Source organism: Rhinoraja longicauda, chromosome 27, assembly GCF_053455715.1.
Source record: "Rhinoraja longicauda isolate Sanriku21f chromosome 27, sRhiLon1.1, whole genome shotgun sequence".
Classification (NCBI taxonomy): domain Eukaryota; kingdom Metazoa; phylum Chordata; class Chondrichthyes; order Rajiformes; family Arhynchobatidae; genus Rhinoraja; species Rhinoraja longicauda.
The window spans coordinates 31,129,750-31,273,894 of record NC_135979.1 but is presented as its reverse complement, the minus strand read 5'-3'; the positions used below and the strand labels follow the sequence as shown (position 1 = coordinate 31,273,894).

Genomic DNA, 144,145 nt, shown 5'->3' with positions numbered 1-144,145 from the left:
CTAACTCCAACCTCTCCCCTCCTGAACATGCAGCCCTCCACTCACTCCGCAACAACCCGGACTTAATAATTAAACCCACTGACAAGGGAGGGGCTGTGGTAGTCTGGCGTGCTGACCTCTACCGCACCGAGGCCAGACGACAACTATCAGACACCTCTTCCTACCTATCCCTGGACCATGACCCCACCGATAAACACCAGACCTTCATCAGCAGCACCATCACCGACCTCACCAACTCCGGCGATCTACCCCTCAGTGCCTCCAATCTCATAGTTCCCCAGCCCCGCACGGCCCGATTCTACCTCCTACCCAAAATCCACAAAATCAACTGTCCCGGCAGACCCATTGTCTCTGCCTGCTCATGCCCCACCGAACTTATCTCTACCTACCTCGACTCCATCCTATCCCCCCTGGTTAAATCCCTCCCCACCTATGTCCAAGACACCTCACACGCTCTCCATCACCTGGATAACTTCCGGTTCCCAGGCCCCCACTCCCTCATTTTCACCATGGATGTCCAGTCACTCTACACTTCCATCCCCCACAAGGATGGTCTCGAAGCCCTCCGTTTCTTCCTCGACCGTAGAACCAGCCAATCCCCATCGACCAACACTCTCCTCCGCCTAGCAGAGCTGGTTCTTACCCTCAACAACTTCTCCTTTGACTCCTCCCACTTCCTCCAAACCAGAGGCGTAGCTATGGGCACTCGCATGGGCCCTAGCTACGCCTGCCTCTTTGTCGGGTACGTCGAACAATCCCTGTTCCAGACGTACACTGGCCCCATCCCCGAACTCTACCTCCACTACATCGACGACTGCATTGGTGCTACCTCTTGCACCCATGCAGAACTCACTGACTTCATACACTTCACCTCCAATTTCCATCCTGCCCTTAAATATACCTGGACTATCTCTGACATCTCCCTCCCGTTTCTGGACCTCACCATCTCCATCACAGGAGAAAAACTAGTGACGGATATTTTCTACAAGCCCACCGACTCGCACAGCTATCTGGACTACACTTCTTCCCACCCGGTCCCCTGCAAAAAGTCTATCCCCTACTCCCAATTCCTCCGTCTACGCCGCATCTGCGCCCGGGATGAGGTGTTTCAGACTAGGGCTTCCGAGATGTCCTCGTTTTTCAGAAAACGGGGCTTCCCCTCCTCCATTATAGATGAGGCTCTCACTAGGGTCTCTTCTACATCCCGCAGCTCCGCTCTTGCTCCCCCTCCCCCCACTCGCAACAAGGACAGGATCCCCCTCGTTCTCACCTCCCACCCCACCAGCCAGCGGATCCAACATATCATCCACCAACAATTCCGTCACCTACAACAGGACCCCACCACTGGCCATATCTTCCCATCCCCTCCCCTCTCTGCGTTCCGCAGAGACCGTTCCCTCCGTAACTCCCTGGTCCACTCGTCCCTTCCTACCCAAACCACCCTAACCCCGGGCACTTTCCCCTGCAACCGCACGAGATGCAACACCTGTCCCTTTACCTCCCCCCTCAACTCCATCAAAGGACCCAAAGTCTTTCCAGGTGAGACAGAGGTTCACCTGCACCTCCTCCAACCTCATCTATTGCATCCGCTGCTCTAGATGTCAACTTATTTATATCGGCGAAACCAAGCGCAGGCTCGGCGATCGCTTCGCTGAACACCTGCGCTCGGTCCGCATTAACGCAACTGATCTCCCGGTGGCCCAGCACTTTAACTCCCCCTCCCATTCCCAGTCTGACCTCTCTGTCATGGGCCTCCTCCAGTGCCATAGTGAGGCCCGCCGGAAATTGGAGGAGCAGCACCTCATATTTCGCCTGGGCAGTTTGCGGCCCGGTGGTATGAACGTCGACTTCTCCAACTTCAGATAGCTCCTCTGTCCCTCCCTTCCCCTCCTCCTTCCCAGATCTCCCTCTATCTTCCTGTCTCCACCTATATCCTTCCTTTGTCCCACCCCCGACATCAGTCTGAAGAAGGGTCTCGACCCGAAACGTCACCCATTCCTTCTCTCCCGAGATGCTGCCTGACCTGCTGAGTTACTCCAGCATTTTGTGAATAAATCGACTCTGATGATGACTTGTTGTTCTTGTGGTAGATGTACCTGGAGTCGAATGACAGCGGGGCGTCTCTCATGAGTTGGAAATCCAAGGATTGATCCCACTGCTTCCGACGGACCAATGTATCTGCCAGTAAAGTACTGTGCAATTTCAGGGAATGGGGAGTGTTCATCATATGGCTCGGGATTTGAATGTTCCCACACATCACCACCAGGATGGTAAATTCCAAGTACAAGTCATGATGTAGTGAAATTCCTCATTGACAGGTTTTCAAAGTAATTACGCTGCTTATTACTCTTCCTAGTAATAGCCACACCACCAACTTCCACCCCCTGACTCTCTTGAATTTCAGGCACGTTGCTGGTGTCTTCCACTGTGAAGACTGATGCAAACAAGTTATTCAACTCCTCTGCCATTTCTTTATTCCCCATTATCACTTCTCCTGCCTCATTTTCCAGCGGTCCAACGTCCACTCTTGTCTTACTCTGTATATAACATAACTGAAGAATCTCTTGCTATCCTCTTTTATATTATTAGCTAAATTACCTTCGTATTTCATCTTTTCTCCCTGCATTGGCTTTTTAATTACAGTACCTTCTGTTGTTTTTTAAAAGCATCCCAATCTTCTGGCTTCCCACTAATCTTTGCAGTTACATGCCTTCTCTTTTAGTTTTATGCTGTCTTTGACTTGACAAAAGACTTTGTCATTGTACTAAAATAGGAAGGGACAAATTTGGGCGGCACGGTGGCGCAGCGGTAGAGTTGCTGCCTCACAGTGCCAGAGAGTTCAATCCTGACTACAGGTGCTGTCTTCACAGAGTTTGTACGTTCTCCCTGTGACCACGTGGGTTTTCTCCAGGTGCTTCAGTTTCCTCCCACACTCCAAAGATGTACTGGTTTGTAGGTTAATTGGCTTTGGTAAAATTATAAATGACCCCTAGTAGTGGCAGTGCTAGTGTACGGGGTGATTGCTGGTCGGCACGGACTTGGTGGTCTGAAGGGCCTGTTTCAGTGCTGTATCTCTACAGTCTAAAGTCTCAAGACCACTGACGATTATTTTTATAATCCCAGATTAAGTAACTTTAACTTCCAGATGCACCCGGGTGAGATTTGAACTCTCGACTCTAGGTTGATAGATCAGGCCTCTGGATTAGGCTTTAGACTGATGTTTCAGGTGGGTGAGCTGGAGGTTACGGTGTTGAAGGTGCAATCAAGGTCAAAGAGAGGTTTGGAGACACTAGAAAGAGCAGAAACTGGAATCTTGACAAAAGCACAAAGTGCTGGTGAACTCAGTGGGTCAGGGAGCATCGATGGAGGGTACAGACAAACAGCATTTTGGGTCAGGACCATACTTCAGAATCAATCAGTGAGGAAGGGCCTCGACCCAAACGTCATCTGTTCAGGTGAGGTTTGGGCAGCTGCAAGACAGAACCTAGTGGAAATTAAGTTTGTGTGGTCACAGATTATTAGTGGTTGGGGTCAGGGCTGGCTTCGTTGGGGAACTGCTACCTGGCTGATAACAAGGAACAATTTTAGAAGATCTTGGGCAGGGTATAAGGCTGAGGCCAATTTGGAGTAATGGGGTCAGAAACTGGGGGAATCAGGACTTGAGTGGTTAGATGTGGGCATGGTGGCTAGAGCATACGCCAACAGGTCTACGACTCTTTGACTCTATAATTGGGCAGGGAGTACTGGAGAGGTGTCAGGGTGTGAGATCCTGAGTGTGCAAGTGGTTTTGCTGAGCAAGGTTTAGAAGAAAGGTAAAAGTAACTTGATAGTCACAAAAAGCTGGAGTAACTCAGCAGGTTAGGCACCATCTCTAAAGGAATAGGTGACGCCTCGGGTTGAGACCTTTCTACAGAATCTGAATCATCTCAGACATCTTCAGCGTCTGAAGAAGGGTCTTGATCCGAAAAGTCACCTATTCTTTTCACCAGAGATGCTGCCTGACTCACTCAGTTACTCCAGATTTTTGTGTCTGTCTTTGGAGTGAACCAGCATCTGCAGTTCCTTCCTACACTAAAGGTAAATTAATCTTGTCCCATATGCTGTGAAAATGTTCAAACTTAGTCACGTGGGAGTGACTAACTAGGAGTCATCCATAGGTGGGCCCAAAGCTCTCTGGCGTGTCATCAAAAGCAACATTACATGGGAATCATCTTATCTGGTGTACATCTGGTTTAGTTTAGTTTAGTTCAGAGATACAGCGTGGAAACAGGCCCTTCGGCCCACCGAGTCCGCACCGACCAGCACACTAACACTACGCTACACATACAAGGGACAATTTTACTTTTTATACCAAGCCAATTAACCTACAAACCTGTACATCTTTGGAGTGCGGGAGGAAACCAAAGATCCTGGAGTAAACCTACGCAGGTCACGGGGAGAACGTACAAACTCCGGATGGACAGCACCCGTAGTCGGGAAAGAACCTGGATCTCTGGCGCTGTTCCAGAAACGTTCCCACAGAGGAACAGGTGTCGATCGGACCCATATGACTTCCCAATTGACTTGAAGAAAGTAAGTGGAATTGTTCAGTGTGAGAACACGATCAACCGGGGGGGGGGGGGGGGGGGAAGGGAGGTGATCGTGGAGGAAGGTTCTGGGAAATAGTGAATGGCCGTTAAGGCACACTGGTGCAGGACAGAGATACAGAGTTTAGTTTAGAAAACTCACACAGGTCACGGGGAGAACGTACCAACTCTGTACAGACAGCACCCGTAGTCAGGATGGAACCTGGGCCTCTTGGGCTGTCTTTTTCTTTCGTATGTCAACTACAACAATCAAAAGTGGCAATTGGTGAGGTAAGTCTGTAATTGGGGGTGATCAAGTTGGGATAGTGGGCAGGGAGGTCCTGTCACAGCACATTCCCTTAGGACATGTTTGTTGGCCTGTACCTGACCACAAGGACAGAGGTCGGTGTCTGCAATGCCCCGTCTTTTCATGTTGGCTGTGAAGCGACCAGCACCAGTTCGTGGCCTGTTCAGTTGAACCCAGGCCTTCCTGCAGAGGTTGTTGCCTGGAGGGTGCAATGACCAGGGCTCAAAGTATGGCTGGCATCCTGCTGGGACAGCTAGTGCTGCATTGCTCACTGCATCCAGACTCTCCATGTATGGGGACAGAGGCAATGAGCACAGCCGGCATGGGGCCTCCTGATAGAGGATGTCATGCAGAAGGTGGTCAGGATGATGCAGCTGTCCACAGATGTCATCACCACGGGCTCGGGGTGGTTGAATCCCAGAGAGAAATGGTGAATGACTCAGTGGGGGGCAGCGGATGCTGCCTGAGATGATCCTCATTGCTTCATGTAGAGGCACATCCAGTCTGCGAGTCTGAGCACTTTGTGTCCACAGTGTTCTGTGGGTGCATACGCTGGGGCCGTGAGGCAGCAACTCTACCACTGCGCCGCCGCGCCGCCCGCACTGGTACGGAACTACCTCACGTCACGGTGGGGACAATCTGCTCACGGAGATAAAGTTACCTGTAAATGATTGTTATTGCATTTCAATCTCTGCTAAATGTTTTTTACTTCATGTAACACTGATATCTGCAGCAAGATCGAGATCACATTACTTGCACTACTTGGCACTCAGTGCCAAAACCTATGCCGCCATGAGGCAGTTCAATGCACCTCGTGTTGTGTTCTTGTGAATGTACAGTGCATTCAGAAAGTATTCACACCCCTTCACTTTTTCCACATTTTGTTACGTTACAGCCTTATTTTAAAATGGATTAAATTCTTTTTTTTTAATCATCAATCTACACACAATACCTCATAATAAAAAAACGAAAACAGGTGTTTAGAAATTTTTGCAAAGTAATTAAAAAGAGATAACTGAAATATCACATTTACATAAGTATTCAGACCCTTTGCTATGACACTCAAAATTGAGCTCCTGTTCATCCTGTTTCCATTGATTATCCTTGAGATGTTTCTACAACTTGATTGGAGTCCACCAGTGGTAAATTAAATTGATTGGACATGATTTGGAAAGGCACACACCTGTCTATATAAGGTCCCAGTTGACAGTGCATGTCAGAGCAAAAATCAAGCCATGAAGACAAAGGAATTGTCCGTAAACCTCCGAGACAGGATTGTGTAGAGACACAGATCTGGGGAAGGGTACAAAACAGTTTCTGCAGCATTGCAGGTCCTGAAGAGCACAGTGGCCTCCGTCATTCTTAAATGGAAGAACTTTGGAACCACCAGGACTCTTCATAGAGCTGACTGCCCGGCCTAACTGAGCAATTGGGGGAGAAGGGCCTTGGTCAGGGAGGTGACTAAGAACCTGATGGTCACTCTGACAGAGCTCCAGAGTTCCTCTGTGAAGATGGGAGAACCTTCCAGAAGGACAACTATATCTGCAGCACTCCACCAATCAGGCCTTTATGGTAGAGTGGCCAGACGGAAGCCACTCCTCAGTAAAAGGCACATGGCAGCCCGCTTGGAGTTTGCCAAAAGGCACCTAAAGGACTCTCAGACCATGAGAAACAAGATTCTCTGGTCTGATGAAACCAAGATTGAACTCTTTGGCCTGAATGCCAAGCGGCACCGCTCATCACCTGGCCAATACCATACCTACGGTGAAGCATGGTGGTGGCAGCATCATGCTGTGGGGATGTTTTTCAGCGGCAGGAACTGGGAGATTAGTCAGGATCGAGGGAAAGATGAACGGAGCAAAGTACAGAGAGATCCTTGATGAAAACCTGCTCCAGAGCGTTCTGGACCTCAGATTGGGGCGGAGGTTCACCTTCCAACAGGACAATGACCCTAAGCACACAGCCAAGACAACACAGGAGTGGCTTTGTGAAAAGTCTGTGAATGTCCTTGAGTGGCCCAGCCAGAGCCTGGACTTGAACCCGATCGTACATCTCTGGAGGGACCTGAAAATAGCTGTGCATCGACGCTCCCCATCCAACCTGACAGAGCTTGAGAGGATCTGCAGAGAAGAATGGGAGAAATTACCCAAATACAGGTGTGCCAAGCTTGTAGCATCATACCCAAGAAGACTTGAGGCTGTAATCACTGCCAAAGGTTCCTCAACAAAGTACTGAGTAAAGGGTCTGAATACTTACGTAAATGTGTTATTTCTTTTTAATTTCTTTGCAAAACTTTCTAAACACCTGTTTTCACAGTTTTATGTGTGTAGATTGATGATAGAAAAAAATGAATTTAATCCATTTAATAATAAGGCTGTAACGTAACAAAATGTGGAAAAGGTGAGGGGCCTGAATACTTTCTGAATGCACTGTAGGTGCACTGACAACCTTGTCGGACAAGTTACTGCAGAGTATCGATCGCAGTTACACCAAAAGATTAGGCACTTGACAGGTGAAGCACAGATGATCTCATATAATTAACGAGGCAGTCAATTATAGCGTGCCAACAGGAAACACTGGAAATACACAGCAGATCAAAGAGCATCTGTGCAGCAAGCAATAAGACTAATGATTTAAAAATAACACCCTTTCTCAAAACTGGGAGCGATTAGAAATAACATAAAAGTTGCAGATAAATTATTTGGGTGGGGCAGCGAGAATGGCTGAGACGCGTATAAAAGGATATAAAATGATGAGGAGAGGGTAGACAGGGGCTTTCTCCCAGGGTAGAAATGTCAAAGTTGCGCAGCCTCCTATTTTGCTTGGGCGGCTTACAACCCAGTGGTATGAATATTGACTTCCTTAACTTCAATGAATGTTTGCATCTCCTCTCTCTCCGCCCTCCCCACCTTAGTCATCCTGCTAGTTTCACTGTCCGTTTGTTGTCATCTCTTTCACAGCCAACAATGGACCATTGTGGGCTCCACCTTCTCTTCGTCATCCGTGCTGGTTCTGATTTGTTCTGTAGCTTTCCATACCTCTAGTTTCCCTTCTCCACCGACACTCAGCCTGAAGAAGGGTCTCGACCCGAAACATCACCTATTCCTTCTCTCCAGAGATGCTGTCTGACCCGCTGAGCTATCCCAGCGTTTTGTGTTTATCTAGAAATGTCAAAGACTCAATAGCATCGTTTGAAGGTGAGAGGGGCAAAGTTTGAAGGTGAGAGGGGCAAAGTTTGAAGGAGAGAGGGGCAAAGTTTGAAGGTGACGTGAAGGCAAGTTATTTAATCAGAAAGTGGTGGGTGTGTGGAACGGGCAGCTGGTGGAGGCAGGGCGGGGGGGGCATTTAAGAGGCTATAAGAGAGGCACATGGATATGCAGGGAATGGAGGAACAAGGATCACCTGCTGGCAGAGGTGATGAGTTTAACTTAACATTATGAACAGCACAGACATTGTGGGCCAAAGGGTTGTTCCTGTGCTGTGTTTATGTTGTTCTATGGTCAGTGAGAGGGTGAAGACCAGGAGAGATTGGATGGCACATGCACTGATCACGCTGGCTGGAACAAGATGGGGCAAAGAAGCCAGATGGAGTCATAGACAGGAGGAAATGAATGGATGAAGCAAGACCCAGATGAGAAATCCCTTGAAGATAGACACAAAATGCTGGCCTAACTCAGCGGGACAGGCAGCATCTCTGGACAGAAGGAATGGGTGACTTTTCAGGTTGAGGCCCGTCATCAGACCGAGAGTCAGGGGAGAGGGAGACACAGAGTAAGAAAGGGTAAAATGTGTGAAGACGAGACATCAAAAGAGATGCAGATCAAGGAAAATGTCGGCCAGGTCATTGTTAGCTAGGAGAAGGTGCAGGGAGTGGGAGCAGCGGGAGAGGGTGTTGCAAGACTGCCGATGGAGAGAGGAGAGCTTCTTCACAGTCGGCACACCTTGACCAGATTTCACAGTGGGGCAGACGGAACGTGTAGGAAGGAACTGCAGACGCTGGTTACACCGAAGACAGACACCAAATGATGCCGTATCTGCAGCCAGAGGGGGTAGCTGTACCACACTGACCAGGCCATGTGGTCTACAGTAGAGGCCGTTTATGGCCCACATCTCCAGAGAATGGCCAAACGTGGCATACGTGAGAGTGGGAGAGAGAGAGAAGGGGAGGGAGAGAGAGAGAGAGAGGGGGATAGCGAGAGAGGGAGAGGGAGAGGGGGGAGGAGAGGGGGAAGGGAGAGAGGGGGAGAGAGAGAAGAGGGAGAGAGTCACAGAATGGAGACAGAGGAAGTCAGAGAGGTAGACAAAGAAGGAGACAGAAATAGGTTAGGAGAGATGTTTTGCTATACCCTTTCTTCTCAGACCTAGTAAGGTTTTAGCTGACAATACCTCGATAAAACGGGTATGATTATATCTGAGTTTTCCCTTAAAAACTTTAGAAATGTTAGTTGTATATAAATGTTGGTTGTATATAAATGTTAATTGTATATAAATGCTGGTTGTATGTAAATGTTAATTGTATATAAATGTTAATTGTATATAAATGCTAGTTGTATATAAATGCTAGTTGTATATAAATGTTAATTGTATATAAATGCTGGTTGTATGTAAATCCCTCAGAAGCTGTGAGAAGATCGACATAGAGAGGAAATAACGTCTTGTAGAACAACCTAGAACTAGAGATTGCTGTTTGGAGGAAGGTCACCTATTTAATCCACATGCAAGGCAAAACACATCTCCTGTGATAGTTATACAGCATTGGCATTAGGCCCTGAGCCCAAATCCATGCTCACCATCAAACACCGATTAACACAAATCCTAAACCCTTCACTATTCTATGTTTTGATTATTTTTTACAAATACATCTTGGAAACAGGCCCTTCGGCCCACTGCGTTCACACTGACATCCGTCTAAAGGGTCTCGACCCAAAACTTCACCCATTCCTTCTCTCCTGAGATGCTGCCTGACCCGCTGAGTTACTTCAGCATTTTGTGTCTACCTTCGATTTAAACCAGCATCTGCAGTTTTTTTTCCTACTGACCAGCTATCACCTGTTCATACCAATTCTATCCAGCACACTAGACAATTTACAGAAGCCAAATAACCTAAAAAGCCGTATATCTTCGGAATGTAGGTGGAAACCGGAGAAAACCCACGAGGTCACAGGGAGAACGTACAAGCTTCGTACAGACAGCACCCGTAGCCAGGATCAATGCCAGGTCTCCGGTTTTGCTATAAGGCAGCAACTCTACCGCTGCACCTCCACGCCACACCAAAGTCGGCTTCCTGTTATTCGGAGGCTGTACCCTCTGGTCCTAGACTCTCCCACTAGTGGAAACATCCTCTTCACACCCACTCTATCCAGACCTTTCACTATTCGTTAAGTTTCAATGAGGTCACCCCAAATCCTTCTAAACTCCAGCGAGTACAGGCCCAGCGAGTACAGGCCCAGTGCCATCAAACGCTCAGCATATCACATTCCTCGGATCACTCAACCTTTTCCTCTTCACCTGTTATACGAGTATAGCTTGATTGTCTTTAAGTCTACTGTTATCTGATTTGGTTGATAGCATGTAAACAAAGGCTTTTCACTGTATCTTGGTACACATGACAATAATAAGCCTAAAGTTAAACCTCATCGTACTGTACAACTCAATATTCTGATGGACTTTGCTTGGTGTCTAAATCACAAATAACTCCAGTGTAGTCAAGGAATCTTGATGTGTCGGTCAAGAATTAGAGGGAAGATGAGAAGCATTAAATGAAACTCAATAATATAGCTTGATTGTAATCATGTATCGTCCTTCCGCTGACTGGATAGCACGCAACAAAAAAGCTTTTCAACGTACATGTGACAGTAACCTAAACTACACAAAACTAAACTGAACTAAACAATCTCGGGAAATAAAATGCTTTAGGCAGACATTTCACTGGACAATGCACACAAGGGAGAGTTCCAGACGGACTAAAACTTAATAAACTTACCAATTCTGACTAAACAAAGTATAAAAGATGGTGTGATTATAACACTCATGCATGTTAAGCTATAATGTATAATTATGATCAAGGAAGTTTATATAGGGAAGTGTGAGAAAATGCGTAACATTTGAGGTGACCTTTCTGAATGTTTGGGTGTTTCCAGTATTTTCCATAGTTACATCAATTTTACTAGAATTTTACTTTTGTCTTAATGATTCACAATGATTAGGACAGAATGTTGTTTGCTGCTCGGGGAATTTGGGCAGCACGGTGGCGCAGCAGTAGAATAGCTACCTTACAGCGCCAGAGACCCGGGTTCCATCCTGACTACGGGTGCATGTCTGTACGGAGTTTGTACGTTCTCCCTGTGACCTGCGTGGGTTTCCTCCCACGCTCCAAAGACGTACAGGTTTGTAGGTTAATTGGCTTAGTATAATTGTAAATTTTTCCTAGTGTGTGTAGGATAGTATTAGTCTACGGGGATCACTGGTTGGTGCAGACTCAGTCAGAAGGCCGAAGGGCCTGTTTCTGCGCTGTATCTCTAAACTAAACTAATGAAATACAAATTGAATACAAACTAATTGAAGACAAATGAGGGTGGACTGAAGGTTGGGTCCCTGTGCTGAACTGTCCCATGTTGTATGTTGTGTTGTATGTAACAGTACAACACAGGAACATGACCTTCAGCCCATGATGAGTGTACTGACCATAGTGCTAACTTAAACTAGTCTGATTTGCCTGAAGTATATGTGTTATATCCCAATAAATCCAGCCTGTTCATGTGCCTGTCTAATTTTTTCTTCAATATTACTCTCGTATCTGCTTCCACCACCAGCAATCACAAGTTCCCGGTCCCACACTCTCTGTGTACAAACCTCGGCAAGCACATCTGCTTTAAACTTTGCCCTCTCACCTTCACGTATGCCCCCCCTAGTCTTTAACATTCCCACCCCATGGAAACAAACACTGGCCCTACCTATTCCACTCATAATTGTACATACTTCTGTCAGGTCACTCCTCAGATTCTGTTCATCCATAGAAAAAAATCCAAGTTCATGCAAGTTGGAGAACAAACCCCGCACACACACAGCAGGCAGGTTGAGAGTGGCTGGCCTTTGGCAATCTGTGCTGGAGTATGTGCTGCCTTGGAGCCTCCACCATTAAGACTAGAGTCTAGAGGCAGGCGGTAGAGCAGTGGTTGGTGTTGGTGCAGAGCTGTGGTGTGACCAGGATCCTGGCCAACATCGTTGGTTGTTGGTGGGGGCAGAGACGAGATTATCAGGATTCAGGGCTGATGGCCAGGGATTTGCCAGGGACACGTGCAGTGAAGATGGTGGAGAGACAACCACAGACTTGTTGGGAAGAGGGCGTGGACCAGGGTCAGATGTCACCTGAAGCCTGGTGATCAGTGATCCAATGGTACTTTGGTTTCACATACAAAGTCTGGGTACATCCATTCTCTCCAGGTTCTACAAATGCACCGTCGAGTCCACTCTGACCTGCTGGGCATGGGACCTGCTCAGCTGCAGACACGGAGGGCCTGCAGACAGCATGTTGTGAAGACAGCCCAGCACATCACAGGGACCAGATTCCCTGCCATCAGTGACATTTACAGAGGAAGGTAAAGCCTGCAGCATCGTGAGGGACTCCTCCCTCCCCTTCCAAGGTCTATTTGACCTGCTGCCTTCTGGAAGAAGGCTGAGGATCATTAGCTGTGGAAGCTCCAGGTTCAGGAACAGCTTTTTCCCTTAGGCTGTTCGTCTATTGAACTGCCCCACCCACCTGACTCAGAGGGTGGGTGGGGAGGTGGGGTAGCACCTCACCTAGCACTCTGCACTTTATAATCTCATCTAATGCGCAATCAATAATTTCCATGCTCTCATTGATAGTTTTAAATTCACCGTTTACATGCTTTAATCCCCTGCCTATATGTATTGTATTGCACTGTCTAATGGTACTGTACTGTACCATAATGTACTGCACTGTCATCCCCTGTCTATATGTATTGTATTGTATTGCACTCTGGCCCCCGCTGGCATTCTGTATCGTCCCATTCGTTGCATGATCTGTAAGGAGTGGAATGACAATAAACTATAACAATAACCCAGTAAGATCATACAGCTATACCTCACACATGCAGCACACAAGAGTCACCACATTTCGGGCGTCGGCAAAGTTACACAAAGTTAATTGAAGTTTTATCTTCTGTTGGCAGCAGCAAACATGGCCGCCGTGGCCACCGGCAGCTCCTTGCGACGCCCTTCCTTTGTTGTCGGCCGTCCCTCGCCAGGCAGCTGTCGATAGCACCAGCTCTTGACCATCCCCCACGTCCTCTCCCACCTGGCACCGTGAGTCGTGGATGGCCAGCTTGGCCAGGCCCAGGAGCAACCCAACCAGGACATCCTCAGCCCCACCCTCTCCCCTACGTACAGGAGGTCCAGGGATGAGGATGGTGGGTGAGAAGTGCAGCCAGAAGGCAAGGAGCTGCCCCTTTAGATATTGGAACAGGGGCTGCAACCTCACCCACTCCATGTACACGTGGTACACAGACTCACACTCCATGTACACATGGTACACAGTCTCACACACTTCATGTACACGTGGTACACAGTCTCACACACTTCATGTACACGCGGTACACAGTCTCACACACTCCATGTACACGCGGTACACAGACTCACACACTCCATGTACATGTGCTACACAGACTCACACACTCCATGTACACGTGGTACACAGACTCACACACTCCATGTACACGTGGTACACAGACTCACACACTCCATGTACGCATGGTACAGTCTCACACACTTCATGTACACGCGGTACACAGTCTCACACTCCATGTACACGCGGTACACAGACTCACACACTCCATGTACATGTGCTACACAGACTCACACACTCCATGTACACGTGGTACACAGACTCACACAATCCATGTACACGTGGTACACAGACTCTTCCAGCCCATACAGTGGCAGGCGGCTGGCGAGTCTGTGAACCGCGTGAGGATCACGTTGCAGGGGACTCCTCGGTGCAGTTCCCTCCACCCCAGGTCCCCGATGTAGAGGGGCAGAATCCCTGCGTAGAGGGACCCCACCGTCACCCCCTGGCGACCGGAAGGCAGCACCGACCGCCACTTAGTGTCCGGACGAACGGTGGACCAGGGTGAGGAAGTGCAGGGTGTGGAGGAGGAGCCCGTACAGGACACGCCTCCCTGCGTCTCGGAGGGAGGTGAAGGGTGTCGAGGAAATGCGGCTCCTGTTGTGTGGGACCGGCTCCCGGGAAGGATCACGGCGCCTGGGTCCGACGAGTACTTCCGGCTGAGCGGGGGTTTGAGCGCGAGTACTCCACACGCTCGAGCCCCCCCGACACCCAGCGGGGCGGGACAAGGGGGTCTGCTCTCACGCCCGGACCCTCCCCCTGACACCCAGCGGGGCGGGACAAGGGGGGCCCGGTCGACAGCAAACAGGTCCAGACTCTCAACAAGTCCCAGTAGAAGCCGGGCATCTTCAGCAGGACGGCACGGCTAAAGACCACCATCGGGATCCGCGTACCTCCTTGAAGGCAGCGGCCCTGTCAGAAAAAGTGCATTGCCAGCACGTGCCCTGTGAGGTTGCCCAGAGTACAGGTATCTCTGCAGGGTCCTGAGGCACTCCCGACGGTCCACCTCACCGTCGATGGTCCACATAAATTCATTGACTGCCAGTAAATTCTCCGAGGCTCTCACAGCTGCCCCCAACATCTGCACTATTGAGGCCTCTCCCCCCCATCTCAGCACTGAGGATCTCGCCTCTTTATTTAATATCACTTGCTCTTCCATCCTGGATTCTATCGCTCCCCTTAAAATGAAAAAGCCTAAGCCCAAAGGTCGGCCGTGGCTCAATGACTCCACCAAAGCCCTAAGAAGGGAGTGCAGAAAATCAGAAAGGAGGTGGAAATGTGACAAGCTTCAAACGACACAGAAAAAATCATTCACGCGTTCATTTCTTCCCGCCTAGACTACTGCAACTCCCTATACACTGGGATCAGCCAATCTTCCCTGTCCCGCCTGCAACTGGTCCAAAACGCCGCAGCGAGACTCCTGACGGGTACCCGTAAAAGGGACCACATCACCCCGATTCTGGCCTCTCTCCACTGGCTCCCTGTACGGTACAGAATCAACTTCAAGCTCCTCCTATTCACGTATAAGGCCCTAAATGGACACTCCCCCCCCCTACATCAAAAATCTTCTAACCTCCCTCTCTAACTCCAGGTCCCTCAGGTCGGCCGACTTGGGGCTACTCACTATCCCGCGGTCTAGGCTTAAGCTCAGGGGTGATCGCGCTTTTGCGGTTGCAGCTCCTAGACTGTGGAACAGCATCCCTCTCCCCATCAGAACTGCCCCCTCCATCGACTCCTTTAAGTCCAGGCTCAAAACCTATTTCTACTCCCTAGCGTTTGAGGCTCATTGAGGAGGCGCTGTGAACTGTTTGCGTGCTACTGTATGTTTCATTTTTTTTTCTCCATTGGAACCTAATCAGATGTACAGCACTTTGGTCAACGTGGGTTGTTTTTAAATGTGCTATACAAATAAAATTGACTTGACTTGACTTGACTTGACCTCGCTCCCAGCAGTACAGGTCCCGTTGAGGCTGGTGGCTCAGGGCTGCGTTTGGTGTCTAGAGACAATAGACAATAGGTACAGGAGTAGGCCATTCAGCCCTTCGAGGCCAGCACCACCATTCGATGTGATCATGGCTGATCATTCACAATCAGTACCCCGTTCCTGCCTTCTCCCCATACCCCCTGACTCTGCTATCATTAAGAGCTCTATCCAGCTCTCTCTTGAAAGCATCCAGAGAATTGGCCTCCACTGCCTTCTGAGGCAGAGAATTCCACAGATTTACACCTCGCTGACTGAAAAAGTTTTTCCTCATCTCCATTCTAAATGGCCTACCCCGTATTCTTACACTGTGGCCCCTGGTTCTGGACTCCCCCAACATTGGGAACATATTTCCTGCCTCTAACGTGTCCAACCCTTAATAATCTTATACGTTTCAATAAGATCCCCCCATCCTTCTAAATTCCAGTGTATACAAGCCTAGTCGCTCCAGTCTTTCAACATACGACAGTCCCGCCATTCCGGGAATTAACCTCGTGAACCTACGCTGCACGCCCTCAATAGCGTCCACGTGTCCATGGTGGGTGGGACGAGCTGCGGTCCACGGCGAGCGATTCCCCGGTCCACAGGGTCAGCTGGGCCTCCTGGAGGGCTGGGCCTCCGCCTGGCCCATGGGACACTCCAAGGAAGCTTGTCAGAGTAGGACCTGTGTTTAAAAAAAAATTCAACCAAAAATAATTTGAAGCAATTATTTACAAAAGTACTATTTACAATACAAAACAATACAAACAAACCCACCACCAAAATACAAAATAAAGCAAACATTAATATGAAGGATATCATGGAGCGTGAAGAAGGGGCAGTACCAAATATGAGCATGATAAATGCAGACACAGAGCTGGAAATACTGAAAGATGTCTTGCACAGAAAATAGAAGATTAAGTAATCCATCGACATTAAAAATATTTTAAAGCTTTAAGTTTGGGGAAAGGTACCAAAAGTAGAGTGAAACAATCAAAAAAATTATTCTTGCATTCCAACTTTGATATCGTTTTAGATTCTCTTATTTAACTCGTTTTGTGAGGACTGTTTTATTAGACGAACAAATTCAGTCAGAACAGTTGACACTTGCACCTGTCTGAAAAATGGTTGTGTCAATAAAAATGCATCCAAGGTTGGAGAATGTTGTCCACCTCAAGTGGAATATACAGCAGCAACTCAGTCAGAGGGTCAGACCGGAATCCCAGCCCACAAAACCATGTCCAAAGCTTACACATGGCAATTCAATCTGTTACCATTGTTGCAAATGGCAATTAATCGAAATAAGCTTGGCCATTAAGATCACCCAAGTGCTGTAATGGATCACCCAAGAAGAATAGTCATACTTGGACGGTCTGCAGATCCAAAACTAAGAGAAGAAACTGAAACAATTTCACTGCCATTTAAAACTACAACAGGAAGTCTGAAGAAGGGTCTCAACCCGAAACGTCACCCATTCTTCTCTCCAGAGATGCTGCCCGTCCCGCTGAGTTACTCCAGCATTTTGTGTCTGTCTTTGGTTTAAACCAGCATCTGCCGTTCCTTCGTATACAGAAAGTTTGAGTTTGAATTTAGTTTGTTGTCACGTTTACTGCGGGAAAAGCTTTTGTTGCGTGCTAACCAGTCAGCGGAAAGACAATACTGTGGCAGTGCCCAGGGATTAGGCCACTCCCTGGGTCATCCCCCTCGGCACTGAGTGTACAGGGCTGGGGAGGGGTCTGGAGCTACGGGGTTTGCCTGAAGGGGCTAGAGTTTACTCATGCGGGAGACTGAAGAGAGTGGATGTTCTAATGCTATATTAAAGTTACTGTTAATCCTTACCTGGCGCCCTGCCTGATTCCTACTGCGTCCAGACCTACTACAATACATGATTACAATGGAGCCATTAACAGTGTATAGATACACGATGAAGGGAGCAATGTGAACAATATTTAGCGAAAGATAAAGCCAGTAAAGTCTGATTAAAGATAAGGGCCTGTCCCACTTAGGCGATTTTAAGATGACTGCCGGTGACTAGGCTGTCACTGACAGTTCGCCGGGGTGTCGCGGGCATGATCGTGAGGAGTCTTCAAAGAATCGTAGTGGATCTCAGCGCGTCGCTGAGAAATTTTCCGGAGAGAAATTTCTCGGCGACAGCTGGCTTGTCGCCAGGTATCGTTGCTTATTGCGGGCGCTGTCGCATGCTGTCCCCGGTTTGCTAGGTTCTCTTAGATGCATTTAGAAGCACGTAATATTAAATTAAGTAAAGTCATTTGAAGGTACCTTAAAATACTTGTGTTTAACCAATTTATTTACCATCAGGCCATTTGACAGGTAGATTGGAGGTGACAGTTTGACGGTCAGGTAAGCATGGGAATTTTGCGATGTTTATGGCCATCAGCAATTACATTTAAAGTAGGCTCCCAACCCAGATATGCAACCCAGAAACCAGATATGCATCTCCCGTACATTTTCAAAGAATGCCCACACACTTTTCACAAAAATCCATTGAACCACGTTTAAAATTAAACCTCTTATTACTGCTATTAGTAAACTGGAAGTCAATCCAGTTTATGCCTTGTTACCGTGAAGCTTGGTTTTCAAGTAACCCGGGCAAGATGTTATATTTCAAAACTCTCAAGTATTTACCGACTTGTCAGTGATTGCAGCGAAAATTAGGACGTCGGAGAAGCATTGACAGCGTGGGAATTTCGTGATGTTTCCGAAGACGATGTAATCTCGACCTGACTCGGCATTGTCGTGGTCATTGTTGTCGGGTAAAAGAAAAGTTCGGGATCTGCTACGACTTTGACAGTCGCTGGCAGTCGCCTTAAAATCGCCTAAGTTGACAGGCCCTTTAGTCTGAGGGTCTCCAATGAGGTAGATAGTAGTTCAGGACTGCTCGCTAGTTGTGGTACGATGGTTCAGTTGCCTGATAACAGCTGGTAAGGAGAACTTTATAGTTTGGAAGTACATTTGACAAAGTAAAACTATAATTTTGGTGTTTCTGTAGCACAAACAATCACGTCAGCTGAGTTTCAGATCCTTGAATAAAGATTTAAATTGCATCAGTTAATTCAATAAACACTTCCTCTTGTCAGATACTATTAATGGCAAATGCACTGCAGAGTGACTCACCATGTACAAGAAGTACAGATATCCATCATTACAGAAAACCATGAAAACAAGCCAAGAAATAAATCCAAACGAGATGGGCAGAATATTTTCAGCTCTGAGACATCAAAGTTCAGTCTAGACTTGTTACTGGTGGATGATGACAGTGTGGACAATGATAGCCGCAAGGGTGTAATACAATGCAGTTGCTGATTTCCGGGGTTACGTCCGTGCCTGGGTGGTATTAGAGTGGGGCGGCGCTCTGTCCACCGGCACTCTGGGAGATTTCCGGGACCGCTGGGCACCGCGATGCATCCTTGGCAAGGATTGTAATCTAGTTGTCGAACATTTGGGAATATTTGTTTAGATAATTTTTGTTAGATTTAGATTTAGAGATACAGCGCGGAAACAGGCCCTTCGGCCCACCGAGTCCGCGCCGCCCAGCGATCCCCGCACATTAACACTATCCCACACACACTAGGGACAATTTTTTAAACATTTTACCCAGTCAATTAACCTACATGCCTGTATGTCTTTGGAGTGTGGGAGGAAACCGAAGATCTCGGAGAAAACCTACGCAGGTCACGGGGAGAACGTACAAACTCCGTACAGATGGCACCCGTAGTCAGGATCGAACCTGAGTCTCAGGCGTTGCATTCGCTGTAAGGCAGCAACTCTACCGCTGCGCCACCGTGCCGCCCAATTGGGTGATTTTGTATTATGGTGGTGGGTTTGTTTGGTATTGTTTTGTACTGTATATATCAGTGCAATAATTGACTACATTTAGTTTTGTTAAAAACAAATGCAGTTGCACATTGCAGACAGACATGGTGCAACTTCCTCTGCTGCATACTGCTGCAAGCCCAAACCAGTCCCAGACGCTTTTGGGAGCCAAGTTGAGAAGGAAGTGGCAGGGTGATACATAATGTTTTGTTTCTGCAAACAGGCCAGCATGAATGGGCACCAACAGTGGTAATTGTACCTAATGCAGGGCAAATGTTATGCTGATCATGAAACTTCACAATTACCAATGAACCTCGGCACAGTGAAAGTCTTTGTTTTGCATACAATCCAGTAAAATCAAACTACAGATAAGCACAATCAGATAAGTGCAATTGTAGTGTAATAGAAGACTTCACCAAGACAGTACACAAAGTGTCACCATATTTCTGGCACCAACAAAGTTTCAAAGTTGTTAAGAGTATAGAGTATTACCTTGGCCCTAAAGGCCTGTTGTCCTGGCAGCACCGATCCTTTCCTCTGTCCACCGCCATCTTGAAAATGGCCCTTTGTCCAGCGTCCATGGTTGGGAGATGTAGATAGGCCCAAGAGTGTGCAGGTTTGTAGGTTAATTGGCTTGGTAAATATAAAAATTGTCCCTAGTCGGTTGAGGATAGTGTTAGTGTGCGGGGATCGCTGGTAGGTGTGGACCCGGTGGGCCGAAGGGCCTGTTTCTGCGCTGTATTTCTAAACTACAATAAATTAAACTCGACTTCCTCTGCATGTACATGCAGTGCACTTTCCCAGCATTTTCTATTCCAGTTTTGAACGGCTGTTAATATGAGGATCTTTCCTGCCGTTCATTTGAAATCTGACTTATTTTTCATAGGAAGAAGTTAGATATTTATATACTAAAACTCTCGTTTGTTTGTTTGTTTGTTCCTGACTTACGGCCAAAACGGTACACGATAGCGCAACAATTTTAGGCCCACCTTACTCACCGTTGTCCCTTGGGTGCTAATGGAAGAAGTTTCATTGAAATCGGTGTTATATTTTTTAAGTTATTCACATTTTAAAGTTTAAATCTATCTCCTGGGGAGGGAGGGGGCGGAGGGAGGGGGGGAGGGATGGAGGGGAGGGAGGATAAGGGGGGGGTTGAGGGGATGGAGTGAGGGGAGGGAGGGGAAGGGGGAGGGCAGGGGGAGGGGGGTGGAGGGAAGGGGGAGGAGGGGGGGAAGGGGGAGGAGGGGGAGGGGGTGGGGGAGAGGGGTGGGGAGGGGGGGGGGGAGGGGGAGGAGAGGGGAGGGGGGAGAGCGGAGGGGGATGGGGAGGAGAGGGTGCTGCACCAACGCAGGAGAGGTTTGGGCCCAACGGGTCCACTTGGTCTAGTATATTATTAAATATTTAAAATAGTTTAACTTCCACATGTAAAAATTGTCCCTAGTGGGTATAGGAAAGTGTTAGTGTGCGGGGATCGCTGGTCAGCGCGGACCCGGTGGGTCAAAGGGCCTGTTTCCGCGCTGTATCTCTAAACTGAAATAAACTATACTAAAAGAACAGCCCTCCGTCTGGCAGCTCCCCCTCTTTGGGCGGGCACTGGGCTTTCTGGGCAGGTCCTCAATCCTCTGTCCGCACTGAGCGAGTCCCAGGGAGGTGAGCCGGGCATCGCAGGCAAGGTCTGCATCGCTCCATGGCAGGCGGGTGAGCCGGGCCTTCCTGGCTGCTCCTCCGTCCTCTGCCTGCGGCTGGCGGCTCAGACCGCGGCTTGCCGGGTTACATAGAAACATAGAAACATAGGAACAGAGAAACATAGGAACAGAGAAACATAGGTGCAGGAGTAAGCTGTTCAGCTCGTCGAGCCAGCACCGACATCATGGCTGATCATCTAAAATTAGTACCCCGTTCCTACATTTTCCCCATACACCTTGATTCCTTTAGCCCTCAGGTAACAAAATGGGCAATACGGGCTGAAAAGATGAAGTACGAGGGGAAGCTGGCCAAGAATATAAAGAAGGACAGTAAAAGCTTCTTTAGATATGTTAAGAGAAAGAGATTAGCAAAGTCAAATATGGGTCCCTTGAAGGCAGACACGGGTGAAATTATTATGGGTAACAAGGAAATGGCAGAAGAGTTGAACAGGTACTTCGGATCTGTCTTCACTAAGGAAGACACAAACAATCTCCCAGATGTACTGGAGGACAGAGGATCTAGTGGGGTAGAGGAACTGAAAGAATTTTTCATTAGGCAAGAAATAGTATTGGGTAGACTAATGGGACTGAAGGTTGATAAATCCCCAGGGCCTGATGGTCTGCATCCCAGGGTATTCAAGGAGGTGGCTCTAGAAATAGTGGACGCATTGGTGATCATTTTCCAATGTTCAATAGATTCAGGATCAGTTCCTGTGGATTGGAGGAAAAGTTATCCCACTTTTCAAGAAAGGAGCGAGAGAGAAAACGGGGAATTACAGACCAGTTAGCCTGACTTCGGTGGTGGGAAAGATGCTGGAGTCAATTATTAAAAAGGTAATAATGGTGCATTTGGATAGCAGTAAAAGGATAAGTCCAAGTCAGCATGGATTTATGAAAGGGAAATTATGCTTGACTAATCTTCTTGAATTTTTTGAGGATGTGATAAGTAAAATGGATGAAGGGGAGCCAGTGGATGTAGTGTATCTAGACTTTCAGAAAGCCTTTGCTAAGGTCCCGCACGGGGGATTGGTGACTAAAATTAGAGCACATGGTATTGGGGGTAGAGTGTTGACATGGATAAAAAATTGGTTGGCAGACAGGAAGCAAAGAGTAGGAGTAAACGGGTCCTTTTCAGAATGGCAGGCAGTGGTGAGTGGAGTGCCGCAAGGCTCGGTGTTGGGGCCGCAACTGTTTACCATATATATTAATGATTTGGAAGAGGAAATTAGAAGCAACACTAGCAAGTTTGCGGATGACACAAAGCTGGGTGGCAGTGTGAACTGTGAAGAGGATGTTAGGAGGTTGCAGGGTGACCTGGACAGGTCGAGTGAGTGGGCAGATGCGTGGCAGATGCAGTATAATATAGATAAATGTGAAGTTATCCACTTTGGCGGCAAAAACAAGGAGGCAGATTATTATCTAAATGGTGTCAGGTTAGATCTAGGGGGATAGAGGAACTGATAATTAGCAATAATGTGCTTCCTCAAATTAAGAGGCCAAAACTGCACACAATACTCCAGGTGCGGTCTCACCATGGCCCTGTACAACTGCAGTCGGACCTCCTTGCTCCTAAACTCAAATCCTCTCGCAATGAAGCCCAACATGTCATTAGCTTTCTTCACTGCCTGTTGTACCTGCATGCTTAATTTCAGTGACTGATGTAGAAGCACGCCCAGATCTCGTTGGACCTCGCCTTTTCCTGATCTGACACTATTCAGATAATGGAAGGTAGACACAAAAATTGGAGTAACTCAGTGGGACAGGCAGCCTCTCTGGAGCGAAGGAATGGGTGACGTTTTGAGTCGAGACCCTTCTTCAGAGATGCTGCCTGTCCCGCTGAATTACTCCAGCTTTTTGTGTCTACCTGCGATTTAAACCAGCATCTGCAGTTCTTTCTTACACCATTCAATAATAATCTGCCTTCCTGTTCTTGCCACCAAATTGGATAACCTCACATTTATCCACATTGTATTGCACCTGCCATGCATCTGCCCACTCATCCAACCTGTCCAAGTCACCCTGCAGCCTCACAGCATCCTCATCGCAGCTCACGCTGCCACCCAACTTTGTGTCATCCGCAAACTTGGAGATGTTACATTTAATTCCCTCGTCTAAATCGTTAATATATATTGTAAATAACTGGGGTCCCAGCACCGAGCCTTGCGGCACCCCACTAGCCACTGCCTGCCATTCTGAAAAAGACCTGTTAATTCTGACTTTTTGCTTCCTGTCCGCCAACCAGTTCTCTATCCATGTCAATACCCTACCCACACTACCATGTGCTCTAATTTTTCTCACCAACCTTCAATGTCGGGAGCCCCGACCGCCCCGACGTGGCAACTCCAACAGCCTGACCGCGGGAGAAGACGGCAGGGGAAGAAAAAATACATTCTGGCCTTCCATCACAGTGAGGAGGGACTGGAGGAGACTCACTGTGATGGATGTTTCTTTTTGTTTCTTTTGTTTGGTGTTAGTTTATGACTGTATGTGTTATTGCATTTTTATTGATTATTCTTATTGGTCTTATTGTTGAACTGCGGGTAATTTTTCATTTCACTACACATTTATGTGTATGTGACAAATAAATGACTATTGATATTGTAGGACCTTGTCAAAGGCTTTCTGAAAGTCTAGATACACTACATCCACTGGCTCTCCTTCGTCCTTTTAACTTATCACATCCTCAAAAAATTCCAGAAGATTAATCAAGCATGATTTCCCCTTCATAAATCCATGCTGACTTGGACCGATCCATGCTGACTTGGACCGATCCATGCTGACTTGGACCGATCCATGCTGACTTGGACCGATCCATGCTGACTTGGACCGATCCATGCTGACTTGGACCGATCCTGTCACTGCTTTCCAAATGTGGTTACTCCCACCTGTGTGCACACTCACAAGTTATAGGAGTAGAATTAGGCCATTCGGCCCATCGAGTCTACTCGGCCATACAATCATGGCTGATCTCCGCCTCCTAATCCCATTTTCCTGCCTTCTCCCCATAACCCTTGACACCCGTTCTAATCAAGAATGTCTATCTCTGCCTTAAAAACATCCACTGACTTGGCCTCCACAGCCCCCTGTGGCAATGAGTTCCACTGATTAACTACCCTCTGACTAAAGAAGTTCCTCCTCATCTCCTTTCTGAAAGAGCGCCCTTTAATTCTGAGGCTATGACCTCTGGTCCTAGACTCTCCCACCAGTGGAAACATCCCTTCTACATCCACTCTATCTAAACCTATCATTATTCTGTAAGTTTCAATGAGGTTTATCCTGTGTAGAGACTCTAAAACCACAGTACATGAAGTATAATCCATGAGGACTATTTGCTGCCCATTCCCATGACCTGCTCAGAGGTGCAAAGGTATTCACTCCCCAGTTCATGGAGCAAATGAACCTGCTGTAGGTCTCCACCTGTACCTGACCATCAACACTTTAGCCCACCTGATACACACACAAGGCAGACACAAAATGTTGGAGTAACTCAGCGGGTCAGGCAGCATCTCGGGAGATGCTGATTCAGTCTTCAGCCAAGTGCTTTTCTGGAGCAAAATGGATAAACTCTCGCAGAAAGTAAATAGTAACATGTAACCCAAGATATCCTGTTGGTTGCAACGACTGCAGAAGACCATGATTTTTGAGGGAACTTTCAGGAGACTCTGAAAGCACAGCATAACGTTAAAATAAAGCAAATGAGCATAACGTTAAAATAAAGCAAATGAGTGTGTTTGCAGCAAGGAGAATGACACTGTGCAGTTGCATATGGAAGAAATAAAACTCCACTGGACCAGTGAACCATTGGGGTTCTTTTGAAGATTTGCGAGGGTGTTGCCTGGACTCGAGGGTCTGGGCTACAGGGAGAGGCTGAGCAGGCTAGGACTCTATTCCTTGGAGCGCAGGAGGATGAGGGGTGATCTTATGGAGGTGTGGCTGAGACAGGTACTATCGCAAGTTAAAGAAACATTTACACAGTTACAGGCATAAGACAGGTTTAGAGGGATATGGGCCAAATGCAGGCAGGTGGGACTGGTGTAGATGGGACATGTTGGTAAAGTCATTGTCATGGAGTCATTAAGTGAGGTTGAGCAGGCTCAGACTTTACTCCTTGAAGCACAGGAGGATGAGGGGTGATCATGTTTTAAAGGCCATACGCATTCCAGATGACCTCTTTCCTATCCCAAGGACCATAGATGCCTTGTCCAGTCTCTGACCCATCAGCTGCTGAAGGCTCAGAGAGCTGCAAGAGTCTCACTGGATCAAGCAAAGACCAGCGGCTTTTGCAGGGGCATTCGGCATTTCCACATCACTGTCACCTTGGCACGTTTTCCATTATCGCTGCTACCTACCGTTGCCCAAGTTGCTATCTCAACAGTGACTTGCATATGAAAGATTTGCAATTGTTTTACGCCATTGCAAGACACATTACATAGTCGCAGGTCCTTTAACTTCTTCCTATGTCCCTGATGTTGCAAGATTTAATAGAGCAGCTGCCTCACAAGACAATAGGAGCCGGAATAGGTCACTTGGCCTCTCTCGATTTCCCTGCCAATCAGTACAGTCACGTCTGTTCTGTCCCAAATCCTAGTTTCTCTTGAGCATTTGTTTCACAAATTCAATGGTTCTTTTATCGTCACATGTGCAAATTGCTAACACAGTGAAATTATTTTATGTTTATTAGTTTATGTGTTTAGTTGTTGCTCTTTATTCTGGGATTTTGTTCCTGGAAACTCAATTGCAAAACGATGTTCTTTTTCAGCATTGTGCAATTGCATTGGAATTGTGTTATTCAGAATGAAATACAATCATCATTTCTCAGAAAGTTTGCCTGGGGCCATCCTGAACTCAATCATCCTGCAACTCCAACATCAAAGGTGAGTTCCTTATAGGGTATCACAAAATGCTAGTTAGTAACTCAACGGGTCGAGACGTCACCCATTCCTTCTCTCTCGAGATGTTGCCTGATCCGCTGAGTTACTAACCAGCATTTTGGGTCTAGCTTCGATTTAAACCAGCATCTGCAGTTCTTTTTCTTAAACCTTCTAGGGGATATTGGACTACTCCCAAGCACAAAGATAGACATAAAGTGCTGGAAATCAGCGGATCAGGCAGCATCTTTTAGTTTGTTCGTTTAGTTTAGTTTTAGAGATGCAGCGTGGAAGCAGGCTCTCCGGCCCACCGAGTCTGCACCGACCAACAATCCCCGCACATTAACATTATCTGGCACGAGAGACAATTTTTACATTTATACCAAGCCAATTAACCGACAAACTTGATTTATTCACAAAATGCTGGAGTAACTCAGCAGGTCAGGCAGCATCTCGGGAGAGAAGGAATGGGTGACGTTTCAGGTCAAGACCCTTCTTCAGACTGATGTCAGGGGGGCGGGACAAAGGAAGGATAGAGGTGGAGACAGGAAGACAGTGGGAGATCTGGGAAGGAGGAGGGGAAGGGAGGGACAGAGGAACTATCTGAAGTTGGAGAAGTCGATGTTCATACCACTGGGCTGCAAACTGCCCAGGCGAAATATGAGGTGCTGTTCCTCCAATTTCCGGTGGGCCTCACTATGGCACTGGAGGAGGCCCATGACAGAAAGGTCAGAATGGGAATGGGAGGGGGAGTTGAAGTGCTCGGCCACCGGGAGATCAGTTTGGTTAATGCGGACCGAGCGCAGGTGTTCAGCGAAGCGATCGCCGAGCCTGCGCTTGGTTTCGCCGATGTAAATGAGTTGACATCTAGAGCAGCGGATGCAATAGATGAGGATGGAGGAGGTGCAGGTGAACTTTTGTCTCACCTGGAAAGACTGTTTGGGTCCTTGGATGGAGTTGAGGGCGGAGGTAAAGGGACAGGTGTTGCATCTCGTGCGGTTGCAGGGGAAAGTGCCCGGGGTTGGGGTGGTTTGGGTAGGAAGGGACGAGTGGACCAGGGAGTTACGGAGGGAATGGTCTCTGCGGAACGCAGAGAGGGCAGGGGATGGGAAGATATGGCCAGTGGTGGGGTCCCGTTGTAGGTGACGGAAATGTTGGTGGATGGTATGTTGGATCCGCTGGCTGGTGGGGTGGAAGGTGAGAACGAGGGGGATTCTGTCCTTGTTGCGAGTGGGGGGAGGGGGAGCAAGAGCGGAGATGCGGGATGTAGAAGAGACCCTAGTGAGAGCCTCATCTATAATGGAGGAGGGGAAGCCCCGTTTCCTGAAGAACGAGGACATCTCGGAAGCCCTAGTGTGAAACACCTCATCCCGGCGCAGATGCGGCGTAGACGGAGGAATTGGGAGTAGGGGATAGACTTTTTGCAGGGGACCGGGTGGGAAGAAGTGTAGTTCAGATAGCTGTGCGAGTCAGTGGGTTTATAGTAAATGTCCGTCACTAGTCTGTCTCCTGTGATGGAGATGGTGAGGTCCAGAAACGGGAGGGAGATGTCGGAGATAGTCCAGGTATATTTAAGGGCAGGATGGAAATTGAAGGTGAAGTGTATGAAGTCAGTGAGTTCTGCATGGGTGCAAGAGGTAGCACCAATGCAGTCATCGATGTAGCGGAGGTAGAGTTCGGGGATGGGGCCAGTGTACGTCTGGAACAGGGATTGTTCGACGTACCCGACAAAGAGGCAGGCGTAGCTAGGGCCCATGCGAGTGCCCATAGCTACGCCTCTGGTTTGGAGGAAGTGGGAGGAGTCAAAGGAGAAGTTGTTGAGGGTAAGAACCAGCTCTGCTAGGCGGAGGAGAGTGTTGGTCGATGGGGATTGGCTGGTTCTATGGTCGAGGAAGAAACGGAGGGCTTCGAGACCAACCTTGTGGGGATGGAAGTGTAGAGTGACTGGACATCCATGGTGAAGATGAGGGAGTGGGGGCCTGGGAACCGGAAGTTATTGAGGAGATGGAGAGCGTGTGAGGTGTCTTGGACGTAGGTGGGGAGGGATTTAACCAGGGGGGATAGGATGAAGTCGAGGTAGGTAGAGATAAGTTTGGTGTTTTTAACCTACAAACTTGTACGTCTTTGGAATGTGGGAGGAAACCGAAGATCTTGGAGAAAACTCACGCAGGTCACGGGGAGAACGTACAAACTCCGTACAGACAGCTCCCGTAGCCAGGATCGAACCCAGGTCTTTGGTGCTGGAAGCACTGTAAGGCAGCAACTTTACCGCTGCGCCACCGTGACGCCCAGGGGAAGAAGGGTGGGTGACCGTTCCAGTTGGGACCCTTCCTTAGACAGCCCATAGTATCTGTGCAGAACATGATGCCAAGACCACCTCTTATCTGCCTGCACATCATCCATATCCCTCCATTGTGTCCATATCCATGTGCCTATCTGAAAGTCTCTTAAATATTACCATAGTATCTACCTCCACCACCACCCCTGGCAGTTTGTTTCAGGCACTCACTTCTTTAGTCTAAAGAAGGGCCCTGACCCCAAACATCACCCATCCCTTTTCTCCTGAGATTTTGTCTGACCCATTGAGTTTTCCAGCACATTGTGTCTGTCTTTGGTATAAACCAGCATCTGCAGTTTTTGTTTCCACAAACTCCCAGGACAATATAGTCTTCACGCTGCGACACTGCATTGACAAACCTGTGAAGCTATTGAAGCCGTGATCTTTACCTGTGCTCCCATCCTTGTGGCACCGTGCTGAAACCCCCAGAAGCTCCAAGTCTCCAGTCCATCGCATCCACTCTCCAATTTGAGAACCAAGTCTGGGAGTACAGTGGTGTGGTTCCTGAAAGGTGGCAAGTCAGGTGGACAATAAGGTGAAGAAGGCACGGTGGCACAGCGGTAGAGTTGCTGCCTTACAGCGAATGCAGCGCCAGAGACCCGGGTTCGATCCCGACTACGGGTGCTGTCTGTACGGAGTTTGTACGTTCTCCCTGTGACCTGCGTGGGTTTCCTCCGAGATCTTCGGTTTCCTCCCACACTCCAAAGACATATAGGTTTGTAGGTTAGTTGGCTTGGTAAAATGTAAAAATTGTCCGTAGTGGGTATAGGATAGTGTTAATGTGCGGGGATCGCTGGGCGTCGCGGACCCGGTGAGCCGAAAGGGCCTGTTTCCGTGCTGTATCTCTAAACTAAACTAAATAAACTAAAAAGGTTTAGACATGCTTGCCTTCACTGGGAAGGGTACAGAGTTCAAACATTGGCAGACCATGATGCAGCTTTATCAGTCGTTGGTGAGATCACTCTTGGAGTACTGTCTACAGCTCTTGGTCGCCCAGCTATAGCAAGCATATCACTAAGATGGAAAAAATGCAGAACGGATTCACCTTGTTGCCTTAAGTTAAGGGAGAGGTTGGATAGTCTGAGGCACTTTCTCCATCGCTGCTCCCACCCTATGGAACTCACTACCCCAAACCGTCAGAGACTCCTCCTCACTCACCACATTCAAAACATCACTGAAGTCTCACCTGTTCAGTACTGCCTTCAACCACTGAAGGTCACCTCACCCTCTGTCTCCTTTCTCTGTTCGTTTACTTATTTATCTATTTATTCACTTCCCTATGTTCTTTAAATCCCTGTAAAGCGTCTTTGAGTGTATGAAAAGCGCTATATAAATGTAATGCATTATTATTATTATTATTTTTCTTTGGAGCATTGTATGCCTAGCGGTGAGCTTATCGAGGTGTTCAAGATCGTGAGGGGCATGGATAAAGTGAGTGCTCACTGTCTTTATGCCAGGGTGGGCACTTTTAACACTGGAGGTCAAAGGCTTAAGGTTGGACGGCAGAGATTTCACAGGGACGTCAGGGGTAACTTTTCCACTCAGAGGGCCGTCCATATCTGGGAGCGGCACGGTGGAGCAGCACGGTGGTGCAGCGGTAGAGTTGCTGCCTTACAGAGCCAGGGACCCAGGTTCGATCCTGACGAAGGGTGCTGTCTGTATTGAGTTTGTACGTTCTCCCTGTGACCACGTGGGGTTTCTCCGGGTGCTCCGGTTTCCTCCCACACTCCAAAGATGTTAAGGTTTGTAGGTTAATTTGATTCAGTAAAAATTGTAAATTGTCCCCAGTGTGTCGGCGTGGCTGGGTGGGCCGGAGCACCTGTGTCTCAGCTGTGTCTCCAAAGTCTAAAGTTATTGAACAATAATGACTTTTTAAAGACATATGAACAGATATAAGGCGAGGAATGGTTTAGAGGGCTACGGATCAAATGCAGGCAAATGGAACTAGCCCAGGAAGCCAACGTGGTTGGCATAGACAAGATGGGCAGAAGGGTCTGTTTTGGTGCTACATAGTTCTATGACTCTAAGTCCCCATTACCACCCACTTTGCTGCTGGCATCCTGACTTTTGCGCTACCCCCCAACTCCACCAGCCCCGAGTGCAGGTAAATGTTTGGTGACACTGTCACATTGCAGGAATCCGGAGAAGGGCTTGCGTTTGTAGAAAGTCATCCTGCAGTGTTTCCTTTTAGCGTGAAGCCTGTTTGAGCAGTTTGGGACAATCCCTCGGGAGTAGGGGTGCCAACTATCTCACTCCCAAATACAGGACAAGGTGACGTCACCACCCCGTGCCCCACGTGACCTCACCCAGCCAGCGGCCACGTGCTCCCACTAGCATCAATGGCGACCGCCCGGGCCGGGAGACGGGTTTCTACGCAACCTCCGTTAGGTGGTGCCCGGGCCTCCGGACTTAGACTGTCCGGAGCTAAAATGTCGGAAACCTAGAGTGATGGAACCTAAACTGTCGGGACCTACAGCGTCCGGGCCTACAGTGTCGGGACCTACAGCGTCCGGGCCTACAGTGTCGGGACCTACAGCGTCCGGGCCTACAGTGTCGGGACCTACAGCGTCCCGGCCTACAGTGTCTGGGCCTACAGTATCGGGGCTTATAGCGTCCGGGCCTACAGTGTCGGGGCCTATAGCGTCCGGGCCTACAGTGTCGGGGCCTATAGCGACCGGGCCTACAGTGTCGGGGCCTACAGTGTCGAGACCTACAGTGTCGGGGCCTACAGTGTCGGGGCCTACAGTGTCGGGGCCTACAGTGTCGGGGCCTACAGTGTCGGGGCCTACAGTGTCGGGGCCTACAGTGTCGGGGCCTACAGTGTCGGGGCCTACAGCGTCCGGGCCTACAGCGTCCGGGCCTACAGTGTCGGGGCTACAGCATCCGGGCCTACAGTGTTGGGGCCTATAGCGTCCGGGCCTACAGTGTCGGGGCCTATAGCGTCCGGGCCTACAGTGTCGGGGCCTATAGCGACCGGGCCTACAGTGTCGGGGCCTACAGTGTCGAGACCTACAGTGTCGGGGCCTACAGTGTCGGGGCCTACAGTGTCGGGGCCTACAGCGTCCGGACCTACAGCGTCCGGGCCTACAGTGTCGGGGCTACAGCATCCGGGCCTACAGTGTTGGGGCCTATAGCGTCCGGGCCTACCCCCCGCACCTAATACAGGACAAGGGCGATCCCATATGGGACAAAAAACAATTTAATCCAAAATAGGGGATGTCCCGGCTAATACGGGACAGTTGGCAACCCTACTCGGGAGGTTCCTCACAGCATGTTGGGGTGGAATCTGGATCAGCAAGGGTTAAGCATCTCTTGCTGCGGGCTTGTGGTGGAGAATTTTGGTGCCGCTGGAAGTATGTCAGTCAGCCAGCTGCTCATGTGCTTGGCTAACACAACATCCTGTTCCATAGAACTCAGTGTACAGACGTCAACATGACCAGAGCCCAGTGCACAACACACAGCAACGATCGATGGATTAAAACATTCAGTATTGAAACTGGCCCTTCGGCCCACCGAGTCCATGCTGACCATCAATCACCCGTTCACTTTAGTTCTATGTCACCCCGATTTCACATCATCCCCTAACACTAATGGGGAATTAACGAGTGGGCAATTAACCCACAAACCCACACGTTCACAGTCGTTCTATGTCGTCCTAATTTTACATCTGCCCCTTAACATTAATGGGAAATTTACAGAGGACAATTAACCCGCACATCATTGGGATGTGGGCAGGAAACCGGAGCACCCGGAGAAAATGCATGTGTTCACAGGGAGAAGGTGCGTACTCCACAAAGACAGCACCTGAGATCAGGATCCAACATGGACACAGTTCAGTTTAAGATAGACACAAAATGCTGGAGTAACTCAGCGGGTCAGGCAGCATCTCAGGAGAGAAGGGGACCCAAAGCATCACCCATTCTTTCTCTCCAGAGATGCTGCCTGACCCGCTGAGTTACTCCAGCATTTTGTGTCTATCTTCGATTTAAATCAGCATCTCTAGTTTTGTTCCTACTTAGTTGAGTTTAGTTTAGTTCAGAGATACAGAATGGCAACAGGCCCTTCGGCCCACTGAGTTCACGCCGATTAACGATCACTCCTACCCTAGTTCCATGCCACACACCACAGGTAATTTACAGGAGCTAATTAGCCGACAAAGCTTCAGGATGTGGGAGGAAACAGTACCGAGAAGAAATTGATGTACTCAGAGGGAGAACGCACAAACTCCACAAAGACAGCAGCTGAGGTCAGGATGGATCGTTGGTCTCCGGCGCTGTGTGGCAGCAGCCTCTGAGCCACCTATAAACAGCAGAATGGAAAGTACTCCCAAACTTTAAATTCAGACGTGGGATTTAAGGCTCATATCCGGCCTTACCTGCAGCTGTATTGCTGCAGCTGGATACCTGTGACAGATTGCCTGTCTATCTCGCCTCGTAAATAAAGCCAGCATTTCATGGTGGACGAGGGCAGCTCCCATTGTCCGAGCGCCAACAGGACCTCCGTGAGAAGGTGGGCAGGCTTTCTCCCGTCGCGACGTCTCACCATGGGGTAATTCGTCCCCACGTCCCGTCTGCTCTCCAGCACTGTCCGTACGTGTTCCTGCGTCGCGGCGCTCACCGGATGCCGCTGCAGTGGCCGTACGAGGGGCCTTTCCAGGTGTTGTAGCCTGGGCCTACCACGCTCGATTTGGACATGGGGGGCCGGCACGAGACTGTCGGTGGCTCGCCTTAAGCCGGCCCATTTGTACATCAGTCAACCCCTGCAGGTGGCCCAGCCTCATCGTGGTGGGCGTCCTCAATCCCGGCCAATCCCACCTGTGCCCATGCTAGCCCCTGAGAGAGTGGATGTGCGTCCTCAATCCCGGCCAATCCCACCTGTGCCCACGCTAGCCCCTGAGAGAGTGGATGTGCGTCCTCAATCCCGGCCAATCCCACCTGTGCCCACGCTAGCCCCTGAGAGAGTGGATGTGCGTCCGTGTTCCCGGCCACTCCCGCCTGTGCCCATGCTAGTCCCTGAGAGACTGGATGTGCGTCCCAGGTCCGGCTGCCTTGTTCGTCTGCTGTTTTGTTACGTGCCTCTGGTTCTGGGGGGGGGGGGGGGGGTCATCTGGCGACGCCTGAGAGTTAGGCCACTCTTTGGCCGAACCCTCAGCACTGAGACTGACAAGGTCTGGGACTGCCAGTCCACGGGGTTCCCCAGCAGGGGCTTTGTGGAGAGAGAGGAGAGTGAACATGTGCGCTGGCAGCTTGTGGTGGTAATGAAGCATCCTGACTGCACTAACCTGGCGTCTGGCCTTATTTCGGGCTGAACCGATCGCTCCCACTACAAAGTTTCTGTTCTAAAACAGGTAACAACCCATCGGCATGGACATGAAATCTCCAATTTGAGGTAACTAAGCACCAAACACACCCCTTTTTATCCTCTGGCCTCACCTTTTGTGCTCTTCTCTCCCTATCTCACTGCCTTTTGTCTTTACATCTCTGGCCTTTCTTAACCATCTGCCAATTAAACCCCCCTCACCTGTACCACCTATCACTCGTAGAAACAAAGAACTGCAGATGCTGGTTAATGCACAAAGTCAGGCAGGGTCAGGCAGCATCTCTAGGAACCATGGAGAGGTGATGTTTAGAGTGGAGACCCCTGTTCAGGCAGGGTGACGTTTCATTGTCACCCATCCAACCATGTTGTCCACAGATGCTGCCTGACCTGCTGAGTTACACCAGCACAAGGTACCATTTCCCACCTATCACGTGCTTGGCTTTGTCCTGCGCCCAATTCTTTTCCAGCGTTCTCGCCACAACTACAATTGGTCTGAACAAGGGTTCTGAAACAGATAAACACAAAAAGCTGGAGTAACTCAGCAGGACAGGCAGCATCTCTAGAGAGAAGGAATGGATGACATTTTGGGTCGAGACCCTTCTTCAGACTGGTCAGGGATAAGGGAAATTAGATCTTGATGCCAGCAATGCTCTGATCCCAAAGATCACTGGAGTGGCCCGGGCTCGATCCTGGCTACGGGTGCTGTCTGTACCGAGTGTGTACGTTCTCTGTCATCGAGTGGGTTTTCTCCGGGTGCTCCGGTTTCTTCCCACACTCCAAAGACGTGCAGGCTAGTAGGTTAATTGGCTTCAGTAAAGATTGTAAATTCTGTAGTTCCTAATGTGTAGGATAGTGCTAGTGTACGAGGATCACTGGTCGGCGTGGACTCAGTGGGCTGAAGGGCCTGATTCCGTACTGTATCTCTAAAGTAAACTAAATTACATGAATAAATATCTTCTTGTCATTTGCCCTTATTAATTATGCTTATTGGTTATTACATTGATACATTTGTTAGTATTACCATAATTTCTCTGGTATCACAAAATGCTGGAGTAACTCAGCGGGACAGGCAGCATCTAGGAGAGAGGGAATGGGTGACGTTTTGGTTCGAGACCCTTCTTCAGACTCGGGTCGAGACCCGAATAGGTGCACAAGGAGGCCATTCGTCCCTTTGAGCCAGCACCGCCATTCACTGTGATCATGTCACAGGGGCAGAATTAGGCCAGTCGGTCCATAGAGTCCACTCTGCCATTCAATCATGGCTGATCTACCTTTCCTTCACAACCCCATTCTCCTGCCTTCTCCCCATAACCTCTGACACCCGTACTAATCAATAATCTGTCAGTCTATGCCATAAAAATACCCAATGACTTGGCCTTCACAGCTGTCTATGGTAATGAATTCCACAGATTCAACACCCTCTGACTAAAGAAATTCCTCCTCGTCTCCTTTCTAAAGGTACGACCTTTTAGTCTGAGGCTGTGGCCTCTGGTCCTCGACTCTCCCACTAGTGGAAACATCCACCCTTTCTAGTTCATTCACTATTTGCTAATTTTCCACAGGGACCCCCCTCATCCTTCTAAGCTCCAGCGAGTACAGGCCCAGTGCCGACAAACGCTCATCATCAGTTAACCCACTCATTCCTGGGATCATTCTTGTAAACCTCCTTTGGACCCTCTCCAGGGCCAGCACATCCTTCCTCAGATATGGTGCCCAAAATGGCTCACAATACTCCAAATGCGGCCTGACCAGTGTCTTTTCGAGCCTCAGCATTACATCCCTGTTTTTATATTCTAGCCCTCTTGAAATCTATATACTAAAACTCTTGTTTGTTCCTGAACTACAACCAAAACCGTACACGATAGCGCAACAATTTTAGGCCCATCTTACTCACCGTCGTCCCTTTGGAAGAATGAAAGAAGTTTCAATAGACAATAGACAATAGGTGCAGGAGTAGGCCATTCAGCCCTTCGAGCCAGCACCGCCATTCAATGCGATCATGGCTGATCACTCTCAATCAGTACCCCGTTCCTGCCTTCTCCCCATACCCCCTCACTCCGCTATCCTTAAGAGCTCTATCCAGCTCTCTCTTGAAAGCATCCAACGAACTGGCCTCCACTGCCTTCTGAGGCAGAGAATTCCACACCTTCACCACTCTCTGACTGAAAAAGTTCTTCCTCATCTCCGTTCTAAATGGCCTACCCCTTATTCTTAAACTGTGGCCCCTTGTTCTGGACTCCCCCAACATTGGGAACATGTTTCCTGCCTCTAATGTGTCCAATCCCCTAATTATCTTATATGTTTCAATAAGATCCCCCCTCATCCTTCTAAATTCCAGTGTATACAAGCCCAATCGCTCCAGCCTTTCAACATACGACAGTCCCGCCATTCCGGGAATTAACCTAGTGAACCTACGCTGCACGCCCTCCATAGCAAGAATATCCTTCCTCAAATTTGGAGACCAAAACTGCACACAGTACTCCAGGTGTGGTCTCACCAGGGCCCGGTACAACTGTAGAAGGACCTCTTTGCTCCTATACTCAACTCCTCTTGTTACGAAGGCCAACCTTCCATTGGCTTTCATCACTGCCTGCTGTACCTGCATGCTTCCTTTCATTGACTGATGCACTAGGACACCCAGATCTCGTTGAACTCCCCCTCCTCCTAACTTGACACCATTCAGATAATAATCTGCCTTTCTATTCTTACTTCCAAAGTGAATAACCTCACATTTATCTACATTAAACTGCATCTGCCATGTATCCGCCCACTCACACAACCTGTCCAAGTCACCCTGCAGCCTTATTGCATCTTCCTCACAATTCGCACTACCCCCCAGCTTAGTATCATCTGCAAATTTGCTAATGGTACTTTTAATCCCTTCGTCCAAGTCATTAATGTATATCGTAAATAGCTGGGGTCCCAGCACCGAACCTTGCGGTACCCCACTGGTCACTGCCTGCCATTCCGAAAGGGACCCATTTATCCCCACTCTTTGCTTTCTGTCGGTCAACCAATTTTCTATCCATGTCAGTACCCTACCCCCAATACCATGTGCCCTAATTTTGCCCACTAATCTCCTATGTGGGACCTTGTCGAAGGCTTTCTGAAAGTCGAGGTACACCACATCCACTGACTCTCCTCTGTCAATTTTCCTAGTTACATCCTCAAAAAATTCCAGTAGATTTGTCAAGCATGATTTCCCCTTCGTAAATCCATGCTGACTCGGAATGATCCCGTTACTGCTATCTAAATGCTCAGCAATTTCGTCTTTTATAATTGACTCCAGCATCTTCCCCACCACTGATGTCAGACTAACTGGTCTATAGTTACCCATTTTCTCTCTCCCTCCTTTCTTAAAAAGTGGGATAACATTTGCTATCCTCCAATCCACAGGAACTGATCCTGAATCCATAGAACATTGAAAAATGATCTCCAATGCTTCCACTATTTCTAGAGCCACCTCCTTAAGTACCCTGGGATGCAGACCATCAGGCCCTGGGGATTTATCAGCCTTCAGTCCCATCAGTCTACCCAAAACCATTTCCTGCCTAATGTGGATTTCCTTCAGTTCCTCCATCACCCTAGGTTCTCCGGCCCCTAGAACATTTGGGCGATTGTGTGTATCTTCCTCAGTGAAGACAGATCCAAAGTAACGGTTTAACTCGTCTGCCATTTCTTTGTTCCCCATAATAAATTCCCCTGCTTCTGTCTTCAAGGGACCCACATTTGCCTTGACTATTTTTTTCCTCTTCACGTACCTAAAAAAACTTTTGCTATCCTCCTTTATATTATTGGCTAGTTTACCCTCGTACCTCATCTTTTCTCCCCGTATTGCCTTTTTAGTTAACTTTTGTTGCTCTTTAAAAGAGTCCCAATCCTCTGTCTTCCCACTCTTCTTTGCTATGTTATACTTCCTCTCCTTAATTTTTATGCTGTCCCTGACTTCCCTTGTCAGCCACAGGTGTCTCTTACTCCCCTTAGTCTTTCCACCTCTTTGGAATAAATTGATCCTGCAACCTCTGCATTATTCCCAGGAATACCTGCCATTGCTGTTCTACCGTCTTCCCTGCTAGGGCCTCCTTCCAGTCAATTTTGGCCAGCTCCTGCCTCATGCCTCTGTAATCCCCTTTGCTATACTGTAATACCGACACTTCCGATTTTCCCTTCTGCCTTTCCATTTGCAGAGTAAAACTTATCATGTTGTGATCACTGCCTCCTAATGGCTCTTTTACCTCTAGTCCCCTTATCAGATCAGGATCATTACACAACACTAAATCCAGAATTGCCTTCTCCCTGGTAGGCTCCAGTACAAACTGTTCTAAGAATCCATCTCGAAGGCACTCTACAAACTCTCTTTCCTGGGGTCCATTTCCAACCTGATTTTCCCAGTCTACCTGCATGTTGAAATCTCCCATAACCACCATAGCATTACATTTTTGACACGCCAATTTTATCTCCTGATTCAACTTGCACCCTATGTCGAGGCTACTGTTTGGGGGCCTATAGATAACTCCCATTAGTGTCTTTTTACCCTTACAATTTCTCATTTCTATCCATACTGATTCAACATCTTCTGATTCTATGTCACCCCTTGCAAGGGAATGTATATCATTCCTTACCATCAGAGCAACCCCACCCCCTCTGCCCACCTGTCTGTCTTTTCTATACGTTGTGTACCCCTGAATATTCAGTTCCCAGCCCTGGTCCTCTTGTAGCCATGTCTCAGTGATCCCTACAACATCATACTTGCCCATGACTAACTGAGCCTTAAGCTCATCCACTTTATTTTTTATACTACGCGCATTTAAGTACAACACTTTAACTTCTGTATTTACCTCCCCTCTCACATCGGTCACAATTGGCCCTGCCCTTAATTTCTTTTCCCCTCTAGAACTTCTGTTCCCATTCTTCCGAGAGTCTTTTGCAATATCTCCTGTATTCCCTTTTACCTCATCTTCATATTCACAATTTGTTAACCCCTCCCCCCCACTACTTAGTTTAAAGCCACAGGTGTCACACTAGCAAACCTGCCTGCCAGAATGTTTGTCCCCCTGCTGTTAAGATGTAACCCGTCCCTTTTGTACAAGTCACCCCTAGCCCAGAAGAGATCCCAGTGGTCCAGAAATCTAAATCCCTGCTCTCTGCACCAGCCCCTCAGCCATAAATTCATACCCTCTATCTCTCTGTTCCTGGCCTCACCAGCACGAGGTACCGGTAGCAGAAATCGGTGTTATATTTTTAAAGTTATTCACATTTTAAAGTTTAAATCTATCTTCCAGGGAGGGAGGGGGTGGAGGGAAGTGGTGGAGAGAGGGGGGAGGACATAAGGAGTTGAGGGGGATGGAGAGGGCGGGAAGGGAAGGGGGGAGGTGGAGAGAGTGGGGGAGGGGGAGGGATGGGGGAAGGGGAGTGAGGAGGGGAGGAGTGGGTGCTGCACCAATGCAGGAGAGGTTTGGGCCCAAGGGGTCCACTTGGTCTAGTAAGAAGTAAAATCAGGAATGCAGGTTCAGCCTCATGCTGCTTTAACATTTAATGTGCCTGATCTTCCCACCAATGCCACTTTCTGGTGTAGATTCCATACGATTCCAACATTGATTAATCAGTCGTAAGTATACTCGGTGATGGGTCTCCACACCGTCCTTTGGCAGCGAATTCAAAAAGTGTCAACATGGGAAAGGGTGATGGTCTCCATATTGATTAGTGCAAGGTGGACTTCCCATTTGCTATGTAAATAAGATGTAAATGATGCAGAGATGATGAGCAAATTGGCCGTTGATGCAGTGCTTGTGTTTTGCAGTTTTCACCACGATGACCATTGTCGATGTGAAACTTCATCACAATGGAATTGCTCCCCAACCAACCAATAAATAGCAGCAACAGCTGAAGATCCTGCACTCAGACACAGTTTCATCTCTTCTGAGTGTCACTGAACAGCGGGGATGATTTTCCCCTCTTGGCTGGCGAACCTGATGAGTTGGTTCAGAGACCCACAGACCTGTGGACCAGATGACCGTTGCAAAGGTAAAGCAACCGCACTACCTGACGATGGGATAGGCGCACCGGGAGCAAGTACTGCACAGCACAACACCACTCCAGCAGCAGCAATGCATGAATTGGAGAGTGGAGAAAACACCACTGTTGGAGACGAGGAAAAAATGCCTGAGGAGGTGGCAGGACCATCCAAGCCAATGGCAGAGGGTCGGCCTGAGAAAGGCTCTCTGTCATTTGGTGCACATTATTCAATCGCCGAACTGCAGGAGATGAGAGAAGCCAAAGAACGTTCTGCCGAGGCAATGCTGCAGCCCAGGAAGCAACATGACAGCATGGAGCAACTGGCAGGGACAGAGACGCGACACAGAAGCTCCAACAATCGGGGAGAGCAGCATCGACAGCGCTCCACTTTCAAGGCCAATAGATGAAAGCATCACCACGTTGGAGCACCCAAAACGGAAACCCGCCATCTTCTACCGACCCACAACAAAGCAGACATCAGTGCTCAAAGGAACAGTGAAGCAAAGTATCCGGATGCAATGTATTGCAACTGGATTCAGCACCTGGAGACCTGGCGAGATTACATCAATATATAAGCGAGAGAGAAGCTGGGCAATGGAGAAGAGGAGAGTGCAAACAGCTTTTAGTTTAGCGGCTAATATGTTTTAATTTTTTACTTTTTTTTTCAGTATTAATATTAATAGTAGTAACTTGTATTGGTAACAATAATAAAGGTATTAACGTTCATTTCTGTTGTAATTCCTTGATGTGAAAGGGGGGAGGTTGTTCCTTTAAATGAATGAACCCAGTGTTAATCCAGCCTCACTGTACATGGGGCCAACCTGCCAGACACATTCTGACATGATGCATGGACCATTGCCAATTAGATCACACCACTGGACTCACATTTACTGGTCTAGATATTTGGGTTTCCTCTTCAAGGATAGAAGTCGTATCATCCATCATCCTATACAACTGGCCACACATTGTTTCAGGGATCTGAGGTAAACTGACCATTTTAATACCTAATTCCTGACAACTCCAATCAAACATTGATTATGGAAGCTTCTGTTCCTGTAAATTCATTTTGTTTATAGTTTCACCAGGCCCTGCATAGTTGCCAATTTTCCACATGCCCTGTACCCTTGTAAAATGTTCAGCCATGTTTAGGAAGAGAAGTCTAAGCCCTGAAGCATCCTGTCACTGCTGGTTCTGCCTTAATACCAAATATGGTATTATTTAATACCAATATAAAATGTGAAAGGCTCTCTGTCTTTTGTTGCACATTATTCAATCGCCGAACTGCAGGAGATGAGAGAAGCCAAAGAACGTTCTGCCAAGGCAATGCTGCAGCCCAGGAAGCAACATGACAGTGTGGAGCAACTGGCAGGGACAGAGACCGTACAGAAGCATCAACAATCGGGGAGAGCAGCATCGACAGCGCTCCAATTTCAAGGCCAATAGATGAAAGCATCACCACGTTGAAGCATCCAAAACGGAAAGCCGCCATCTTCTACCGACCCACAACAAAGCAGACATCAGTGCTCAAAGGAACTGTGAAGCAAAGTATCCAGATGTAATGTATTGGAATTGGATTCAGCACCTGGAGACCTGGCGAGATTACATCGATATATAAGCGAGAGAGAAGCTGGCCAATGGAGAAGAGGAGAGTGCAAACAGCTTTTAGTTTAGCTGCTAATATGTTTTAATTTTTTACTTTTTTTTCAATAGACAATAGACAATAGGTGCAGGAGTAGGCCATTCAGCCCTTCGAGCCAGCACCGCCATTCAATGCGATCATGGCTGATCACTCTCAATCAGTACCCCGTTCCTGCCTTCTCCCCAAGATGGATTCAACAATGGCTGAATGGGAGATACCAGAGGGTAACGGTTGACAATTGTATGTCAGGTTGGAGGCCAGTGTCTAGTGGAGTACCCCAAGGATCTGTGTTGGGTCCACTGTTGTTTGTCATTTACATTAATGATCTGGATGATTGTGTGGCAAATTGGATTAGTAAATATGCAGATGATACTAAGATAGGTGGAGTAGTTGATAGTGAGGTAGATTTTCAAAGTCTACAGAGAGACTTGGGCCTTTTGGAAGGGTGGGCTGAAAGATGGCAGATGGAGTTTAATGCTGATAAGTGTGAGGTGCTGCATTTTGGTAGGACAAATCAAAATAGGACGTACAGGGTAAATGGTAGGGAATTGAGGAATGCAGTGGAACAGAGGGATCTGGGAATAACTGTGCATTGTTCCCTGAAGGTGGAATCTCATGTGGATAGGGTGGTGAAGAAGGCGTTTGGTATGCTTGCCTTTATAAATCAGAGCATTGAGTATAGAAGTTGGGATGTAATGTTAAAATTGTACAGGGCATTGGTGAGGCCGAATCTGGAGTATGGTGTGCAGTTCTGGTCGCCAAATTATAGGAAGGATGTCGACAAAATGGAGAGGGTACAGAGGAGATTTACTAGAATGTTGCCTGGGTTTCAGCACTTAGGCTACAGAGAGAGGTTAAACAGGTTGGGTCTTTATTCTTTGGAGCGTAGAAGGTTGAGGGGGGACTTGATAGAGGTTTTTAAAATTTTGAGAGGGACGGACAGAGTTGACGTGGGTAGGCTTTTCCCTTTGAGAGTGGGGAAGATTCAAACAAGGGGACATAGCTTCAGAATTGAGGGACAAAGGTTTAGGGGTAACATGAGGGGGAACTTCTTTACTCAGATGGTTGTGGCTGTATGGAATGGGCTTCCGGTGGAAGTGGTGGAGGCTGGCTCGATTTTATTATTTAAGAGTAAATTGGATAGGTATATGGATAAGAGGGGATTAGAGGGTTATGGTCTGAGTGCAGGTAGATGAGACTAGGTCAGGGAGAATGGTCGGCGTGGAATGGTAGGGCCGGACAGGCCTGTTTCCATGCTGTAGTTGTTATATGTTATATGTTATATACCCCCTCAATCCGCTATCCTTAAGAGCTCTATCCAGCTCTCTCTTGAAAGCATCCAACAAACTGGCCTCCACTGCCTTCTGAGGCAGAGAATTCCACACCTTCACCATTCCGGGAATTAACCTAGTGAACCTAAGCTGCACGCCCTCCATAGCAAGAATATCCTTCCTCAAATTTGGAGACCAAAACTGCACACAGTACTCCAGGTGTGGTCTCACCAGGGCCCGGTACAACTGTAGAAGGACCCCTTTGCTCCTATACTCAACTCCTCTTGTTACGAAGGCCAACATTCCATTGGCTTTCTTCACTGCCTGCTGTACCTGCATGCTTCCTTTCATTGACTGATGCACTAGGACACCCAGATCTCGTTGAACTCCCCCTCCTCCTAACTTGACACCATTCAGATAATAATCTGCCTTTCTATTCTTACTTCCAAAGTGAATAACCTCACACTTATCTACATTAAACTGCATCTGCCATGTATCCGCCCACTCACACAACCTGTCCAAGTCACCCTGCAGCCTTATTGCATCTTCCTCACAATTCACACTACCCCCCAGCTTAGTATCATCTGCAAATTTGCTAATGGTACTTTTAATCCCTTTGTCTAAGTCATTAATGTATATCGTAAATAGCTGGGGTCCCAGCACCGAACCTTGCGGTACCCCACTGGTCACTGCCTGCCATTCCGAAAGGGACCCATTTATCCCCACTCTTTGCTTTCTGTCTGTCAACCAATTTTCTATCCATGTCAGTACCCTACCCCCAATACCATGTGCCCTAATTTTGCCCACTAATCTCCTATGTGGGACCTTGTCGAAGGCTCTCTGAAAGTCGAGGTACACCACATCCACTGACTCTCCCCTGTCAATTTTCCTAGTTACATCCTCAAAAAATTCCAGTAGATTTGTCAAGCATGATTTCCCCTTCGTAAATCCATGCTGACTCGGAATGATCCCGTTACTGCTATCCAAATGCTCAGCAATTTCGTCTTTTATAATTGACTCCAGCATCTTCCCCACCACTGATGTCAGACTAACTGGTCTATAGTTACCCGTTTTCTCTCTCCCTCCTTTCTTAAAAAGTGGGATACCATTTGCTATCCTCCAATCCACAGGAACTGATCCTGAATCTTTAGAACATTGAAAAATGATCTCCAATGCTTCCACTATTTCTAGAGCCACCTCCTTAAGTACCCTGGGATGCAGACCATCAGGCCCTGGGGATTTATCAGCCTTCAGTCCCATCAGTCTACCCAAAACCATTTCCTGCCTAATGTGGATTTCCTTCAGTTCCTCCATCACCCTAGGTTCTCCGGCCCCTAGAACATTTGGGAGATTGTGTGTATCTTCCTCAGTGAAGACAGATCCAAAGTAACGGTTTAACTCGTCTGCCATTTCTTTGTTCCCCATAATAAATTCCCCTGCTTCTGTCTTCAAGGGACCCACATTTGCCTTGACTATTTTTTTCCTCTTCACGTACCTAAAAAAACTTTTGCTATCCTCCTTTATATTATTGGCTAGTTTACCCTCGTACCTCATCTTTTCTCCCCGTATTGCCTTTTTAGTTAACTTTTGTTGCTCTTTAAAAGAGTCCCAATCCTCTGTCTTCCCACTCTTCTTTGCTATGTTATACTTCCTCTCCTTAATTTTTATGCTGTCCCTGACTTCCCTTGTCAGCCACAGGTGTCTCTTACTCCCCTTAGAGTCTTTCCACCTCTTTGGAATAAATTGATCCTGCAACCTCTGCATTATTCCCAGGAATACCTGCCATTGCTGTTCTACCGTCTTCCCTGCTAGGGCCTCCTTCCAGTCAATTTTGGCCAGCTCCTGCCTCATGCCTCTGTAATCCCCTTTGCTATACTGTAATACCAACACTTCCGATTTTCCCTTCTGCCTTTCCATTTGCAGAGTAAAACTTATCATGTTGTGATCACTGCCTCCTAATGTCTCTTTTACCTCAAGTCCCCTTATCAATAGTATTAATATTAATAGTAGTAACTTGTATTGGTAACAATAATAAAGGTATTAACGTTCATTTCTGTTGTAATTCCTTGATGTGAATGGGGGGAGGTTGTTTGTTCCTTTAAATGAATGAACCCAGTGTTAATCCAGCCTCACTGTACATGGGGCCAACCTGCCAGACACATTCTGACATGATGCATGGACCATTGCCAATTAGATCACACCACTGGACTCACATTTACTGGTCTATATATTTGGGTTTCCTCTTCAAGTATAGAAGTCGTATCATCCACCATCCTATCCAACTGGCCACACATTGTTTCAGGAATCTGATGTGAACTGACAATTATAATACCTAATTCCTGACAACTCCAATCAAACATTGATTTTGGAAGCTTCTGTTCCTGTAAATTCATTTTGTTTATATTTAAGGATAAGGGGGAAGTCTTTTAGGACCGAGATGAGAATTTTTTTTTTCACACCGAGTGGTGAATCTGTGGAATTCTCTGCCACAGAAGGTAGTTGAGGCCAGTTAATTGGCTATATTTAAGAGGGAGTTTGATGTGGCCCTTGTGGCTAAAGGGATCAGGGGGGTATGGAGAGAAGGCAGGTACGGTAATACTGAGTTGGATGATCAGCCATGAGCATATTATAGGCAATAGGTGCAGGAGTAGGCCATTCAGCCCTTCGAGCCAGCACCGCCATTCAATGCGATCATGGCTGATCACTCTCAATCAGTACCCCGTTCCTGCCTTCTCCCCATACCCCCTCACTCCGCTATCCTTAAGAGCTCTATCCAGCTCTCTCTTGAAAGCATCCAACGAACTGGCCTCCACTGCCTTCTGAGGCAGAGAATTCCACACCTTCACCACTCTCTGACTGAGAAAGTTCTTCCTCATCTCCGTTCTAAATGGTCTACCCCTTATTCTTAAACTGTGGCCCCTTGTTCTGGACTCCCCCAACATTGGGAACATGTTTCCTGCCTCTAGTATAAGAAAATAACTGCAGATGCTGGTACAAATCGATTTATTCACAAAATGCTGGAGTAACTCAGCAGGTCAGGCAGCATCTCGGGAGAGAAGGAATGGGTGACGTTTCGGGTCGAGACCCTTCTTCAGACTGATGTCGGGGGTGGGACAAAGGAAGGATATAGGTGGAGACAGGAAGATAGAGGGAGATCTGGGAAGGAGGAGGGGAAGGGAGGGACAGAGGAGCTATCTGAAGTTGGAGAAGTCAACGTTCATACCACCGGGCCGCAAACTGCCCAGGCGAAATATGAGGTGCTGCTCCTCCAATTTCCGGCGGGCCTCACTATGGCACTGGAGGAGGCCCATGACAGAGAGGTCAGACTGGGAATGGGAGGGGGAGTTGAAGTGCTGGGCCACCGGGAGATCAGTGGCGTTAATGCGGACCGAGCGCAGGTGTTCAGCGAAGCGATCGCCGAGCCTGCGCTTGGTTTCGCCGATATAGATGAGTTGACATCTAGAGCAGCGGATGCAATAGATGAGGTTGGAGGAGGTGCAGGTGAACCTCTGTCTCACCTGGAAAGAATGTTTGGGTCCTTTGATGGAGTTGAGGGGGGAGGTAAAGGGACAGGTGTTGCATCTCGTGCGGTTGCAAGGGAAAGTGCCCGGGGTTAGGGTGGTTTGGGTAGGAAGGGACGAGTGGACCAGGGAGTTGCGGAGGGAACGGTCTCTGCGGAATGCAGAGAGGGGAGGGGATGGGAAGATATGGCCAGTGGTGGGGTCCTGTTGTAGGTGACGGAAATGTTGGTGGATGATATGTTGGATCCGCTGGCTGGTGGGGTGGAAGGTGAGAACGAGGGGGATCCTGTCCTTGTTGCGAGTGGGGGGATGGGGAGCAAGAGCGGAGCTGCGGGATGTAGAAGAGACCCTAGTGAGAGCCTCATCTATAATGGAGGAGGGGAAGCCCCGTTTTCTGAAAAACGAGGACATCTCGGAAGCCCTAGTCTGCCTCTAATGTGTCCAATCCCCTAATTATCTTATATGTTTCAATAAGATCCCCCCTCATCCTTCTAAATTCCAGTGTATACAAGCCTAATTGCTCCAGCCTTTCAACTATTGAATGGCGGTGCAGGCTCGAAGAGCCGAATGGTCTACTCCTGCACCTATTTTCTATGTTTCACCAGTCCCTGCATAGTTGCCTATTTTCCACATGCCCTGTACCGCTACCGCTGTAAAATGTTCAGCCATGTTTAGGAAGAAGTCAAAGCCCTGAAGCATCCTGTCACTGCTGGTTCTGCCTTAATACCAAATATGGTATTATTTAATACCAATATAAAATGTGCAAGGTATTCCCACACAGACTGACGCCGACTGCAAACTGGAACAAAAACATTCTGCTGCAGACATTCAGCGTGTCGAGCAGCATCTCTTGGGTAGAGATGGACGGGAGGAATTGTCAATGTTTTGGGTCGAGTCCTTGCATCAGGACTGAGTGAAGAGGGAAGATTGCCAAAATGTAGAGGAGGGGAGAGGTGAGACAGGGGGTCGTGGTTGATAGGTGGACCAAGGAGTGGTGAAAGATGATGGGCAGAATGGGTGAATGATGGAATCAGACAAGGACTAAAATGGCCGACAGTGTCAGGTGGGGGGAAAGTGAAGGTTGATACAGAGGTTGGAGGGTGATAAGCACGGACACAAAGACCACCAGTGCTGGAACCTGATAACTAAGCAATGTGATAAATGGAACAAAGAGAGAGATGAAGGGAAGATGGAGGATGGGACCTGGTGGGTGCAATGTATGTGTAGCAGATGGGTGGAACTGGCAAGAGAGAAAGGGGGATGAAAATGGGCTCTGTTGGGCCGAACCTGAGATAGCATGATGGGAGCTATCATGTGAGGAATGGAGGTTGATAGGAACGAGAGGGAGAGGGATGGAGAGAAAGAGTAACCCAGGAGATTAGGTTTACCTGTAATTGGAAAGTTTAATGTTGCTGCCATTGTGTTATCTCCAACTGCCCATACTCTTCCCATTGTTTGGTAGTCTTCCATCAGTGGGGGCTGAGGTGAAAATCTACACCAATGTGAGCGTGACTGCCTGAGCAGGGAGTGGAGGCAGGGACACAGATGTTCACACCTCCCTGGGTGTTTTACTTCATTAATGCAGGTGTGTCAGGGATGGGTTGGGATGTCAGCAGGTTGTAGATGGAGAAGGATCAATGTCTTTCCCGGGGGGTCTCAGACATCCCCTGTGGGCTGAAGACTGGGGGCATCGCTGACATTACCACTGGAGTAACTCTTGACAGGATCTCCGCCAGATTCCCACTGTTCACACGGGAACCCTTTCACTTCACTACCAGGGACAATGATCAGTATTGGAGCAGGGTTCCATGCCTCTCAACCCACAGCACCCAGAGCAACTTTATAGATCCTATGGTTGTCTGCTCCCATTTTATGACACCAAGTTGGAATGCTGGGTTACTGAACATAAGAAGAAAATCAGGAATGCAGGTTCAGCCCCTTATGCCGCTTTAACATTTAATGTGCCTGATCTTCCCACCAATGCCACTTTCTGGTGTAGATTCCATACAATTCCAACATTGATTAATCAGTCGTAAATACACTCGGTGATGGGTCTCCACACCGTCCTTTGGCAGTGAATTAAAAAAATGTCAACATGGGAAAGGGTGATGGTCTCCATATTGATCAGTGCAAGGCGGACTTCCCATTTGCTATGTAAATAAGATGTAAATGATGCAGAGAAGATGAGCAAATTGGCCGTTGATGCAGTGCTTGTGTTTTGCAGTTTTCACCACGGTGACCATTGTCGATGTGAAACTTCATCACAATGGAATTGCTCCCCAACCAACCAATAGCTGAAGATCCTGCACTCAGATGCAGTTTCATCTCTTCTGAGTGTCACTGAACAGCGGGGATGATTTTCCCCTCTTGGCTGGTGAACGTGATGAGTTGGTTCAGAAACCCTCAGACCTGTAGACCAGATGACCGCTGTGAAGGTGAAGCAACCGCACTACCTGACGATGGGAAAGGCGCACCGGGAGCAAGTACTGCACAGCACAACACCACTCCAGCAGCAGCAATGCATGCATTGGAGAGTGGAGAAAACACCACTGTTGGAGACGAGGAAAAAATGCCTGAGGAGGTGGCAGGACCATCCTGAGGAAGGCTCTCTGTCATTTGGTGCACATTATTCAATCGCCGAACTGCGGGAGATGAGAGAAGCCAAAGAAGCCGAAGAACGTTCTGCCGAGGCAATGCTGCAGCCCAGGAAGCAACATGACAGCGTGGAGCAACTGGCAGGGACAGAGACCGACACATAAGCTCCAACAATCGGGGAGAGCAGCATCGACAGCGCTCCACTTTCAAGGCCAATAGATGAAAGCATCACCACGTTGGAGCACCCAAAACGGAAACCCGCCATCTTCTACCGACCCACAACAAAGCAGACATCAGTGCTCAAAGGAACTGTGAAGCAAATTATCCGGATGCAATGTATTGGAATTGGATTCAGCACCTGGAGACCTGGCGAGATTACATCGATATATAAGCGAGAGAGAAGCTGGGCAATGGAGAAGAGGAGAGTGCAAACGTCTTTTAATTTAGCTGCTAATATGTTTTCATTTTTTACTTTTTTTTTCAGTATTAATATTAATAGTAGTAACTTGTATTGGTAACAATAATAAAGGTATTAACGTTCATTTCTGTTGTAATTCCTTGATGTGAAAGGGAGGAGGTTGTTTGTTCCTTTAAATGAATGAACCCAGTGTTAATCCAGCAAGGTGATAATTGGAACAAAGAGCTGAGGGGAAGATGGAGGATGGGACGTGGTGGGTGCAATGTATGTGTAGATGGGTGGAACCAACAAGGGAGAAAGGGGGACGAAAATGGGCTCTGATGAGCAGAACCTGAGATAGCAAGGGAGGGGGAGAAGGGGAGGGGGGTAGTGAGGTGGTAGGATGGAGGAGGGGGAGGAGACGGAGGGGGGAAGTGGAGTGAGGGGGGGACAGGGGAGGGAGTGGGGGCAAAGAGGATGGGGCACGGTGGGGAGGGGAGGTTAGGGGAGGGATGTGGGGAAGAGTGAAGGGGAGGGTGTAGGGGGAGAGAGGTGAGGGGGGGAGGGAGGGAGGGAGGGGGGTGGATGGGGGAAGGCTGAAGGCGATGGGGTGGGAGTGTGGGAGAGAGGGGGTAGGAGAGGGTGCTGCACCAATGCAGGATGGGCTTGGACCCGTACACTTGGTCTAGTAAATGCCAACATTGCATTTGCCATCTTTATTCAACTTGCAAATTAACCCTTATGCGAATCTCCACCACTCCAAGTACCTTTGCACCTGTAATTTCTAAATCCACTCCCCATTAATAAAACAGTCTACACCTTTATTCCTACGACCAAAATGCATGAATCCAACTTTGCTGCACTATATTCCATCTGCCACTTCTCTCTGCCCACTCTCCCAACCTGCCCAAGTCCTTCTGCAGACTCCCTGCTTTCTCTACACCACCTGCCCCTCCACCTATCTTCGTATCATCTGCAAACTTGGCCACAAAGCCTTCAATCCCCTCGTCCAAATCATCAATATAGAATATGAAGTTTTAGCGGCCCCAGCACTGAGCCCTGCGGAACTCCGCTAGTCACGGGCAGCCGGCTAGACAAAGCCCCCTTTACTGCCACTCTTTGTCTTCTGCCATCCAGCCAACATTTAGTTTAGTTTAGAGATACTTTCCCCCCGTGACCTGTGTGTGTTTTCTCTACGATCTTTAGTTCCTCCCACACTCCAAATGGGTTTTAGGAAGTAGGGGTACTCTAAGGTCCGTGAGGCTGAGGTTGGGAAGGAAGGGGGGGATTGAGGCACGAGACCTAAAACTTACTGTTTATGAATACGCATAGGCATAATAGGCTTGATATTGAATCGGGCGGAAGAAAACAGGCCAAAGAGTATCAAAAAGATCAAGTCTAGTAATAACAGGAGAGAGCTTCAACAGCTGATGTGTAGCAGTCCATCGAATTATGCTACACAATAGGTATGGCCAGGAGTTTGCGTAAGAATCAAACATGATGCTTAAATTAAGAATAATGTTATTCAGCTTCAAATATTCCCCAGATAGAGGAAAAACATAAACATGTAACACAGTGTGTGGCAGCAAACAAAGACAATTGTATCAATATCTCTGCGAAATACCTGCAAGATTTCAGTTTTGTTTACTATCAAAGGGTGCAAATAGCGAACTCCTCACATACAAAGCGCACATCATGTTACAGAGAATGATTGCAAGTCCATACTTCTATGTGCGTGCGCTTTCTCCGTCGATGTGCCAGACAATAAGCTCTTTATCCAACTTTGTGGGGAACCAGTCACTGTGACTTGGTGACCTTTCGGGTTGAAAATCTCGACCCGAAACGTCACCCATTCCCTCTCTCCTGAGATGCTGCCTGACCTGCTGAGTTACTCCAGCATTTTGTGATACCTTCGGTTTGTACCAGCATCTGCAGTTATGTTCCTACACCACTGTGACTTGGTACTGTCTTTTTAAACGATAGTGGGAGAAAGTGATGATCTGTTTCTTGCAGCTCCCCAGTGATTTAACGGGTTGAGTTATTGGCATCCATCGTAGACACAGGTTTGCAGGTAATTTCAGTCTGGGGCAAGCACCGGGCAGCACCTCCCTGCCCAGCCCAGCCCAGAGAACAAACCCATCGCTGCTTTCTTTACCCAGGTGCTCGGTTAGTGTAGGGGATGCCAGCACATGCTCAATGTACCGAGTGTTCACACAACCCAGCCCCGCCTGCACCTCCCTGTACCGGCATCTTCAGTGAAGGGCCCACCCGAAGGGTCCGCCAGCGATCATTCAAGCCGTTAGATTGTTAGTGAAGTACAGTACGTATTGTTTAAAAAACACACACACCCACAATTCAATACAATGCATTTCCCGATGATTATTCCCCGTGAACAACGAGACTTCGCTCACTCTGGGTGAAGCGAAAACAAACATCAAAGATATTCTTCAATCCCCAGCCCGCCCGAACCTGCTGCGTGATGATGTCTCGGGGAAGTGCGCAGGCGCACTGGCGCAAAATTTCAGGCGGGTCTTGCGCATGCGCTTCGGGCAACCGCCGCCGGCGGGATGTACGCGTACGCGTTCGCGCCTTGGGCAGACGGGATGTACGCATGCGCGCCTCGGGCAGTCGGGGTGTGCACGTGCACGCCTCGGGCAGCCGCCGCTGGCGGGATGTACGCGTGCGCGCCTCGGGCATCCGCCGCCGGCTGTTGTTGACGGTCGGCGCGCGGAGCGGGCAACGATTTTCCTGTTCACTTCACGTTTTACTCCAACAAGGTAGTTATAGATAAAGGTTTAATTACAAAGAATAAATAACTCAAAGTCGGCTGGTCCCTCAATGCCCAAGTCGGATTGTCAGAGTCCTCCTGTTCAGTTTCCACGACTTTACCTGAGCCTGTGCTCGCGGTCCGGTCGCCCTGACAGTCAGTTTACGAAATTCATCCTTGAATTTTATTCAAAGGAATGTGGATCGGTGTCATTAATACATGGTCAAAGCACAATTACATTTACTGAGGAATGTGGATCGATGTATTGATGACACATTGTATAACTACTACCTGTTAACTACTGCTAACAGTGGCAGTTAACAAATCGTTTTCGTCTGAGTTGAATAAAGTGATAAACGACTCAAATCTTTCTGCAGTACTCATTAAACCCGAGCTGGAAATTGAAAACTAGGGGAACACCATCCCCCTGCTTACTGCCAAAGACGTACAGCGAAAGACGTACAGGTTTGTATGTTAATTGGCCTGGTAAATATAAAAATTGTCTCTAGTAGGTGTAGTATAGTGTTAATGTGCAGGGATCGCTGGTTGGCGCGGACCCGGTGGGCCGAAGGACCTGTTTCCACGCTGTATCTCTAAACTATATGGAAGTGTTGACTTTCACTTCCAAAAGGAATGAAGCAAAATGTAACCTAAGGGATTAGTGCCAGGGAATCGCAAAGGACGAATAAGTGAAAAACTGGGAACACATACCATTTCAATGAATATGTTTCATCCAGCCCACACCCCCACTAATACAATGATAACACACCAACTCAGTCATGGGAGCCAATTATCAGTATCTGAATACCTCTGAATGAGAGATGTAGGCTTGGTTATGGGCACGTGAGACTAGCTCAGCGAGGCAACTTGGCCAACATTGATGTGTTGGGCCAAAGGGACTGATTGTGTGCTGTATAGCTTGATGATTCTATGACTCCATACCTACATTCCCAAATAATGATCGCAGCATCCCAAGCAACTAATCACCACATTCCCAGGACTGAACAACAAGACACTGCTAACAGAATCCCATATACCCACTTACTAAACACATTCCCCATAAGAGAACACTGATGATCAGTTGCTGCACAGTCCCAATTATCAAGCACCACATTGCCAGCAACTGAAAAACAACTGACAGGTAATTGCACCCCATGTAAGCAGTCACTGCACACACTTTCCAATGACTGAACACATGTTCGCAGTAACTGGCACAGCGGTAGAGTTGCTGCCTTACAGCACCAGATATCCGGGTTCCATCATGACTATGCGTACGGAATTTGTACATTCTCCACGTGACCGCATGGGTTTCCTCCAGGTGCTCTGGTTTCGTCCCACACTTCAAAGACATACAGGTTTGAGAGTGAAAACGGAAAATTACAGACCAGTTAGCCTGACTTCGGTGGTGGGGAAGATGCTGGAGTCAATTATTAAAGAGGTAATAACGGTGCATTTGGATAGCAGTAAAAGGATAAGTCCAAGTCAGCATGGATTTATGAAAGGGAAATCATGCTTGACTAATCTTCTGGAATTTTTTGAGGATGTGACAAGTAAAATGGATGAAGGAGAGCCAGTGGATGTAGTGTATCTAGACTTTCAGAAAGCCTTTGATAAGGTCCGACACGGGAGAGTGGTGAGCAAAATTAGAGCACATGGTACTGGGGGTACGGTGTTGACATGGATAGAGAATTGGTTGGCAGACAGGAAGCAAAGAGTAGGAATAAACGGGTCCTTTTCAGAATGGCAGGCAGTGGTGAGTGGAGTGCCGCAAGGCTCGGTGTTGGGGCCACAACTGTTTACCATATATATTAATGATTTGGATGAAGGAATTAGAAGTAATACTAGCAAGTTTGCACATGACACAAAACTGGGTGGCAGTGTGAACTGCGAAGAGGATGTTAGGAGGTTGCAGGGTGACCTGGACAGGTTGAGTGAGTGGGCAGATGCATGGCAGATGCAGTTTAATGTAGATAAATGTGAGGTATCTTTATAACATAATGAATACATAGAAGTTATACAACAGCAGCTATGACATCCAATTACTTCCTCAACAGGCTGAGAGACACAATGGATGCAAATATTCAGGTCTGTATCTGGAAGGAAGTGAAGGCCAGTCAAGGGTGTGAACCCAGCACTGCACAATAATTTGCATAGAAGGAGACAGGGTCACAGCTTTAAAGTCACGTTATACAATCAGCTGCAGGGCGTGGATGGATTGCCTGCCTTTCAACTGGCACTGCCCCATGGCAAGACTTTCAGACAATCTTACCCAGCTTCTCAGCATTGACAAGGAGAGCAGCACATACCGAGCTGTGTGTTCCTCGCATGTGCCCTTCAGCCGGCAGCGGCCCCACACTACCCTGCATTTCTGACTGGAGTCTCCCGCGGCAAACATAAACATTCAAAGGAAAAGCTGCAGAGCCTGAATATTTGCATCCATTGTGTCTCTCAGCCTGTTGAGGAAGTAATTGGATGCCATAGCTGCTGTTGTATAACTTCTATGTATTCATTATGTTATAAAGATACCTCACATTTATCTACATTATACTACATCTGCCACGCATCTGCCCACTCACTCAACCTATCCAAGACACCCTGCAACCTCCTAACATTCTCTTCACAGTTCACACTGCCACCCAGCTTTGTGTCATCTGCAAATTTGCTAAAGTTACTTTAAATTCCTTCACCTAAATCATTAATGTATACTGTAAATAACTGCGGTCCCAGCACCGAGCCTTGCGGCACCCCACTAGACACTGCCTGCCATTCTGAAAGGGACCCGTTAATCCCTGCTCTTTGTTTCCTGTCTGCCAACCAATTTTCTATCCATGTCAGCCATGGTGTACCTGATGTCAGACTAACTGGTCTATAATTTCCCGTTTTCTCTCTCCTTCCTTAAAAAGTGGGATAACATTAGCTACCCTCCAATCCACAGGAACTGATCCTGAATCTAAAGAACATTGGAAAATGATCACCAATGTGTCCATGATTTCTAGAGCCACCTTCTTAAGTACCCTGGGATGCAGACCATCAGGCCCTGGGGATTTATCAGCCTTCAGTCCCATCAGTCTACCCAACACAATTTCCTGCCTAATGTAAATTTCCTTCAGTTCCTCCGTCACCCTAGGATCTCTGGGAGAGGGGAGGTGAATACCAAAGTTAAAATGTTGTATATGAATGCGCGAAGCATAAGAAATAAAGTTGATGAGCTTGAGGCTCAGTTAGATATTGGCAAGTATGATGTTGTAGGAATTACAGAGACATGGCTGCAAGAGGACAAGGCTTGGGAACTGAATATTCAGGGGTATACGACCTATCGAAAAGACAGACAGGTGGGCAGGGGGCGTGGGGTCACTCTGTTGGTAAGGAATGATATTCACTTCCTTGCAAGGGGTGACATAGAATCAGGAGATGTAGAATCAGTATGGGCAGAACTGAGGAATTGTAAGGGTAAAAAGACCCTAATGGAAGTTATCTACAGGCCCCCAAACAGTAGCCTGGATGAATCAAGAGCTAAAATTAGCATGTAGCAAATGTAATGTTACGGTGGTTATGGGAGATTTCAACATACAGATAGACTGGGAAAATCAGGTTGGTAATGGACCCCAGGAAAGGGAGTTTGCGGAGTGCCTCCGAGATGGATTCTTAGAGCAGCTTGTACTGGAGCCTATCAGGGAGAAGGCAATTCCAGATGTAGTGTTAGAAACATAGAAACATAGAAAATAGGTGCAGGAGTAGGCCATTCAGCCCTTCGAGCCTGCACCGCCATTCAATATGATCATGGCTCATCATCCAGCTCAGTAACCTGTACCTGCCTTCTCTCCATACCCCCTGATCCCTTTAGCCACAAGGGCCATATCTAACTCCCTCTTAAATATAGCCAATGAACTGGCTTCAACTACCTTCTGTGGCAGAGAATTCCACAGACTCACCACTCTCTGTGTGAAGAAATGTTTTCTCATCTCGGTCCTAAAAGACTTCCCCCTTATCCTTAAGCTGTGACCCCTGGTTCTGGACTTCCCCAACATCGGGAACAATCTTCCCGCATCTAGCCTCTCCAACCCCTTAAGATTTTTATATGTTTCAATAAGATCCCCCCTCAGTCTTCTAAATTCCAGCGAGTATAAGCCTAATCTATCCAGTCTTTCTTCATATGAAAGTCCTGCCATCCCAGGGATCAATCTGGTGAACCTTCTCTGTACTTCCTCTAAGGCTAGAATGTCTTTCCTGGATTTGATAAGGGAACTCAAGGTAAAGGAGCCATTAGGAGGTAGTGACCATAATATGATAAGTTTTAATGTATAATTTGAGAAGGAGAAGGGAAAATCGGAAGTGTCAGTACTACAGTATAGTAAAGAGGATTACAGAGGCATGAGCGAGGAGCTGGCCAAAGTTGACTGGAAAGATACCCTAGCAGGGAAGACGGTGGAACAACAATGGCAGATATTTCTGGGAATAATACAGAAGGTGTAGGATCAGTTCATTCCAAAGAGGAAGAAAGATTCTAAGGAGAGTAAGAGGCGACCGTGGCTGACAAGGGAAGTCAAGGACAGTATAAAAATAAAGGATAAGTATAACAAAGATGAGCGGGAAGCCAGAGGATTGGGACACTTTTAAAGAGCAACAGAAGATAACTAAAAAGGCAATATGGGGAGAAAAGACGAGGAACAAAGGTAAACTAGCCAATAATATAAAGGAGGATAGTAAAAGCTTCTTTAGGTATGTGAAGAGGAAAAAAATAGTTCAGACAGATGTGGGTCCCTTGAAGACAGAAACAGATGAATTTATTATGGGGAACAAGGAAATGGCCGAAGAGTTGAACAGGTACTTTGGATCTTTCTTCACTAAGGACGATACAAGCAATCTCCCAGATGTTCTAGTGGCCAGAGATCCTAGGGTGATGGAGGAACTGAAGGAAATTCACATTAGGCAGGAAATGGTGTTGGGTAGACTGATGAGACTGAAGGCTGATAAATCCCCAGGGCCTGATGGTCTGCATCCCAGGGTACTTAAGGAGGTGGCTCTAGAAATCATGGACACATTAGTGATCATTTTCCAATGTTCTATAGATTCATGATCAGTTCCTGTGGATTGGAGAGTAGCTAATGTTATCCCAATTTTTAAGAAAGGATGGAGAGAGAAAACGGAATTATAAACTAGTTAGCCTGACATCAGTGGTGGGGAAGATGCTGGAGTCAATTCTAAAAGAAGAAATTGTGGAACATTTGGATAGCAGTAACAGGATCGGTCCGAGTCAGCATGGATTTATGAATCATGCTTGACTAATCTGGAATTTTTTGAAGATGTAGCTAAAAAAATGGATAAGGGAGAGCCAGTGGATGTAGAGTACCTGGACTTTCGGAAAGCCTTTGATAAGGTCCCACATAGGAGATTAGTGGGCAAGATTAGAGCACATGGTATTGGGGGTAGGGTGCTGACATGGATAGAAAATTGGTTGGCAGACAGGAAACAAAGAGTAGGGATTAACGGGTCCCTTTCAGAATAGCAGGCAGTGATTAGTGGGGTGCCGCAAGGCTCGGTGCTGGGACTGCAGTTATTTACAATATACATTAATGATTTAGGTGAAGGAATTTAAAGTAACTTTAGCAAATTTGCAGATGACACAAAGCTAGGTGGCAGTGTGAACTGTGAGGAGGATGCAGGGTGACTTGGACAGGTTGTGTGAGTGGGCGGATGCATGGCAAATGCAGTTTAATGTGGATAAATGTGAGGTTATCCACTTTGGTGGTAAGAACAGGAAGGCAGATTATTATCTGAATGGTGTCAAGTTAAGAAAATTGGAAGTACAACGAGATCTGGGTGTCCTAATTCATCAGTCACTGAAAGTAAGCATGCAAGTACAGCAGGCAGTGAAGAAAGCTAATGGCATGTTGGCCTTTATAACAAGAGGAGTTGAGTATAGGAGCAAAGAGGTCCTTCTGCAGTTGTACAGGGCCCTGGTGAGACCACATCTGGAGTACTGTGTGCAGTTTTGGTCCCCAAATTTGAGGAAGGACATTCTTACTATTGAGAGAGTGCAGCGTAGGTTCACGAGGTTAATTCCCGGGATGGCAGGACTGTCGTATGTTGAAAGACTGGAGCAACTGGGATGAGAGGAGATCTTGTTGAAACATATAAGATTATTAAGGGATTGGAAGCGTTAGAGGTAGGAAACATGTTCTCGATGTTGGGGGAGTCCAGAACCAGGGGCCACAGTTTAAGAAAAAGGGGTAGGCCATTTAGAACGGAGATGAGGAAAAACTTTTTCACGCAGAGAGTTGTAAATTTGTGGAATTCTCTGCCTCAGAAGGCAGTGGAGGTCGATTCTCTGGGTGCTTTCGAAAGAGAGTTAGATAGAGCTCTTAATGATAGCGGAGTCATGGGTATGGGGAGAAGGCAGGAACGGGGTACTGATTGTGGATGATCAGCCATGATCACATTGAATGGCGGTGCTGGCTCGAAGGGCTGAATGGCCTACTCCTGCACCTATTGTTTATTGTCGATCTTCTGTCTCTACGTTGTCTGCTTGCGCGTTTATGATTCTCTTGCTTTGGAGGGGCTGGAAGCCCTTTCTTTTAAAAAGCATTAAGATGACCTTCCCTAATCATGGGGTAACCCAGCAGCACAATTGAGATGGGAGGTGGCAGCTCCAGAATGAATGCTGACCTCAGTTCAGCTTCTGTTGATCACTGCTTCTCACTCTTGCCTTGTTATGATTGGTGACCTTTGCCCCCAACACCAACCCTGACCCCAACCCTGATTATGTCAGAATGAACTGCAGGGGCTGGCAATGTGGGGCTGCACCTGCCTGGTGATACCCTAAAACATAGAGAACAGAGTGACAGGGAAGAGAGGCCAGCTAGCACAGAGGATAGCTTGTCAGCAAAAGAATGTGGTGTATGCAATTAAATGTAAGGAGTATAACTGACTGTACATCGGCGAACCAGGTAACAGCCTCAGAGCCAGTGTGTCAGGGCACCTCAGCAACATCTATAATAATAATAATAATAATGCATTTTATTTATATAGCGCTTTTCATATACTCAAAGACGCTTTACAGAGATTTTGAGAACATAGGGAAATGAATAAATAGATAAATAAGTAGATAAATAAGTAAATAAATAAATGAACAGAGAAAGGAGACAGAAGGTGAGGTGACCTTCAGTGGTTGAAGGCAGTACTGAACAGGTGAGACTTCAGTGATGTTTTGAATGTGGTGAGTGTGGAGGAGTCTCTAACGGTTTGGGGTAGTGAGTTCCATAGGGTGGGAGCAGCGATGGAGAAAGCCCTGTCCCCCCAGGATCTGAGTTTGGTCCGGATGTGGGGGGATAGGAGATTGGCAGCGGCAGAGCGGAGGGTGCAGGTGGGAGTGTGCCTGTGGAGGAGGTCGGTCAGGTAGGATGGGGCCAGGTTATGGAGGGCTTTGTATGTTATGAGGAGGATTTTGTACTGGATTCTCTGGGGGATGGGGAGCCAGTGGAGTTTATAAAGGACGGGGGTGATATGGTCACGGATCGAGGTATGTGTGAGTAGACGGGCAGCGGAGTTTTGAATGTATTGAAGTTTATTGATGATTTTTGAGGGTGCGCCATAGAGGAGGCTGTTGCAGTAGCCCAGACGGGAGGTGATGAAGGCGTGGATGAGGGTTTCTGCAGCTGTGGAGGAGAGGGATGGACGGAGACGGGCAATGTTTTTGAGGTGGAAGAAGGCTGTCTTTGTGATGTGTTTGATGTGTTTGTCGAAGGAGAGGGTTTGATCAAGGATGATTCCAAGATTCCGGATGGCAATCTAGGGTTGCCAACCGTCCCGTATTAGCCGGGACATCCCGTATTTTTGACTAAATTAGTTTGTCCCGTACGGGACCGCCCTTGTCCCGTATTAGTAGGGTTGCCAACTCCCTCATTCCCAAATAAGAGACAAAGGGTGACATCACCGTCCCGCACCCCACTTGACCTTACCCAGCCAGTGGCCACGTGCTCCCGCTCCACCAATGGTGGCCGCCCTGCTAGAGCGGGAGCACGTGGCCGCTGGCTGGGTGAGGTCACGTGGGGCACGGGGCGATGACGTCATTGTGTCCCGCATTTGGGAGTGAGGAAGTTGGCAACCCTAGCAACATCACAAGAGGAGACCAGTCCATACCCATTAGCAGACACTTCCAGCAGCATGGGATCCAGTCCCTCGAGATCATGGGCCTAGAAACAAATATAAATTGGTCAACCGAGCGTAGGAAGAGGGTAGAGAAGAAATGGAGTGAAGTGTAACAGATGCAAGAGCGTAGCGGACTCAACCCAGCACAGGCTCAAACACTGGGGCGGACCCAGACTGACTCACATCTACAAATCTCCAGGAAGGCAAGGGGAAAGGTGAGTAGATTTGGACGAGGGTAATGAGACCGTGGGCCAGACCAAAGTGGCAGTACATGGTGAGAAGGTCCCTCCAGCAGGAGGTCATTGAGCACCAGAGGGCATTATGATCCACTGCCAATACCTGATAACCCAAGCCTGATCTCCACTGTGACCTTGATCCCAACCTTGACCCCAACCCTGAGCCCAACCTGATACCTGCCCCAGCAGCAGCATTGCCATGGATGGATCCTTAACCCTGTTACCAGGGGTTGGGGCCGTATATAGAGCACTGGCAATGTCAACTCACATCCAGAGATCGAAGTAGAACAGTAGAACAGTCCAACCTGGCAATCTACATAAATAGGTTTTGACGTACAAAACAAAAATAATGATGTTATAAAATTAGGGAACTCAGTCTAGCCTGCAATACAAAATCAGTTAACTTAATCTGTCTGAAGAAGGGTCTCGACCTGAAACATCACCCATTCCTTCTCTCCAGAGAAGCTGACTGACCTGCTGAGTTATTCCAGCATTTTGTGCCTGTCTTCAGTTAACTTTACCATTCTTTTGCTATGCAACATTAGAAACATAAAAACATTGAAACATAAAAAATAGGTTTTGGCAGGAGTAGGCCATTCGACCATTTGATCCAGCACCACCATTCAATATAATCATGGCTGATCATCCAAAATCAGTACCCCGTTCCTGCTTTCACCCCATATCCCTTGATTCCATTAGCCCCAAGAGCTACATTAATTCAGATGCACTATTTTGCGTTCTTAATGAATCAAGAACAGCTAATAGCATCAGGGACAGCTGATTGCATATCACAATGATTCAGCAACTAAGTACAAATGACAGCTTCTAACATTGCCTCATGGTTCCCCATCGTGCAGCACTGGTGAAATAAAGGAATCTCAAATGAAAGGTTGCATCCATTTGATCTTTGGAAAGAATTGTTTCATTGATTTTCAGGGCATGTGATGAGTCTGGTTTCTTCATCGTTCCTGGTGCTGTTAAACTGTGCTGTTGTTTCTTACATTGCTGTGGAGCTGACTGCTTTATTTTCCACATCAGGGGCATTGTGTGGGGCATCAGGCACAGTTCCATCCAAGACCGCAAAAAAATTGCAGCAAATTGTGAATGCAGCCCAGACCATCACACAAACACAAACCAACCTCCCTTCCATTGACTGGCACCTCACGCTGCCTCGGCAAGGCCAGCAGCATCATCAAGGACAAGTCTCACCCTGGTCACTCCCTCTTCTCCCCTCTCCCGTCAGGCAAAAAGATAGAGAAGTGTGAAAACGCACACCTCCAGATTCAGGGACAGTTTCTTCCCGGCTATTATCGGGCAACTGAACCATCCTACCACAACCAGGGAGCAGTGCTGAACTATCTACCTCATTGATGTATCGAAGACTATCTTTGACCAGACTTTATTGGCTATACCTTACAATAAACGTTATTGCCTGATCATTTATCTGTACACTGTAATTGGCTCAAGTGTAATCATGTTTTGTCTTTCCGCTGACTGGTTAACACGCAACAAAATATTTTCACTGTTCCTCGGTACACGTGACAATAAACTAAACTAAACTGAACTGAAGTGAACTGAGTATTAATTATCCTGTGTGGCATTAGAGTCATCTAGAGGCAGGCAAGTTCTCTTCTCAGTCAAGAGTCTAGAGCGTTTAATTGTCACGGGTACCAACAAACAGAACAATGAAATTCTTGCTTGCAGCAGTGCTGGAATACATTCCTCAGCCAGTTGGCTATCCCTTTGGGATAACCACAAATGAAAATTGCCTCTAATGTGTCACACATTTCCAGTCACAACAATGGACCAGAGGACATAGGTTTAAGGTGAAAAGATTGAATAGGAATCTGAGGGGTGACTTTTTCACCCAAAGGGCTGGTGGGTGTATGGAACAAGCTGCCAGAGGAGGTAGTTGTGGCAGGGACTATCCCAACATTTAAGAAACAGTTAGACAGGTACATGGATAGGACAGGTTTGGAGAGATATGGACCAAGCGCGGGCAGGTGGGACTAGTGTAGCTGGGACATGTTGGCCAGTGTGAGCAAGTTGAGCCGAAGGGCCTGTTTCCGCGCTGTATCACTCTATGACTCTATGACACTGCGATGAAATCACATTCCTGAACACAGGTGAGGGTGGTGTGGGAACCAAATAGACCATCGACAATTAGTCCTTTTCAACACAATGTGCCATATACTTTAAGGAAGGATGTTCTAGTTGGAAGTTAATGCGTCCCTTCTGGCTTACGACAAACTGAACTAATATTTTTTTTAATATCCCAGATTCACACTAGTTTGATTTGTGTGGGAAGGAACTGCAGATGCAGGTTTACATCGAAGATAGGCACAAAATACTGGAGTAACTCAACGGGACAGGCAGCATCTCGGGATAGAAGGAATAGATGACGTTTCAGGTTGAAACCCTTCTTCAGACTGAGCATCAGGGGAGAGGGAATTACAGAGATAAGGAAGTGTAAGAGATCAAAAGAGATGCAGCTCTAGGAAAATGTAGAATAGACCATTGTTAGCTAGAGGAAGGTGACAACAAAACAAACAGAGATACAATGTAAGCAGAGGAAAAAATGGGAAGGGAAAGGAATGGTGAGAGAGGGATAGGAAGGGTTACTTGAAGTTAGATAAGTCAATATTCATACCGTTGGGGTGTAAGCTGCCCAAGTGAAATATAAGGTGCTGTTCCTCCTATTTACTATTTATGTTGGGCCTCACTCTGACAATGGAGGAGGCCCAAGACAGAAAGGTCAGTGTGGGAATGGGAGGGGGAGTTAAATTGTTTAGCAACTGGGAGTTCAGGTAGGTTTAGGCGGACTGAGTGGAGGCGTTCAGCGAAACGATCGCCGAGACTGAGTCCACACCTGGAACAGTGGATTCAGTAGATGAGGTGCAAGTGAACTTCTGCCCCAACTAAAAAGACTTGGGGTCCTTGGATAGAGTGACTGTACATCCACAGTAAAGATGATGGAGTGGGGGCTCAGAAAGTGGAAGTCATTGAAGAGACGAAGGGCATGTGAGGTGTCTTGGACAGAGGTTGGAAGGGACAGGACCAGGGGGGATAGGATGGAGTCGAGGTACGTGGGAATCATTTCCGTGGGACAGGAGCAGACAGAAACAATGGGTCTGCCAGGGCAGTTGCGTTTGTGGATTTTGGGGAGAGGGTAAAACCAGGCTGTGCAGGGCTGGGGAACGATAAGATTGGAGGCTGTGGAAGGCATACAGACAGAAGTGCTAAAATCAGTAATGGTGTGTGAGTGAAAACCTGGTGCTCATCTGAAGGATCGTGGTCCAACAATAAGTAGGAGGAGGTGTCTGAGAGTCGTCACCTGGCCTCAGTGCGGTAGAGATCAGCTCGACAGACAACCACGGCTGCAGAGGCAGGATTATATCAAAGATAGTCACAAAATGCTGAAGTAACTCAGCGGGTCAGACAGCATCACTGGAGAAAAAGGATGGGTGACGTTTTGAATCGTGATCCTTCTTCAGACTGGTTTGATTTGGTTCATTTTCCGCTGTAGTCACTCTGCATCTTTTATAGAACGGCCATTTTGTTGCAAAGCTGGTAAAGTCCTTATCTCTTTTCCTTTTACTTGTGGGGTCAAAGGAGATTTGTGGTAGATCCATCTTTGACGATGGCCTTCATGGTGTGTGACACTAGCCAGTGACTGCCCCCGAATAAACCAAATCAAATTGGTGTGAATCTGGGACATTCAAAAATCATTTGTTAGTTTGTTGTAAACCAGAAGAGACTCATTAACTTCCAACCAGCAGGTGTTCCATCTTAAAGGATATTGCAGAGAGTGCATCCTCAATGATAGTCTCACACATGCAGTGCCCAGCAAGGCAAGGAATCTGTCCAGCAAGGAACTGCTTTATACCGAAGATATAAACTACACATAGTGTAGATGCTGACTGACCTGCTGAGTTACTCCAGCACTTTGTGTTATGTTCAGTCTGCCTTGGCCCATGCAATCTCCCGGTTGCCAAACATTTTAACCCCCCCTCCCATCCCCATACTGACCTTTTCCACACAAAGGGTGGTGGGTGTATGGAACAAGCTGCCAGAGGAGGTAGTTGAGGCTGGGACTATCCCAACGTTTAAGAAACAGTTAGACGGGTACATGGATAGGACAGGTTTGGAGGGATATGGACCAAATGCAGGCGGGTGGGACACGTGTAGCTGGGACATTGTTGGTCAGGTGTGGGCAGGTTGGGCTGCAGGGCCTGTTCCACGCTGTGTCACTCTATGACTCTGTGGTGTCTGACAATGTACTTAGTGCCATTTAAGTGTGCATGTGGATTATGCAGCAGATGTATTTAACATATTTGAACAGTGACCTTTCTGGCCTAGGTCTCCTCCATTGTCAGAGTGAGGCCACATGCAAATTGGAGGGACAGCACCTGGTATTTTGCTTGGGCAGCTCACACCCAGTGGTATGAACGTTGATTCCTCTCATTTCACGTAACCCCTGCGTTCCCTCTTCTCTCCCCCACTCTCATCATCCTGCCAGTAACCCCTGCATTCCCTTTCTTCTCCTCTCCCCCACTCTCATCATCCTGCCAGTTCCACTGTTCGCATCCCTGTATCCCTTCATTATCACCTCTTCCCCAGCCAACAATGGGCCATTGTGGGCTCCACTTTCACTTGGTCATCTGTTGCCGCCCCTCATTTGTTCCGGCCTTTTCTTACCTCTAGTTCCCTCCCCTCTACGTTCAGTCTGAAGAATGGGTTCCGATGCGAAACGTCACCCATCCTTTTTCTCCACAGATGCTGCCTGACCCGCTGAGTTACTCCAGCACTCTGTGAAACGTCACCTATCCATGTTCTCCACAGATGCTGCCTGACCCGCTGAGTTACTCCAGCATTTTTTGTCTATCTGAGGTAAGGAATCAGATTTAGCCTATTTTTTAGTCACATCAATTCTAACTCTTTTACTGCACCTTCAATAAGACCTGAAACACCTGCTGTTCCAGTCAAATAGAAAGTTCCCAGAAAGCATTATTGCATGCAAATGTTATCTTGCTAACCAAACAACAGTCTGTGTACAGTAGGTGTACCCTGAAAACAGCTCGGACTGGAGAACAGTCTGTGTACAGAAGGTGTACCCTGAAAACAGCTCGGACTGGAGAACAGTCTGCGTACAGAAGGTGTACCCTGAAAACAGCTCGGACTGGAGAACAGTCTGTGTACAGTAGGTGTACCCTGAAAACAGCTCGGACTGGAGAACAGTAAAAACTAGCAGAGTAACTGGAATATCACCAGTCAGTCAGGGTAAGTCGCTGTTTGGTGCACGTAATACCTCAGAGCTAAAAGAACAGGACAATGGGTAACAAGTAGGAACACAATATTTAATAGCACATTCTGAGCAAAGATCAAGAATAAAGTAGCAGTTGATAACATCCTAACATGGTTGAATTCTACCGTTCAACGACATTCACAATTGTTTTGCAGTTGTTTTGGTACGGCATGTTGGTGCAGCAGCAGAGATCCGCACCGGAGACCCGCGCCAGACCCACGCCACAGACCCGCGCTGGAGACCAACGCCACAGACCCGCGCTGGAGACCCACGCCAGACCCACGACAGACCCACGCCAGACCCACGCCACAGACCCGCGCTGGAGACCCACGCCACAGACCCGCGCCAGACCCACGCCACAGACCCGCGCTGGAGACCCGCGCCAGACCCACGCCACAGACCCGTGCTGGAGACCCGCGCCAGACCCACGCCCAGACCCACGCTGGAGACCCACGCCACAGACCCGCGCTGGAGACCAACGCCACAGACCCGCGCTGGAGACCCACGCCAAACCCACGCCACAGACCCACGCCACAGACCCACGCCAGACCCACGCCAGACCCACGCCACAGACCCACGCCACAGACCCACGCCACAGACCCACGCCACAGACCCACGCCAGACCCACGCCACAGACCCACGCCACAGACCCACGCCACAGACCCGCGCTGGAGACCAACGCCACAGACCCGCGCTGGAGACCCACGCCAGACCCACGCCACAGACCCACGCCAGACCCACGCCACAGACCCACGCCACAGACCCACGCCAGAGACCCACGCCACAGACCCACGCCACAGATCCGTGCCAGAGACCCACGCCACAGTCCCACGCCACAGACCCGCGCCACAGACCCACGCCACAGATCCGTGCCAGAGACCCACGCCACAGACCCACGCCACAGACCCACGCCACAGACCCGCGCCAGAGACCCACGCCAGAGACAGGGTGCTGTCTGTACGGAGTTTGGTTGTTCTCCCGTGGGTTTTCTCCGAGATCTTCGGTTTCCTCCCACACTCCAAAGACGCACAGGTCTGTACGTTAATTGGCTTGGTAAATGTAAAAATAATTGTCCCTAGTGTGTGTAGGATAGTGTAAGTGTGCAGAGATTGCTGGTCGGTGTGGACTCGGGCTGAAGGGCCTGTTTCAGTGCTGTATCACTAAACTAAACTAAAAACCTTGGGATTCCAGGGGACCAATGTGCATGGATGTGCAGATTACAATTCTTTCTCATGTGTTCTTTTTATTGTGTTTTTAAAAGATACAGCATGAAAATAGACCACCGACCCAGCGAGTACACGTCGACACCACTCCTCCAGATTCAGGGACAGTTTCTTCCCAGCTGTTGTCAGGTAACTGAACCATCCTCTCAACAACTAGAGAACAGTTCATCAGAGATCCTTGGACTTATTCTTTAATCGGACTTTACTGGATTTTATCTTGCACTAAACGTTATTCCCTTTCTCATGTATCTATCCACTGTGGGCGACTTGATTGTAATCATATATTGTCTTTCCGCTGACTGTTTAGCACGCCACAAAAATCGTTTCACTGTACTTCAGTACACATGACAATAAACTAAACTAAGCTAAACTGTGGGTAGACACAAAATGCTGGAGTAACTCAACGGGTCAGGCAGCATCTCTGGAAAGAAGGAATGGGTGACGTTTCGGGTCGAGACCCTTCTTCAGACTGATGTCAGGGTATGGGGCGGGACATGTCCTGAAACGTCACCCATTCCTTCTCTCCAGAGATGCTGCCTGTCCCGCTGAGTTACTCCAGCATTTTGTGCCGACCTTCGATTTAAACCAGCATCTGCAGATTTCTTTCCAAAACTAAACTGTGTTATTCCACTTACTCCCTAAATACTTAGGGCAATTTACATTGGCAATGTGGCCAAGAGTGTGTGGAATTCTCTGACGTACTGGGGCTGTTTGGCTGTCCGCCAGGTGAGTTTAGTGCAGATGTCCCAGCTTGCAATGGGTGCTATGATCAGGAAAAAAGAATGCAATGACAAAACACATTATTTTGCTCCAGAACAAATTTTCACCTGATATTCAGTGGCGTCAGGGCTGCCAGCAGATCAGCAGTGATTACACTGACATTATTCGTATGAAGTTCAGTTTAGTTTAGTTGAATTTAGTTTCGAGATACAGTGTAGAAACAGGCCCTTCGGCCCACCGAGTCCATGCTGACCAGCGATCCCCGCACACTCACACTACCCTACACACACTAGGAACAATTTACACTAATACCAAGCCAATTAACGTACAAACCTGTGCGTCTTTGGAGTGTGGGAGGAAACCGGAGCACCCGGAGAAAACCCACACAGGTCACAGGGAGAACGTACAAACTCCGTACAGACAGCACCCATAGTCAGGATTGAACCCGAGTCTCTGCCGCCCAGTTCATTATTCTGTGGACTCACACAATAGGGTTGATCTCAAATGACAGACTATGGTGACAAGAAGGAGCGGGTCCGTGAGTCAGTGACGAGGCGCTGGCTGTCTTGTACTTGTCCCGGCAGCTCACTCTCTCCTCAAGAGGTGCTGGCAGTCTCAAGCTACCACCAAGCCCATGAAAATAGGCAGTCAGTAGGTGGTCTTCAGCTTGCTTGCTCTCTCTTTCTTTCTTTCTTTCTTTCTTTCTTTCTTTCTTTCTTTCTTTCTTTCTTTCTTTCTTTCTCTCTTTCTTTCTTTCTCCCTTTCTTTCTCTCTTTCTCTCTCTCTCTCTCTCTCTCTCTCTCTCTCTCTCTCTCTCTCTCTCTCTCTCTCTCTCTCTCTCTCTCTCTCTCTCTCTCTCTCTCTCTCTCTCTCTCTCTCTCTCTCTCTCTCTCTCTCTCTCTCTCTCTCTCTCTCTCTCTCTCTCTCTCTCTCTCTCTCTCTCTCTCTCTCTCTCTCTCTCTCTCTCTCTCTTCCTTCCCCTCTCTCTACCTCTCTCTACCTCTCTCTTTCCTTCTTTCTGTCTATCTTTCCTTCATTTTCTCCCTCTTTCTCCCTCTGCTCCCCTGCATTGGTTCCCGGGGAGTGGGGGGGCCGGGGTGCGGTGGGGTTGATCCAGCTCATTGGGACGGCGCTGCTTCTACTGGCCGTGCCCTCAGCCAGGGCTGTTTTAACGCATGGGCCTGATGGGCACTTGCCCGGGGCCCCACGAGCATAGGGGCCCCATGCTGATCTGTGTATGTTAAGTGACTTGCAATAAATAAATACTACTTTAAAAATGTAGGTTCAATAAGTGCTTTTTTCGCAACATTTTCGGTCCCTAAGTGCTTCTCACAGCATCTGTAAGTGCTTTTCGCAACAATGTAGCACCCTAAGTCCATCGCTAAGTGCTTTTCGGTAAGTGCTTTTCGCCGGCACAACAGGGGGGGACTGGTAGGGAAAGGGGGGTGGGGGAGAGTAACGGTAGGGGCCCCAGTACACTACTTTGCCCGGGGGCCCATAATGCTGTAAAAACGGCCCTGGCCTCAGCCCAGCCCGGAGTGCTGCTCCTGCTGCTCCTGGCCTGTCTGCTGGTGTTGGGGATTGGAGCAGCCCTCAGGCAGGATGTGTTATCACCATACAGTGTGTGGCACGGTGGCGCAGCGTTAGAGTTGCTGCCTCACAGCGCCAGAGACCTGGATTCCATCCTGACTATGGTGTGGGTTTTCTCTGGGTGCTCCGGTTTCCTCCCACAGTCCAAAAACATACAGGTTTGCAGATTAATTGGCTTGGCATAACTGTAAACATTGTCCCTGGTGTGTGTAGGGTGGTGTTAATGTGCGGGGATCGCTGGTCGTTGCGGACCCGGTGGGCCGACAGGCCTGTTTCAGGATGTTTCTCTAAACTAAACAAAACTAAACTAACACATAATACCTGATGTAAAGATACAATGAACTGCAAATGCTGGAACTTTGAGCAAAGCACTGGAGTAACTCCAGTGAGGGAAGCAGATGGGTGATGTTTTGAGTTGGGTCCTTCCAGCTTCCTCCCCTCTACTACTTTCAGTCAGAAGGAAGGCCCCGACTTGAAACGTTGCCTGGCCAATCCCTCCATGATGCTGTGTGCCTCACCGAGCTACTCCAGCACTTTGCTTTGCATAATAACAGACTGTGGTTTTCAACAGACTGTGGTTTTCAGAAGGGGGTTTTGCAATTTCCTGCTGCCGGCACTATCTCTGCATTGAGATCTGGCAGTTTTGCTGCAGTAAAGATAAAACATCTTTCTGCATAACATGTTCAAGGCAAACAACATTTGTCTCACACGCATTGAAGCCGGATTACGCGAGATGCTTGCATGTTCCCACATTTGAGCAAGCATCACAGGCACATAGACTCAGGCAACAAACAATGTCCTAAATTATATATAAAGTAGAAATGACACCCCAACCTTATAGAGGTGTATCAGATCATAAGAGGAATAGATTGGTTACATGCGTAGAGTCTTGTAACCCAGCGCAGGGGAATCAAGAACCAAACCACATAGGTGAAGGGGGAAAGATTTCAAAGGAACCTGATGGGCTTTTTTTTAACACAGATGATGGTGGGTGTATGGAACGAGCTGCCAGATGAGGTAGTTGAGACAGGTACTATTGCGATGTTTAAAAAACATTTAGATAGGTACTTGGATAGGATAGGTCTAGGTGGATATGGGCCAAATTACTCCATCCCCTTCCACCTGTGTTCCTTCCTCTGGCTTCACAATTCATTCATCTTCTATCATTATCTCCTGACCTCACTTTTGAGAGTCACAGAATGATGGAGTCATAGAGTCATGCAGCTCAGATACAGGCCCTTCGGCCCAACATCCATGCCGACTAAGCGAGTCCCATTTGGCTGCATTTGGCCCATATCCCTCGAAACATTTGTCATCCATGTACCTGGACAAGTGACTTTGAAAGGTTGTTGTACTATTAGAGTTGCCAACTTTCTCACCCCCCAATATACGGGACAAGGTGACGTCACTGCCCCGTGCCCCATGTGACCTCACCCAGCCAGTGGCCACGTGCTCCCGCTCCACCAATGGCGGTTGCCCTATGTCCCTTATTTGGGAGTGAGGAAGTTGGCAACCCTACTAATACAGGACAAGGGCGGTCCCGTACGGGACAAACTAATTTAGCCCAAAATACGGGATGTCCCGGCTAATACGGGACAGTTGGCGACCCGATATACTACACACCTCAACTACCTCCTCTGGCAGCTTGATCCATAAGATGCCATCATCATCTTATGAGTTTAAGCCCCATTCTCTTCACTGTGAATGTCTCTGTCTAGTTAAAGAAGCTTTGTTCACTGTGAGAATCCCATTTGTGAATTATTTTAATTTTAATTCAGTAAAGCATGACTTTATAAAATGGTTTGCACAATGTTCACTGTTAGTGTGACAACGGAGTTTGCCAGAGATTGTGAGTTGGTTGTAAAACAATTAATTCCCCTTTCACTTCTCCATTTTCTCATCCAGTTTTTTTCAAGCAATTGTTCTGAAAAACATTGGTTTTGTGGCAAACTCATGCCAGATCCTCCCTTTGGTTCAAAGAGTCATGATTGAGTTTAGTTTGGTTGAGAGATACAGCGTGGAAACAGGCCCTTCAGACCATCGAGTCCGCACCGACCAGCGATCCCCGCACACTAACGCTATCCTACATGCACGAGGGACAATTTACATTTATACCAAGCCAATTAGCCTACAGACCTGCATGTCTTTGGAGATTGGGAAGAAACCAGAGCACCCTGAGAAAACCCACGTAGGTCACGCGGAGAACGTACAAACTCTGTACAGACAGCACCCGTAGTCACAATCGAACCCAGGTCTCTGGTGCTGTAAGGCAGCAACTCTACCGCTGCGCCTCTTATCAGATGTGCAATGTTTTCTCTGAATCTTCAGAGTTTGAGTTAAAAAAAGTATATAAATGATGAGAGGCTTAGATAAATGCAAGATGGCGCCCGAGCCAGGCGACTCTACATGCTGGCCCCAGGAGTGGGTCTGCATCACTCGTTACAGTCACTCCACTCTTTCAAACCTCCACTCCAATAGCAGCATTTCTTACTTGCCATAACAATCCTCTTCGTAATCTCGTTCATACATTATTCCCTTTATCCTGCATCTTTACACTGAATGGCTCGATTGATTGTTTGCAAGCTACAGCACGGAAACAGGCCCTTCGGCCCACTGAGTCCCCGCCGACCATCGATTACCCGTTTGCACTAGTTCCATGTTATCCCACTTTCTCATCCACTCCCTGCACACTTGGGACAATTTACATGTAGGTGCTCCTCAGTTTACGATGGGGTTACGTTCCGAGAAACCCATCGCAAACCGAAAATATCGTACGTCGAAATGCATTTAACGCACGCGATCACGTGGCCGGAGTGAGGTACGGCTCGCCACGGGCAACCGCCGTTTGCACCATCGCCAAGTGGAAGCATCGTAAGCTGGGGGGCATCTGGATAGTCATTCTGCTGACTGGATAGCGTGCAACCTAAAAAGCTTTTCACTGTACCTCGATACATGTGGCAATAAACAAAACTAAACTAAACTAAAGATAGACTACACAACCAGAACCGTTTCTCAAGGGTGAAATTGTTAAAGACCCGAGGGAAAGATTTAAGGTGCGAGGAGCACAGTTGAAAGGTGATGTGTTGGACAAGTTTCTCTACACAGAGTGGCAGGTGGCTGGAAAGCACTGCTTCAGTTAGTTTATTGCCACGTTTGCCAAGGAACAGTGAAGAGCTTTTGTTGCGTGTTAACCAGTCAGCGGAAATACAATACATGATTACAATCGAGCCATTTACAGTGTACGGATACATGATAAAATGAATAGCGTACAGTGCATGTTAAAGCCAGCAGGGTTTATGTGAGGGGTGGTGTTGGAGGCAGAAATGGTGTCAGCATTTAAAAGGCTTCCAGATAGATACATGAATACGCAGGGAGTGGAGGGATATGGATCACGTGTAGGCAGATGAGATCAGTTTAACGTGGGATCATGTTGGCACGGACATTGTGGGCTGAAGGGCCTGTTCCCGTGCTGCGCTGTTGTGTATTTTATTTTCTACGTTTGGTGTAAAGTCACAAGGTGTGGGTACGCGGTGAGACTGCCTCCTTGCACGAGATGTGCTGGCCTTGTGATTATGGGGAGAGGAGAAATCTGAAACCATACTGCATAAGTCAGCAGGGGGAAAGAGGAACTAAAGTCATCGCCTCTGCCTACATCATGTGAAATACCTGTCTTTCCACAGAAAGGAGACGTTCCTGTGTGTCTCTTTGACTATGACTCTACTCTCTCTGGCTGGAAAACATTCAAGAGATTTTATTAAAACTTCTTATAAACAATTCTGATATTCAGAACACAGTGAGCACATTGACCAGGTAAGGTAGGCACAGAGTGCTGGAGTAAATCAGTGCTGGCAGCATCTCTGGAGAAAAAGGGATGGGTGATGTTTCAGGTCGGGACCCTCCTTCAGACCCAAAACCTCTCCTCTCTATTTTCTCCACTTGCTCTGGTTTCCTCCCACATTCCAAAGACATACAGGTTTGCAGGTTAATTGGCCTTGGTAAGAATTATAAATTGTCCCCAGTGTGTAGGATAGTGTTAGTGTGTGGGGATCACTGGGCAGCATGGACTTGGTGGACCGAAGGGCCTGTTTCCGCACCGCATCTTGAAACTAAACTAAATTATCTATGTCTCTTATCAGTTCACCCCTGATTTGCCTTAACCCCAGGGAAAACAAGACCTCTCCCCAGACAACCCGAAACATCACCTATTCCTTTTCTCCAGAGATGCTGCCTGACCCGCTGAGTTACCACAGGTTTTGGTGTCCACCTTTGGCTTAAACCAGCATCTGCAGTTCCTTCCTACACAAGCCCGGACTACCAATCTCTCTCCACAACTAAAGCCCATCAATCCATGCAGCATCCTGGTAAACCCTCTGACCCTCGCCACTTCCACAACAACCTCTACATCGCCTGTAAACTCACTACCTGGGTGGCTGTGGCTGTGGACCCGAGCAATACCATGAAACGTTCTCCACTCCGTTGCATATCCACTGCTGCCTGTAATCACTCATACAGGGATCATGGGGTTAGGGGTGTGCTGCATGGAGGTGCTAGAGAAATTAACTTCTTCACCCAGAGAGTTGTGAATCTGTGGCATTCTCTGTCACAGAAGGCAGTGGAGGCCAATTCACTGGATGTTTTCAAGAGAGAGTTAGATTTAGCTCTCAGGGCTGACAGAATCAAGGGGTATGGGGAGAAGGCAGGAACAGGATACTGGTGGATGATCAGCCATGATCACATTGAATGGCGGTGGGGCAAACGACTATTGGTGCTGGCTCGAAGGGCCGAATGGCCTGCTCCTGCACCTATTTTCTTTGTTTCTATGTTTCTATGATCTTCAGCTTGTGAATGAGGTGAGGTTGTGGAATGGGTGCAAGTGCCTTGCAGGCAGGAGGACTCAACATCACACAGCATCATCTTTCCTTTCAGTACCACTGTCGGTCATTATCAGATCAGCAGCATTGACACGAAACATCACCCACTCCTTCTCTCCTAGATGCTGCCTGACCTGCTGAGTTACTCCAGCATTTTGTGATACCTTCGACTTGTACCAGCATCTGCAGTTATTTTTCTACACAACATTGATTATCTTGTTACAATGGCACCTGTCAAGGGTTAGGATATATTAGGCAGCAAGTGAACAGTCAATTCTTGAAGTTGATGTGTTGGATACAGGAGAAATGGGCAGGAGTAAAGACCTGAGCGACTTTGACAAGGGCCAAATTGTTATGGCCAGATGACAGGGTCAGAGCATCTTTGAAACGGCAAGGCTTGTGGGGTGCTCCCGGTCAGCAGTGGTAAGTACCTACCGACAGTGGTCCGAGGAGGGACAAACCACAAACCGGCGACAGGGTGTTGGGCGCCCAAGGCTCATCGATGCACGAGGGCAACGAAGGCTATCCTGTCTGGTCCGAACCGACAGAAGGTCGTCCGAACCGACAGAAGGTCGACTGTGGCACAAGTCACAGAAAATGTTAATGGTGGTCACGGGAGGAATGTGTCACAATACACAGTGCATCGCACCCTGCTGCATATGGGGCTGCACACGGAGGACCAACAGCATATTAGGCAGGTGGTCATAATGTTTTGATTCATCAGGTCATAATGTTGTGGCTGATCGGTAGATGTCAGGCAGGTCCCGTGGGAAGGGAAGGAGTGTCAATATTTCAGGTGGAGGAGACACGTATGACCTTGTGAAGACAATGTGGGAATGGGGAGGGGGCTGGATGTGTCCTTGGCTGTCTCCACTGCCATGGGTCTGCTGTCTTCGCCTGCCTACCTACGTTTACAATGGGGCCATCATGGAATCCACCAGTGGTGCAGACAGCTGCTTGTATCTTGGTGCAAATCAAACGCCAGGAACTGTAGACACAAGGAACTGCAGATGCTGCTTTACAAATAAAGACACAAAGTGTTGGAGTAACTCAGCAGGTCAATCGGCATCTCTGGAGGATATAGATCGGCAACGTTTCTAGTTGGAGCCTTTCTTCAGTCCCGACACAATCCGACACGTTGCCTGTACATGTCATCCACAGATGCTGCCTGACCTGCTGAGTTAATCCAGCTACATACTACAAGAACAACACCCCACCTCACACCTGGGTAGCCTACAATCCAATGGACATTGAACGTTGCCATTTCAGGTGACCCTCTCCCCCTGTGCCCCTTCCCCACTCCTCCAGGGTTTCTCCTGTTGTTTACGTTTCCATTTAAAATGCCCATCACCCTCACACCCCCCAGCTGGGTCCACTCCCTCTTCGCATTCCCCCTTGCACATCATCTGGCCATTGGACTTTTTTCCCCCTTACCTTTCTCCACCCCTCACTCACCAGACCCCATCACCCCCCTTTGCCCATTCCCACCAGACCCCATCACCCCCCTTGCCCACCCCACCAGACCCCATCACCCCCACTTGCCCACCCCACCAGACCCCATCACCCCCCCTTGCCCACCCCATCAGACCCCATCACCCCCCCTTGCCCATTCCCACCAGACCCCATCACCCCCCCTTGCCCACCCCATCAGACCCCATCACCCCCCCTTGCCCATTCCCATCAGACCCCATCACCCCCCCTTGCCCATTCCCACCAGACCCCATCTCCCCCCCTTGCCCATTCCCACCAGACCCCATCTCCCCCCCTTGCCCATTCCCACCAGACTCCATCACCCTCCCTTGCCCACCCCACCACACTCCATCTCACCCACCTTGCCCTCCCCCCAAGATTCTATCTCCCCCCTCCTTGCCCACCCCCCAAGTATCTGCCCGCTCCTTGCCTTCCCCCCGACTGTCTCCCCCACCGATCTCTTTGCCCTTCATGCCCCACCTCACCTGGCTCCCCTCGCACCTCCCAGCTGTAGCCTCACACTGCCTCCCTCTGACCGCTCCACATTGGGCCTCTTCTCTCTACCACCCTCAGCTGTGCTGTCGGGTCACGGCCCACAATGTTAACCATCCCTCGGCCTCCACAGATGCTGCTAGACCGTCTGGGTTCCTCTAGTGGGTTGTTATTTTCTCCTCCCGAAGACAGGCACAAAGATCTGGAGTAACTCAGCGGCTCAGGCAGCATCTCTGCAGAAAATGAATAGGTGACGTTTATAGTCGGGACCCTTCTTCAGACTGAGTGTAGGGTAAGATGGAAACGAGAGATATAGAAAGTATGCATGAAAAGCGAATGAACGATATGCAAAAAGCAACGATGATCAAGGGAAGATGGAGCCCACAATGGTGCATTGTTGGCTGTGGGCTAGGTGATAAAGAGTTATACGGACAGTGAAACTAGTCTGACGACTAGCATGGGCGAGGGACAGAGAGAGAGGCAATGCAAGGGTTACCTGGTTAGAGAAATCAACATTACTACCACTGGGTCCAAGCTGCCCAAGTGAAAGATGAGGTTCTGTTCCTCCAATTTGCATGTGGCCTCACTCTGACAGTGGAGGAGACCAAGAACAGAAATGTCAGTGTGGGAATGTGAAGGGGAGTTAGACTATTGGGCAACCGGGAGGCCATAAGACGGACTAAGCGAAGGTCTTCAGCGATACGCTCGGCCAGCCTGCCCCTGGTCTCGCTGATATTGGTATTATTAATGGCTTTGCCATTTTTTCAATTGTCTTATGCTATTCTCACCGAAACTGAGTTCCCTCTATCTAGAGAGGCCGCGATTGATTGCCAAGCCGATTGCAGGAGCCAGCATACCAGGGAAATCCCATTCATTCTCCTGTTCAACAGGAAGCAAGATAGCGTGAGGTGATGATTGCCAGCTGAAAGCTCAGGATTCCAGTCTCACCTTGGCACAGTGTGCGTGGGCCAGTCTCACCGTGTGTGTGGGAGGCCAGTCTCACCGTGTGTGTGGGAGGCCAGTCTCACCGTGTGCGTGGGCCAGTCTCACCGTGTGCGTGGGCCAGTCTCACAGTGTGTGTGGGAGGCCAGTCTCACCGTGTGCGTGGGCCAGTCTCACAGTGTGTGTGGGAGGCCTGTCTCACAGTGTGTGTGGGAGGCCAGTCTCACCATGTGCGTGGGCCAGTCTCACCGTGTGTGTGGGAGGCCAGTCTCACCGTGTGCGTGGGCCAGTCTCACAGTGTGTGTGGGAGGCCAGTCTCACCGTGTGCGTGGGCCAGTCTCACAGTGTGTGTGGGAGGCCAGTCTCACCGTGTGCGTGGGCCAGTCTCACAATGTGTGTGGGAGGCCAGTCTCACCGTGTGCGTGGGCCAGTCTCACCGTGTGTGTGGGAGGCCAGTCTCACAGTGTGTGTGGGAGGCCAGTCTCACCGTGTGCGTGGGCCAGTCTCACCGTGTGTGTGGGAGGCCAGTCTCACCGTGTGTGTGGGAGGCCAGTCTCACAGTGTTCGTGGGCCAGTCTCACCGTGTGCGTGGGCCAGTCTCACCGTGTGTGTGGGAGGCCAGTCTCACCGTGTGTGTGGGAGGCCAGTCTCACCGTGTGTGTGGGAGGCTGCCAGAGTTATGGCTGGGTGCTCCAGCTGCTGTTTAATTTAGAGATACAGCATTTCCCACCGAGTCCACGCCGATCATCGATCTCCCATTCATACTAGTTCTACGTTATCCCACTTTCATCCACTCGCTAATCGCTGGGGATAATTTTACAGACTTACCCTACAAACCGTCACGTCTTTGGGATGTGGGAGGAAACCGGAGGACCCGGAGAAAACCACTATGGTCACGGGGAGAACGTGTAAACTCCACCTGAGGTCAGGATGGAACCCGGGCCTCTGGCGTTGTGAGGCTGAACCTACCAAAGCTGCCCCAACTTTGCTGCACAGTGTGATGCTGACCTTCGCCATGAACCATCTAGGGTGTGAATGGTTGGTGTGGACTCAGCATCTGGGACAAATGAAGTCAGCATCTGTAGTTCCTTCCTGCAGTTAGTTTCCAACTCTGTATCCACCGCTCACACACAATTAGTTTAGTTTAGTTTAGTCTAGAGATACAGCGTGGATGCAGGCCCTTCGGCCCACCGAGTCCACGCCGACCAGCGATCCCCGCATATTATTATTGTTGGGCACATACTGAACTTCCTAAGCTGTCTAGGGAATTGGAGGTGTTGGTGTGCTTTCATGGCCATTACCTTGTCATAGCTAGTCCAGGACAAGTTGCTAGGGAGTGAGATTCTCCTGTATTCCTCCATCCACGTTAGTGGGGGAGCACATTGGGACCATAGAAACATAGAAACATAGAAACCAGGTGCAGGAGGAGGCCATCTGGCCCTTCGAGCCAGCACCGCCATTCATTGTGATCATGGCTGATCATCCACAATCAGTAACCCGTGCCTGCCTTCTCCCCATATCCCTAGATTCCACTAGCCCCTAGAGCTCTAACTCTCTTTTAAATCCATCCAGTGATTTGGCCTCCACTGCCCTCTGTGGCAGAGAATTCCACAAATTTCCAACTCTCTGGGTGAAAAAGTTTCTTCTCACCTCAGTTTTAAATAGCCTCCCCTTTATTCTTAGACTGTGGCCCCTGGTTCGGGACTCCCCCAACATTGGGAACATTTTTCCTGCATCGGGTTTGTCCAGTCCTTTTATAATTTTATACGTCTCTGTCAGACCAGTGACCATAATTTTCTTAGTTATGGGGAATGATAGAACTGCTGCACGAGTTAAAGGCCTCAATTGTAGCAAGGCAATTTGGAACATATTTGACAGGACATTGTTTAGTGGAGGCTGTTTCAGGGAAAGGGACATCTGACACGTAGCTGATGGGGGGAGTTCAGGAATTAATGGGCGTACATTAGAGGGCACAATAGTGGCACCAAAAGTAGAGCCACTTTACACTTCCAATGACCTGGCTCCAATCCTGACCTCTGGTGCTGCCTGTGTGGAGTTTGCACGTTGATCAAAGACTGGGAACGGGTGAGGCGGGTGTAGGAAATCAGTGACTACAGCGGGCGCTGGACAAAGGGGAGCTTTCAAGATGGCAGCAGGCGGAGCAGAGGTTCAGTGTCGTCAGGGCAACGGGCCTTCACGGCCAAGATTAGACTGCACTCTTAAGAACTTTAAAGCTTTGTGGGTGCGAGGAATGTGGCAACTCTGTGCACTGCCTCATGAAGTCTACTATTACTCATTAACCATTGCACGTTTGTACTTATCCACGATTGTGCTTATCTAAAGGGTGGCACGGTGGTGCAGCAGTAGAGTTGCTGCCTCACAGAGCCAGCGACCCGGATTCGATCCTGACTACGGGTGCTGTCCGTGTGGAGTTTTTTACGTTCTCCCTGTGACCATGTGGGTTTTCCCTGGGTGCTCCGGTTTCCTCCCACACTCCAAAGACGTACAGGCTTGTATTGGCTTTGGTAAAAATTGTAAATTGTCCTTAAAGTGTGTAGAATAGTGTTAGTGTGTGGGGTGGTCGCTGGTCGGCACGCAAGGCCTGTTTGCAGGCCGCACCTCTAAACTAAATGAAACTAAACTCTGATTTTACTGTGTTGTATGCAAAACAACGAGTTTCACTGTACAGAGGTACATGTGGCAATAGAGTGGCCCCATCATCCTTGTCGCTGTCGCTATTGCGGCTTTATGCCTTTGGAGACAACTCTAGAGAAGCCTCAATGATCGTCCGAGGCGGTCTAGTCCTCCAAAGAAGCAAACCTGACTCCCCAAGAATCTTCATGTCCACTTGAAGCAGAACACCCCAAGTAGAAGTCCTTCATGTGAAGTCACTCAAGTTCACACAGAGAGTTGTGAATTTGTGGAATTCTCTGCCACAGAAGGCAGGAAAATGAAGAGAACAATTACTACGCTCTGAATATACTGTTAAAGAAATTAGTCCAAATAGAGCAGTTAGTTTCCTCCGATAGGCACACAATACTGGAGTTACTCGGTGGGACAGGCAGCATCTCTGGAGAGAAAGAATGGGTGATGCTTCGGGTCGAGACCTTTCTTCAGACTGACGGAAAAGTGAAACGACAGATATAGACGCTGATATAGAGAGATATAGAAATGTATTCACCTAGCTCACAGCTAATAATAGCCTGTTTCCTTTATCACTGATACATTATTGCATACATTTTCATTTATTCGTTCTATATCTCTCTATATCACCGTCTATAATCTCTCGTTTCCTTCTCCCCTGACTCAGTCTGAAGAAGGGTCACGGCCCAAAACAATACTTTCCCACACACACGAGGGCCAATTTTTACATATACCAAGCCAATTAACCTACAAACCTGTACGTCTTTGGAGTGTGGGAGGAAACCGAAGATCTCGGAGAAAACCCACGCAGGACACGGGGAGAACGTACAAGCTCCATACAGACAGCATCCGTAGTCGGGATGGAACCCTGGTCTCTAGCGCTGTAAGGCAGCAACTCTACCGCTGCGCCACCGTGCCGCCCTGTGAGTGTTGATATTTCCTGATGAGCGCTTGTTCTCCGAGGGTGACAGACCATTGTCTCTGTTCCTGCGTTGTTAGCTTTGAACTCAGGCCAGAACAAACGTCTTTAGCGCTAGAAGGAAGAATGTGGGGAAAATCCTAACGTCATTTTCACAGAGATAATTAGTGCACTAAACTATTTATATTGCTATGATAAAGCATTAAACTATTGAGGAAATCTAATATTTGACAAATATCTTCCTTCAGCTCTGCATAAATATCACCCCTTTCCCTCTCACGTGTATCCAGGGTGTCCTGGATCTGTCAGCTTGCAGTCTGGTTTGCACACTTTGGTCAACGTGGGTTGTTTTTAAATGTGCTATACAAATAAAATTGACTTGACTTGACTTGACATTGTCTTTTCAATGTTGTTGGACTATTGTGCTTGCCTCATTCACCTCTGGCAGCTAATTCCATCTACCTTCCATCCTCTGTGTGAAAACGTCGCCCCGTCGTTTCCGATGAAATCTTTCCCCTCTCACCTGAAACCTGTGCCCTCTGGTAACTTCAGTGGCAACAAAGTGAATTGTCGGGTTTTCACTTCACTGACCTTTGTGGTTCATTACATAAGCAGAAGTTATTCATTGAAAAGCAACAAAAGTAATTGGAATTCCCAATAAAAATGGGGAATGCAGGAAAAGGACATAAAAAGCTGGAAGGATTTACTCCCTGGCGAGATGCCAAATGAGTGGAGCAGAAAATAATGGGTTGCCTGATTTAATTAATCCGACTCAGTGAACGAGTGATTTCACACTTAATCATGCAAGAGTATTTTTCACCACAAGGTACAAAACCATCTATTGTTTCATTCAAGTAGAGGCATATAGTCATACGGCATAGAAAAAGCTTAGTTAGTTTAGTTTAGTTTAGAGATACAGCGCGGAAACAGGCCCTTTAGGCCCACCGGGTCCGCGCCGACCTGCGATCCCCGCACATTAACACTATCCTACACCCACTAGGGACAATTTAAAAAAAACTTTTACCAAGCCAATTAACCTACAAACCTGTACATCCTTGGAGTATGGGAGGAGACCAAAGATCTCGGAGAAAACACACGCAGGTCACGGGGAGAACGTACAAACTCCGTACAGACAGCACCCGTGGTCAGGACCGAACCCGGGTCTCCGGCGCTGCATTCGCTGTAAGGCAGCAACTCTACCGCTGCGCCACCGTGATCGCCCATTGAGCTTTTCCTGCTCAACTTGCCCATGTTGGCTAACAAGCCCCATCTACACTAGTCCCATCTGCCCGCTTACGTTCCATCCCTCTAAACCTTTCCTATGCATGTACATGTGCAACTATCGTTTCAATGTTGTTACAGTATTTGCCTCAGCTACCTCCTCTCACTGCTCATTCCATATACCATCCAAGCTCTGTGTGAAAAAGTTCCCCTTCAGTTTCCTATTAAATCTGTCCCCTCTCACCTGAAACCTATGACCTCTGGTTCTTGATTCCCCTACTCTGAGTAAAAGACCACACTCCCCAGAGTCCTACCATTCACTGTGAAGGCCCTGGTTTGACTTCCCAAAATACAACACCTCACACTTACCTGCATTAAACTCCATTAACCACACATCAGCCCTGGATCCCAAAGTAGACATTAAAATATCCCCACAATTTAGTGAGATGATGTGGCCAACAAACATCCGAGAAATGTTGTCAACCTGGAAAGGGTGCAGAGCAGATTTACGAGGATGTTGTCAGGACTAGAGGGTGCGAGCGGGAGAGGTTAAGTAGGCTGGGTCTCTATTCCATGGAGCGCAGGAGGATGAGGGGGTGATCTTATAGAGGTGCATAAAATCATGAGAAGAATAGATCGGGTAGACGTACAGAGTCTCTTGCCCACAGTAGAGGAATTGAGAACCAGGTTTAAACAGAACATAGGTTTAAGATGAGGGGGAAAAGATTTAAAAGGAACCTGAGGGGTAACTTTTTCACACAAAGGGTGGTGGGTGCATGGAATGAGCTGCAGAGGTAGTTGCTGCAGGCACTATCACAACGTTTAAGAAACATTTAGACAGATACATGGAAAGATTGGGTTTAGAAGGATGTGGGCCAAATGCAGGCAGGTGGGACTAGTGTAGCTGGGGCATGTGTGGACAAGTTGGGCCAAAGGCCTGTTTCCACACTGTAAAACTCCATGTCTAACTGAATCTCAACTAGTGTCACCAAAATAACCGGTCACTGTAGCTATTGTGGAGGCTTGATCTACATAGACTACTCAGTGTTGCCATACAGACAGCAATTGAAAAATATTTCATTGGCCATGCAGTATTTTGCGGGCATCAAATGGTGCTGAAAGCTTCTGTACTTCCTTCTCTCTTTCCTCCTGTATTTTAGGAGTGAAGCTGGGATAAGAGGGGCTGTAATCCTGGTGGGGGGATATCCTGCGCTGCAATAACATTTGTGACACTGCATTATCTCAATAAAAGTGCTGAGCCATCAGTAACTGTGCTGTGGGTTACATTGCAATGCATCTACAAAGTGCAACACCACTGCTTGAAGGTTCCTGGTGCAGATTAAGGTTATGGACATAAACATGAACATAGAACATAGAACATAGTACATAGAACATAGAACATAGATCATAGAACATAGAACATAGAACATAGTACATAGATCATAGAGCATAGAACATAGAACATAGATCATAGAACATAGAACATAGATCATAGAACATAGAACATAGATCATAGAACATAGAACATAGAACATAGATCATAGAACATAGAACATAGATCATAGAACATAGAACATAGATCATAGAACATAGAACATAGAACATAGAACATAGAACAGTGCAGAACAGGAATAGGCCATTTGGCCCAGAATGTTTGTGCCAAACACGATGCCAGGTTAAACTGATCTCATCTGCCTGCACATGACCTATTACCTGCACATGACCTATTCCCTGCACATGACCTATTACCTGCACATGACCTATTCCCTGCACATGACCTATTACCTGCACATGACCTATTCCCTGCACATGACCTATTCCCTGCACATGACCTATTCCCTGCACATGACCTATTCCCTGCACATGACCTATTCCCTGCACATGACCTATTCCCTGCACATGACCTATTCCCTGCACATGACCTATTCCCTGCACATGACCTATTCCCTGCACATGACCTATTCCCTGCACATGACCTATTCCCTGCACATGACCTATTCCCTGCATGTCCATGTGCCTGTCTAAAAGCCTTCGAAACGGCACTATTGTATCTATCTCCACCACCCTCTGTGTACAAAACCTGCCCGCACATCTCTATCAAACCAAGGTTCTGACTGCCTACCCTGTCTACTCTCATCATTTTATATACTTCTATCAAGTCTCCCCTCAACCTCCAATGTCCCAGAGAAAATAATCCAAGTTTATCCAACCTCTCCTTAGCTGATACCATCTAATTCTGGCAGAAACACAGACACACAGAAACACAGACACACAGAGACACAGACACACGGAAATACGGAAACACGGAAACACGGACACACAGACACACGGAAACACAGTGATCCCAGCACATTAACGCTATCTTAAACACTAGGGACAATTTTTCATTTTTATATTCAGCTTTACATTCTACAAGTACCCCGAAGCCTTTACCACCATCGCCGGGGCTTCAACAAAACTAACCTGGAGAAATCCCGAACTGCCAGCAACACGTTCCCTGCAGTACCAGAGGATGAAACCCCCTGGACCACTGCTCTACGACCATCAGAGATGCCGATCGCTCCATCCCTCGCCCTCACTGCGGGCAATCTGACCATTCAGCAGCGCTGCTTCTTCCTGCATACAGGCAGCAACTGAAGAGCACAGCCCCAGAGTGAGGACCGCACAGAGCTGGTCAGTGGTGGCAGAGGCACAACTACAGGACTGCTTGTAGTCGGTAGACTGGGCAATGTTCCAGGACTTGGCAACGGACCTGAATGAATACGCCACAGGCATTACAGACTTCAGAAGGAAATGTGTGGAGGACTGTGTTCCCATGAAAACCATCTGAGTGTTTCCCATTCCCTTGGATGAAGCAGGAGATCCACATTCTTCTGAGGACCAGATCCCGGCATGCAGGTCTGGTGATGCAGGGGTGTACAAGACGTTCAGATACGACCTTGACAAGGCCATCAAAAAGGCCAAAAGGGACCTGCTCAAAGCTGGAGGATGGAGCGGATGTTGGGCTTGAATGCCATCACCTCCTACACGACAAAACCAGGAGGCAGCTCAAGCGCCAGAGAAGTATCACTCCCTGACAAGCTCAATGTGTTCTACGCATGCTTTGATAGGGAGAACACTGATGTACCTTCCCCAGCCCCCATACTGGTGTTACAGTCACAGTCACAGAGACCGATGTCAGAAGATCCTTGTGTGTGTGTGTGTGTGTGTGTGTGTGTGTGTGTGTGTGTGTGTGTGTGTGTGTGTGTGTGTGTGTGTGTGTGTGTGTGTGAGTGTGTGTGTGTGTGTGTGTGTGTGTGTGTGTGGTGTGCCTGTGGTGTGTGTGGGTGTGGTGTGAGTGTGTACGTGTGTGTGTACGTGTGTGTGTGTGCATGGACACTGCAAGGGCCGGGAAGCTAGCGGGCAAGATCATCACTGACCCTCTCGCCCTGGCCACAGAATCCGGACTGTCAAAGCAGCCACAGCCAGACATAAAAACAGCTTTTTTCCACGAGTGATAGTTCTACTCAATAACCAAAGTCTGTAGTCTCTTTTTTGCTCTGGTTTATTTTCACTGTAATGGTGTATCCTTATTATTTTGATATGTTTATGCTTTATTCTTAATTGTTAACTGTATGTTTGTGTTGTCCTTGTATCTGCATACTTGGCTAATAAACTTATTCATTCATTCATTCATTCATTCATTTATTCATTCATTCATTCCTTCATTCATTCATGTGTGTGTGCGCGCGCGCGTGTGTGTGTGCGTACGTGTGTGTGTGTGTGTATGGTGTGTGTGTGTGTGTGTGTGTGTGTGTGTGTGTGTGTGTGTGTGTGTGTGTGAGTGTGTGTGTGGGTGTGGTGTGTCTGTGTGTGTGTCTGTGTATGCGTGTGCGCATGTGTGTGTGTGTGTACGTACGTGTGTATGTGTTGGTGTGTGGTGTCTGGGTGTGTATCTGCGTGTGTGTGTGTGGTGTGTGTCTGTGTGTGTGTATGTGTATGTGTGTATATATGCACACACTGAACTTTTTTTTCTCATTTATTTTATTGTTTACAGTGCACTATGTTTACATATTCTGTTGTGCTGCTGCAAGTAAGAATTTCAATGTTCTATCTAGGACATATGACAGGGGTGGCCAAACTTCCTTAATGTAAGAGCTACATACGATAAAGTTCAGATGTTTGAGAGCCGCAAGACATGAACAATATTTACACAGGATTTAAAGTCTTAAACATTTTTACTAACCATGAACATTAAACTTACGTTTTATTCCAATGGGGTCTCAATTCATACCCAGTAAATAATTATAAAGCTTGAAATTTTTTCTTATTTACCTTTTATATTAACTGTGATGAAAAATGGCGGCGCTACCATAGCAGCTGCGGCTTACCTGCGGTCCATTTGTCTTTGTGTTTTTGTTGTTTTTTTGTCTTAATTGTAGTTGTGATGTGGTGTTTTTGTGTTTGTGTACTATGTGTGTATGTGGGGGGAGGGGGGGAACTGTAAAATTGTAAATAGGTGTCCCTTCCGAACGGAGACCCGACCTTTGTTTTCTGGGTGTTGTCTCCGTTCCTGCTGCAGCCTACCATCGGCCCAACTCCTGGAGCTGTCGGCCTCCAAGGCTCCGGTTCGCAGAGCCCGTGGACCGGACTTACCATCACCAGAGCCGGCCGTCCTCGGAGGCTGCGGGAGCGGCTGCGACTCGCCTTAGGCTCGGGCTGCGTGGATGCCGACATCAGGAGCTCCGGCAGCGGCAGCGTGTTCGCCCGCCCCGGATCACGGGGCTTGGGTCACGGACATTTCACCGTCCGGCGCGGCCTAAGATAGGCCGCGGGATATTTCTCTGCTGGGCGGGGGCTTCAATGTCGGGAGCCACGACCGCCCCGACGTGCAGCAACAGCGGCAGCAGCAGCGTGTTGGCCCGCCCCGGATCGGACTTATCATCGGCGGAGCCGGCCGTCTTCGGAGGCTGCGGGAGCGGCTGCGACTCGCCTTAGGCTCGGCCCGCTGCGGACCGTCCAGCGCGGCCTGCAACCACAACAACCTGACCGCGGGAGAGGACAGCAGGAGAAGGGAAAAGACATTGTGGCCTTCCATCACAGTGAGGAGAGGACTGGAGGAGACTCACTGTGATGGATGTTTTCTTGATGGATGTTTCTTTTGTGTGTTTTGGGGGTTGTGTAATTTTAATGCCTATTTTGATGCTTTTGTTGTTGGACTGTGGGTGACTGAATTTCGTCCAATTTGGATGACAATAAAGCTATCTTGAATCTTGAATCTTGAAAAGGAGCTCAGCCAACATATTTCCACGAGCCGCATATTAAAGGTCAAAGAGCCGCATGTAGCTCGCGAGCCGCGGTTTGGCCACCCCTGACATATGACAATAAAACACTGCTCTCTTGGCATTTACAGCAAGGCAATTAACCTACAAACCTGTACATCTTGTGGGAGGAAACTGAAGATCTCGGAGAAAACCCACGCGGTCACGGGGAGAACGTACAAACTCCATACCTATGTTCAAAGTCATCTTCCAGCTTCTCAACCACTACCCTGACACTTTTCTCCACGCTCTGCACCTGAGTTTACCTCTTGCCGATAATCACAACCTATCATGAGTTCTATCTAACTTTCTTATGCATCACCACACCCTAATATATTTACCATGACTCCAACACGCAAGGCACATTTCACAGCTTGTATCCACTCCTAAATGTTCGATTGATATGTTGCCTGGGCAACATGCTCACAAACACACTTCCTCTTACAGAAACAATGCACAGCTCAAACACCACGGCAGCAGCAGTGATCAACGATGGCCATTGGCTTACACTCTGTGCAAGGAGGGGGAGCGTGGTGAGGATGGCATGCGGCAATGAATGATGGAAGGAGTTTGGTTGTCATTCCTGCTGTTGGTGAGGGGTGCGAGTGGGGTTTCTACGTTACTTGTAGACATGTGGTCCACTACGACAGTGAATCAGAGGCTTGACGGCTAATAACCACGATCACCTTCCCCTGCAGACAGCCACAAACCATATGGTCTTCATGTTCACCATGTTCCCAGAGATCCCTCTGACACTGGGTGCCATTTGGCCCATTGAATCTGTACTAGTTTTAGTTTTACAGATACAGCATGGAAAGAGGTCTTTTGGCCCCCCGAGTCTACGTCGACCAATGATCATCCCGTACACTAGCTCTATCCTGCACACCAGGGACAATTTACAGAAGCCAATTAACTTAAAAAGGGTCTCAACCCAAAATGTCACCCACTCCTTTTCTCCACAGATGCAGCCATGTTTTTGTGTCAATCTTTGGTGTAAATCAGCATCTGCAGTTTCTTCCTACACATTTAACCTACAAACTTGCTTGTCTTTGGAATGTGGGGGGAAAGTGGAGCATCCGGAGAAAACCCACGCAGGTCACGGGCAGATTGTCCAATCTACGTACAGACAAACACCCGTGGTCAGGATGGAAACCGGGTGTCTGGCGCTGTGAGGCAGTAGCTCTAGCGCTACGCCACCGTGCCACCCTAAACAACATGTGTGTCTTGTCCCAGGTATCACAAAATGCTGGAGTAACTCAGCGGGTCAGGCAGCATATCAGGAGAGAAGGAATGCGTGACGTTTCAGGTGGAGACCCTTCTTGTCCCTGTGACCAACTGTGCCCACCCACGGCGTGAGGCGATCTTTGGGCCAGCGTGCAAGTCGTGAAGAACTCCGCTCTGCCCTGACGCCCGCTGCTTCATGTTCTCGGCTCCTGTCAGCTTTCTGCGTTGCAAAGTTATTTTACTTCCTGTTGAGTATCTAGCCAGGGACAGCCGAGGGAATTTCCCCAGTGCTTGGGGCTGGCTCAAAGCAAAGCTGCAGTTCCACTTCCACAGAGCAGGCTTGCAAAAAGAATCAGTCCCACTACCTCCAGCAATTGTCATGGGAGTGTCAGCGAGTTACTCTTGAAACCACCACCGTTCAAAACCAAAACACTTCATCCCAATTCTTTGTCGAGTGCATTCGGATATCCCGAGGCGTTGAAACACAAGCTTTTCTTCTTTCTGCTCTGCATCGTTTCCTCTTGCGACTTATGACCATATCTCTGGTCTTAACCAAAATAGAACGCGGCAGATTGGAACGAGATATGGCCATCTTGATTGGTTTATGAAGGCAGTAAAGACGCATTGCAAGTCTGGGCGTGTGCAGGATGGATGTTTTCTATTGCTTGTTGTTTTGCATTTTGTAAAGGTATTTGTCTTTGACAGGTGATTTTTTCCTCCTGCCATTATCCATTTTGCTCGTAAACATCTGCAGCATATTTTACAGAAAATTTGCATCCATTAATCGTCATAAGTTGCCAACTGGCCACAAACCTTTGGAGAGGGAAAAAAACTGCAGATGCTGGTTTAAATTGAAGGTAGACACAAAATGCTAGAGTAACTCAGCGGGTCAGGCAGCATCTCGGGAGAGAAGGAATGGGTGACGTTTTGGGACGGGTCCCCCCCCCTCGCCCCCCTCCCCCTCCCCTGACATCAGTCTGAAGAAGGGTCTCGAACCAAAACGTCACCCATTCCTTCTCTCCCGAGATGCTGCCTGACCTGCTGAGTTACTCCAGCATTTTGTGTGCACCTGTGATTACCTTTGGATACTTGACTTGACTTGACTTGTCCACTGCAGAGCAGGACTCTCACTCTTACCCTGACGTTGGATTTACTTCAGTTTTTTAGTTTAGTTTAGAGATACAGCACGGAAACAGGCTCTTCGCCCATTGAGTCTGCAACGACCAGCGATGCCCGCACACCAGCACACGCGAGGGACAATCTTACATTTTACACCAAGCCAATTAACCTACAAACCTGTAGGTCTTTGGAATGTGGGAAGAAACTGAAGATCTCAGAGAAAACCCATGCAGGTCACGGGGAGACAGCACCCGTAGTCAGGATTGAACCCGGGTCTCCGGTGCTGTGAGGCAGCAACTCTACCGCTGCACCACCAGTGACTTGGTGAATCCAACAGCTGGTAATCTTTGGAGAAAATGCATGGGTGACGTTTCGGGTCGGGTCCCAACCCAAAATGACAGCCATCCTATTTCTCCAGAGATGCTGCCTAATCCACTGAGTTACTCCAACACCTTGCGTCTATCTTTGATCTAAACCAGCATCTGCAATTCCTTGATTCTATAGCTAGTAATCTTTTATTGGGGAGAGAGGGGAATGGGTCGGAGTAGGGTGGGAGATGGTGGGGTACATTTCAAAAGGACCCGGTGTGTTTATATCTGGTCACAGACCCAAAACATTGATTCTTTCTCCTTCCATAGTTGCTGCCCGACCTGCTGAGACTTCTCAGCATTTTAGATTTTTAGGGTTAGATTTAGAGATACAGCGCAGAAACAGGCCCTTCGGCCCACCGGGTCCGCGCCGCCCAGCGATCCCCACACATTAACACTATCCTACACCCACTAGGGACAATTTTTACATTTGCCCAGCCAATTAACCTACAAATTTTCATTTTTTGTTTCCGATAATCAGAAACTGCAGGGTTTTTTGATCGGTTTTCATATTCATTTACATGAAAGGAATGCTAAAAATAATGAAAAATAAAAGGAAAAGAAACCAGATGTTTCCTGCAGCTTTCTTTTGACTCATAGAAACATAAAATCCAGGTGCAGGAGAAGACCATTCGGCCCTTTGAGCCAGCACCACCATTCATTGTGATCATGGCTGATCGTTCACAATCAATAACCCGTGCCTGCCTTCTCCCCATATCCCTTGATTCCACTAGCCCCTAGAGCTCTATCCAACTCTCTCTTAAATCCATCCAGTGATTTGGCCTCCACTGCCCTCTGTGGCAGAGAATTCCACAAATTCACAACTCTCTGGGTGAGAAAGTTTCTTCTCACCTCAGTTTTAAATGGCCTCCCTTTTATGCTAAGACTGTGGCCCCTGGTTCTGGACTCGCCCAACATTGGGAACATTTTTCCTGCATCGAGTTTGCCCAGTCCTTTTATAATTTTATATGTTTTTATAAGATCCCCTCTCATCCTTCTAAACTCCAGTGAGTACAAGCCTAGTCTTTTCAATCTTTCCTCTTATGACAGTCCCACCATCCCAGGGATCAATCTCGTGAACCTACGCTGCACTGCCTCAATTACAATTACTTCCTCAAATTAGGACACCAAAACTGTACGCAATATTCTGTACACAAGACTCTTGTAACTCAAACACTTTCCAAAGCAAAGAGAGAATTAATTTCATGCACTAAAATAGAGGTTTTATTGACCAAGTTTGCCCGGTGGCGCAGCGGTAGAGTTGCTGCCTTACAGAGCTAGAGTTCCGGGTTCCATTTCGACTAAGGGTGCTATCTGTACGGAGTTTGTACGTTCTCCCCGTGACACATGGGTTTTCACCAGGGTCTCTGGTTTCCTCCCACACTCCAGAAATGGACAGAATTGTAGGTTAATTGGCTTGGTATAATTGTAAATTTTTCGCTGGTGTGCAGGGGTCGCTGGTTGGAGTGGGGGGTGGTGAATCTGTGGAATTCTTTGCCACAGAAGGATGTGGACGCCAAGTCAGTGGATATTTTTAAGGCAGGGATAGGTAGATTCTTGATTAGTACAGGTGTCAGATGTTATGGGGAAAAGGCAGGAGCATGGGGTTAGGAGGGAGAGATAGATCAGCCATGATTGAATGACTCTAGATGCGATAAACAAAGCATAATCACACAGAAATGATGCAATACTACTGGGTAGTTTACCTGCAGTTTCGATTAATTCAATGGAAATAAAATTGGATTAATCAACTAGCCATTCAACACATGACACACTGGTCAACCTGAGGAGCACCTTCAGCAACAGACTGGTCCCACCAAGATGCAGCACAGAACGATCGCCACAGGAGATCCTTCTACCGTGCGGCTACCAAACTGTACAACTCCTCCCTCTTCTGTCGTGGGGTAGATTGAGACTGAGACTGAGACTGAGACTGAGACTGAGACTGAGACTGACTCCCCCCCTACCCCCCCCCCCCCCCCCCCCCACGTTCCCAATCCTTTCCACCCATCACTTTAATTTCATGTATTTTGTGTTTTGGTGTTTTATGACTGCTGGCAGATCAATTTCCCTCCTGGGATGAATACATTTCTATCGTATTGTATCGTATCGTATTGTATCGTAGGAGACAGACACAAACCGCTGGAGTAACTCAGCGGGTCAGGCAGCATGGCATGGGTGGAGGGAATGGATAGATGATGTTTCGGGGCGGGATACTCCTTCGTACATAGCAATGGGAGGGGGAGAAAGCTGGAAAACCCTGTCCACCTGGTGGGGGGGGGGGGGGGGGGGAGGGAGGGATACCTGAGCGGTAGAGTTGCTGCCTTAAAGCGAATGCAGCGCCGGAGACCCGGGTTCCATCCTGACTACGGGTGCTGTCTGTACGGAGTTTGTACGTTCTCCCCGTGACCTGCATGGGTTTTCTCTGAAATCTTCGGTTTCCTCCCACACTCCAAAGACGTACAGGTTTGTAGGTTAATTGGCTTGGTAAATGTAAAAATTGTCCCTAGTGGGTATAGGACAGTGTTAATGTGCGGGGATCACTGGTCGGTGCGGACCCGATGGGCCGAAAGGGCCTGTTTCTGTGCTGTATCTCTAAACTAAACTAAACTATTCCTTCCACAGATGCTGCCTGACCCGCTGAGTTACTCCAGCACTTTAGCGTTTTCTCAAGCATCTGCGGTTCCATGTGTCTGCAGTGTTATTCCAGTGCTTTACAATAGGAGTCCAGCATTAGTTATGGTCAGTGCCACTGCATGGATGAAATCTGTCTGGTATTTGGACAGAGAAGCAGCTACAAGTTGAGGAACCTACTGAAGCAAACGTTCGGCTGCCTGAGGAGCTCAGCGGTTGAGCAATGGGGATGGTCAATGCTTTGTTTCCACATTGTGCATCGGAACTGAGAACACAGTGACCGTCGCAGTCATCGAGGTAGTGGAGAAAGCGTCGAAGAAATATGCCAGCATAGGCTTAGATCGAGTCTAAATGTAGAAACAATGAACTACAGATGCTGGTTAATACACACAAGGACACAAGGTGCCTGAGTCACTCAGCAGGTCAGGCAGTATCTCTGGAGAATATGGATAGGCGATGTTGTGGGTCGGGACCCTTCTTCAGACTTGTTATAGTGGGGGGTTGGGGGGGGGGGGGAGAAAACTGGAGAAGGGGGGAGGCCGGACAGAACGTGGCAAGTGGTTGAAGCAAAGGCCAGAGACAAGAAAGGAAGGTGTGAGGAGGTGAGTGGAGGGGAGAAATAGGCAGGAGTCCTAGTGGGACCCAGGGGAGGGAAGAACATTGGGAAAAGAGAGGGAGGGGGGTTGTGGGGAGAGGTGGGGGGGGGGGCTTAATGAGGGGTTACTTAAAATTGGAGAATTCAATGTTCATACCATGCTATAACAACATTTAAATGCATTTGGACAGACACATGGACAGGAAAGGTTGAGAGGAAAGGTCGAGAGGCTGACGTTGATGGGCATCTGGGTTTGCATCGGCAAGTTGGGCCGAAGATATTCCATAGGTAGACACAACACGCTGGAGTAACTCAGTCGAGATAGTTGCAGGAGTCAGTAGTTTGTAATGGACGTCAGTTGATAGTCTACTTCCTGTGATGGAGATGGTGAGATCAAGAGAGGGGAGGGAGGCATCCGAGATGGTCCAGGTGAATTGGAAAGATGGCTGGAAGATAGTGGTTGTTAATAATGTCCATGTTCTGTATGGGTGCAGGCCGTAGCACTGATGTAGTCGTCAATGTAACAGGGGTAGAGTTCGGGGATGGGGCCGGTGTACTCCTGTAACAGGGATTGTTCGACGTGCCCTACAAAGAGGCAGGCAGAGCTGGGGCCCATGCGGGTGCCCAGAGCGACGAAGAGGGAGGAGTAGTAGGAGTTGTTAACGGTGAGGACCAGCTCCGCTAGGTGGAGGACAGTGTGTGTAGAGGGATATTGGCTGGTTCTGTGGTCATGATAGAAACGGAGGGCCTTAAGGCCTTTCTGGTGGGGGATAGAGGAGCAGAGCGACTGAATGTATTTTAGTAAAGATGAGGAAATGAGGGCCTGGAAACTGAAAGTTACTAAAGAGTCGAAGGGCGTGTGAAGTGATGCCAGGAAATGGAACGTTACTAGAGGCCTGGGAACCGTGTTCGGGGCTGTTACCATGCTGTGTGACTCTATAACTATAGTAACAGAGCAACGTCTTTGTGCAATATAGTTCCCCAGCTTTAAAGTCATAAACTATAAATCATTTAAAATCATTCCTTACATTCACTCTTCGCTACAGCTCATTTAATATTTGTACTGGGAACAGTAAATTCTTCCATTTAATAGCACATTACCTATTACTTCACCACGGCACGATCAAACAAAAACTGATCCCACGCTACATGTACAGGTAACATAAGGTCAGTGATAGAGGCAGAATTGGGCCATTCAGCCCATCAAGTCTACTCTGCCATTCAATCATGGCTAACCTATCTCTCCCTCCTAACCCCATTCTCCTGCTTTCTCCCCATAACCTCTGACACCCGTACTAATCAGGATTCTATTTATCTATGCCTTAAAAATATCCACTGACTTGGCCTCCACAGCCGTCTGGCAAAGAATTCCACAGATTCAGTACCCTCTGACTAAAGAAATTTCACCTCATCTCCTTCCTAAAAGAACTTCCTTTAATTCTATGACCTCTAGTCCTAGACTCTCCCACGAGTGGAAGCTCTTCTCCACATCCATTCTATCCAAGCCTTTCACTGTTCTGTATGTTTCAATGAGATTCTCCCACTCATTCCTCTAAACGAGCCACAACTTATGCGTCTATATGGAGTTTGTACGTTCACCTGTGACCACGTGTGTTTTCTCCGGGTGCTCCGGTTTCCTCCCACATTCCAAAGACGCACGGGTTTGTAGGTTAATTGGATTCTGCAAATTACAGATGCGTTGTGAAAAGCATTTTATTGGGATGCATCACAACATGGTTTGGGAACAGCTCCATCCAAGACCGCAAGAAATCGCAGAGAATTGTGGACGCAGCCCAGACCATCACACAAACCAACCTCCCTTCCATTGAAGATAGACACAAAATGCTGGAGTAACTCAGCGGGACAGGCAGCATCTCTGGATAGAAAGAATGGGTGGCATTTCAGGCCGAGAACCTTCTTCAGACTGAGAGTCAAGGGCCAGTCCCACTTAGGCGATTTTAAGGCGACTGTCGGCGATTAGGCTGTCGCCGACAGTTCACCGGGGTGTCGCGGGCATGATCGTGAGGAGTCTTCCAAGAATCGTAGTGGATCTCGGCGCGTCACTGAGAAATCAAACGGTTTGAACTTTCTCGGCGACAGCTGGCTTGTCGCCAGGTATCGTTACTTATTGCGGGCACTGTCGCCAGCGCGGCCCTCGTATCATATCATATCATCATATATATACAGCCGGAAACAGGCCTTTTCGGCCCTCCAAGTCCGTGCCGCCCAGTGATCCCCGTACATTAACACTATCCTACACCCACTAGGGACAATTTTTACATTTACCCAGCCAATTAACCTACATACCTGTACGTCTTTGGAGTGTGGGAGGAAACCGAAGATCTCGGAGAAAACCCACGCAGGTCACGGGGAGAACGTACAAACTCCTTACAGTGCAGCACCCATAGTCAGGATCGAACCTGAGTCTCCGGCGCTGCATTCGCTGTAAAACAGCAACTCTACCGCTGCGCTACCGTGCCGCCCTCGTAGCTGCGGCTTGCATGCAGTCCGTTTGTCTTTTGTGTTTTTTGTTGTTTTTTCTCTTAATTGTAGTGTTTAGATATTATGTAGTATTTTTTTGTGGTTGTGTGTTATGTGTGGGGGGGGGGGGGGGGGGAACTGTAAAATTGTCTCTTCCGAACGGAGACCCGACCTTTTTTCTGGGTTGTGTCGCCGTTCCCGCTTCGGCCTCCCATCGGCCAAACACCTGGAGCTGGTGGCCTCCACCTGGGACCACCTGGTGTGAAAACTAGAGATCAAAATGGACAAAGCTCAAGGAAAATGTAGAAAGGATCATTGTTAGTCAGGGGTAGGTGACAACGAGGCACACAATGTAAAATATAATCAGATGGACAGTCAGACTGGCCAGAGGTCTAGGATGGCGGAGGGGTGGAGAGAGAGGGAAAGCAAGGGTTATTTGACATTAGGGAGGTCAATATTCATACCGCCAGGTTGTAAGCTGCCCATGTGAAGTATGAGGTGCTGTTCCTCCAATGTGCGTTGTGAGGCAGCAACTCTATCGCTGCGCCACCGTACCACCCATTGTCTGAGGGATGCTCCAATCCCCGTCACCAGCAGACAGGCCAGGAGAAGCAGGAGCAGCACTCTGGGCTGGGCAAAGGAGGAGCAGCGCGGTCCCAATGAGCTGGATCAACCCCGATGCACCCCGGCCCCCCCACTCCTGATAAACCCCGGGAACCAACGCAGGGGAGGAGAGGGAGAAAGAGGGAGGAAGAAGGAGGAAGGAGGAAGAGGGAGAGAATGAGTATAGAAGTTGCGAGGTCACATTGCAGTTGGATAAGACGTTGGTGAGGCCGCATTTAGAGTATTGTGTTCAGTTCTGGGCACCATGTTATAGGAAAGATGTTGTCAAGCTGGAATGGATACAGGGAAGATTTATGAGGATGTTGTCAGGACTAGAGGGTTTGAGCAATATGGAGAGGTTGTGTAGGCTGGGTCTCTATTCCTTGGAGGGCAGGAGGATGAGGGGTGATCTTATTGAGGTGTATAAAATCATGATAGGAATAGATCGGGTAGATGCACAGAATGTCTTGCCCAGAGTAGGGCAATCGAGGACCAGAGGACATAGGTTGAAGGTGACGGGGAAAAGATTTAATAGGAATCTGAGGGGTAGCGTTTTCATCCAAAGGGTGGTGGGTGCATAGAACAAGCTGCCAGAGGAGGTAGTTGTGGCTGGGACTATCCCAACATTTAAGAAACAATTAGACAGGTACATGGATAGAACAGGTTTAGAGAGATGGACCAAATGCAGGTAGGTGGGACTAGCATAGCTGGGACATGTTGGCTGCTGTAGGCCGTAGGTCCTGTTTCCACACTGTATGGACTCATAATCTTGCAACATCATTCACCGACCGGGCAGATTTTCTCCTTTTCATGACTGGCCAATTTTGGCATAAAATCTTCATGCAATAAATGCGACACAACTTGCTGAAGGGTTGACCTGAAACGTCACCCATTCCTTCTCTCCAGAGACGCTGCCTGTCTCGCTGAGTTACTCCAGCATTTTGTGTCTGTCTTTGTTTGCCTTCAAAAACACGTTTTGTAATAATAAGCAAATATTCGGAGCGAAATAGGGCAGCATGTTGGCGCAACGGTAGAGTTGCTGCCTTACAGCACTTGAAGCGCCGGAGACCCGGGTTCAATCCCGACTATGGGTGCTGTCTGTACAGAGTTGGTACGCTCTTCCCGTGACTGCGTGGATTTTCTCCGAGATCTTTGGTTTTCTTACACACTCCGAAGACGTACAGGTTTGTAGGGTTAATTGGCTTGGTGTAAGTGTAAATTGTCCCTAGTGTGTATGGGATAGAGTTAATGTGCGGGGATCGCTGATCGGCATGGACTCGGTGTGCTGAAGGGTTGTTTCTGTGCTGTATCTCTAAACTAAAACTAATGAAACATGCACATAAAAAAAGACAAGAATACAAAATATTCCCATGTTATAACTTCTTTAATATAAGCAGTTTGCTTAACTAGAACAAAACCATTACATATGATTTTGTAAATCTGAATTGTTCAAATGCCACCTCAGACAAGTCAATAACTCTACACATAATCAGACTGGCACATGGTGCCAATGTGGCCAACTTTAATTTGCCCTTCAGCCATGACTGCAGAATCGGCTTCAAATCCAACTATTAACTCATTGGAGATGGTGAATTAGGAATCAGTAAAGGTACAATATGTACTAACATATCCAGCTCATGGGTAAATAGTTTCACATTGGCAACTTAAGCTCCAACTTTACACAATCTTACGCTAAGACCCATAAGTCAAAATTTTTTTTTTTCAAACATCGGTTACAAACAATTCACAATGTGTGTAGAAACATTTTACAAATCCTGCACATCCTCAAATGGAATCAGCAACATGTTTAGAGGTACAAAATATACAAAAAACCTAAAGGTCTGTAACTGTCCTGAGTTTTCTCAATACAGGAGTTAGCAACACTGACCAGAAATGTATGGATTACAGTATGTACCGTATATACACAATACATTCTTCACCAGTTGGCACACACAACTTAAGCATGTTGCAATTTTCACCACACAGTATACACCAACACACAATGTATTTATGTACTTCAAGTACATACCATAAACTATATACAGATAACAATATGTACAGTACAGATTTATGCATGTGCAATACCTATTTACAGTGCAAAACAATTATATTCTGCAGTTTACAACATAAATCACTGGGCTTAAATCTACAAAACACTAATCTGATAAAATCCTTTAAAATCTTCTGTATTTCAAAATGATTCTAAATAAATCACCAAATTATAAAACTCAGGGGCGTTTTGGAAATAATGAAACTTTTACCAGTGTATTATGTATCAAAGTAAAGTAGTACTGCAGAGCGTGAAACATTAAATGGGCAAAACTCCAACAGAAAGTATTTTGAATGAACTCCTCCCCAGGGAATACTACAATAAAATCAGGCGGCGCAGCGGTAGAGTTGCTGCCTCACAGCGCCAGAGACCCGGGTTCGATCCTGACTACGGGTGCTGTCCGTACGGAGTTTGTACATTCTCCCCGTGACCGTGTGGGTTTTCCCCGGGATCTCCGGTTTTCTCCCACACTCCAAAGACGTACAGGTTTGTGGGTTAATTGGCTTTGATAAAGATTGTGAACTGTCCGTACTGTGTGTGCGATAGTGCTAGTGTACGGGGTGATCGCTGCCTGGCCCAGACTCCGTGGGCCGAAGGGCCTGTTTCGCCTAACCAAACTAAACTCGCCTAATCAAACCAGTTCTAAAACTACTTGATTTCAAGAATTTATACAATCATTTTTAAGCATGTGAACACAAGCAGTGAATCTATTGGATTTGCATTACTAATTGTATTAATCACAACTTGGGTTGATTCATACGTTTTGTAATCATGTACTGTCGTTCCGCTGACTGGTTCGCACGCAACAAAAGCTTTGCACTGTACCTCGGCACACGTGACAATAAACTAAACTGACACTGAATCGTTTTGCTAATTCTTCACATTAAGCACTAGGGTCTTCGGTTTTTATACATCAGAATGCTGGCGGCCAGCTCCTGGGGGTCGAGAAGCTGTGGGTGTTGCTTCATGACAGTATCAACCAGGTGGGGTTGGAAGATGGCACACAGCTTCATGCGCACGCTCTCCCGCTCCTCCCCGCATTGGTCCCGTGCTGCCCACTGGCCGCCCGGCCAGTAGGGCTCCACAGCTTGCCGGTCTCCTCTGCTCACTGACCAAGCGTGAGGGTCAGGGAGGCTCTGCGACCTGCTGTTGGTTGAGGGGAGGTGCGAGTCGGGCCAGCAACCAGGAGCTCGTTGGGAAGCTGGTGAGTTGTACTCGTTAGACAGACTGAAGTGTGGCTGGACTGCTACTCTGCCCAGAGGCACACAGCACCCAGAGACAGTGGCTGAATTTTGTGTGGGGTAACTATAGTGGCCTAATGAAGCCCTTGAGTCATGAGAGTGGTAGCTGTACTGATGATGGTCTAAACTGTGGCGGTGTAAATAATATTGCTCATTGCTGCTAGGATATGGTTCATTGTGACTATGGGATCTAGAAGGCCACATCTCAGGGTGTTCTTTCTCGAAAGAGGCGAAGCCTTCATCGTAACTTTTCTGCAAGCTTGAGCAGGTTGAGCTGCTGATGCTGTTGTCAAACGCCAGATGCTGTAGCTCTGAGCTCATGTTGATGGGTGCGTCGTTGGTCAGGGCAGGTCCTTTCATCATCCCATTGGACTCTCCAGCCACATCGTTCTGCTTTGGGTATTGCCAGTCCGAACTATGTTTCTGCGATGAGCCGATCTCCCCCTGGTTAAATGCTCCGCTGTCAGAATAGGGCAACCTCTTTTGCACGCTGGCCTTTTTCTCCTCTCTGCTCCCAGTGTTGATGTTCTTGGTTGGAGAAGCCCTGGCCGTGGCCCGCAGCTCGTCCGCCACCGAACGCTGAGGCTGGTTGACCCGCTCCGGGTGGTAAAACTTGCACTTGATTCCATACGTGCACTTCTTACCTGTAACAAAAGAAGGGAAGATTAATGTATGGAACAAGACTTCAGCTTTGGATCCCCCTCCTTTGACAGGTCCATCTCTTGACCAAAAGATGGACACAAAGTGCTGGAGTAGCTCGGTGGGTCAGGCAACATCTCTGGAGAAAAACGACGGGTGTTGTTTCAGTTTGGATCACGTCTAAAGAAGGGTCCCAACTCAAAACGTGGTCCATCCATCCTTTTTGAATTGCAATTCCAATAGAAAATAATCAATAAATGGAAAGGCCGGTTATTCAATAATTGTTATTGAATAACCGGGCGTGATAAGGAATTGTATTGTGAAGGATGGTTGCTGCTCTGGCCCTTCAAGATGTACCCAGGGTTGATTTAGACCTTGTCCATGGCATTATCTTTAAATCAGAAATAGATCCCAGTTTTTCCAAGGTTTCAAGCAACCATCTTGTGTAAGCAGAGGCCATTTCATTGAACACTTGGTCTGAGTGTCCCGCCTTGACTTCATGGACCAACTGGCCTCATTCACCTCATGCAACTTTGCACTTACGAACAGTGACAGAGGGTTGATTTAGACTTTAAATCCAGGGTATGATCTTGGTGTAATCTCAATTAGCCAGAGATCCCTGCCCTCCCTCCAGAAAGTGAACCTGGAACTAAATCTCTTCAGGAAATGGGTGTCTGAAGATAGGTCTCGACCTGAAACGATACCCATCCCTTCTCTTCCTTCCCTCCAGAAGTGTCCCGCTGAGTTCCTCCAGCTTTTTGTGCCTCTCTTCAGGAAATGCTCAGAGCATGCCACAGAGTACTCACCATAGGGGCAATGTTGCCGTTTCTGCTCTGGGATGAAGGGATTTATTCGGAGAAAGTTATCGAGACTGGGCCCATGACGTCCAAGGGGATCATCCGGTGGCATGAACCTGTGCAACACAACAAACCCCACATCAGAAATGATCAGACACAGGCAGGAGGTTAACAATCATCTGGTGACTTTAACCTGCTGAGAGAGAAAATGTGGACTCTTTTCTTTCAGTGGATAGCAGGCAGACAAAAGCTTTTCACTGTGCATGACATTTCACTGTGCACGTGACGTTTCACCGCGCACGTGACGTTTCACCGCGCACGTGACGATTCACCGTGCACGTGACGATTCACCGCGCACGTGATGTTTCACCGCGCACGTGACATTTCACCGCGCACGTGACGTTTCACCGCGCACGTGACGATTCACTGTACACGTGACATTATACTAAACTAAAAGATGCTGGACATGCAATGGAAGGCATTTAAAGATCGCATGGATCGCATGGATGAACTACAACAATTGTTCACCCCAGTTTGGCAAAAGAACAAACCAGGAAAGGTAGTGCATCCGTGGCTAACAAGGGAAATCAAGGATAGTATTAAAACAAAAGATGAAGCATATAAATTAGCCAGAAAAAGTATCATACCAGAGGACTGGGAGAAATTCAGAGTCCAGCAGAGGAGGACAAAGGGCTTAATTAGGAAAGGGAAAATAGATTATGAGAGAAAACTGGCAGGGAACATAAAAACTGACTGCAAAAGCTTTTATAGATATGTAAAGAGAAAAAGACTAGTTAAGACAAATGTAGGTCCCTTGCAGTCGGAAACAGGTGAATTGATCATAGGGAACAAGGACATGGCAGACCAATTGAACAACTACATTGTTTCTGTCTTCACTAGGGAAGACATAAACAATCTGTCGGAAATAGCAGGGGACCGGGGGTCTAATGACATGGAGGAACTGAGTGAGATCCAGGTTAGTCGGGAAGTGGTGTTAGGTAAATTAAATGGATTAAAGGCAGATAAATCCCCAGGGCCAGATAGGCTGCATCCCAGAGTACTTAAGGAAGTAGCCCCAGAAATAGTGGATGCATTAGTGATAATTTTTCAAAACTCTTTAAATTCTGGAGTAGTTCCTGAGGATTGGAGGGTGGCTAATGTAACCCCACTTTTTAAAAAGGGAGGGAGAGAGAAAACGGGGAATTATAGACCAGTTAGCCTAACATCGGTAGTGGGGAAAATGCTAGAGTCAGTTATTAAAGATGTGATAGCATCACATTTGGAAAGTGGTCAAATCATCGGACAAAGTCAGCATGAATTTATGAAAGGCAAATCATGTCTGACGAATCTTATAGAATTTTTCGAGGATGTAACTAGTAGAGTGGATAAGGGAGAACCAGTCGATGTGTTATATCTGGAGTTTCAGAAGGCCTTCGACAAGGTCCCACATAGGAGATTGGTGTACAAACTTAAAGCACACGGTATTGGGGGTTCAGTGTTGAGGTGGATAGAGAATTGGTTGGCGGACAGGAAGCAAAGAGTAGGAATAGAGTATTACCTGAATGGTGGCCAATTAGGAAAAGGGGAGATGCAACGTGACCTGGGTGTCATGGTGCACCAGTCATTGAAAGCCAGCGTGCAGGTGCAGCAGGCAGTGAAGAAAGCGAATGGTATGTTAGCATTCATAGCAAGAGGATTTGAGTATAGGAGCAGGGAGGTTCTGCTGCAGTTGTACAGGGCCTTGGTGAGACCGCACCTGGAGTATTGTGTACAGTTTTGGTCTCCTAATCTGAGGAAAGACATTCTAGCCTTAGAGGGAGTACAGAGAAGGTTCACCAGATTGATCCCTGGGATGGCAGGACTTTCATATGAAGAAAGACTGGATAGACTAGGCTTATACTCGCTGGAATTTAGAAGACTGAGGGGGGATCTTATAGAAACATATAAAATTCTTAAGGGGTTGGAGAGGCTAGATGCGGGAAGATTGTTCCCGATATTGGGGAAGTCCAGAACCAGGGGTCACAGCTTAAGGAAAAGGGGGAAGTCTTTTAGGACCGAGATGAGAAAACATTTCTTCACACAAAGAGTGGAGAGTCTGTGGAATTCTCTGCCACAGAAGGTAGTTGAGGCCAGTTCATTGGCTATATTTAAGAGGGAGTTTGATGTGGCCCTTGTGGCTAAAGGGATCAGGGGGTATGGAGAGAAGGCAGGTACAGGTTACTGAGCTGGATGATCAGTCATGATCATATTGAATGGCGGTGCAGGCTCAAAGGGCCGAATGGCCTACTCCTGCACCTATTTTCTATGTTTCTATGTTTGAGATGAACAAACAACGTGCAGGACAGGAAGAGGGCTGCCCTTTGATGCAACATCAGTTTGGTTGAGTTTTATTGCCACATGTGAAGAGCAAGGTGCGGTGAAAAGCTTTTGATTCCGTGCTATCTACTCTAACAAAAGGCTACATCTGCTCCAGTTGGAGGGATTGCCCAGTCAAAGGAAACTAAGGTGGCCTTCAGTCACAGAGTCATGCAGCATGGAAACAGGCCTTCGGCCCAACTTGCCCAAGATGTCCCCCTCTGGCAATTCCACCTGCCTGCATTTGGCCCATATCCCTTTCCAAATTCTTGTCCTATTGTCTTGCATTTGTTCCTTTGTTCAGGTCTGACTGGTAAAGGAAAGGTCTCTCCCTGCTCATTTTAAGGATCCTGAATTAGATCAAATGGATAGCTTGCATCTCGTTCTCAAAAGAGTTTGAGTCCTTTGTAGCTCACAAATGCTGCAGATTGAGAATCCCACTCATTAAAGTTACAGAGGTGTTACCATGGGATACCAAAATATGCATGTCCTTTTGGGTAAAAAAGATAAAGTCACCCTGAACCAAGAGCACTTCATATCATCGAGGGTTGCGGCAGCTAAAATACTCTCTGCTCTTCACTTGTAACATCTCACTGTGATGAATTGAAACAACCAACATGCTTGGTGCAGCCAACGCCAAGGCTCTGTAGGGGAGGACCACTGTCAGGAGTCCTCCCTCTGCTGCACACTGGGGGGCAGGGTGTGCTGGGGACAAGTGCCCCTCAAACAAGGGAAGCAATGTCACCCCAGGGGCCAGATGACTGGCAGGGGTACGGGTCTAATGATGGTTTTTGGGAACACTGCCAAATACAAGGCGAATGAATGTATCCATAGCCACGGAGAATGGCTGAGGGATTTTGCACAGCTCTTGTTTTGTACATGTTTTTTCAGTCTGAATAAAGTTCATTTTGATTTTTTAAAAATTAAACAACCACAGTATAAAAAGCAGAGGGATTTGTGTCATGCTGGTCAGAGAGAGAACATGTACACTCTTTTTGTGTTGGAAGGAACTGCAGATGCTGGTTTAAGCCGAAGATAGACACAAAATGCTGGAGTAACTCAGCGGGACAGGCAGCATCTCTGGAGAGAAGGAATGGGTGACGTTTCGGGTCGAGACCCTTCTTCAGACACACTATTTTTAATGATTCTCCTGTTCTCTTTTTATGATTGACCTGTAAAATGCTACCTGGCTGCTCTCCACACAGTTGGTTGATTAACCACCAACATATTTTACCCTGCAATTTTTATAAGATGGATATATACTTCATCTTTATTCAGTTGTCTCTGAATTTGGGTGCAATTGATGAGTGCTTATTAATCATTTACTTTCAATGAATGAAAGAAATGATTGATTGGACAAGCCATTTTTGGTTCATTGAACTTCCTCTGTTCCTGCAGTTGAGCTTGCTGCAGTAATTAAAGCCGGTAAATAACTCATGAACAGGTACAGTGCAGATAAGGAGTCAAATCCACAGGCATGGCTGGAGGTCAAGTTCCTCGAGTTAACTTCATTAAGATGTTCAGACAAGTGTCCCGCATCAATAGTTTGGATGTCCACTGCCATTGTCGACCTGCACTCACTTTTCATTTCAATGGTCAATCAACTTGCCGAAGGGAACAATTAGATTAATTGCTTCATGCAAACTTTTCTTTGCTTTAAGCCTTATGCAAATGGCATTTGGATATTGAGGGAAGAAAATTGATTGCAAACATCTATTGTGGTCTTCAAATGCATTTAACACCTGTAATTCCCACCCAGGGTTTATGATTTGACTTGCAGACCACAGTGTTCAGTTATTGGAAATTAGTTTCAGCCAATTTGGTTTCAAAATGTGGTTTCTGCTAAATTTGTTCTCATCTTGAAACTTGACACCATTGAGAGCATAACAAGGCCCACCCTTGCTGGCCAATTAGCAAATGTTGGGCGCATTTTGAATTTACTTTCTAGTAACCTTATATTCCCTTCTATCTGACATTTATGCTCATCAAAACTAGTGTTCTCCAGTGACATGCATGGGGAAAATTCCAGTGAGTTTTCTTTACAGGGGAGAAACATTCCCAATCTAATTCCCAATCAAATTAGACACGAAATGCTAGAGTAACTGAATGGGTCAGGCAGCATCTCTGGAGAGAAGGAATAGGTGACGTTTCAGGCTGGAGTCTGAAGAAGAGCCTTAATCCGAAAAAAAATCATCTATTCCTTTTCTCTAGAGATGCTGCCTGACTCGCTGAGTTACTGCGGCATTTTGTGTGGATCCCAGATTTCTTTGGTCTCTAGGTTGCCCGGTGATACATTGGGCATTGATCTGGAAGGCTTCATGCACTTGAATGGCCCCTTCCTATGACAGAGGGCAATGAGAAGTTTCATGCCAATGTTAATGGACCAGCATCTGCAGTTCCTTCCTGCCTGCCTCTTCCCAATCAAATTGTTGAGGTTAAAAAGACACAAAGTGCTGGAGTAACTCAGTGGGTCAGACAGCACCTCTGGAGAACATGGATAGGTGACACTTTGTGTCGGGACCGTTCTGCAGACCTTCGATCCATGTCCTCCAGAGGTGCTGCCTGACCTGCTGAGTTACTCCAGGACTTTGTGGGATTTTTGTTGCAAACCTGCACCTGCAGTTCCTTGTGTCTAAAGTGTTGAGCTTGATGGTTTCTGGTCAAGTTCCACTTACTTGTCATTCACAAAAGAGTACATCAGCAAACGGTCTTCGATGAACTTCTTCCACTCGGGTTTCTCGGTCTGCAGGTCCCGGTAAGTGTCGTTAGAGACGATGACACCGTCCGTTTCGTACGCCAGTTTGACAATGAAGCGGTCATCGTAACAGACAATCCTCTTCCCACCAATGCGCCGCGACGGGGTGAAGACCAGTATTTTTTTCTTCTCGAGCTCTCGAAGGTAATGCTGATCTGGAGAGGCAGGGAGGAACGAGGAATTATGTTGATGGCTGAGTGAAGTGACAATGGGCAGCACAGTGGCCCAGCAGGTACAGCTGCAGTATCACAGCACTAGAGACCACAATCCAATCCTGACCTCGGGCGCTGCCTGTGTGGAGTTTGCATGTTCTCCCTTTAATCAAATGGGTTTCCTTCATGTGGTCCAGTTTCCTCCCACATCCCAAAGACGGGCGGTTTGGTGAGTTAATTGGCCTCTGCAAACTAGCCCGAGTTTGTGGGTGAGGAGTGGAATGTGGGGGGAGAGGATGGGAGTGTGGAGAGACTGAATGAGTGTAGAGGGTGATAATAGATAATAGACAATAGGTGCAGGAGGAGGCCATTCGGCCCTTCGAGCCAGCACCGCCATTCAATGTGATCATGGCTGATCATCCACAATCAGTACCCCGTTCCTGCCTTCTCCCCATACCCCCTGACTCCGCTATCCTTAAGAGCTCTATCTAGCTCTCTCTTGAAAGCATCCAGAGAATTGTCCTCCACTGCCTTCTGAGGCAGAGAATTCCACAGATTTACAACTCTCTGACTGAAAAAGTTTTTCCTCGTCTCCTTTCTAAATGGCCTACCCCTTATTCTTAAACTGTGGCCCCTGGTTCTGGACTCCCCCAACATTGGGAACATGTTTCCTGCCTCTAATATGTCCAACCCCTTAATAATCTTATATGGTCTTTGTAAAAAATGTGTATCATATCATATCATATCATATCATATATATACAGCCGGAAACAGGCCTTTTCGGCCCACCAAGTCCGTGCCGCCCAGCGATCCCCATACATTAACACTATCCTACACCCACTAGGGACAATTAAAAAAAAAAACATTTTTACCCAGCCAATTAACCTACATACCTGTACGTCTTTGGAGTGTGGGAGGAAACCGAAGATCTCGGAAAAAACCCACGCAGGTCACGGGGAGAACGTACAAACTCATTACAGTGCAGCACCCGTAGTCAGGATCAAACCTGAGTCTCCGGCGCTGCATTCGCTGTAAAGCAGCAACTCTACCGCTGCGCTACCGTGCCGCCCTTAGCATGTGGATGGGAGAGTGAGGGAACATGGAACTAATGTGGGTAAACACAAAATGCTGGAGTAACTCAGCAGGGCAGACAGCAGGTCGAGACCCGAATCATCACCCATTCCTTCTCTCCCGAGGTGCTGCCTGACCCGCTGAGTTACTCCAGCATTTTGTTTCTACCTTCGATTTAAACCAGCATACTCAGTTGTTTTCCTCCATATAGAACAATGTGAATGTGTAGTAGATGGTTGCCGTGGGGATCGGTGGGCTGCCAGGCCTGTTTCCCTGCTGCACCTTTCAATCAATCAAAGCTATGATCCTCGACACAACAGCACTATGAACTACACAGGAGTATTTCAGCAAACTATAACTCCGTTTTCTGGTAGTGTGGCTCTTTCCAACTTGTATTTGGTATTGCATATCATGAATGCAGCTGAGATAAGTGCAGAATTTTATTGTCTCTATATTTATCATGAGAAAAAATAGAAAAAGATATGTTTATGGTTCAGACATGCCTGTCTGTCATGCAAGCAGATCTAATGTGTGAGGGATTGATACGAAGACCATTTGATGTTATAAATGTTGCACGCTAAGCTAATGCTACAAACAGTTACAGTGACATCATCGTAATAGTTTATTTGGATTTCATTCATTCTCCAGGTGCAGATTACATTTTCAGTCAGCAATGAAGGGTAACAGTAACTTACCAAGTAATGTAATGGCTAGACTTAGAAAGCTGTTTTAACTTTGTAATAAATTTATTCCAGAACTGGGTCAAAGAGATTTTTTTTTAGAGATTTAGATATTTAGAGATACAGCGCAGAAACAGGCCCTTCGGCTCACCGGGTCCGCGCCGCCCAGCGATCCCCGCACACTAACACTATCCTATACCCACTAGGGACAATTTTTACATTTACCCAGTCAATTAACCTACATACCTGTACGTCTTTGGAATGTGGGAGGAAACCGAAGATCTCGGAGAAAACCCACGCAGGACACGGGGAGAACGTACAAACTCCATACATACGGCGCCCATAGTCAGGATCGAACCCGAGTCTCTGGCGCTGCATTCGCTGTAAGGCAGCAACTCTACCACTGCGCCACCGTGCCGCAGTAAACACAGAGGTTGGCCAAGTAAACACCAGAAGGGCAATGAAGAGGGATGCTGATCTCACTCAAGTCTGGGCCTGGGCCACTGTAATCAGCTGACTGGACTGCAGACCAGCAATGTAAACTAAATCCACCTTGGAGAAAACAACGCACCATTGTGGGCTCCACCTTTCCTTGATCATCGTTACTTTTTTTCATATCTTTCATACATTTGTTCCATACCTCTATAATGACCTCCTGTATCTCTCTTTTCCCTTTCCCCTGACTCTCAGAAAGTCGATAGTAAATAAAAAATGCGGCAAACTCTCAGTCTGAAGAAGGGTCTCGCCCCGAAACATCACCTATCCCTTTGCTCCACAGATGCTGCCTGACCCGCTGAGTTGCTCCAGCATTTTGGGTCTATCTTCGGGGAAAACACAGCAGGGATGAATTGGATAGACACAAAGGGCTGGAGTAACTCAGCGTGTCAGGCAGCATCTCTGGAGAAAAAGGATGGGTGAGGTCTCAGGTCGGGAGCTGGTAGAATTGGACACTGAGTGAGATGCTGGGCAGAGTGTTTGGTGGGCGGGGGATGGGAGAGGCAGGGTGGGCAAGTGTCTGACAAAGGAATGGAGAGACAAATAAAACCATAAGATTGCATTTTCTAAGCAACAAATACTGGCTTGTCTGCCAAGCGCCAGAGAATGCTGGCTGCAGCATGCACAGGGAGCATTACACACATTTGCTAACACATTTTGAGAAAGGGATCTTAAAGATGCGTTTGTACAAAGATGTGGACACTGGAAATCTATGGAGAATTCTTTCCTGATAATGCATATCAGTGTGGATTATGCCTACCCAAACCTCTCTCCTCTCATCGCAAGATGGCGCCCAACCCAGGCGGCTATTGCGTACCAGCCACAGAAGCAGATCTACAATCACATGTTACAATCGCTCCACACTCTTAAATCTCAACTCCTACAGCACCATTTCTTACTACACTGTAAATGGCTTCATGGTAATCATGTGTTGTCTTACCATTGTCCGGGCAGCACACAACAAAAGCTTTTCACTGTACCTCGCTCGGTACACGTGACAATAAACTCAACTCAATCCGGCTGGCACTTGGAAAGAAAGTGGTTGCGTTTTTACACACATTTCTGTTCTAAACTCAGGACATTACATTAAAACAAATGCATTTGATATGGAGTCACCACACTAATGCAGGAAATGTGTAACCAATATCCACAAGGCAAGCTGCCACAAGGAACAAGGGAACAGATGGCTGGAACACCAGTGTGCACAGCATTAACATTAACCAGCAGTGTAAACTCAACATTATCAAATAATTAGGCTCAGCTAATTCACCAAAACTTTTTAAAGTGTAGCACTGTGGAGTGATTAGTGTCAAGTTCATTTCACATAGAAACAAACCTTCCATTTTGTACGCGTGATCATGTACTCAGTGACAGAGGGCAGACACTTTCCTGACGTTATCCCCTGTTAGTGAAGCTATCGGATGAATCTGTTGACTCCAGGCTCATAATAACTGGGAAATCACCAAATGCTGGAGTAACTCAGCGGGACGGGCAGCATCTCTGGAGAGAAGGAATAGGTGACGTTTTGGGTCGAGACCCTTCTTCAGACTGATGTCAGTCTTACAACCTAGCGGTATAAATATTAATTTCTCTAATTTCAAGTAACCCTTGCATTCCCTCTGTCTCCGTGTCCCCCCCCACCCAGTGCTCATTTCACTGTTTGTATCCCTTCATTGTCACCTCTTCCACCGCCAACAATGGACCATTGTGGGCTCCACCTTTCCTGAGTCATCGGTGCTGGCTCTAATTTGTTCTTTGTACCCTTTCATACCTTTAGTTTTCCTCTCCCCTGACTCTCAGTCTTAAGAAGGGTCTCAACCCAAAACATCACCCATTCCTTTTTTCCAGAGATGCTGCCTGTCCCGCTGAGTTGCTCCAGTATTTTGTGTCTATCTTCGGTTTAAACCAGCAGAACCACTGGGAACGCTGATAGTTTGCTGGTAAATTTATTTCCTGTATTTTTGATGTGGTTGCACGTTGCCAAACAGAGCTGGCAATCCTTTCTTTGGAGATTCTAGTCGGGAATAAACACAAGACCACCACACAGGAAACCACAACAGAACGATTAAGGAGAATGCTGCCTACCTGTGATTGGCATGTCAGGTCTTGATTGCTCCTTCCTCCAAGATGGGACAAAGACAGTGATGTCTGTGTGACCTCTCTCACGGAACCAATTCACGGCCAGTTGAATTCCAAGGCAAGAGAAGAATTCCTTATTCCCATGGCTGCAACACAAAAGCAAATTCACCAAGAATAAGACTGAGTTTGCACTTCAAGTTTGCTAAGATCTCACAGCGTTTGCAGTCACCATGGACATTTATACAATTCCACAATTAATTTGACCTTTATTTGATATTAAAAAGCACAAGCTCAGACATAATGGGACAAGCTTAATATTAAAACATAGCAAACTGTCCTGTCAGAGCTTACTGGGAATTAATGGCCTCACTGTTGTGTTCAGCTGCTATTCAGGTAAGAATCCTTGTGCATGAAATTCAACATTTTTTTTCACAACAATCCGTGACTAGGTTTTAATAAAAGTTCTGAGCTCTTTACAGTTGCTTTTCTGGTCAATTATTTTAATTCTAACAGCTAGGCTTTAGCTTTCTTTAGATCATCCGGAATTGTAATATTGTCTAATCTTATAAAACACTGGTCGTCCCAAAATACAAGAACCGTTTGTTTTACTTAATGCAGCAGTTTTCATGTGTTTTTTTGGAATACTTTCAATCCCTCGATAAAAATGTAATACGTTTGCCATTCATAGAGACATAGAGACATACAACATGACAACATGCCCATCGGCCCAATGTACCCACCCTGACCAACATGCCTCATCTACACTTAACTCACCTGTCTGCGTTTCGCCCATATCCCTCTAAACCCATCCTATCCTTGTCCAATGTTTTCTAAACATTGTGGTAGTACCAGCCTCAACTATCTCCTCTATCTCCATACACCTACCACCCTTTGTGCAAAAACGTTGCCACTCAGATTCCCAATAAATCTTTTCACGCCTCACCTTAAACCCATGTTCTTGATTCCCCTGCTCTGGGTAAATGACTGCATTCATTCCCCCATCTATTCCTCTCATGATCTGAAACATCTCTATAAAATCACCCCTCATCCTCCAGTGCACCAAGGAACAGAGTCCCAGCCTGCTCAACCTCTCCCTGTAGCTCAGGCCCTTGAGTCTTGGCAACATCCTCGTAAATGTTCTCTGTGCCCTTTCCAACTTAACAACATCACATCTATTACTGCTGCCATCAGCAGCATGATGTGGATTGGACATGCATTTACTAAAAGTGGTCCTATTCCTCACTTGAAAGAAAGCTTTATTTATGTGACATAAAATGTAGAATCCCATTCCCTTGTGTGAGTTCATATACAAATGTGAATACGTGTGTCTTCAGACCTAGATTGCAGTGGGTAGACACAAAATGCTGGAGTAACTCAGCGGGTCAGGGCAAAAGTGATAGGAGCTGAATTAGGCCATTCAGCCCATCAAGTCTACTCCACCATTCGATCATGGCTGATCTATCTCGCCCTCCTAACCCCATTCTCCTGCCTTCTCCCCATAACCCCTGACACCCGTACTAATCAGGCAGTATCTCTGGAGAAAAGGTGATGTTTTGGGTCGAGACCCTTCTTCAGACTCAAGAAGGGTCTCGACGCAAAATATCACACATTCCTTCTCACGAGAGATGCTGCCTGTCCCGCTGAGTTACTCCAGCATTTTGTGTCTAACTACTTTTGGTAAATGGTTGAAGAAAGTATATTCGCCACAAGATCAAGGGGGAAACTCTGTAGATCTTTGTTAAAGAAGATCCCTTTCCTTACCCAGGTGGAGATGTTATTCACTTTATAAGAGCGACCTCCTATTTGAAGCATGCCCATAGTACTGGCCGTTTAAAGGTTATACCCAAGTCTCTGGAGTGGGACTTGAACCCACATCTTTCTGACACAGAGATAAGAGCGTTATCAACAGTCCCAGCTGGAAACAACGTGACAGTCACACCACACAGCGACTTCCTCTCAGATTTCGGTCATGCATTCAAACACTCACAACAGGATGTGAACTAAACCCCATCACAGACTGACACTCGACGGTTCATCGAGTTTAACCATTGCCGATCCTCCAAATACCACGCCCAGCTTGGTGTTGCTTCGTGCAAGATACTTACTTCATGGTGGGGAGCTGTCAGCCTGCACCAACGCTGGCATTTATCTACCGACTCCCTGCCCAGGCCCCTGTGATGGATGGTGTGGGCTTTCTAACGGTGATCCATGTTTCCTTCCACATCTCAAGGATGTGTGGGCTGGTAGGTTAATTGGCCTCTATGCATTACTCAGAGTGTGGGTGAGTGGGAGAGTTGGGACAGGAGAGAATAGAAATCTGCTGAGTGCAGGATTATTGTAAGTGGGTGCCTGATCCCTTGGTGTGGACTCTCAACGTTCATAAATACATCAGTCCTTGCAATAAAATTAGGCCATTCAGCCCATCAGTCTGAAGAAGGGTCTCGACCCGAAACGTCACCAATTCCTTCTCTCCAGAGATGCTGCCTGACCCCGAGTTACTCCAGCATTTTGTGTCTACGGCCTATCAGGTCTACTCCGCCATTCAATCGTGGCTGATCTATCTTTCCCTCTCAACCCCATTCTCCTGCCTTCTCCCCTTATCCTCTGACACCCGTACTAACCAAGAATCTCTAAATCTAAATAAAATCTAAAATCTGTCAATCTCTGTTTTAAAAATACCCATTGATTTGGCCTCTACAGCCATCAGTGGCAATGAATTCCACAGATTCACCGTCCTCTGACTAAAGAAATTCCACCTCATCTCCTTTCTAAAGGAACATCCTTTTATTCTGAGGCTTTGGCCTCTGATCCTAGACTCTCCCACTAGTGGAAACATCCTCTCCACATCCACTCTATTGGCCTTTACGGCCTAGTTTTGTGCTGTATGATTCTAGAACGACAACACTGTACTCAGAACAGAAATAAAGTTCATTAACTGTTTTACTTTGTTTGTCTTGCAGAGAAAAATATAAGCAATGACCTTTTTTATATTGACAAGTCAGTAATAAGGAAACAGTCAGGATTAAATTGCTTTCCAAATCAACGACAGTCACTATCACCAAGGTAAGAACAAAGGTTTTCTTATTGAAGGAAATACACACTCATCATGAACCATATACTCCCATCTGGGAGAGCACTCTGTTCGGCCCACTCGGATATCGGAATAACCCGCAGACAAGGATTACTTTAAGCATTTGTCTTGGTTCACTGACATGGAGACATGCCTTGGGCTAATGTACAGTAACCAGCCATCACTGCACCTCCCTGCCCATTGGAACAGTTTGTTCAATGTAACCCCTACTCTGCTAACAGGTCAAAGCCGTCATACCTTAGAACCGAAACATACAGCATGGGAACAGGCCCTTCAGCTAATGTGCCTGTGCCAAACTCAATGCCAAGCTCAACTCATCACATCTGCCCAAACGTGATCCATAACCCTCCATAACCACACACAAACACATGCCTAGCTTAAAGACTCTTAAACACCATTAACATATCATCGAGTGAGAGAGAGTCATACAGGCTCCACTTGCCCTCACCAACCAACATGTCCCATCTGCTGTAGGCCCACCTGCCTGCTTTTGGCCCATTTCTAAACCTATCCTATCCACGTGCCTGTCTAAATGTTTAATATCTACCTCCTCCGGCAACTCGTTCCATGCGCCCACTACCCTTTGAATGATATCCTTGAAGCTTTTCTCTGTGCTGTAGTTTTTGGTCACCTGCTCCGCTGCCTATTGACGTGGCTGGGTGTCTGATATTGCATTGCCTCTGACCTGGCCAGGTGCAGCCACAGGCTCATCACTATTGACCTGATCTGACAGCTAACAACACTTCCACGGTGTGCGCATTTATGACAAAAGACCAAGATTGAACAAAGGTTTGACACAAGTGAACTGGTAGTGGGATACCTTTTCTCGACCTCAGCGACTTTATGCCAGAAAAAGGAAAACAGAGTGTTTGTTTCCACTGCCAATTCCTATCAAGTAACGACAAGATCACATTAGCTTGTGAATTGACACACAGTACTCTCGGCCAGTGACACACAGTGGCGGCCTTGGCTGGGACAGTAGTTACTGGATTAGTAATCCAGAAAACAGACACAAAATGATGGAGTAACTCAGCGGGACAGGCAGCATCTCGGATCAAGACCTTTCTTCAGACTGAAGAAAGGTCTCGACCCAAAACGTCACCCATTCCTTCTTGGTGTAATCCAGCATTTGCAGTCCCTTCCTGCACACATCGTAATCCAGACACCTGGACTAATAATCCAGAGAAAGACACAGAGTGCTGGAGTAACTCACTGGGTCAGGAAGCATCCCTGGAAAACAGCAGTAATTTGTTAAATGCAAGCTAAAAAACGTGAGTGGGGCCTCCTTTAAATATTGACCTTCGATGTTGGGATGATCATTGCAAATCTGCTTTGATTTAAATACTTAGTTTGACGTTTAGTTTAATTTATTATTGTCATTTGTACCGTGGCACAGTGAAAATCTTTATGTTGCGTGCTATCCAGTCAGTGGTAAAACTATAAATGATTACAACCAAGATGTTCAGAGTGTGCAGATAAAGGATAAAGGGCATAACGTTTAGTGTAAGATAAAGTCTGATTAAAGATAGTTCAAAGGTCTCCAATGAGGTAGATAGGCAATCTGGACGGGTTTAATCCTGACTACGGGTGCCGTCTGTTTGGAGTTTGTACGTTCTCCCTGTAACCTGCGTGGGTTTTCTCCGGGTGCTCCGGTTTCCTCCCACATTCCAAAGGCGTACAGGTTTGTAGGCTAATTGGCTTTGGTAAAAATTGTAAATTGTCCCTGGCATGTGTAGGATAGTGCTAGTGAGCGCCAGTGGGAGTCCTTTCGGAATGTGGAATGCCCAGCATACAAAATGGCGACCACTCACCATTTAGTTTAGAGATAAAGCGCGAAAAAAGGCCCTTCGGCCCACCGAGTCCACACCGACCAGCGATCCCCGCACATTAACACTATCCTACACACACAAGGAACAATTTACATTTATATGAAACCAGTTAACATAAATACCTGCATGCCTTTGGAGTGTGGGAGGAAACCGAAAAAAACCCACGCGGTCACGGGGAGAACATACAAACTCCGTACAGACAGCACCCGTAGTCGGGATTGAACCCGGGTCTCTGGCGCTGAAAACACTGTAAGGCAGCAACTCTACCGCTGCGCCACCGTGCCGCCCTGATGAGCATGTACAGATGGTACAGTTGGCAATTACACCCCCTTGCCACAGCACCCCTTGAATTGTACACACCTTCCCCCCTCCCCCTCCTGCTCCATCCCCCCTCCTGCTCCATCCCACACTGTGACTCTGAAATAAGGTTCCAGTGAATCGCCAGTCAGTCTCCTGGAACATCTCCAGCGGTACATTATCCTCGGCTGCCAGAGGCGGTATCTCCAGCGGTACATTATCCTCGTGACAAAGGCGGGACGTTCGGTTTGGCAGTCTGCACCAGAGCTGAAAATTCCCCATCAGGAGGAAGTACAGACCTATTTGCATGCGATTCATTTAAGGTTCATGGATGAAGGAGGATGTCACCAGTAAGTCAACAGTAAAGGGAGGTTGCAGAGTCAAAGGTACAGGAAGTAGGAAGAAATAGCTTCCCGTAATCTTTATCAGCTCCAGGAATTTATTTATTATTTTGCAAAGTACACAAAGGTTAGAGTATTAACCTATAATACTCTTGACACCGTCAGTAATGAAGTGCTCAAAGTGCAGCAAAGCTTTCAGGCCTGAAGCCAGCTCCTATGACTCTTGCAGAAGGAAAGACAGGCTGCTACCTTGTGTAGCTGGCTGTACCTATAACCCTTGCATTCCCTCTCTCTCCCCCCCCCCACCCTTGCCGTCCTGCTAGTTTCACTGTTCGTATCGCTTCATTATCACCTCGTCCATAGCCAACAATGGGCCATTGTGGGCTCCTTGACCATCTGCGCCGGCTCTGATTTGTTCTGTACCTTTTCATACCTCTAGTTTCCCTCTCCCATGACTCTCCATCTGAAGAAGGGTCTTGACCTGAAACATCATCTATTCCTTTTCTCCAGAGATGATGTCTGACCTGCCGAGTTACTCCAGCATTTTGTGTCTATTTTCGGTGTAAACCAGCATCTACAGTTCCTCCCTACATAGCTTCCCAATTAGCTACCCCAGTACCAATGGCTCCCCATTTAGCCACTGAACATTCTGGACATTCCTCTTTCCCTCCTCCCATGTGTATTGCATGCGACTTTTCTCCTGACTCCCTTCGCTACACCTCTTCCCCACCCCCACCCCCTCCAACCCAACTGACGTTCACCACACTGGCTGAGAAACAGCACAGTTGTGGCTGTGGGCATCTGGCTCACTGCCAACTACACGGTACCCACTCAGATCAACGCGTTGGCCCGTGTGCTGTGAGGTTGTGGTCTGTGGCGTGTGAGAGGAGCAAGGCAAGATCTCACACCTCCGCGGAGAGCCCAGTCCAATGCCCTCCCTACTGATCTTGGATGAGCAACGTTGCAGGGCAGAGCAGCAAGAATTACGTTTCAACACGGTCCCACATCACCTCAAGTCATTGACGCACAAGAATGGGTTCAAATTAAAGATTGCAAGATCCAACAAATTCCAAACTTCAAAATAAACATCTGTTCTGTCACATTTCCAGTAATTGAAATTGAAACTTGTTACACATGAGAGAAAGGTTCTGTGGTAAGACAACTGGTAACAGGGTGGGGATTCTTCGCAGCATGTTCACGCATGTTTTGAGCACAGGAATACAAAGGAACACCACAGCAACCTACCTCATAGCAACATTGCTGCCATCTATGACGATCCTCCGCAAGTTGGCTTCCTGCTCTTGTGCCTCTTCCCTCGTGGGCCCATTGCTTGGGGTTTTGAGTGAGGAACCACCTCGAGATACCAGGGCAGGCACAGGGATCTCCTCTATCCCCACGTCCTTCTGTACTGGACCTTCTGCCTTCACCAGCTCCCCGAGTATGGTGTTGGTATCTGCGCTGCTGTCAACCTTCTGAAACACCAAGTGGATCTGCTCCAAAGTGTAACCCAACTTACGGAAGAAATCCATTTTCATTTGCAACTCTGAGGAATCGTTGAAGCTCTGGGCAGCATTCTCACTCTCGTTACCGGCCCCATCCTTTCCCTCCAAGCCAATGGCCTTCTTCAGTTCTTTTGAATTGCTACTTTTCCAAACATTGGCTGAATAGGCTTCATTGGAAGTCAATGTTCGCTTGGCAGGACAAGTTCTAGTGGTGTGAGAGGAATCAGTTGGGATGCCTCTGCTGCAGGAAGGGAGGTCCAAAGGGGAGTGATGGCTGTACTGTGCATGTTCTGCCAAACTCATTTTCTCCTGCTGGGATATTGCACCTTCCTTCAAAGCAAAATCCTGGAAAGAAAAGCAGAAACGTACATTTGTATTGTTTAAGGCACAAGGCTGACATTTTATAGGCCATCCTCGGGTTGCCAACCATCTCACTCCCATATACGGGACAAGGTGACGTCACTACCTGGCGCCCCACATGACCTCACCCAGCCAGCGGCCACGTGCTCCCGCTCCACCAACGGCGGCTGCCCGGGCCGAGAGGCAGGTTGCTATGCAACGTCCGTTAGGCGAACACACTCGGCCCCGCTCCCCGAACCCACTCCGTTAGCCCACACTGTCCCAGCCTACTGCGGCCCGTGGGCTTACAGTGTCCGGGCCTACAGTAGGCCTACATTTTCCGGGCCTACAGTGGCCCGCGGGCTGAATACGGGACAAGGGTGGTCCCGTACGGACAAACCAATTTAGCCCAGAATACGGGATGTCCCGGCTAATACAGGACAGTTGGCAACCCTAGGGCCCCCTGACCAAAATACGAAGCTTACACAAACTCAATTGTGGACAGAAACGGGGCCATTGAGTTCAAGTTATTAATCTGAGCAGAACAGGGTCAGTTAGATTAAAAAAAACTTGCTGTAGGAAATGACTCAAAATTGCTGCAATTTCTTATCATATAAAGTTAACCTTTTACCTGATCTGTTAATATGAAACCGAGGTTCAGCTGAACAAGTAAAATAACCACAGGTAGAGGAGAAAAGAAGAATTCATATGAGCAAAAGAAAAACTCCCCCCACCTTTGCCTCATCCTGTACCCAGCCTGCTTGCAAATTGCGAATGGCTACTGGAAATATTAGCCCCTGGGCAAGCCACACGTTGGTGAAGGTTAAACAAACATGTTTGATCAGCAAAGATATCAAGGGATATGGGGAGAAAGCAGGGGAATGGAGTTGAGAGGGAAAGATAGATCAGCCATGATTGAATGGCGGAGTAGACTTGATGGGCCGAATGGCCTGATTCTGCTCCTCCAACTTATGAAGTCCATTTTACTCATTTGAAGCTCTCGTGATGACCCCAAAGAGGTTTTAATGCATTATTCACTAAGTCCATCTCCCATGGCTATACAACAAATCTGTTCACAGTATGTGGTGGTTTTCACGGCAACCAGACCACAGATACACATTGTTTGCCATACTTTTCCTTATCCCTGGGGAGGTCCCAACATCTAACACAGGTGCATATGGGTTAATGTTGGCCCATGCCAGTAGCCCAGATGATCCCAGCCTCTCAATGTAACCCTGGACCTGTAGCCCTGTGGACACCAACAGGAAAAGGAACAATGTTGGTGACGCACATCATACCTACTGCCTGGGTTGCACTAGATTCTAAAAGCTGCAGATAACATTAAAGTCTCTTGTTCCCTATTTGCCCCGATCACTTGGTTGCAAGCTATATCCAGCATCTGCACTTATTTTCTTACACTACTGGCTGCAAGCTGTTTTCTGTCTCTGGGACCACAACTTGTACAGAGTGGCTGCCACAGTCACGTCATCTAATAAGTATTACGTTGGTTGAAAAGTGCTTTGGCTAAGTTACAAGTGCTAGCTTTTCTATCGTTACCACACCTAGCAAATCAACTGAACATACCTATAATAAGATACAAAATGCTGGAGTAACCCAACAGGTCAGGCAGCATTTCTGGAGAACATGGACAGGTGACGTTTTGGGCCGAGATCCTTCTTTGGACTGAGTCAGGGGAAAGAAAACCTAGAAGGCATCAGAGCCCACACTGGTCCATGGTTGGCTGCGGAGGAGGTGATGATGAAGGGATACGAACAGTGAAACTAGCAGGACAACTAGGGCGGGGGAGGGAAAGAGAGAGAGAAAGGGAATGCAAGGGTAACTTGAAATGGGAGAAATCAAGGTTGTGAGCTGCCCATGTGAAAAATGAGGTGTTGTTCCTCCAATTTGCATGTGGCTTCACTCTGATAGTGGAGGAGGCCCAGGACAGGAAGGTCAGCAAGGGAATGGGATGTGAAATAAAAATGTTTAGCCACCAGGAGATCAAAAGCAATCAGATGTACATCTGAAACATGTTGGCAATGCAACCCACCTAATACCTCTAACAGTTAATGCGTAGGAAAGAACTGCAGATGCTGGTACAAGTCAAAGGTAGACACAAAATGCTGGAGGAACTCAGCGGGACAGGCAGCATCTCTGGAGAGAAGGAATGGGTCAACAATTAAGATACAGTTAAGATACCCTGCAAGAGGGAAAATATTAAAAAATCTAATGACTGTTTAGGACTGTTGCCAAGTTTACGTACTTATCTCACAGATATTTCCAAAAAGGGTTTCATTGTCAGGAACAAGGAAATATAACGATTAACTCAACACCCATTCCATTGCTATACTGTATATGTTTACATAATGAAATACATTAATCATAACACATTCTGATCCAAAGTCCAACTGGTAATTTGCCCAATCAACTTTCATATTGGCCTGATCAGCTTGCCAGCTGAACCTTTTGTTAAATCATTGTTTGTTTCTCTCAACCTATTCATTTCAAATCATCTGTAGGAAAAAAAAACTGCAGATGCTGGTTAAAATTGAAGGTAGACACAAAATGCTTGAGTAACTCAGCGGCAGCACCTCGGAAGAGAATGAATGGGTGACGTTTCAGGTCCCACCCATTCCTTCTCTCCCGAGATGCTGCCTGACCCGCTGAGTTACTCCAGCATTTTGTGTCTACCCTGGATTTTAACCAGCATCTGCAGTTTTTGTTTCCTACATATCCACTATAATAGACTGCACAAAGGGGCTCCTGACTTTACACTGCTTTGAGTGGATCTGTGAATCTTTCTCTATATTTTCAGCAGTAACTGGTTGAGGAAATCCCCTTTGAGCAAACGAGTCCTTGCATTTTAATTTAGAGATAAAGCGCGAAACAGGCCCTTCAGCCCACCGAGACCGCGCCAATCAGCGATCCCCGCACACTAACACTATTCTACACACTAGGGATAATTTACAATTACACCAAGCCAATTAACCAACAAACCTGCACGTCTTTGGAGTGTGGGAGGTAACTGAAGCAGCCGGAGAAAACCCACGCAGGTCACGGGGAGAACATACAAACTCCGTTCAGACAGCACCCGTAGTCAGGATCGAACCTGGGTCTCTGGCGCTGTAAGACAGCACCTCTGCCGCTGTGCCGCCGTGACGCCCATTTCTTTGAGCTGCTGTTCTGTTCGGTCTGTGTGATTATCTTGCCCATTTCTCCAAGTCACAAGACATGTTTACTTAAATAGTCTTCACCCACTACTGCTAATGCTATCACTACTGATAACAAATACCATTAAATCATGTTCAAAAGTCTCAAATTACTACCTGTACTACAAAGTACTACATTTTTTCAGTGCAGTGAGTAACTTGCAGACAAACAACAAAACCTGCTCCAACAACTGAGCAATGGCCACACAGAACCCCCCTGATGTTGACATATCAACTAAAATAAAACGGGTTACCTCAGGCAGTGGAAAAGCACCATGATTTGTTTAACATCCGATTAATTTAATAGCACATCTGAAGACAAAGGACTTTATTAATCCTCGTTAAATCTCCATTTAAGACTGGAGAAATGATCTTTATTATATATTTAAAACCTATGACCTTCTTGCCCAAGACAAATCTACGACACTACAATAAACTCTCCGGTTTCTGTTTTGTCAAATCCATTTCCTGATTTCTCTCACAATAAATTTCTAAAACTTCCTGCAGTGATGCTGGAACTCTCCGCCCAGCTGCTCGTACGTTGAGAGTGCGTCAATCAGCCGGGCTACATTGCCTCAAGGAGATGCTGCTTACTTTAACATCACAGTGTTAGAGACAGGCAATAAGTGTTGGTCTTACAGTGATCCCCCCTCCCATACAGAACTGGGACCCAGCACATTTGTAAAGATCTTTTGGGATCTCCCACAACCAGAGAGCAGTGCTGAACTACTATCTACCTCATTGGTGGCCCTCGGAGTCTCCTTGATCGGACTTTGCTGCCTTTACATTGCACTAAACGTTGTTCCCTTATCATGTATCTATACATGAATCGATTGTAATCATGCATTGGCTTTCCGTTGACTGGATAGCACGCAACAAAAGCTTTTCACTGTACCTCGGTACACGTGACAATAAACTAAACTGAACTAAAATAAGCAGACGTGTGGATTTGCCAATGCTTCAGTTTTACACTGGGGCAGTAAGGAACAGTAAGTGTTGGCCCTGCAAGTAATGTCAACATCGTGTGTACCAACAACAAAGTTACATTCCCTGAGCATGATGTGAAGACTGAAAATGTGGTGTATTTCAAAAAATGGGAACGAAAATCACACTGAACAACATTCACAGGCCCTCAAATTCTCCTTCAAAAAAACAAAATGGCAGCTGGCAGATAGCCCAAGAGTTGAACGTTTACAATCTTGTGAAGAGCGTGATGTAACCTTGCAGGAAAGTCGGCTGATTTATTGCTATTTAACCCACAAGTTCCCCCCTAGTTGAAGGTTTTCAAACACAGGGACGATGGATCTACCAATGCTGAGCATCTCTGGAGAACATGGACAGGTGACGCTTTGGGATGGGACTCTTCTTCTGACTTTACCTCCTTCAAATATTTCAAAAGCGTTATTATTTCAGAAATGAGATTGATTACATTTCATAAATGATTTACAATGCGAATGTCAACCTTTTACTCATGAAACCTTTGAAGTGAAGTAGCTGAAGGTAGATGCAAGTATTTAAAGCCGCAGCAAGGGAAGGGGAGGAATTCAAATGAAGGAATAAATGCACTCAGCGTAGTGTAAATGTTGCTTGTGTTGGACATGTAAGTTGTCTTACAAGTAAAACACACATCTCTGTTCTGGTGAATAGTATGGAGCTTCCAGATCACCTCTATTGCATGGCCTTTCCCCAGCAACCCTCTGTATACTTACACCAATCTTGTTTTTATAACAGCGCTCCCAATACTACTTATCTCTCGTCAGACAGTGTGAGGCCAAACACAAATTGGACAAACAGCACTTCATATTTCGCTTGGACAGCTTACAACCCAGCAGTATGAAAAATGATTTCTCTACCTTCAAGTAAACCTTGTGTCCCCTCTCTCTCTCTGTCCCTCCCCACCACAGTCGTCGTACCAGTTTCACTGTCGTCCTGTTGAGATTCACTGTCTGTATAACTCATTATCACCTACCCTGCAACCAACAATGGACCATTGTGGGCTCCACCTATCCTTGCTTCTCATTGCTTTTTGCATCCCTTTCAATTCATTTGTTCTATGTACATTCTGTATCTCTTATTTCCCTTTCCTCTGACTCACAGTCTGAACAAGGGTCTCCACCCGACACGTCACCTATTTCTTCTCTCCCGAGATGCTGCCTGACGCGCTGAGCTACTCCAGCACTTTGTAACCATCTTCTAGTTATCTCTCTGCGGCTTCAAAAACATTGGATGATGAGTAGAAAATAAACCAGGGAAGGGTACTGGCAAGTAAGAACAAGCTGAACGACAAAATGCAGCATTAACTAAAAGTGGTGCATAAATCCCTCAGCGATGAAAAAAAGAATTAAACAAAGAGAAAATTATAAAGAAATAAATTGATGTGCAATGGACAAAGTGATGAATTTGCATGAGTCATAAACGTCGCCAGAGTGGCGGAGCATTCTTTGTGTAAGTTCCTGTCATGCAGGGAATTCCAATATTTGCATTTGCTTTTGTAGAGTTATGCAAATTTGTCCAGTTGATCCTTTCTGAAATTATACCTGGTAATGACCAGTTTTGGGGCATTTGGCATCTCTCCAGAAATTCGACTCGGCACTTCCTTCCATGAGTCACCCTGACGATAGTCGTGCGCGGGGTGATATCATTTCCCGTGCCACGCTCCGTCTCGGCACGTGACCTGGACCACGCTATCCCGGGAGTGCCTGCCCTTGGCCATTCACAGGACAACTCCACGGTACCACACGGAGGTGCAGCCAAGGCAGTACTCCCCCAAATCCTAGCTCTCCCTTTGAATCTACTCCACACTGTCTCACTATCTGCAGGCACGCATCCACATGACCATCCCAATTGCATTCCTTGGGATTTCCCCTCGATATCACCCTCGTGTATCGCCCAGTCTTTAATCTCCTTCCAATCCACACTTGCTCCAAATTTCCTGCTATCTTTCCCTTCCTCCAACTTGGGAGTGAAGTGCTGGAGGTGACTCCATCTCGTCCACACTCAGAGATGGCACGGTGGCGCAGCGGTAGACTTGCTGCCTTACAGCGTCAGAGACCCGGGTTCCATCCTGACTACGGGTGCAGTCTGCATGGAGTTCTCCCTGTGACCTGCGTGGGTTTCCCCGGGATCTCCGGATTCCTCCCACACTCCAAAGACGTGCGTTTGTCTGTCAATTGACTTGGTATAAATGTTAAAACAATTGTCCCAAGTGTGTGTAGGATAGCGTTAGTGTGCGGGGTTCACTGGTCAGCACGGACTCAGTGGGCTGAAGGGCCTGTTTCCGTGCTGTATTTCTAAACTAAACTAGAGAATCCTTGAGTCCACCTTGTTCACCCACTGCTTATTTCCCCACACATTCATCTCCACAGGAGTCTGACTGCAGATTACTATTAAGCTCCCAAATGAAGAAGGGTCCTGACCCAAAACATCACCCATCCCCTTTCTCCAGAGATGCTGTGTGACCTGCTGAGTTAGTCCAGCTTGTGGAATCAGCTGGAAACTTGGTACAGAAACACTTCAAGACTGTTCTGTAATCAGACGTTATCTTGTACCCAGAGTGTGGGGAAAACCTATTCAGCCCAACAAGACCAAGGTGTTCATAATCCACACAGACAGGAGGTTTTAGAGGGCTAAGGGCCAAATGCAGGCAAGTAGGACTAGTCCAGAAAGTCAAGAGTGTCAGGGGTTACGGGGAGAAGGCGGGAGAATGGGGCTGAGAGGGAAAGGTAGATCAGCCATGATTGATGTGGCAGAGTAGATTTGATGGGCCGAATGGCCTAATTCTGCTCCTGGAACGTATGAATCTGGTCTGCAAGGTGGGCTGGAGGAACAATCTCCATGCTGTACAGCTCTTGGATTCTACGCCACACACGCCTCCTCAGCTTGATTCACCTCACCACAGTCGTTCATCCCTCTCCAGCCACACACACATCAATCGTTGATGGTCACCGCCACTCCTCGTGACACAGACTTAGTTCCACATTCCCCACGCTGGGTAAAGTTCAGACTAAAATAGGTAACAGCAGAAACTAAGCAGACAACTCCTGACCCTGCTGCGACTCGAGGAGTGGGTAAAAATAACATTTAAACTCAACCGCGCACCATCAGCTCCCCGTCGGATTGCAACCTGGTCGTGGTCAGGGAGCCCGTGTGTCTGTGACCCCTAGTGCTATGGCAGCAGGAGATTCGTCTCCTGTTAGGGCTTCCCATGCTGGACAGGTGGATGGGTAGAGACGAGACCAAGAGCGATCTACTGGTCCTCCAGGTTGGGGGTTGAGCACAGGGCTAGCAAACCCGCCTCGTAAAACAAATATGTTACGGAAACAACAACTGAAGCAATCAACACTGCTGGGTGTGACGGACGTTCAGGGTTATCGCCAGACGCTAGGATGAATGTCAATGGTGAAAGCCGAAGAGAAGCAGACAGCATCCCAAGAATAGCCCTGCACTGGACACCAGCAGGGAAAAGGAAAAGAGGGAGACCCAAAACCACATGGCATCAAGCTGTAGAGGAAATGCAAACTATGGCATTGACCTGGGGTCATGTCCAGAAACTAGCCCAGAGCAGACAGGAGTGGAGGACCTTTGTTGTTGCCCTACATGCCAGGAGGCACAATGGGCAGTAAGTAAGCACACCAACAATCCTCTAGCTTATGGTGAAGGTGGGCGGATAACTTCCTTGTTCCTCTCATTAGAACGCTCAATATACACTTTCATGATTATTATATTCCGATACCTCATTTCTGTTTCATTCTTAAAGGTTACAAGAACAAGCCCAATACCCCAGATATCCCCAATACACCATTGTTAGTACCAGACACAACATTCATCTCAAAATAACCCAGCAATTAGCCAAAGGATCAGTATGTAAAGTAGGTCTCATCCAAAGAAGCACACAATCGAAGCACACAAATCTTCCTTCCTTTAGTAAAATACAAAGTGCCAGAGTAATTCAGTGGCCAGGCAGCATCTCTGGAGGCAATAGACAAACTTTTACTTAGTGTGAGACAAAGAACTGCAGATGGACACAAAATGCTCAGCGGGTCGGGCAGCATCTGTGGAGAGAAGGAATAGGTTTCTTCTCTGTTTTGGGTCGGGACACCTTCTTCAGACCTTGTCTCTGGCCCTTCTCTCCAGAGATGCTGCCCGACCCGCTGAGTTTCTCCAGCACTCTGTTGTGTGTGTAAAGCAGCATCTGCAGTTGCTTCCTGCACAAACTCTAACTCACACGGTTTGTCTAACTCCTAGTGACCTTGCTTCCCATCTCTCCCCCTCCATCCCACGTCCTGCTTCTCCGTCCAGTTTCTCCTGATTAATTTTGCCAACTCGTTAGTATGTCACGTCACCTTCCCCTCGGCGACCCATGATGAACCGCTCCACATTGCCTTGGCCAGCATCAGCTTTGATCTGTCCTTCTCACACCTCACCCTTCCTGGTCTGTGTGTCTCCCTCTCCCCTGACTCTCAGTGTGGAGACCTGCAGCTTGTGTGCAGAGACACTCCAGCACTATGTGTGTGGGGTGTGTGTGTGTGTGAGTGTGTGTGTGAGTGTGTGTATGTGTGTGTATGTGTGAGTGTGTGTGTGAGTGTGTGTATGTGTGTGTATGTGTGAGTGTGTGTGTGAGTGTGTGTATGTGTCTGTATGTGTGTGTGTGTGCATGTGTGTGTGTGTGAGTGTCTGTGTGAGTGTGTGTGTGGGGTGTGGGGTGTGCGTGGGGTGTGTGAGTGTGTGTGTGTGTGTGTGTGTGAGTGTGTGGTGTGTGTGTGTGTGTGTGTGTGTGGTGTGCGTGTGTGTGGGGTGTGTGTGAGTGTGTGTGTGTGTGTGTGTGTGTGTGTGTGTGTGTGTGTGTGTGTGAGTGTGTGGTGTGTGTGGGGTGTGTGTGTGTGTGTGTGTGTGTGTGTGTGTGTGTGAGTGTGTGTGAGTGTGTGGTGTGTGTGGGGGGTGTGTGTGTGTGTGTGTGTGTGTGTGTGTGTGTGTGTGTGAGTTGTGTGTGTGTGTGTGTGTGTGTGTGTGTGTGTGTGTGTGTGTGTGTGTGTGTGTGTGTGTGTGTGTGTGTGTGTGTGTGTGTGTGTGTGTGTGTGTGTGTGGTGTGTGTGTGTGTGTGTGTGCCCTCAGTGAAGCAAGCTCCTCAGAGGAGGCAGCCAGTGTGGCTGCGATGAGCCGGCGCTACTTGCCCCACGCGTGGATCGTGTGTGCAAGTCCACCCCACACTCACTGTGTGTCCACACTCACTGTGTGCCCACCCCACACTCACTGTGTGCCCACCCCACACTCACTGTGTGTCCACACTCACTGTGTGCCCACCCCACACTCACTGTGTGCCCACTCCACACTCACTGTGTGCCCACTCCACACTCACTGTGTGCCCACCCCACACTCACTGTGTGTCCACACTCACTGTGTGTCCACACTCACTGTGTGTCCACACTCACTGTGTGTCCACACTCACTGTGTGTCCACACTCACTGTGTGTCCACACTCACTGTGTGTCCACACTCACTGTGTGTCCACACTCACTGTGTGTCCACACTCACTGTGTGCCCACCCCACACTCACTGTGTGCCCACCCCACACTCACTGTGTGCCCACTCCACACTCACTGTGTGTCCACACTCACTGTGTGCCCACTCCACACTCACTGTGTGTCCACACTCACTGTGTGTCCACACTCACTGTGTGCCCACCCCACACTCACTGTGTGCCCACCCCACACTCACTGTGTGCCCACCCCACACTCACTGTGTGCCCACTCCACACTCACTGTGTGCCCACCCCACACTCACTGTGTGTCCACACTCACTGTGTGTCCACACTCACTGTGTGCCCACCCCACACTCACTGTGTGCCCACCCCACACTCACTGTGTGCCCACCCCACACTCACTGTGTGCCCACTCCACACTCACTGTGTGCCCACCCCACACTCACTGTGTGTCCACACTCACTGTGTGTCCACACTCACTGTGTGTCCACACTCACTGTGTGCCCACCCCACACTCACTGTGTGCCCATTCCACACTCACTGTGCTCTGCTTGCCCGGTTCGCCATCCGCCGGTCCCGGAATGCGTATCCCAACTCCAAGCCAAGCTGTGTGTGGAGCCCCGGCCGCCCGGCTTATATACCAGCCGGCACACCCTCCCACCGCTGAGATCACTGCTCTGTAATGTTCAGCCCTGGCTCCAGCACTCAGACCCGCCTTCAACTTCACTTCACTTCCTCCTTGTGTGGGAAGGCAGGCACTAATCCAAGATACACACACTAACCAAATGAACCAACCGAGCATGACCCAGCAGCACAGGCAGACTAGTTCCACTGCCCCCTGATTGATATTACTGATCGTAAGCCTCCTTGTCACCTTCCCCTCGCACAACAAACTCTACATGTCCTCCATGACCCGCTGAGTAACTCCTGCTTTTTTGTGATTAACTTCCTCCTTCTCAGCCTGGAGCTGCAAGAAACCTACAAATCCGCCATCTCTTCTGCTTTGATTCCCACTCTGTGCATTAGACTTCCCTTATTATCTCGATGCTAAAGCTTCTCTCCCCCCCCCCCCCCCCCACCCCCCTCTGTTCAGCCAAAGTCCTGGAAACCCAGAATTCATAGAAACATAGAAACTTAGAAAATAAGTGCAGGAGGAGGCCACTTGGCCCTTCGAGCCAGCACCGCCATTCATTGTGATCATGGCTGATCATCCACAATCAGTAACCCGTGCCTGCCTTCTCCCCATATCCCATGATTCCGCTAGCCCCTAGAGCTTTATCTAACTCTCTTTTAAATTCATCCAGTGAATTGGCCTCCACTGACTTCAGTCAACTGGAATGGGGGTGGTGTAAAAGAATCATTTTTATTTTCTATTTCGTTTTGCCTCAATTGGCAAAACTCGTACCTTTAAATTTCAAATTTGTGAGTTCACTGGAGAATTTGACCACAAACATCCCCTGGTGGCGTTTCAAGGCAGTGGGCGTGCCTGCGATCTCCTCTGAAGCAGACATATCCCACCACACTATTCCGAGGAAGGGCCAGGTGATTATTGTCTCTGCTCTGCCCAACACTTAACTTTCATTCAACATTCCCCTTTGCTGCTCTCGAATACCCTGCTGCGTTTCCTGCCTAGCATCAGTAACGAGACTTCATAGAACAGTGCAGCACAGGAACGGCCCACAATATCAGTGCCAAAGATAGACACAAAGTGCTGGAGTAACTCAGCGGGACAGTCAGCATCTCTGGAGCGAAGGAATGGGCTGCCAGGCTCTGCTGCCTGGCCCGCTGAGTTACTCCAGCATTTTGTGTCTTTCTTCAGTTTAAACCAGCATCTGCAGTTCCTTCCTCATTCCTCCACATGTCAGTGCCAAACTTGAAGCCAAGTTAAAGCAATGCCTGCAGGTGATCCATATCCTGCCACTCCCTGCATCCAAGAGGCAAGAGAGTTTTATTGCCATAGGTCCCAAAACAGAACAGTAAAATTCTTACTTGCAGCTGCACAGCAGATATGTAAACATAGTAGACAGACACAAAGTGCTGCATGAACTAAGAAGGGTCGGTCAGAATCTCTGGAGACAAAGAATAGGTGACGTTTTGGGTGGAGACCCTTCTCCAGACTTCAGTAAATATAGTACTCTGTAAACACCATAATAAACAACCAAACATTCAGAATATTAATAAACAAACAAACATACAATAACAGTGCAAAGACAGAAAAATGTCCCCGTCTATGTAGTTCAGAGATGATTTGGAGGTTTAGTTTAGTTTAAAGATACTGCGTGGAAACAGGCCCTACGTCCCACCGAGTCCGCACCGACCAGTGATCCCCACACATTAACACAATCCTACACACACTAGGGATAATTTACAATTTTACCAAGCCAATTAACCTACAGACCTGTACGTCTTTGGAGTGTAGGAGGAAACTGAAGATCACGCAGGTCACGGGGAGAACGTACAAACTCCGTACAGACGGCATCCGTAGTCGGAATCAAACCCGAAAGGGAGGGAGAGAGAAAACGGGGAATTATAGATCAGTTAGCCTAACATCGGTAGTGGGGAAAATGCTAGAGTCAGTTATTAAAGATGTGATAGCATCACATTTGGAAAGTGGTGAAATCATCGGACAAAGTCAGCATGGATTTACAAAAGGCAAATCATGTCTGACGAATCTTATAGAATTTTTCGAGGATGTAACTAGTAGAGTGGATAAGGGAGAACCAGTCGATGTGTTATATCTGGACTTTCAGAAGGCCTTCGACAAGGTCCCACATAGGAGATTGGTGTACAAACTTAAAGCACACGGTATTGAGGGTTCAGTGTTGAGGTGGATAGAAAATTGGTTGGCGGACAGGAAGCAAAGAGTAGGAATAAACGGGTCCTTTTCGGAATGGCAGGCAGTGACTAGTGGGGTACCGCAAGGCTCACTGCTGGGACCCCAGTTATTTACAGTGTATATTAATGATTTAGACGAGGGAATTGAATGCAACATCTCTAAGTTTGCGGATGACACGAAGCTGGGTGGCAGTGTTAGCTGCGAGGAGGATGCTAGGAGGCTGCAGAGTGACTTGGATAGATAGGCGGGTGGGCAAATGCATGGCAGATGCAATATAATGTGGATAAATGTGAGGTTATCCACTTTGGCGGCAAGAACAGGAAAGCAGAGTATTACCTGAATGGTGAATGATTAGGAGAGGGGGAGATGCAACGTGACCTGGGTGTCATGGTGCACCAGTCATTGAAAGCAAGCGTGCAGGTGCAGCAGGCAGTGAAGAAAGTGAATGGTATGTTGGCATTCATAGCAAGAGGATTTGAGTTTAGGAGCAGGGAGGTTCTACTGCAGTTGTACAGGGCCTTGGTGAGACCGCACCTGGAGTATTGTGTGCAGTTTTGGGCTCCGAATCTGAGGAAAGATGTTCTTGCCTTAGAGGGAGTACAGAGAAGGTTCACTAGATTGATCCCTGGGATGGCAGGACTTTCATATGAAGCAAGACTGGATAGACTAGGCTTGTACTCGCTGGAATTTAGAAGACTGAGGGGGGATCTTATAGAAACATATAAAATTCTTAAGGGGTTGGAGAGGCTAGATGCGAGAAGATTGTTCCCGATGTTGGGGGAGTCCAGAACCAGGGGTCACAGCTTAAGGATAAGGGGGAAGTCTTTTAGGACCGAGATGAGAAAACATTTCTTCACACAGAGAGTGGTGAGTCTGTGGAATTCTCTGCCACAGAAGGTAGTTGAGGCCAGTTCATTGGCTATATTTAAGAGGGAGTTAGATGTGGCCCTTGTGGCTAAAGTGATCAGGGGGTATGGAGAGAAGGCAGGTACAGGTTACTGAGCTGGATGATCAGCCATGATCATATTGAATGGCGGTGCAGGCTCGAAGGGCCGAATGGCCTACTCCTGCACCTATTTTCTATGTTTCTATGTTTCTAAGACTCTGGTGCTGTGAGGCAGCAACTCTACCGCTGCGCCACCATGCTGCCCTTGCAGTGTTTAATAGCCTCATGGCTGTTGGGAAAAAGCTGTTCCTCAACTTGGTCATTACAGTTTTCAGGCTCCTGTACCTTCTTCCTGATGGCAGGGATGAAATGAGAGTGTGGGCAGGTTGGTGTGGGTCTCTGATAATGCTGGCTGCCTACTTGAGGCACAACTCCTGTAGATCTCTTTGCTGGTGGGGAGGTCGGTCACATTACTAGTGATGGACTAGGCAGTGGTCACCACTTTTTGCTCTATTCTTCATTCTTTGCCATTCGTTGCTGAACCAGGTCGTGATGCTACCAGTCCATATGCTCTCTACTGTACACCTGTAGAAGTCAAAGAGAATCCTCTCTGACATGCCAAATCTCTGTAATCTTCCCAGGAAGATTACACAGTCTTCCGGCTACACAGTCTCGAGTATAGAGTGAGTAGAGCAGAGGGCTGGGCATGCAGCCTCGAGGCTCCCGTACTGACTGTTAATGAGGATGAAGTGTTGCTGCCAATTCATACTGATAATGTTCTGTGGAAAAAGAGGGAGATATACAATAAATATAAGCGGCAGGGAGTAAATGAGGTTCTTGAGGAATATAAAGAATGTAAAAGGAATCTTAAAAAGGAAATTAGAAAAGCGAAAAAAAGATATGAGGCTGCTTTGGCAAGTAATGTAAAAGTAAACCCCAAGGGGTTCTACAGATATATCAATAGCAAAAGGATAGTGAGGGATAAAATTGGTCCATTAGAGAGTCAGAGTGGACAGCTATGTGCTGAGCCGGAAGAAATGGGGGAGATATTAAACAATTTCTTTTCTTCGGTATTTACCGAGGAGAAGGATATTGAATTATGTGAGGTAAGCGAAACAAGGAGAGTAGTGATGGAAATTATGAGGATTAAAGAAGAGGAGGTACGGACACTTTTGAAGAATATAAAAGTGGATAAGTCTCCAGGTCCTGATAGGATATTCCCTAGGACATTGAGGGAAGTTAGTGCAGAAATAGCAGGGGCTATGACGGAAATATTTCAAACGTCATTAGAAACAGGGATGGTGCCGGAAGATTGGCGCATTGCGCATGTTGTGCCTTTGTTTAAAAAAGGTTCTAAAAGTAAACCTAGCAATTATAGACCTATTAGTTTGACGTCTGTGGTGGGAAAATTAATGGAAAAGATACTTAGGGACAATATATATAATTATTTGGATAATCAAGGCCTGATTAGAAACAGTCAACATGGATTTGTGCCTGGTAGGTCATGTTTGACTAATCTTCTTGAATTTTTTGAAGAGGTTACCAGGGAAATTGATAAGGGCAAGGCTGTGGATGTTGTCTATATGGACTTCAGTAAGGCATTTGACAAGGTTCCACATGGAAGGTTGATTAAGAAGGTTAAATCGTTGGGTATTAATAGTGAGGTTGCAAGATGGATTCAACAATGGCTGAATGGGAGATACCAGAGGGTAACGGTTGACAATTGTATGTCAGGTTGGAGGCCAGTGTCTAGTGGAGTGCCCCAAGGATCTGTGTTGGGTCCACTGTTGTTTGTCATTTACATTAATGATCTGGATGATGGTGTGGCAAATTGGATTAGTAAATATGCAGATGATACTAAGATAGGTGGAGTAGTTGATAGTGAGGTAGATTTTCAAAGTCTACAGAGAGACTTGGGCCTTTTGGAAGGGTGGGCTGAAAGATGGCAGATGGAGTTTAATGCTGATAAGTGTGAGGTGCTGCATTTTGGTAGGACAAATCAAAATAGGACGTACAGGGTAAATGGTAGGGAATTGAGGGATGCAGTGGAACAGAGGGATCTGGGAATAACTGTGCATTGTTCCCTGAAGGTGGAATCTCATGTGGATAGGGTGGTGAAGAAGGCGTTTGGTATGCTTGCCTTTATAAATCAGAGCATCGAGTATAGAAGTTGGGATGTAATGTTGAAATTGTACAGGGCATTGGTGAGGCCGAATCTGGAGTATGGTGTGCAGTTCTGGTCGCCAAATTATAGGAAGGATGTCGACAAAATGGAGAGGGTACAGAGGAGATTTACTAGAATGTTGCCTGGGTTTCAGCACTTAGGCTACAGAGAGAGGTTGAACAGGTTGGGTCTTTATTCTTTGGAGCGTAGAAGGTTGAGGGGGGACTTGATAGAGGTTTTTAAAATTTTGAGAGGGACGGACAGAGTTGATGTGGGTAGGCTTTTCCCTTTGAGAGTGGGGAAGATTCCAACAAGGGGACATAGCTTCAGAATTGAGGGACAAAGGTTTAGGGGTAACATGAGGGGGAACTTCTTTACTCAGAGGGTTGTGGCTGTATGGAATGGACTTCCGGTGGAAGTGGTGGAGGCTGGCTCGATTTTATTATTTAAGAGTAAATTGGATAGGTATATGGATAGGAGGGGATTGGAGGGTTATGGTCTGAGTGCAGGTAGATGAGACTAGGTCAGAGAGAATGGTCGGCGTGGACTGGTAGGGCCGGACAGGCATGTTTCCATGCTGTAGTTGTTATATGTTATATGTTATGAAGAAGTCAAGGAACCAGTTGCAGAGGGATGCGCAGAGACCCAGTTCTGTGAGCTTGGTAACCTGCTTGGAGGGGATGATGGTATTGAATGCCGATCTCTAGTCTGTGAACAACAGCCTGAGGGATGTGTTTTTATTGTGCGTGGTCCAGTGCTAAGTGGAGAGCCAGTGGGATCGCAACTGACTCTTTACCTTCTGCCAGTTGGCCAATTTCCTATCCCTGCTGGGACCTTACCATGAACTTTCTTGTCCAGCAGCCTCACATGTGGCACCTTATCAAAGGCCTACTGAAAATCCAAGTAAATCAACCAACTCTCTTTTGCTTATCCTGCTTGTTACCGCCTAAAAAACTCCAACTAATTTGACAGGCAAGATCTCCCCTTTACAAAACCATGCTGACTTCAGACTCCAATTCCAATTCCCCCAAAATCTCATCATTAATAAAGCACTCTAACATTTTACCCATCACAAAGGTCAGACTAACTGGTGTATAATTTCCATTTGTCTCACTCCCTTTTTAAACAGTGGAGTGACATTTATGATTTTCCAACACTCTGAGAATATTCCTGATTCCAGTGATACTTGAATGACCCCGATTAATGCCTCCACAATCTCTGTAGCTCCCTCTTTCAGACCTTCCAGCTTCCCAACCATCTTCTTCTCAGTAATAGGAACAAAAACTGCAGATGCTGGTTTAAATCGAAGGTAGACACAAAATGCTGGAGTAACTCAGTGGGTCAGGCAGCATCTCAGGAGAGTTACTCCAGCATTTTGTGCTTACCTTCTTCTCAGTAATAGTGCCTGCTCTCACTTCTGTCCCCTGACTCTGTTGAATTTCTGGCATGTTACTGGTGCCTTGCACTGTGTAGACTGAAACAAAACACTTATTCAGTTCCTCCACCCTTACTTTGTTCCCCATTACCACTTCTCCAGAATCATTTCCCAGCGGTCCAATGTCCACTTATGCTTCTCTTTTAAACTTTATATATCTAGGTTAATTGACCTTCTGTAAAATGCCCCTAGTGTAGGGAGTCAATGAGAAAGTGTATTAACATACCGTAGAACGAGTGTAAATGGGCGATCAATGGTTGGCGTGGACTGAGTGGGCCGAAGGGCCTGTTTCTGTGCTGTATCTTTCAATCAAGTGTTTTCCAAGGGTTCACCCTCATGGACGATCTCCTGACGAACTCCTCCGTGACTGGGATCACACTATCGTTGGAGGATTTGGGAGCACAAGAAGGTACATTGATGTTTGACCTTTTGAAACCAGTGTAGAAGGCGTTGAACTCATCTGGGAGTGCTGGCTCGCTGTTGCTAGAGCTGCCACTTGTGTGCAAGTCCTGTCACAACAGCTGATCGTCAGTCTTATCCTCCAGTTTAGAGCAAAGGTGCCTCTTTTCTTTTCTTGATGGCCTTATCGAGGTCATACCTGAACTTCCTACATTAAATATTATGGATGGTTGGGGTAAAACAATGATTTTTAATTTTAATTTTCTACTTGTCTATATTTTTCTGTCAGTGGTGCCTCAGCGGGCAAACTCTAACCTCTGAATCTCAAGTTAGTGAGTTCACTTGAAAGTTGACCACAAAGACCTAGCCAGGGAGCCTGAAGAAGATCAAAATGACAGCTCACGAACATATCTCGTGCGAGTAAGAATGGCCAACATCATTGCCAGTGATGGTGATATTTCATAAATTAACCAAAATATTCAGTTTCCAATATTGTGTATTGTGTTCGCTCCATTTTGAAGGTGCGTCCTTTTATTTCTGAAGCTGTGCCCTCCGGTCCTAGACTCTCCCACTGGTGGAAACATCCTCTCCACATCCACTCCATCCAAGCCATTCATTTTTCAATTAGGTTTCAATAAGATCCACCTTCAACCTTCTAAACTCCAGTGAGTACAGGCCCAGAGCCTTCAAACACCTCATATGTTACACTGATCATCCCTGGGATCATTCTCATAAACCTCCTCTCTACCCTATCCAAATCCAGCCCATTCTTCTTCAGATAAGGTGCCCAAAACTGTTCACTATATTCCAAATATGGCCTCTCCAGTGCTTGATAAAGCCTCAGCACTACATCCTTGCTTTTATATTCTAGTCTCCACAAAATGAATGCTAACATTGCATTTGAACCTTTTGAGAATCCTGAACCAGCACTCCTAAGTCACTTTGCACCCCTGACTTCTTGTATCTTCACCCCATTTGGAAAGTAGTCTAGGCTTTTATTCCTTCTACCAAAGTGCATGACCATACACTTTGCTGCACTGTATTGCATTCGTCACTTGGCTGCCCACTCTCTCAACCTGTCCAACTCGGAGAAGTTGCAGATGGAAGATAGTGGAGCAATGTGTGGAGTCATATATTTTAGCAGTAGGAATAAAGGCAAAACTATTTTGTAAATGGGGAGAGAATCCAGAAATCGGAGGCGCAAAGGGACCTGGGAGTGCTGTTTGCAGGATTCCCAAAAAGTGAATCTCCAAGTCGAATCAGTAATAAAGAAAGCAAACTCAATGCTGGCACTTATTTCAGGAGGGCTTGTATACAAAAACAGGGATGTAATGCTGAAGCTCTATAAGGCGCTGGTCAGGCCGAGTTTGGAATATTGTGAGCAATTTTAGGCACCATATCTGAGGAAGGATGTGCTGGCTCTGGAGAGGGTCCAGAGGAGGTTTACAAGAATGATCCCAGGAATGAGTTAACATATGAGGAAGGACATCCTTGCTATTGAGGCAGTGCAGCGCAGGTTCACGGGGTTAATCCCCAGGATGGTGGGACTGTCATATGAGGAAAGATTGGAAAGACAGGGCTTGTATTCTCTGGAGTTTAGAAGGATGAGAGGGGATCTTACAGAGACGTATAAAATTATGAAAGGACTGGACAAGCTAGATGCAGGAAAAATGTTCCCAATGTTGGGGGAGTCCGGAACCAGGGGTCACAGTCTAAGAATAAAGGGGAGGCCATTTAAAACTGAGGTGAGAAAAAACTTTTTCACCAAGAGAGTTGTGAATTTGTGGAATTCTCTGCCACAGAAGGCAGTGGAGGCCAATTCACTGGATGAATTTAAAAAATAGTTAGATAGAGCTCTAAGGGCTAGAGGAATCAAGGGATATGGGGAGAAGGCAGGCACAGGTTACTGATTGTGGATGATCAGCCATGAGCACAATGAATGGCGGTGCTGGCTCAAAGGGTCGAATGGCCTCCACCTGCACCTATTTTCTATGTTTCTATGTTTCTATGATGAGCATTTGTTGGCACTGGGCCTGTACTCGTTGGAGTTTAAAAGAATGAGGGGGGACCTCATTGAAACATACAGAATAGTGAAAGGCTTGGATAGAGTGGGTGTGGAGAGGATGTTTCCACAGGTGGGAGAGTCTAGAACTAGAGGTCATAGCCTCAGAATTAAAGTACGTTCTTTTAGAAAGGAGATGAGGAGAAATTTATTTAGTCAGAGGGTGATGAATCTGTGGAATTCTTTGCCACAGACGGCTGTGGAGGCCACAAGTCAGTGGATATTTTTAAGGCAGAGATAGCTGGATTCTTGATTAGTACGGGTGTCAGAGGTTGTGGGGAGAAGGCAGGAGAATGGGGTTAGGAAGGAGAGATAGATCAGCCATGATTGAATGGCGGAGTGGACTTGATGGGTCGAATGGCCTAATTCTTCTCCTATCAGTTATGACCTTATGACCTTATGACCTTCTGCAGAGAGTCCCTGCTTCCTCAACCCGACCTGTTGAAAAATTGCAGCAAGCTGGTTTCTCAGCATGGGTTAAGGAGCCTGCCATGTGATCAGCTTACATCAGGATCATCACAGAGCTGAGCCTTAACCCTCACCCTTAACCCCCACCATTAACCCTCACCCTTAACTCTCACCCTTAACCCTCACCCTTAACCATCACCCTTAACCCTCACCCTTAACCCTCACCCTTAACCATCATCCTTAACCCTCACCCTTAACCCTCACCCTTAACACTCACCCTTAACCCTTAACCCTCAACCTTAACCCTCACCCTTAACCCTCACCCTTAACCCTCACCCTTACCCATCACCCATAACCCTCACCCTTACCCCTCACCCTTAACCCTCACCCTTAACCATCACCCTTAACCCTCACCCTTAACCCTCACCCTTAACCCTCACCCTTAACCCTGACCCTTAACCCTCACCCTTAACCCTCACCCTTAACCCTCACCCATAACCCTCACCCTTACCCCTCACCCTTAACCCTCACCCTTAATCCTCACCCTTAACCCTCACCCTTAACGAAGGACGAGGAAGGAAGTAAGAGCATGAAAGTCTGCAGAATAATGAATGGCTGCAGCCCACGGTTTATGGAATGTCCATCATGTGGGTAAGTGGCCAAGAGAGGCTGTAAATACTGTCGTTCCTCCCACTGTCCTGCCAATTACTTGTCCCTCGCCCAATATCAGGAAAGTGACGGCTTGATCTCAATTCTATTTCTGCTCTGACATCTTGCTGATGGTAAATTGGTAAATGAGATTCTTCAAATGTCATGATGATTATGGTCCAGCATAATTGAATGGCTGCCACATGATATGGAAATCCCAAGGCATAGAGTCACACAGAGTGGAAACAGGCCATTAGGCCCAACTTGCCCACACCGACCTAGATGTCCCATCTACACTAGTCCCACCTGTCTGTGTTCAGACTAATTGCTACTTAAACATTTTGATAGCTCGGCAGCTTGTTCCATACACCCACCACCCCATACTCCAAAGACGTACAGGTTTGTAGGTTCGGTAAAATTGTAAATTGTCCCTAGTGTGTTTAGGATAGTGTTAGTGTATGGGGGTTGCTATTCGGCACGGACTCAGTGGGCCGAAGGGACTGTTTCCGTGCTGTATCTCTAAACTAAACTAAAACTAAACTCATCTGGGGATGAGACAACTGTAACAGCAGTGAATGTGAAGTGTAGATGTTTATGCTCTCTTGTTCGATAGGATAATTGTATGGCACTTCTGGAAGGTTATCTGCTACATGGCAGACCCCATGTCTGAATGGTGACCAGGTCTTGCTGTTTGGAAGCGTGGGGTGCCTCATATACTGAGGAGTTGCAGATGGAACTCAACCATCCATGTGAATACCCACAACTGACCTTACAATGGAAGGAAGGTCATTGAAGAAACACTTGAAGATGGTTGGGCCAAGGACATGCCGTGAGGAACCTCTGCAGTGATGCCCTGAAATTAGGATGACTGACCTTCAACAACCAGAAAGGTGTCGCAGTGGTTAGAGTTGCTGCCCTACAGCACCAGTGACCCAGGTTCGATCCTGACCACGGGTGCCATCTGTACGGAGTTTGTACGTTCTCTCTGTGACCTGCATGGGTTTTTCCCGGGTGCTCTGATTTCCTCCCACACTCCAAAGACATGCAGGTTGTGGGTTAATGGGCATTTGTAAAGATTGTAAATTGTCCCTTGTGTGGAGGATAGTGCTAGTCTACGGGGTGATCGTTAGTTGGCACGGACTTGGCGGGCCGAAGTGTCGGTTTGCACTCTGTATCTCTAAACTAAACTAAGCTAAACTAAACTAAACTAAACTAAACTAATCTAAACTAAACCACTGGAGTATTCTTCTTTCAATGCCCTTTGACTTTGGAGACTGGATGCCCCACTTGGTGAAATGCACGGGCTGTCACCCTCGCCTGAAGTCCAGAATTCTCGACTGTCTGACCACCAGGTGGCGCCGTACATGGCAGCTTCGCCGACAGCCGGTCTCGTCCTGTTCTTCTTTTGTTGTTTTTCATCTTTTTTTTGGTATGTTTTATTGTACTTTTAGTTTTTGTACTAGACCAAGTGGACCCATTGTGCCCATAACTCATTGTGTTGCCATTGTGATGTGGGGAAAAAAAAGCACTTTTTTCTTTAAAATAAATGGCTTAAATTTTTTATAAAAAATCAATGAAAATCGTGATTTTTCTTCAAAATTGTGTTTTTTTCTGCATTGGTCTAGCACCCTCCCCTCCCCTCCCTCACTCCATCCCCTCAACCCCCCTTCTTCCCCACCCACTCCCCCTTCCCCTCCCACCTCCCAGTCACCCACTCCATCCCCCCTTATCTCCCCCCCTCCATTCTTAGGGGCTCTCCGGTGGCGCCGCCATTCCCGCCCGTCGGGTTTCCATGGTGACGTGGAACATGGAGGTATTACTGCGCATGGGCGGCTGACGGGCACAGCAAGTGGAAAAGGGATTTATTAAAGTTTAAAATGTGAATAATAAAATATAATAATTTGAACGTTAATAGGATTTCTTGATGCAGGAATTTTCAACATCAGCATCATTTCCCCTTTTCACAACAGGAAGGAGTTGTCGAAAATCACCACAACAAAAGGTAAGAATGCCGCCAAAAGGCTCATCGTTCTTTTTGCATAGATCTCGAAGAGTTCTGTCCACCGCTTCAAAGCTCTCCCTCCTAATCATCAGGCACTCATCCCAAACAATCAGTCTCACACTCCTGATCAAATGAACCATGTTGGAGTTCTTCTCCATGTTGCACATTGGTCACTTCGATGGGTATCTTGAATCGAGAATGTGCAGTTCTTCCACCAGGCATCAATGTAGCTGCTATACCAGAGAATGCCACAGCAAAAGCAACATCAACTTGACCTCGAACTTTGGAGAGGATCAAATTGGTGAGAATTGTTTTGCCCATTCCTGTTGGTGTATCAATGAAAAACATTGAAGGAACATTCCTTTCCAAGCAGCTGCACACATGGTCATACACTGCTCTTTGCTCAGCATTCAGCAGAGGCTCCTTCTCTTCAACAAATCACTGTTGTTCAGGTCTATTGTACTGCAGTTCACTCAGCAATTCTGGATTGTCACCATCAAGGTTCATCCTTCCATGTCTTGGTAGTGGCACATGAAAGAATCCCAGTGTCTTGTTGTAATTCACAATCTTGTCTTGAATATACAACAGAGCCTGATCATGATGCCTCTCATCTATCATGATATTTGGATCATCGATTGTTCTCCGTTCTCTTTGAAGGTAATCTTCAGACATTGAATTCTTGAAGTGATCCCATATTTGTCGAGAAGAGTTGATCTCAGCAATCGTCAGCAAAACAAACAAATCTCTCATTGCGTCGGGGAGTCTTGTCCACTCAGCATCTTCCATCGTCTGTTGCCAATGGTCGTCAGTTTGCAACAAACCTCTTTCTATGCAGATGTCTTTGAAGGAAGGAAGAATATGTCCGTCATACATCCTCGATGAATCGAAGGATTCTGGCCCTTTTACGTGATGGAGAAGCAGTCTCAAGTAGTGGAGGTCACATCTTGGAAAAACAGTATACACTTGTCCCAGAACGTTGGCTTCAAAAATACCTGGAAGATCTTCCACTATCTTCCCAACCTTCCTTCTTTGCCATTTCTTATTGTTCCATGTGTAAAATCGGGGTACATCAGCGTAGTACAGTGTTCTTGCAAATTGATCTCGAGAACACAATTCCATGAATTCAGTTAAAGTTGTTCTCGTGATATCCTCATTTCTCACCGGCCGACCAGCATCGACTCTGATGATGAATTGTTGTTCTTGTGGTAGATGTACCTGGAGTCGAATGACAGCGGGGCGTCTTTCATGAGTTGGAAATCCAAGGATTGATCCCACTGCTTCCGACGGACCAATGTATCTGCCAGTAAAGTATTGTGCAATTTCATCATCCCTGTTAACTCCTCAAACTGCTTGCTCACTCCCCTTCAAGGTGTACTTGAACACGTGTTTGACTGACTTTACAGAGGAGCATATCTCAACGTTGATGTGACATTTGAACAACTTCAAGAGTTGAGGATTACAGGGCACCACCCATTCAGAAGTAATAGGTCGATCCCGGCATCCCTGAAATCCTCCCATATCCGGAGATTGTCTCCTGTACAGGGGATTGGGGGGAGAGGAGGGTGGAGGGAGGGGGGGAGAGGAGGGGGGAGAGGAAGGGGGGAGGAGGGTAGAGGAGGGGGAGGAGAGGAGGGGAGAGGAGGGGAAAGAGGGGGGAGGGGGAGAGGAGGGGTGGAGAGGAAGGGGGGGAGAGGGGGGAGGAGAGGAGAGGGGGAGGGGATGAGGGGGGAGAGGAGGGGGGGGAGAGGGGGGTAGAGGGGGGAGTGGGGGGGGAGGGGGAGGGGGAGGGGGGGAGTGGAGTGGGGGGGAGGGGAGATGGGGGGAGGGGGAGTGGAGTTGGAGGGAGAGGGGTGTTGTGGAGAGGGGAGTGGAGGGGAGAGGAGGGGGGGTAGAGGAGTGGAGGGGGTCGGGCGCTATGAGAGTGTGGGAGGTGTTTGGGCCCAGCGGATCGCTTGGTCTAATTAGTCTGACCTTTAACTGCTCGGCGGCGGCTCTGGGGTCTTGCAGTGAAGGAGACGCCCATGGCTGAGAGTGGCGGCAGCGGTGATGGCGGGGTGGTGGCTCCGGGGCGGAGCGGCAGCCACAATGGAGACGCCTGGGGTTTGGAGCGGCAGCAGGAGCAGCGTCATTGATGATGGAGATGCCCGGGGTTTAGAGCGGCAGCGGGAGCAGCTGCGGCGGTGTAATGGCTCAGCGGTAACTGGACAGCGGAGCGGTGGCCATGATGGAGATGCCTGGGGTTTAGAGCGGGAAGAAGAAGCAGCGGCGGCAGTGCAATGGAACAGCGGGGTTCCGGGGCCTAGCAGTAAAGGAGATGCCCATGGTTAGGAGTGGCAGCAGCGGTGAGGGCGGGGCGGGGGCTCCGGGGCAGAGCAGTGGCCATGATGGAGACGCCCGGGGTTTGGAGCGGCGGCCATGATGGAGACGCCCGGGGTTTGGAGCGGCGGCGGTGACGCTCCCCCCACTTGGGCGGCGGAACAATTCAGGCGTCTGACGGGAAGTGGGAGCTGAACGAAAATGACGACCCTCCCCGCAACTGCGCACGCGCTGTCACCCGGCGGCCATCTTACGTAAGTGTAGGCGCTGGTCTGGCAGCCATCTTACGTGAGAACCAGCCCCGACTGCGCATGCGCTGGTTTTTAAAAACTTAAAAATGTGAATAAATAAAAATATAACACCAATTTCAATAAAACTACCATTTTTACCATTAAAGCGACAATGGTGAATAAGGTGGGCCTAAAATCGTCGTGTGGTCTTGTACCGTTTTGGCTGAAGTTCCATCACAAACAAACAAACAAACAAGAGTTTTAGTATATAGATTATGTGGGGGGAGTTGGGGGAAACTTTTTTAATCTCTTCGCTCAACGGAGATGCGACTTTTACCATGTCGTATCTCCATCCGCACTGCGGCCTAACATCGAGGAGCTAGTTAGGGATCCCTTTGTTAGGGATCGACTTTGGGAGCTCCAACCGCAGGAGCTTGGATCGCCCCGATGCAGGAGCTTGGATCGCCCCGACTGCGGAGGTTTCTATCGCCCCGACTGCGGGAGAAAAGGAGGAAGAAGGTTAAAGTTATTCGCCTTCCATCACAAGATGGCCGTGCTGCCTGCGCTGGTGGGGACTCGGAGGGCGTGCCGTGAGCGCTGTGATCTCAGTGATTGTGGGGACATGTCTCCGTGAGGACATTCTGGCTTTCTGACTGTTCGGGCGGACAGGGACTGCAGAGAGAGTGACAGCGGTCGGTACAACTCTGGTCACATCACGGTGAAGGAGCGTGTGTGCGGCTCGGACATTGAACCGATGGCTGTGGGTCTCTGCTGATGCTGTGTGCCCTGGGGATTTTCACACACCGCTGTGGTGGCTGTTTATGTCAAAATTTTAATGTTGTTTTGTATCGTTGCTTTTTTGGGATGGTTGTATGGTAAATCAAATTTCACTGTAGCTCAGACATGTGGCAATAATGGACCTGTGAACCATTGAATGTTGCTCTTTGTTTCAAGGCAGTACGCTGGGCTGGGGGTGAGTTATCTTGGCAGCATCCAAACTGGGCAGCAGGCAGCTGGTTACTGGTTACCTGCCTGACCAACTGAGTGTTTCTGGCACTTGCTGTTTACGTTCAGGTTTCAAGCACCTGCAGAACCTCAGTTTCAATTTGAAGTAAAACTCTGTTAGACACAGAATGCTGGAGTAACTCAGTGGGTCAGGCAACATCTCGGGAGAGAAGGAATGGGTGAACTCCCACCCCTGACATCAGTCTGAAGAAGGGTCTCGACCTGAAACATCACCCATTCCTTCTCTCCCGAGATGCTGCCTGACCCGCTGAGTTACTCCAGCATTTTGTGTCTACCTTCAATTTAAACCAGCATCTGCAGTTTTTTTTCCTACACTAAAGTAAAACTCTGATGGCTGTTACAGTATGATGGCATTCCGAAGCCTTTCCAACAATGCCTTTGTCACGCATGTAACGTGGGGAAACACATGGGTGTGACACAAGTGCTGGGCATGGTTGATGTGGGTGTGTCAGTGGAACAAAAATGTCACCCTCCATTGCTGTGCCAAGACGTGCTGCAGAAATGA

At 47.6% G+C, this 144,145-nt stretch overlaps 1 protein-coding gene and 1 long non-coding RNA gene across 2 annotated transcripts; one reads left to right on the top strand and one right to left on the bottom strand.

The window, feature by feature from the left end:
* The first annotated feature begins 65,995 nt into the window (after positions 1-65,995).
* LOC144606679 (uncharacterized) lies at positions 65,996-108,462 on the top strand. The gene is made up of 3 exons (XR_013548971.1): positions 65,996-66,446; positions 66,676-66,766; positions 108,348-108,462. It is a non-coding gene; the product is annotated as an uncharacterized LOC144606679 (long non-coding RNA).
* On the bottom strand, positions 98,634-127,839 carry LOC144606678 (endoribonuclease ZC3H12A-like). The gene is made up of 6 exons (XM_078422980.1): positions 127,770-127,839; positions 116,947-117,548; positions 110,150-110,289; positions 105,587-105,821; positions 100,566-100,672; positions 98,634-99,764 (listed from the first exon to the last, which is right to left on the bottom strand). The coding sequence occupies exons 2-6, from the start codon at positions 117,504-117,506 to the stop codon at positions 98,770-98,772; spliced, it is 2,037 nt and encodes a 678-aa protein (XP_078279106.1). The 5' UTR covers positions 117,507-117,548; positions 127,770-127,839; the 3' UTR covers positions 98,634-98,769.
* Positions 127,840-144,145: the final 16,306 nt, after the last annotated feature.

Bases quoted from the DNA above. Each gene is read 5' to 3' on its own strand.
- LOC144606678 (XM_078422980.1), bottom strand. From the start codon at position 117,506: ATGAGTTTGGCAGAACATGCACAGTACAGCCATCACTCCCCTTTGGAC. The intron at 110,290-116,946 runs GTAGGTTGCTGT...TTTGTGTTGCAG, and splicing joins GGCAGCAATGTTGCTATGAG to CCATGGGAATAAGGAATTCT. The intron at 100,673-105,586 runs GTAAGTGGAACT...TGTGTTGCACAG, and splicing joins TACTCTTTTGTGAATGACAA to GTTCATGCCACCGGATGATC.